Source organism: Cynocephalus volans, chromosome 8 (assembly GCF_027409185.1).
Source record: "Cynocephalus volans isolate mCynVol1 chromosome 8, mCynVol1.pri, whole genome shotgun sequence".
Lineage (NCBI taxonomy): Eukaryota > Metazoa > Chordata > Mammalia > Dermoptera > Cynocephalidae > Cynocephalus > Cynocephalus volans.
Window position 1 is genome coordinate 32452563 of NC_084467.1, and position 104224 is coordinate 32556786.

General features: G+C 41.0%; 3 protein-coding genes and 1 non-coding gene across 6 annotated transcripts; 2 read left to right on the top strand and 2 right to left on the bottom strand.

Annotated features, from left to right (window-relative positions):
* The first annotated feature begins 987 nt into the window (after window positions 1-987).
* Window positions 988-3526, top strand: TMCO2 (transmembrane and coiled-coil domains 2). Its single transcript, XM_063103995.1, has 2 exons — window positions 988-1230; window positions 3212-3526. The coding sequence occupies exons 1-2, from the start codon at window positions 988-990 to the stop codon at window positions 3524-3526; spliced, it is 558 nt and encodes a 185-aa protein (XP_062960065.1).
* A 3524-nt stretch (window positions 3527-7050) lies between these two features.
* Window positions 7051-57735, top strand: ZMPSTE24 (zinc metallopeptidase STE24). 3 transcript variants are annotated; one of them, XM_063105082.1, is made up of 10 exons: window positions 7051-7308; window positions 9227-9373; window positions 14504-14590; window positions 23807-23923; window positions 24441-24593; window positions 26073-26214; window positions 31508-31692; window positions 50104-50208; window positions 52954-53097; window positions 55860-57735. In XM_063105082.1, exons 1-10 carry the CDS (start codon window positions 7186-7188, stop codon window positions 56082-56084), a joined length of 1428 nt encoding a protein of 475 aa, XP_062961152.1. In that variant the 5' UTR covers window positions 7051-7185; the 3' UTR covers window positions 56085-57735. The 3 variants fall into 3 exon arrangements, with proteins under 3 accessions (XP_062961152.1, XP_062961153.1, XP_062961154.1); XM_063105083.1 differs by lacking the exon at window positions 52954-53097; XM_063105084.1 differs by lacking the exon at window positions 9227-9373.
* A 5683-nt stretch (window positions 57736-63418) lies between these two features.
* COL9A2 (collagen type IX alpha 2 chain) lies at window positions 63419-77137 on the bottom strand. The gene is made up of 32 exons (XM_063106161.1): window positions 77066-77137; window positions 75818-75892; window positions 74590-74625; window positions 74442-74504; window positions 73856-73909; window positions 73697-73732; window positions 73578-73601; window positions 73187-73240; window positions 72809-72862; window positions 72675-72722; window positions 72408-72464; window positions 72270-72323; window positions 71885-71938; window positions 71430-71483; window positions 71281-71334; window positions 71128-71181; window positions 69963-70016; window positions 69478-69531; window positions 69193-69246; window positions 68157-68201; window positions 67723-67776; window positions 67061-67114; window positions 66721-66774; window positions 66563-66634; window positions 66290-66325; window positions 66126-66170; window positions 66010-66042; window positions 65740-65886; window positions 65405-65459; window positions 64889-65077; window positions 64042-64119; window positions 63419-63618 (listed from the first exon to the last, which is right to left on the bottom strand). Exons 1-32 carry the CDS (start codon window positions 77135-77137, stop codon window positions 63419-63421), a joined length of 2067 nt encoding a protein of 688 aa, XP_062962231.1.
* Window positions 77138-93194: 16057 nt separating this feature from the next.
* Window positions 93195-93326, bottom strand: LOC134385372 (small nucleolar RNA SNORA69). Its single transcript, XR_010024352.1, has one exon. It is a non-coding gene; the product is annotated as a small nucleolar RNA SNORA69 (small nucleolar RNA).
* Window positions 93327-104224: the final 10898 nt, after the last annotated feature.

A 104224-nucleotide genomic window follows, 5' to 3' on the forward strand; every position in this document is an offset into this window, starting at 1 on the left:
CTCCTCCTCCTCTTGCTGCAAACTCTTTTTAGATTCTTGCTGTCTTTGTAATCTGATCTCACAATTTAGATTATATACTTGTATGTGAACTATCTTTTCCCATGAAGGCTTTTTGGGAACAGATCATACATTTTATTTTTATATCTTCACACCTCCTTGCTGAGCAGATAGTAAATAATTGATTTGATAACATTCATGTAGGTTACAGTGTAGTGGGCTGCTGTATACAAAGTGCTTAGGAAGTCACATCATTTGTTTCTAATACAAACCTTGTGAAGGAGGTAGAATCCCCATCTGTAAATAGATAAGCAAAAAGCAAAATGCTCGAATATATGAAAAGCCTTTCCAAAGATCACAATTTCTAAACAATAGTGACATGAAAAGATGGGAATGCTGCAAAATTATCCATGTTTACTTCCTCCACATTTACCAAGTAATTCTTTAAGAAAGCCCTCTTTAAGTGCTGTCTCCTCAAATTTTCACTCAACCTCAATGCATCTCAGCTTTTTCATTTGTCATGTGAAAATTCCATTGCATGGAATTGTTGGAAATGTATGTCTGCACTGTCCAAGAGGGTAGCCACTAGCCACAAGTGGCTATTTAAATTTAATTAAAATGTAAAATTCAGTCCCTCTGCTACACTATTCACATTTCAAGTGACTAGTGGCTACCATAATGGAAAGGGCAAACAAAACATTTCCATCATTGCGTAAAGTTCTACTGAGCAGTGCTGTACTAGAGCTAGGACTAGCCAAAGATCAGAAAAAACAATATGAATGAACCAAAAACCCAGGCCAATGCCTGATTGGCTTGGGGTGAGAAGATTCACTGGCTGAGTGAGAAGCAAGTTGACCTCCGGAACAGTGACATCACAAAGCACAACTCACAATGATTCCAGAATACCTGGGCTCCCAGGCCACTGTCCTTAACTCTCATCTAGATTCTTGAAGCCTCTACACATGTAGTTCCTGGAGCTATCTTATGAAAATGTCAACACCTTCACCTTCATCTTCTACCTGGGATTACCTCTTAAATTCTTTCTCTCTGAGAACGATATGGAATTGGCTACAAGCAACTTTTCTGGGAGAGACTAATGCACCTCAACAAACAAATTTGGGACGGCTAGATAATCTTGCTCGAGCTGTGCAAGTCATCCTGGGGATTTCCTTTTTGATTTTGTTGGGAATAGGATTATATGCCTTATGGAAACGAAGTGTTCGGTCACTTCAGGTTATACTCTTTTGTTACAGAGAAATTTAAATAATTATGAATTGAAATTTGATTAGTTCTTTCCCCTACTGCTGCCACCCAGTTTTACGACCACATGGATGTGCAAAGATGAACCCTGTCTCTTAAGAGCTGGTCAAAAATAGGTTATTCTTGAAAACTTCCACCAATTATGTTTTGAGCATGAAAATGCTCTTTCTCACAATGGTCTTTGGCTTGCCTGCTATAATAAAATAGATCAAACAAGTTCATAACCTGAGAGGGCACCCTTACTCCCTAATTTATGTGATCACTTGCTCATCTTTGAATGCCTACTATATTTACAGAATAGGCACTATAGTATAACTGGGATCTTGGGTATGGCCTTTCTGTTCTTACTATGTCATTGCTCTGTAACTGATAAGGAGGCATATGTATTAAGTCATGACAATGTTTTTATTATTGTGTTCTAACAAGATAAGTCTCCATAAATATACAGGAGCTCTTTTTGGGAATTAGGAATTTAACTGGCCGGGATTGTGAGAAACATTTAGGAAATTTTACTTCTGTTTAATCAACAATACCAACTTATTTACAATACAAAGTGCACTGGGAATCCCAATAACTCCATGATATGGATAGAGGTTATTTTAAGTGACAAATGGAAAACTGAGGTGCACTGAGGTTCAGTAGAAATTTAAGGAGACAGGATTTAAACGGGGCTTTCTTTAAATCCTTTAAAAAGTGCCCGGTTTACTTGATAAATGCAGAGAGAAGTTATTACTGGATCATTTTGTAGCATTCATTTATTTTCATATATCACTTTTTTAGGAATTAGTGTCACCTGAATTTTCTATTTTAACTTCTCAAAACTCCGCATAGTGGGTAGAGCAGGGATTATCATCTCCATTTTGTAGATGAGGGAACTTGGTTATCACCTGCTCAAGTTCACATAGTTTGTAAGAGCTGGCAGGGCTGGGATTTGAACACAATTTTTAGGATTCCCAATTCAGTTCTTCTCTAAAATCTCATTTAATGTAATCCAACTGACCTAAATCCTCAACTGAAATGTTTACATACACATACACATACACAAATTTCAGCTAGCTAACAGGTGACCTGTAAGGCAAGAAACTAACTCTTATCTAATTCTGTGTTTAGCTCAATCAGAAAGATAAACTGGTAGCCCTCCAGAGAACTCAGCCGAGAAAAAGTAGTGAAACACTGGTGAATAGTGTAGGCTCTGAAGTCAGACTGCTTGAACTTAAACCTTTGTTGCACCACTTACTCTGTGACCTGAGAACAGTCACTTAACCTCTAAGCTCCAGTTTCCTTATCTGTAAGATGGGCTTGCTAGCAGGGCTTCCCTCGTGGAGTAGTGAGAATTAAAGGAGATACTATATGTAAAGTTTAGCACATAGGTATTTAATATGCAGTTCTAGTTATTATAGTAAGAAAAGAGATGATTTGTTTTATTCCTATCCTGGCAGGAATCTGGCCTGGTATATCAAAATTCTTTTCCATGACCAGGAAACCCAGTTTTTCAGACTGCTATGTCTTAGAAGTGTACTTGGAAGTGAGAATTGCTGGATTCCAGTCCTGGCTTTACTACTTCCAATATATGACCTCGGACAATGACAGAGTCTAAACTGGAGGATATCTAAATGGTTATGCAGCTCTGTTTTTTCTGCATAAATAGGTCATGTATAGGTAAGGTAATTTCTAGTGCAGAGTCCAGCTGTGGCAGACCTTCAGCAAATAGTAGCTATTATTATAATCTTTATTAATTAAATGCAAATAATAATCCCTGACACCTACCACTCCAGTCTGTGGTGAAAATGAAAGATGAAACAGATGTGAAAATATTTTGTTAAATGGAAGGCTTGGCATAGGGATGAGGGGTTATTGTTACGATTTGCTTTTTGTTTTGTTTTGCATCTATAGTAAACTGTGGCATTTCACATGAAAAAATAAGTAACACTCAACTTCTGTTGTTTTGTTTTAGAAAACATTGTTGTTTCTAATCACACTCTACAAATTTTACCAGAAGGGCTCAGAAATTTTTCAGGCTTTGCTGGCCAGCCCAGAAGGGAGTGGTTTCCAAATGCAAGATGGTAATTTCTTCCTGTCCTTGGGTCTGCAAGAGAAAATTCTGAAAAAACTTCAGACAGTAGAAAACAAAGTGAAGGACCTGGAGGGGATGATCATTGCCCGAAAACATGCCACAAAGAGGGATTGCTCCTCTGAGCCCTACTGCAGCTGCTCCGACTGCCAGAGCCCCTTGCCCACGTCAGGGTTTAGTTCCACATCTGAAATGTGATGGACTACAATCTTTTCCAAAAAAGCACTGTTTCCCTCATGTGTACAATGCTGTATCAATAAAGACAGAGAATTATACAGAAATTACCCTGCAAGGACTGGCTCTCTGTTCAGTAGGTCCCAGCTTCTACTTGTGTTTGTGATCGGGTAATGTGGGGTATAGCAGTAGTTTAAAATGTCTATGGAATTGTAGTGCTAAGTGAGCTACCTATGACTAGAGACCATAAGCAGCCATATAGGAATGGATGGCCAGACTAGAATCAAAGGAGTGGGAAAAGAAGGGTGGTCAGGGATATGGCTTTAAGGTCCATGTGTAAGAGGTTGGACCAGATATAATAAAAAGCAGGAAAGTGCTGTTTCAGGGCCATGTTGTGGACTGTCCTGTAGAGGTAGGCTGGCCCCTGTGGTCGGCCATAGCCAAAAGGTACATATGTGGCCCTGGGGGCTCCTGCATTAATTACTCAAAGGTGGGCAAGGATGGGAATGGACATAAAGGAGACTGTTTTAATTTTATCCAACTCTTACTGATACCTACTCTATGCTAAGAATTGTGATAATCCCTAGGAAGCTATCCTGAGTGCTTTAGGAAAAGTCAGTTTAGCTGAACAGACAGCTAACTTCAGATCAAATAATTATAATACGGTGGAGTCATATCATCTTGAACTGAGGTGAATTATGCTTATGTGAATCCCATGGCAGGGAGGGGAAAATGGATATATGAGAGAGAGAAAGAGAGAGAGAGAAACTATCTGGCAACTAAATGAAATATTTCACTTGGTATGCAAATAAACAGTGATTTGTTGCCATGATGGAGAAAAACTGACTATGCTGGTAAACAAGAGACAATAGAGCAGTCTCCCAAGTGGCATCTTCCTAAGGGATTTCCAAGGGCAATTTTGACCATTTGTAATTTCTGCCTAGTAGGTGGCATTAAAGATGCAACCCCTGTGTAAGATGAAATTTCACTGCACAGTGTAGTAAGTGCAAAAACAAGTGGGTGAATACAGGGTGGAACCAGGAAAGGCTTTAAAGAAGTGACATTAAGCTGTCCCACAAAGGATTACACAGGTAGACAATGAAACAGAAGATATTCCTCCTGTTGAGATCATCATGGAGGTATATAAAAGGATGGCTTGGAGAACAAGGAGAATTTTAGGGTGGCTTATACACTGGCTATTTCCAGAACTACAATTAAGGATTTTGGCTTCATGGCAAAGTGCAATAACTTCATGCTCAAGTCTGCTTTAATTTATGATGTGGGGAATAGAACAGATGGAGTTAACAATGTGCATTTGGGACGGTTTAGGTGAGAGGTCTGTTATTGGGCTTCTTTTTTTTTTTTTTTTTTTTTAAGATGACTGGTAAGGGGATATTAACCCTTGACTTGGTGTTGTCAGCATCAGGCTCTCCCAAGTGAGCTAACCTGCCATCCCTATATAGGGATCTGAACCTGTGGCCTTGGTGTTATCAGCACCACACTCTCCCGAGTGAGCCATGGGCTGGCCCTTGTTATTGGACTTCTAATGGAGTGCCATGCCAAAGTCAATGTCTCAAATTTGTGCTGTCTAAATTTCATTCTAATCATTTTATCTTAGTTACCCCTCTGAGGTATATCAAAGGAAAATGTTAGAAGAAAGGCCTTGAAAAAAATAAAGAAGGGCCTTGAACAGAAGACTGATGTCAAGTAATGACAGGCCTAAAGGACATACCATATAGTTGGGCTTTGTACTGTTGGAAATAACCATTACAGGTTTGGGTTTTTTGGCAGCTGGTTGGTACAGGGATCTGAACATTTGATCATGGTGTTACAAGGTGGCGCTCTAACCAACTGAGCTAACTCACCAGCCCTATGGGGTTTTTTTTAACAAAGGAGTAATATAGATTTAGTTGCCTGTGTGGGAGACAGAAAATAGAATAAGCTAGATGCAAAAGATAAAACAGCCTGGCTGCTCCTGTTAGAGTGCACAGCATGACTTAATCATTCCGATTACTCTCAGGTAGAGGCATTTAGGCAGGGTTGAGAAATTCAAAATATTGTTAATTTCTACACCTCTTTAGCATTATAATATCAATGTAATTTAAATATTACAGTTGCTGCTACAGATTTAGATCAATTTATTGTAAATAACAATTATGCAAATTAGAAACACCAGTCTATCAACCAATTAACCAAATCAGATTTTTGGTCAGAAAAAAAATTGTTTTAATCGAAGCATAATTGATTATACATATTCGTGGGGTACAAAGTTGACTATCAATAGTTGTGTACAATATGTGATGGTCAATCAGCCAGAAAAATTCTGATCTCACTTTTCAAGTCACATGTGTTAACAGGCGTCCCAGTGACCACACTTCACTTTTGAATTCTAATGAAGGTACTGAAGCAGGTTCCCAAACAATCTCTGCCTTGGGGTTGAGTCTCATGATCTCAGTGTCCACATTTTGTTCTTACAATGAGGATAGGATGTGGCTAGGGCTGGGACATACCAATTAATGTATAATTTGCTGACTGAAAGCAGTCATACAGTGGTTTTAAATATCTGCAGCTTGAAAATTTTTTGCTTAAAACTGCACATAGACATTTTTGGCTTTCTGATGTAACCTGTAACCAATGACTGTAACTTCTGTATTTGGCTCACCAATGAAAATGGAATAACTTCCTATAAAATCTCTGTTGCCTGTTAACAGACTCCCAGAGCACTTCCCAACTCTGTTGGTTCGTGTATCCCGGGTCAATGCCAATAAACTTTATAAAATTAATTTTGCCTCGACAGCCTTAATTTCGGTCCACAATTCCAAATTCGGGCACTGAGCACTGGTATGAATTTGTTCCCTAGATTAAGCAAGGCCCTTTCATTTCAGGTATTTCTAACCCACGCTGTCCTTGCTTTGCTCCAAGGCATTCTCTCTCAGGCAACATGCCCCTCTGACTACACTTGGGGTGAATGAGACGAAATCTTTAAATGAAAATTCTCATCACTACCGTCCACTCTCTAATATGCCTGAATTCAGAATACCCCAATACAGGCCAAAATACTCCATTTATAATGCTTTGTCTCGCTCTTAAGTTATCCCAAGGATGCACATACCACCGTTTGAAGAGCACTAGTTTAGAGGTATGATTTTTAGAACCTGAGAAGCCGGCAGCTCTCTCGTCTTCCCAGCTGCCTCAGGGAGGGTGCGGCGGCCCACTCCGTGAGTTCCCGCTAGCCCAGCCAGCGCAGGCCGCGGACTCTAGGGATGGAACTGCCGCTCCAAGATTAGAAAGCGGAGGCCCCCGCCGCGCTGCCGCGCCCAGGAAGAAAGCCGGAACCCTGGGCAGGAACCCAACGTGGAGAGGAAGGGGAAGAATGTTGGTGCAACGCAGATCAGCAGGGAACGGAACTCGGCGTCTGGGCTCCCGCCCACTTTGTGCCGGAAGTGAGGAAGGTGGAGCTGTCCCTTTTTCAGCAGAAACGAAAAGGCCCTAGTGGGAGTCGGCAAGCGGAAGTGTTTGTGTGACACCATCGGCAGCGCAGAGGGGAGGGGATGGGGACGGGTACCGGTGTAGGGGCACTCGGAAGGGACGGATATCACTGTGACACTGCGAGGACGCCCTGAGGGGACGGGTGTCGGTGTGGCACCTGTGCACGCTGAAGGAGCCGGCGGAACGGGGTGGCCATGGGGATGTGGGCGTCGCTGGACGCGATGTGGGAGATGCCGGCCGAGAAGCGTATCTTCGGGGCCGTGCTGGTCTTCTCCTGGACGGTGTATCTTTGGGAGACCTTCCTAGCACAGCGGCAGGTGAGCCTAGACAGGGACCACCTGATCCAGCCCCCGGCCAGCCTTAGGCCAGCCTGAGCCTCGACCCTGAGTCCCTTGATGATTGCTTCGGTCCCAGCACAAGTCTTGCAAGACCTTGTGATCCCTTCTTGGCCCGATGGCGGGCCGTGGCTTTGAGGGGAACTTGGTGCCTCAGGGATGTTTTCCGCAACGTTATCGTGAAACCCTAGCTCGTTAGGACCTGAAGAAAGTGAAGGGCTGCCGCCTCGTGAGGCTTGAGCTCTTGTGCCTGCCCCACAGCTTCCTTAGGATCCTCGGACCCACCCAGACTTAGCCTCCTTTATCTTCCGCATAAATCTTCGAAAGGAAGATGCTAAAATTTAGAGTCACAATTTCCCCGTGATATTGGTGTAATCCTGCTGGACCACAGGATTAGGAAACCATTTTCTGAAAATGAAGATTTTGCAGTCATTCCAAGAACCTTCACCCCCTTTTATTCCCCTTCAAGTGTAGGTATTGTTCTCACCCCCCAAACAGTATTTTCCTGTTTTTCATAAGAGCGTCTTCATTATTTTATTTAAAACATTAAAACAGTAAAGTAGAAAGTGAAAGTTACTTAATAACAATTACCTGAAGATAACCATAATTAACAGCTTGATGGATTAGAGATCTGAACTTTTAAAAGAGATCAATTTAAAGTATAATTGACAGTTTTACTGCACTCTCTCACTGCTGGCTTGCTTTACCTGCACTCTTCTATGTTGTTGTCACTGAATTATGTCAAGGATGATAGTTATGAAAACCTTTCTCTTTTTAACTGCTGGAACTTTCTTGAGCATTAATCTTTTTCCTCTGCAGATTTCTTTTCGTTTACATTCCACATGAATGTTTAAACTGAAGTTTTAATTTGAAAAAATTTAATTTGTCAATGTCTGGGTTATTTCTCAATCTTTCTTTAGTCGAGGATACTCAAAGATAGGTGTTAAGCTGTATAGCTATGTACTCTGATATAGCTCTTTGGATAGCTTCGTTAGTACAGAATCTTGCTGGCCTGAAGAAGATCCTTTGCATAAAGTAAAAACAGTACGTGGCATCTAAATTGGGAGGTGAGGAAGAAAAAAAAGTACGAATTAAAAAAAAAATTGGGAGGTGAGGTACAGAACATCTATCTGTCTCACTTAAATAATAAAGCTTTAAATTTAGCAGAGTTCAACTAAAAAAATAAAAAAGAATAATAATGAGCCTCGTTACAGTAACTACTTTCCAGTGGCATCATTACTAACTTATGCTTTAATGTAATGCCCTCAGCTTTTATTGGTGAACTACAATATATAGAAGAAGCATTTGTTGTAAAACCATTGTAGAAGATTTGGCCCATTATATTGTTTGGTATCTGTTCCCTGTATTATGACCCATGGGCTGAAATTACCTTTTAGAATCTGGTAAAATGAGAAAGTTGGTCTGTTTGGGAAACCTGATGTATTTCTGTCACTCCTCAAATTTCCATTAATTTGGCTTCTAGGACTGAATTAATGATCACCACGATATCTGGTAATACTCACTGTGAGCTTGTTTGCTTCTCCTTTTTATGAATTTGTTTTCTGAATCATAGGGCATGCGTTATATATACAGAATGAGTGGTACCTTTGTGATGTTACAACTTTGGTTTACATATGCAAACTGAAGTGTGATGACAACTCTTAATTTATTATTACCTAGTCAGGTATCCTCAGATTCTCTTGTTTTGCTTTTACTTTCCTGCATCAGTTGTTTCAGTGATCAGTGTATTTGATCAAATGCAATATTTGTGTATGTATAAGGCAAATTCAAAAGCTTAAATGACAAGATAATGCTATAAACATTCAATTTTTGGTCATAAATGACTATTGTAATAAACAGTTGACTATTTTGTTAAAGTGTTTTCTTCAAAATATTTCAGAGAAGGATATATAAAACAACAACTCATGTACCACCGGAGTTAGGACAAATCATGGACTCTGAAACATTTGAGAAATCTCGACTATATCAACTGGATAAAAGTACTTTCAGCTTTTGGTCAGGACTCTATTCAGAGATTGAAGGCACTGTGAGTAATTTACTTCTTGGAGAGACAATCTCTCAAATTATTTAATACTTTGTAATGTTTGTTTGCATTTTCATATTTTGGGGACACAAAAGAGGGTGCTACACCTCAAGTCCCAGAATGCTTTCTTAACCTTCATTATTGGTAGTATGGGTGTGGAACAAAAGAGAGAAACGTAACTGTTTAGTCAGTTGAAAACTGTAGAATATGGTAATTGTCACTCTGAGGCCAGGTATGAAAAGAACCTTATGTTATGTGTTATCCTCATAGCAGCTCCCTATTGGTCTTCCAGTCTTTACCTTATGTCTGTAAACCATCCTTCACATTACAGCCAGAGGCTTTCTGAGCACAGTTCTGTTCATGTTACTCTCCTCCATAAAGCCCTTCAGTGCTTCGCTGTTTCTTCAGAATAAAGTCTACACTTCTTGGCTTGATTTATGAGGTCCTTTTTGACCTAGTGATTGCTTACTTGAACCTCATCTTTTCATTTCTTCCCCCTAACTATTCTTTTTCCTTCTCTATTGACCATCCCATACCCAGCTTGGGTTCTTATGACTTTGAGTCTTTTCACATGCTGGTATCTCTGCCTGGGTGCCCTTCTGCCTCTTTCTCCACCCTCTCACTGGAGGTTGGTTAATCCCTACTATTCCATTAAGATCCAACTGAGACGTCATCTTTTCTAAGAAACTGTTTGAAACTCTCCCTGCCCCTCAAGTCTGGGTAGGGTAGCATCTTATAATTCCTATCAAAGTACATATCACATTGTGTTGACTTTGCCTGTTTAGTTGGCAGACTGGTAGTTCCTTAAAGAAAGTGTACTTTAAGGTCTTGTTCATTATTTTATACCTAGCGCCTGGCATATAATAAGCACATAATTTATATTTATTGAATGAAACAATGAATGACAGGCCATTTTTGCTTAGCAAAACAGAGGGCCAGTCTTACCCCCATGTGGAAAAGAGAGGCTGTATAGTGCAAAACAATGTTTTTCAATCTTTTTTCATGATCTCTCCTCCCCTTGCCCCTGCAGCCTTTTTAGAAATTCTTTTCCTAATCGCCCCCTCCATTTTAATACCACAGATATATTGTATATCTGTTTCTGTACTATATTTTTGTATATCTGTGCTTTTTACATAAAAAGAGTGAGATTTTTTCCACTCCCAAAACAATTGAAAATGTGTGATGGAGAGGTTAAGAGCAAACTCTGAGCTCAGGCGGTTGAGTTTGAATCTCTGATCCACCATACCAGCTGTGTTTCCTCAAACAAGTCACTCAGCATTTCTGTGCCTCAGTTTTCTCATCCATAAAAAGTGGTGAGGTAATAATAGTTACTCTTAGTGTTGTTGAGAGGATTGAATGAGTTAATAGATGTAAGATACTTAGAACAGTGCCTGATCCATTTTAAGTGCTCCAGAAGCATTGGCTATTATTATTTTTATCATCCTGATCATCATCATCATTATTATTCCTGCAGAACTCTTTTAGATCCACCAGTACCACTAAGAGGAAGATTCTTAAATTGAAAATAATGAAAATCAGCTACCATAATTGTTTTATGAGTTAAATAAAAGAAAGTGGTTGTAGATAGCTTTTTTTGTTAAATGATGACAAAATTGTCTAGCTAGTCACAAAATTTTCCTTGAAAAATAGGGATGCTAAGACAGTGTGGTTAGATTCAAGTTATTAGAAACTGCTCTGATTTCCTCAAAGTGATGGAAAACGGCAAAGCTTCTGGAAGAGTTAAACAATTATTTAGAAAAATTAACAAATGATTTGGAAAATAAAACTGTATTGACTTTTGGGGTATACAGCTATTGCTAGTAGTTAGTCTTTTCAGTATTGACTTTTTTAAATTATATTTTTACTAATCCAAGGATAGTATAGATATTGAAATACTGAGGATTAATATTAAAACTTGATGCCTTCCAACCAAGCCAGGGCAGGTAGCATTATTTTGGATTCTATTTGGTTTTAGTTAGTTTAGTTGAGCATTTCTTCTGTTAGGGACAGGGCTAAAGTAGGAAATCCACCTTCAGAGAGAGATGGAAGTAGAGGTGGTGAATTTAGACACTATTCTCTTTCCTCTCTGATGTTTGCTTCTTTGAAGTTGCTGACCATGGGAATGGCTCAGTTTGTTCTAGGAGATGATAGGGGTAGGGAGAACACATATATAAAGTGAGAGCTTTGTAATGTGTTGTGGCTCAAATTAGAAGGAGTACTGATGGACTAAGGCTGGGAACAATAGTAGTCATCATAATTCTCACTTTATACATAGTTTTTATATTTATTATTTTGTTTGATGTTTACAACAATGCAGTAGAAAGGATAAGCATTATTATTCCTTTTTTATGGATGAGGAAGCAAAGGCTTGGAGAAATTAATTGGCTTGCCTATTTAATGACCAAGTGACACTTTGATAAAGTAGGAGAACTGCATTTCAAACTTTGCTCTTCTGAGTCTTTAAAATTACGTTGTAAAAATCATTCTTGAAACTGTAAGGACTATAACATGAATGTGCTAAATTTATCCCTGGAAAATGAATAACTGCATTTACCATTGGATAAGAAACAAATTTTGTGTTATTTTGAAACCCTGTTCTGTTTGAAAATGAGTTTATTAATTTCTATTTTGTGTTGATTAAAATTAATAGGTTTGTATGTTTTGGTCACAAAGAACAAGTGAAAAGATTAACTTAGACTTTTTTGTCTTGGTATTTTCTACCTGAAGAAACCTAAGCAGAGGCTTTGTGTGACCAGTTATGGATACTACTGTTCTCGCAAATATGACAGAGTACCCAGAGAGAAAATGTCCAGCCTCTCTGAGACAGACTTTCCCTGTTATCTCACAGATGTCAATAAAGAGCCCACTCAAGAAATGGAATGGCTGGGGAGTGGAGTAGGGCAGAGTAGAGAAGTTCAGATGGTTGCCTCTCTAATTTCTACATGTTTCTGCAAGAGCAGTTTTGCCTTTTTGAGCCATGTTTTTCTCATCCTTAAAATGAGAAGTGGACAGATATTAAACCATACCTACTTTGGAATGTGGCAAGGACTAAGTAACTTAATGTAAATGAAGCACTTAGTACAGTGCTTAACACATAGCAATTACTTAGTTATTGGGTTTCTTTGGATAAGTTACTCTAACCTCTCTGAGTTTCAGTTGCTTATCTGTGAAGTAGAGATGACTAAACTCCCTACCCTGCCTGGTTTTCAAGACTTTAGTGAAATAATATATGTAAAAGCAGTGGAATTGTTTTGTTGGGATCATTAATTCTTGTAACAGGACATCCCCAGGAGCGTGCTCTGTGAGATTGTAAACAAAGAGAAATTTTACAGTTCATTGTGCTTTGTTTTTTGGTCCTCAAAGTAATCTAAACAGTTTGGAACATCAGTTTCCAAATGCATTCATAGATCATTCAAAGTTCATATTAAAACTACCCTTGATATTTATTTAAGAGCTGGCCTTTTAATAATTGGTAATGTAGCTTTTTACCAAAAGCATTATAAATCCTTAATTCTACATTATTTATTAGTATTGGGAGTAGGATGAAAGAAATGCCATCCCAGGGCAATTAGCTCAACAACTGAAGCATATGCCAGACAGTGATGCCAAAGCATGTCTTTTGGGAAAACAAGGTTCACATCCAAGATTGAGTTAGTTGTAGTAAAATGGAAATACTGTACCTGAATGTAGTTAGGGGAGCCTTTAGAAAAGCAGTTTATTAAAACAATGATTTTTTTTTTTTTGGCAGCTGGTTGACATGGGGATCTGATTTTCAAACTTTAATGGTACATCAGATTCACTTGGAGACTGCTGGGCCCCATTTTCAGTTTCTGATTCAGTAGGTCTGGAGTGGGTCCTGAGAATTTGCATTTCTAACACATTCCCATATGCTGCTGTTGTTGTTCAGAGACCGTATTTGAGACCCATGGTATTAAACCAACCCAATGTACTGGTAAAAATCTAAAAGATGGATAGTATGGGTGAATTTGTTGGAAAATAGGAACACTCAAGTACTGCCGATGGGAGTATAATTTGGTATAAACACTTTAGAGTACAAGTTGATAGTACCGAATAAAGTTAAAGATCACCATGGGTGGGTCTAAAAAAATGTGGTGTAAAAAGCAAATTATAGAATAAATACAATATCATGTCATTTGTATACATTCTTAAAAAGCATAGATAAATCACTATACAATTTATAGATGCATATATAAAAATGGAAAGTAGATTAGAAGGCTACTCAAAAATATGATAGTGCCAAAACCCCTCAAACCACTAGGAACCATGTCTGAACCGATGGCAGTATTGTGCTTCCAACCAAGGAATATGATCATTGTGTTCCTGAGGTCCTATAGAGAGAAAAATTGAATTGATTCCTCTTGACAAAATGGGTTCCACGAACTTAGTATGTGTTGTGGAAAGTATAGTTTCTTAAGCATGCATTCTTTGTAAATTTTGAGCAGTTTCTTGGTTCCTAATGTCCTGGTGATTTGGTGAATGTCTGCGTTCACTGTTATCTGCCCAAGACAAAGGGTGGTGCTGAGGAAGGGGACTTCTATGAAATCTTGACTCCTACCTCAGGATTCATCCTTTCCGACGCAGGGAAGGCACAGATATCCCATTCTGTCCTCCCAATTCGGTAAGTGGAAATGGCTGTCCACTTCTATACCAATACTTTGTCTTGACTGAAGATGATGTTTCCTTTCATGGAAAAGACAGTTGTGGAGCCATATAGCCTAATTCAGATTCCATTTCTGTCACTCTTTAGCTGTGGAATTTTTGACAAGCTGTTTAACCTTTCTAAGCTTCTAAGTTTAGTTCCTGATTCACAAGGCTTTTGTTGAGGTCTTTTGGCAAAAGGGTTTTTGTTTTTTGTTTTTTAAAAAAAGCTTTATTGAGATATAACTCACATACCATACAATTCACTCATATGTAGTGCACAGGCAAAAATGTTCTAACAGTCTAAACTTAGAATTTCAATGGTTTGTATTCATCTAAATATATATTTATCCTACGTGAGATAGGTCTTTTTTTTTCTTTAAAGATAATTATTTTGTCCTTTAATAACATGCCCTCTCATATGGTAGTTTATACTACTCTTCAAAAGTAACCAAAATATGCTTTGTTTTATAGCTTATTCTTCTCTTTGGTGGAATCCCTTATCTCTGGAGACTTTCTGGACGCTTCTGTGGTTATGCTGGCTTTGGACCAGAACATGAGGTATGGGATTCGTTATCATATATTTATCAGATTTTTTTTACTTGGCAAGCTTTATACTAAACTTAAATTTTTAAGGGCTAGCCAGTTAGCTCACTTGCGAGAGTGTGGTGCTGGTAACTAACACCAGGTTCAGATCCCCAAAGCAGCCAGCTGCCAAAAAACAACCAATAAATAAATAAAATAAAATAAAGTTAAATTTTTGTCTCCTACCGTCATCTCACTTGCTTCTCTGTCTGCACTGTCCTTGTCCACTCATGCCATATTAGGATAATGCTGGTTACTATTACAAACTCCATAATTTCCATGGTTTATCACAACAATTTATCTAGCCCAGTGTGAGTATTTTTAGTTAGTAGATATCTTTCTCCCATGTGATAAGCCAGAGACCTAGTCTCTTCATCTTATGAATTTGTCATCCAGTGCCCTAGAGACAGTAGAGAAAGTATTCCCTCTTCTTGACTTCCTTGGCTCTGAAGTGATACCTTCCTTTGCATTCACATTTCATTGGTGAACCAATCATTTGGTCTCACCCAGCTGCAGAGGAGCTGGGAAATGTAGTCTCTGCTTAGGCAGCTGCTTCTTAGCAACAACTCTATGCACTGAGAGGGGAAGCATGAATTTTGTTGAACCCATGCTAAGCAGGTACTTCTGTGTCACACACATATAGCAGATACTTCAAACAAAGACAGAAAATGTATCTCCTAGAATCTTGATTGAGGTGCTCGAGTTGACCATGCTGTCTTCCAGGAACTCTAGTTACTGGGCATAGTGTTAAACCTGAGACTCCCAACCTAGAATGGATGCTATGACACTGCTCCCTGACTTTTCCTTGGAAATTACCAAGTATATTATCTCCTTCCTGTTTGTTCATATGAAATCATGGATCTCTTCTGTGTGTATAGTTACCTTGGGCTTTAGCTCAGTTTATGCTGTGTCTCTTTTCTGCATACCCTTTTCTAAAACAGCTGAACTCTTTCAAGACCTCTTCTTCCTGTGAAATCTCTATATCTTTACAGACTCTTGATTCTGACCTGCCATATGTGGTATGGCAGTTTACTTACATATTCTCTGTATTGTTTCAGAAGCTATTTAAGGTGGTTTCATGTGAACATCATGGATGGTTCCTTATTTAGTTCTCATCTTAGATGTAACTTCCTCAGGGAGACCTTCATTGACCATTCCATCTAAAATAGCATACCTCCGTCATTCTTTAGTGAAGCAAGTCACCTTATTTTCTTTCTTATGACAGTTACCACTATCTGCAGTTATCTTGTTTTATTTGTTTGCTTTTTATCTATCTCCCTGACAAGAATTTTAAGCTCTAAGGGGACAGAGACTTTATGCATTTTCTTCACTGCTATGTCACTGGTGCCTAAACAATGCCAATCACAGAATGGATACTCTGTAAATATTTGTTGAATATATATGCATATAAAAAGTATTCCTTATCTTAATGGAGTCATATTTTATGTAATGTTCTGAGACATTACTTTTACTTTTGCATTTAACAGTGTTTTAGAGATCTTTCCTGTCAGTTGATATAGGCCTTTGTTTTCTTTAATGGCTGCATGGTACTGGCAATCCTTGCTTTGTATAGTTCTGATGTATACAAATTGTAGTTACCACGGTTTAGTTAAATAACACCAGTCCTTCAACAAAATAGTTCAAATTTCAGTTACCACAGTATATTGTGTGAATAATTGCATCCAGTATAAACTTCCTTGCTAGCTCTTCAGTCCACAAATCACTATGCAAATAACAAATGCTCACAGTGATCAGTGACCTATCGTGTCAGGTTTTTCAAAGCTTGTCAGTGATTGATTCCTGCACATCTGTTGTTCACTTATTCAGAGTGTGCAGTTGTGTTGACTCCTTCTCTCCCAGCTATAAACCTGTATGACATTTCGTAAAAATGGGTGATTGAAAGAGGGAATTGGCCAACAAAGGTACAAGAGCAGCAAAGAAATGAAAAATAACACTAGAAGTGAAATTCAAATATAACATAAATGGAGTTATAGAAGAAATTTCTGACTGTGGGAATGCTGACAATGTTATCATTAGAAAGACTGTAGGTGGATATGCAAGTAGAGGAATTTAGTGAAGGTGACCTTATTGACAAATGAGGAAAGTGACTGTGATGAAAAGAATGAAGATGTCCCAGAGGTAGTGATACTGGTAAAAACCCTCACATTAAAGGACCTCTTGAAGATATTTCATAATGAGAGTTCAAAGGGGAAAAAAAAAAAAAAAAAAAAAAAGTTCAAAGGATAAAATTTTAGAAGCTGCCATAACCTTAGAGAGAGGAGTGTGACATTTTGCCAAGAAAGAGAAAAGATGCTCTCTCCATATCATAAGTTACACAATGAAAAAGCAAGCATTATTTAAACTACTCATAAGTCTTTTTACAAAAAGAAAGTTAAAGGAGCTGCCCCTCCACCCAGAAGTAGGCAAGACAGCAATACCCTTGGTCCTAGGCAGGAGCCAAGGGCAGTTACCCCCTCCACCCAGAAACAGGCAAGAGAGTACACCAAAAACACCACTTTCATGCAGGTGGCCCACCACAGACACTGCCACAGCCATGGCTGCTGCAAAAGTGGCTCAATGGCATAGCAGTAGCCACAGCCACCATGCAGATGCCAGCCAGCCAGACACTCAACTGCACCAACACAAGGAGAGTCACCAGCGGAAACTGGAAAAAGAAGAGGATGTCTCTCCCTCAACGCCCTCTCCAGAGTGGTAGAAGAAGCACCTGCTCTACCAGATGACCAGACATCAACATAGAGATACTAGAAACACAAAAACCCAAGAAAATATGACACCACCAAAAGAATACAGTAATTCTCAAATACCCAGACTTTAAAGAGCAGGAAGCCCTTGAAATGACTGAGAAGGAATTCCAAGTAACAATCTTAAGGAAACTCACTGAGATACGAGAAGACTCAGTTAGACAACATAATGAAAGAAAAAAAATCCAGGATATGAATGAGAAAATTTACAAAGAGATTAATACCTTAGAAAAGAATGTAGCAGAACTCATGGAACTGAAAGATTCACTCAGTGAAATAAAAACACACCTGAGAGCTTAAGCAGCAGGCTAGAATAAGCAGAAGAAGGAATTTCTGATTTTTAAGCTAGTTTTTTTGAAATAACCCAGGTGGACCAAAAAAAGGAAAAAAGAATTTTAAAAAATGAAGAAAATCTAAGAGAGCTAGCAGACAACTTTAAACATACAAATATTGGAATCATAGGTGTTCCAGAAGGGGAGGAGAAAGTAAAAGGCATCCAACAAAATAATAATGGAAAACTTCCCAAATATAGGGAGAGACATGGACCTTCAGATCCAGGTGGCTTAAAGATCCCCAAACAGATTCAACCCAAAAAGATCCTCTTTAAGACATGTTATAGTCAAACTGGCAAAGCTCAAAGACAAAGGGAGAATCTTGAAAGAAGCAAGAGAAAAGCATCAAGTCACCTATAAGGGAGCTGCTATCAGATTAGCAGCAGACTTCTCAACAGAAATTCTACAGACCAGAAGAAAATGGGATGATATATTCAAAATACTAAAAGATAAAACTGCCAGCCAAGAAGACTATGCCCAGCAAGGCCATCCTTCAGAAATGAGGAGAAAATAGCATATTTTCCAGACAAACAAAAACTGTGGGAGTTCGCCACCACACAACTAGCCCTACATGAAATCCTCAAGGAAGTCCTACATCTGGAATCTGAAATACAATAATCACTACCATGAATACACAAAAAAGAACAAAACCCACTAGTAGAAGAAAAATGGAAACAAGACAGAGAAGGAAACTAAATCTTACCACCACAAAAAACCATAATGACAATGTAATAATGCCCTGCTTTATTTCTGGGGAAAAAAAGAAACGCAAAAGCTAAAGGGAAAAAACCCCTAATTCTCAATGTTTCGAATGTTTTTTCTAATGTTTTTTAATTACAGTGTACTAAATAAGCATTAGTTTTGTTATTTTTTCTATTTCCCTATACATTTAGAGCTGATGGTAAGAAAGTTTTCAGTATATTGGCCAAAATTTTAAAAAATCACAGAACTATCATACTTTTTATGTTGATTAGTAAGATCACTCTACAAAGTTTGAGTTCAAACAGTCATTTTTATGGTTCCACACTCTTGTGTAAAGCAAGAATAGCCTTTATTTATGTATACATGTCATTTATTTAATTATTCAGCTATCGATAGGTTGGTTTCAGATTTTTCTTACTGCTAATAATGCTGCAGTGTATATCTTTTACCTAAATATTTATGCATATGTATAAATATATGTGGAATTAACTGGGTCAAAGGCTATGTGCAGTTAAAATTTTGATTGATGTTGCCAAAATTCCTCCTAAAACAGCTTTTTTGGTTTATGTCTATATTAGTTCATTTCTGTTGCTTATTTTGAAAGACTGGGTAATATATAAAGAAATAAAATTTATTCCTTATAGTTTCAGCGGCTGGGAAGTCCAAAGTCCAGGGAACACATCTGGTGAGGGCCTTTGTGCTGGCTGCTCTACAGCAACACAGGGTATTGAAATGGCTGAGCGAGAGACCTAACTTGCTCACTCACTTTCCTTATAAAGCCATCAGAACCATGCCCATGACTCCATGAATGGATCAGTCCTCACAATCTAATCACCTCTTCAAAGCCCCACCTTTCAATTACCATAATAGGATTTCCCACCCTCTTAACACTGTCACAGTGGGGATTAAGTTTCTAATATATGAAACTTTGTGGGACACAATTCAGTCCATAGTAATGTCCTTACATAGTATATTAAGTACAAAAATACCCTTTTGCTGGTTCCTCACTAATACTTATTCTACACATGATCTTTTTATTTTCGGTTATCTAATAGGGGAAAAAGTGTTATTGTGCTGTTATTTTATACAATTTATTATTGAATAGAAAAGTCATTATAAAGCAACATAAGTAAGTAAAAGGGCATGTATGTGAATATCCACAAGGAATTTTTACATAATTGGTATCCCAATGAGGAACATTTAGGTTGGTTTAATTTTTCTTGTTTACATACAGTGGTATGCAACCTTGTACGTATCATTGTGTACATATTTCAAATCTTTAAAAAGTCTGAAATAGTATGTGCCAAAATGCCAGAAGAGGTTGTCTCTGGGGAGAATTTGGCAATTTTTATTTTTGCTTATATCTTAAGAAAAGTCAGCAGTGAGCATGTATTTGTATAATTAAAACCATTTTCTATATTCAAAAAAGAAGAAGAAAAGTAGGTGGACCTCAGTTTATCCTAGGCATAGGCAGTGTATTGTTTGGCAGAATTTTCTGCTTTCCCATACCATCAGCAAAGGGTCTAATAATCAGTGTCCTTATTTTTTGAAAGTGAGATTTTGGCCAGCCCTTCTCAGCAAGTAATGGACTTAATGGCTCAGAATGCTTCAGAGTTCTGTTGCCACATCATGAATAGGAGATGTAATGAGGAGGTTCATCTCAGAAAAGGGATGAATTGTGCCATTTTTCAAGATGTGTTGGTATGCCCTCATGTCACAGGACTTTATAATATTCTGTGTCCCACAGCCTTGAAATGTTCAATGACAGGAATAGAGTCCAGATCTTGTTGTCTTTGAGAAGCAATGGGTTAAAACCCTTTCTCCTCACTGTCTAGAAGACCTTACTCCACGGATATTTTCTCCTTTTTGGGTTAGTTTAGAAATCTTTGGAGAAGAGCTCCTGGAGGTTGTGTACTCTTTACATTTCTCCAGGGTGAATTTCCTGTCACACTTTCTTTTTTCAGCTGGAATATTTTCCTTAATTCAATCACCTTTCTAAGTTTTAGCTCACAGTTGTCTGTTAGTGGTAGAAGGGTTTTATAGAGTAATAGTGGAAAGTAGCATTTTGGGGTCAGATTATGAAGATCTTTAACAGTGTAATGAATTTGAAGTTTTATATTAGGGAGCCATTTAAAGTTTCTGAAGTAGAGAAGTAGGGTTTCAGAGTAATCTGGTATGTATATAGGATGGATTGGGATGGAAGTGACTGATTGTGGATAGACTACTTTAAGAAGCTTTTTTAATGATTTAGGCAAAAGAACTTAAAAAGTTCTGGAATCTTAGTTTTAAGGAGGGAATAAGCCCGTTCGTTGATTAGGGAAATAGGCAGACTTATTGTTCATCTTCTTTAAGCAAGTAAAATGATTTATTGATAGAATTATTTATTTTAAAGTGGTGCTTATGTGTGAGATATTCAAAAAGAATCAAATTGTTTTAAATTAATTCAAGGCTTAGAGTGTGATGTTAGTAACACCAAGGTCACAGGTTCGGATCCCCATAATGCCCCGAAAAAAATAATAATTAATTCAAGGCTCCAAACATAGATGATTTTTATAATAGTGTGCAGAAGGAACTTGAACTTGTGACATGCGTTCATAAACTTAGGAGAATGGGGGATGTTTCAGAAGACTGCAGATAAGCAAATGTCTAGATTTTCTTTTTTTCTTTTTTTGGTGGCTGGCTGGCTGGTACAGGGGTCAAACCCTGGACCTTGGTATTATCAGCACCACACTCTAGCCACCTGAGCTAATTGGCAAGCCCTGTCTATATTTTCAAAAGGAGAAAATGGTAGATTCTGTGGCAGAATGCTGAACTTGATGTTAATGCCTCACCAAAATTATATAATGCGTTATTAAAGAAAAGATTTATGAACTTTTGAAAAAAGAATAGAACTCAATTATAATCCCAGAGCAACTTGTGAGAGGCACGTGGTAAAACATTTTATAGTTAATCCGAAAGAATAAAGATAAGAGAATAGGCAGAAAAATTCTGAATAAGTAAGGTAATGAGTGGTAACTTTTACTCAGATATTAAAAGGTATCATAAATCTTAAACTGTGCATTGGTACAAGAAACAAACATGTAAGTATATGTAAGATGTTGGTATATGGTAAAGGTGGCATTTCAAATCAGTGAGAGAAGTATAAATTATAAATTTTCTTAGGACAACTGAGTAAAAATAAATTTCTATTTTCTACTGTATAAGAAAAATAGTCTTTAGATCAAATGAATATTTAAATACAAGTCTTGAATATACAAAAACAAAAACAAGCTGTAAATTTTTAACATCATCTAGCTTTTTTAAAAGGTTGACACCAAAGGTAGAAACGATGAAGGTAAAATTTGGTAGATTTACATTTAAAATTTTTCTATAGAAAAACTGGCATTAGCAAATTTAAAAGGCACACTACAGACTGGTGAAGAATTGTCACATGTGACTGTTTAAGAATTAGTAATTTAGGGGCCGGCCCGTGGCTCACTCGGGAGAGTGCGGTGCTGATAACACCAAGGCCCCGGGTTCGGATCCCATATATGGATGGCCGTTTCGCTCACTGGCTGAGCGTGGTGCTGACAACACCAAGTCAAGGGTTAAGATCCCCTTACCGGTCATCTTTAAAAAAAAAAAAAAAAAAAAAAGAATTAGTAATTTAATATAGAAAGAGCTCTTCGTAGAAATGCCATTTTTGAAAAAGTTGAGTGCCTCAATAGAAAAATGGGCAAAGGCAGAAATTTGTATGGTCACTAAATACATGAAAAATATAAATCCATACTGATAAAGAAATGTATTTTAAAACAACAATGTGGTACTAGGGGGGTTGTGGTGTTTTGTTTTGTTTTTGCCTATCATTCAGACTGGGGTAAAAAATTAAAAGGATGATAAGATAGAATTGGTAAGGGATAGAAAAATAGTCTCATGCTCTTAGCAGATGGAAAATTTAGTATAGTTTTGCTTGAGGACGACTTGGCAGTATGTATCAAAAACCTTTAAAAAGTTCATATTCTTTGAAATCAGACGTTTTCACTTCTATGAATTTATGGGAAATAGATACATAGTATGTATTTATAAAGGGGTTTGTTGTAGCACTGGTAATGCTATAATGAAAATAGCCTAAGTGTCCACCTATACAATGGAATACTCTAGCGCCGTTAGCAGTGAAGATATAGATCTATATTTATTGTTATGGAAAGATGTCCGTGATATGTTAAGTGAGAAAAGCAGGTATTCAAACAATCCATATAATATGATTGATACTGCATTTTTAGAAAATGGGATTCTGATTCAGTAGTTTTTAGGAAGGTCCTGGCATCTTTTTTTAAAAATTGTTCCCATTTCCTATTTGGGAACAAGTGCCACAGTAAACCACCCTGCATGTTGTAGCCCACGAATCTTCTTTCCTCTTCTCCTCTCCCTTCCTCCTATGTTAGGAAACTTGTATTGGCTGCATCTTTGCTACCAAATCAAATATGCTTTGGTAGTGCATGGTGTTCTCACATTTACCATAAAAGAATTCAATTTCACGCAGGGGGTAAGGTGAAGAGAGACTCTATTTGCCTCATTGGTCTTTTCCCCTCCCGCTCAACTCCCTTCATACTAATTAGACCTTATCTTCTACTGTCCCATAAAAATGTTTGTAAAGAGAAACTAGACACTTCTTTGCTTTTGATCTACTAGGGGCTAATTTAAAGGAAGTGAATTAATTCTTGAGGGTAATTTTCTCTATTGGATTTTGGTTTCCTGTGAACTTTAGCACATTCTACCCCATCTGCCCTGGTCCAGCTTTTTTGACTCTCCATTGTAAGTTTCTCTGCCTTGTCTCAATCAGGCCTGTCATCTCTTTATCTTCCACTTATAGGGTGCTCTTTTCTCTCAGATTGCATAAAATTCCTTCTGCTTTCCTCTTCTTTCTGGCTGAATTTATCTGTTTCTTCAGAGTGGCATCCCAAGTCTCATCAGCTCTGAAAGCCTTCCTTGAATTCACCTGCATATGTTGCTTTTCTGGATTCTTTTAACTGTTTTGTCTACATATATGACTTAAGGTAACTTTCTCTCTCTCTCTCTCTTTTTTATTTATTTCTTTCTTTCTTTGGTGGCTGGCTGGTACAAGGATCCAAACCCTTGACCTTGGTGTTACAACACTGTAGGGTAACTTTCGTATAGAACCTGTATGATAAAGAAGGAATCATTTTATTCCTCTTTTACTCCTTCTCTCACAAGTTAACTTTTTCCAAGGGCAGGGATGATGTTTCAGACTTTTTATTACTAACAGAATCAAGCATGTTGCTTGGGATACAGTAAGTACTCAACAAATACTTGTTGATTTGTTTGCTAGTAGTTCATTTGAAGAATGAATTATATTACATCATAAAAACTGCCATTTTTTTTCTTCTTGTGCTTAGATCACTCAGTCCTTGGTGTTTCTGCTGTTGGCTACGCTTTTCAGTGCGTCGACTGGTTTGCCATGGAGTCTTTACAATACTTTTGTGATAGAAGAAAAACATGGTTTCAATCAACAGGTATAATAGAGAATACAGATGTTCTCTTTTAAGTGTAAAGATTTGTGCTTTTGTCTTGTGCCAGTGATAACTTAAACATAATTTGCTATTTTAGATCATGAATTAGTTGGGAAAAAGAGAAACTGCAGATATGGTAAAGATCATAGTTTAAAGCCTTACTATACTCTTCTAGCATTAATGTCTAGTGTTTTCAGCTAATAACATTTAAATGAGTTTTTTTTAAGCTGTAAAATCCAAGGCAACATTTACTTTTTGTCTTAGGCTGCTAGTGTGGTATAATATAGTCTTATTGCATGTTAATTTTAAAAATTGTTTTAATAATCTTTACTTTGTATTCATTTATTAGTTACTTGAAAAGCAAAACTGGGGGCTGAGGGGCTGGCCAGTTAGCTCAGTTGGTGGAGCGTGGTGTTATAACACCAAGGTCAAGGGTTCAGATCCTGGTACTGGCCAAACACACACACAAAAAAGCGAAAGCAGTCTCTCAGTATTTTGTGGTGATGTTTTCTTTTTTCAGACTTTGGGGTTCTTCATGAAAGATGCAATCAAGAAATTTGTTGTGACTCAGTGTATTTTATTGCCTGTGTCTTCACTTCTACTTTACATTATCAAAATTGGGGGTGACTATTTTTTTATTTATGCCTGGCTGTTCACATTAGTTGTTTCTTTGGTGAGTAAAATTTTTATTTCATTTTTTTTTAGAAGAGTTTTTCGGTGAGATTAAGCTTATTGTGATTTGAGCTTCATTAGCATGGAAACAGTTCTTAAGCAGATGAAATAGAACTAGGTGCTCATATAAATTTCCCTCCTGGTTTCTGCTTTGGGATGTAGAAATAGGCGAGTCAACCGACCATAAATTTTCTTCTCTTTATGCCAACTCTTACAGGTCCTAGGAGCTAATTATTAGTCACTGGGTTTTTTGTTTTGTTTTGTTTTGTTTTCTCTACTCTGTTAGTCACTTTTAATGACCCAGTTGTCAGACAGTTTTGGGCTGTGCATTTGTGAGTTGCTACCAGAATGGATGACAAAGTGTGATAATTTAACGACTCAACTGACCTCCAGTGCCTAAAAATTATGAATATTTTGAAAAGAAAATAGATTTAAGAGGGACAAAAGAAAGAAAACATACACCTATCTGCCTTCTGCCCTCCCTGCCTGCCTTTTCCTTCCTTCTTTCCCCCTTCCCTTCTTCACCCTTCTTCTCTGTTCCTTTTTCCTTCCTCCTTTTACCCATTCTCCTTCCTTTCCTTCTCTCTTTTCTCTTGCCCTTTTCCCCCCGCCTCTGCCACTTATCCTTCCCTCTTTTCCTTTTCCTTCCCTTTTCCTCTCTTCTCCACCCATTTTCCCTTCCTCACATCTTCTTTTCCTCTTCTCTTTCCCGTATTCTAAACTGTTTCATAGCACAAACACTGCAGCACAATCAAAATGGTCTGTTCACAACCCCCAGAATATATCTATCAGCTCTTCATTCCACTGATGATGAGATTTATTTTAGTCTGAATTACGTAATGCTCATTGCTTCACTTCCCACTTGTGGGATCAAGACCAGAAAATGGGCACTAGTTGTATTTACAAGTATCTGTTGTATGGCAAAGTGAAGTAAGAGGAAAGAGAGCAGAGGAAATGTTCCAAAGTGCTTAAGTAAGTGCTATTTCAACCAAAGTGTACAGTTATGAACTGTAGGCAATTAATTTTGGCAGACAAACCAACCAACCAAGTAATAGCACACAGTCAAGCTCTAGTAATTCTTTTTTGGCAAAGACTTCAGATCTGTAATGATTACTCTAACAGGCAGAATTATTTGTTATGATTGGCTTATGAAGTGTCAAAAATCCCCAAGACAGTTTTGAATGGATTATTTATTACCACCTAGAGATGTTAATCACTGTTGGTAGCATTATCGCCTAAAATAAAATTCAAAGGTTTACTGTGTTATCACATTACTTATTTTGATTTAATTCATCACGCAGATGTTGAGCTCTTACTATCTGGCACTAATTGGGCCTGGGAATACCAGAGTAAATAAGATAAATTCCCTGTTCTGAATTTTGGGGTCCACAGAATTGTTTAAATATAATTGAATCTGTATAATAATGAGTAGTTTTTTTAAAGAACATATTCATATGTTGTTCTGACATTTACTTTTCAGGTTCTTGTCACAATCTATGCTGATTATATTGCCCCTTTATTTGACAAGTTCACACCTCTGCCTGAAGGAAAGCTTAAACAAGAAATTGAAGTAATGGCAAAGAGTATTGATTTTCCTTTAACTAAGGTATATGTTGTTGAAGGTAAGGCTACCTAGGGGTTAGAAGGTTTTATTCCAATGTTTATTTTGAGTACCTTATTCTTAAAACTTTAATAATAGAACAAATCAGTTTTGGGGTTTTAAAAAAAATTTGTTATTTAAAGGTTAAGATTTTACATTTTGGCTTTTTAAGATTTATAGGACTTGATGATATAGTCCACAGACAGGAATTTGTGGCCAGATGCCAAATCCTGCTCTTGCCTGTTTGATTGGCTTTACAGTATTGTTTTAAATTTTTGGCCGAACTCTTTTTCACTCCCTATTATATTATGTTGTATGTTAGACTAATTTATTCACTTCTGTTACCTGCCTGGCTTTTTTAGTTGAGCTGGACTCTTGAATAGTCAGATTCCAGTTAGTACTAGTTTGGAGGCTCATAAGCCAAACCAATGTTACTGGCTTTGTCTCTTCCGACAAAACATTCAGTGTTCTGGAGGACTCTGCCTTCACCTGCAGATTACTGAAAATTATAGTACCATCAGGTACTTCAAATTAGTTATACTCTGCTTTTCTGATGATTGCTTTTGAGAGTTAAGCTGTCTATTAGCTTACATAAAGCTAATAAAGTCTGAAGGAAGCCTACAAAGATGTAGAGAAAAACTGTTGTAAGTTACTATGACTTTCAGAATCTATAAGTTAAAATCCATATAAACGAATTTAACTGGTTCTGCCTCTACCAGCTATGAGATCTTGGACAAATCACTTCACCCCTCTGGGTTTCAATTGTGTTTCTTCCGAATTATGGTTTGACAAGTGTTTTCTTTAAGGGCTAGATTGTAAGTATCTTAGACTTTGTGGGCCACATGGTCTCCGTTGCAACTGTTCACTCCACCATTGTAGTGCAAAAACAGCCATAGACAATATACAAACAAATGAGCATGGCTGTATTCCAATAAAACTTTTTTGCAGCAAGTTGGATTTGGCCTGGGAGCCATAGTTTGCCAATCCCAGATCTAAACTAAAATATCACTAGTGAGAAGCAGCTATATTAGATGAAGTAGTAGAAACCAAGAAGCAATTGTGGGGTCGGGAGAACAGATTGTTCCAGCTGAAAAGAATGAATTAACAGCAACTAGAAGAGTATAGAAATCTCAGACATTTAGTGGCTTCTGAGGCTATACAGCCCAACTAAAGACAATTGGAACAGCTTAAGATTCTGTGGGGAAGTGGTAGGAGAATAGGCCAGTTCCTCCTTCTTTAGCCTCTGGAATCATTACTCTTTTTTTTTTTTTAGGTAAAGAGTAATAGCACACTAATCCATACAGTAAAATAATCTCTGAGGGGCTTTTACTGAATTCAGGGGCAACCTACATTGCTGATCACTTAAGTTATAGTCAGATAATATGAAATGATAGCTAATGATATGACAAGAGGTAATCAAAACGTGTAATATATGTCATCGATGCAGTTTTCATTTTAGATGAAATAGTCAAGGAAGGTTTTGTGGAGGGTTATGACAGGAGCTGGAACTTTATAGAAAAATCAAGATTTGAATAGGCTGGCAGTAGTATTTCAGAGGTTAGGCTTTGGAGTCAATAGGTTTGGGTCTGAATCCCAGCTCTGTCACAAATTATCTGTGCAACTTTGGGCAACTTACCTTCGCTAAACAGCAGTTTACTCATCAGTAATGTTTTTATTATTGTTACCAGTAGTAACAATCCTTAAAAATATTTTGAATGAATGAATGTTGTTGCCAACAATAACAACACATTACAGATCTGTAAATTGGTAGGGATATTATAGTGAAAAGCCAAGAATCCCGCTCTCAAAAAAACATCCGATAGCAAGTTCTGTGCAGAGAATTAAACTAGTGTGATATGATAAAGGATGGCTTAGTAGATACTTTGGATTGGGTCATCAGAGAAAACTTCTTTGAGCAAATGACTATTAAGCTAAGACCTGAACGTAGGAGCCATCCATTTTGAGATCAATGGGAAGACCTTCTAGAGCTTGGTATCTTCAAGGAACATGGAGAAGTCCAGTGTGGCCGTAACATAGCAAGATAGTGTAATAAGAAGAAATCTGAGACACAGGCAAGAGTCAGACCACATAAGACTTTGTAAATCAGGATAGGGAGTTTGGATTATATCTTAAGTTCAGTAGGGAAAGCCACTGAAGTCTGTAGGCAGGAAAGTGACATGGTCTGATTTGTATTTTCAAAATATCTTGGGCTTACATGTGGGGGAATAAGGGAAAGAGTGACATCAATGATGATGGGCTAGATTTTTTATCTAAGCAATTAGATAAATGGTAGTTTCCTGAGAGGTGAAAAACTGAGAGAAGAGCAGGTTTGTGGGGAATGGAGAATTCTGATGAATGTGTTACACATTGGGATATCTATCTGTTAAACATTATATTAGAGTTCTGCAAGCAGTAGAAACCAACTGTGACTAATTTAAACAGACAAAATCCTTACTGAAACATTATTTACAGCTCACAAAATCTCCAGGAAAGTTAAGTTTACCAGCCTTGGAAAATGGATTGTTATGGGAGGCTAGGAACTCAGAATTAGACTGCAGAAAGAGTCTGGTGAGGACACTGCTATTGCCACCTCAGAGCATTGGATTCAGCAGTTTCTACCCCTAACATCCCTGCCAGTAGCACCTGCAGAATTAATTCCTCACTGCCTTACTTCTTTGTATAATTAGCTAACTATTCAGAGTCCCCAGTAGGTGCATCTGACTGACTAAGCCAGGGCATGGGGCTAGTTGCCAGGAGTGCTGGGGAAGCAAATATCTGGCTTTTTAGATTTTTCAAATGAGAAGTGGTCTCTCAAAAGACTTACATTGTGTGAAATTCTCTGAACTATGAAAGGAGATTCCAATACATGACAGGAAAAAAAAATCCACACATAAGAATACAAACAACAAATATGTCTATAGACATCCATGTCGGGATGTCAGATAGGCAGCTGGGTACATGAGTCTAAAGTTCAAGGGAGAGATCAGGGCTGGAAATAGAGATTTGGAAATATCTAGCATGTTTAATGTCATGGATGAGGGTACTTAGAGAAGAGAAGGGAGGAAACAGCCATCAAAGGAGGCTGAGGAGGAGAGACCATTCAGGTAGGGAGAAAATCAGGGTAAAGTGGTGTCTCAAAAGCCAGGAGAAGAAAGTGTTTCAAGAGGGAATTGGTCAGCTGTGTTAAACGCTGCCAAGAGATTAAGATGAGACGTCATAGGCAGAAGATGAAGACATGGATGGCAACGCTTTACATTTGCTTAGAACATTTTGATTTTCAGAGTTCTCAAATACATTACTTCATTCCTCAAGTGGTATCATTAATTCATTCAGTAAATAAAGAATATTGAATATAGACTACACACCAGGCACAGCAAAATGAAAAGCTTACGGCTAGTGCAAAGACTCTTAAACTTTAATAAGTGTAAGAATTCCCTGAAGAGTTTGTTAAAGGACAGATTCCTGGGCTCCATTCCAGAGATTCTGACTTAATAGTTGTTTCCAGTTTGTACTTATAACAAGCATCTCTAGGTGATTTACGTGTCGGTATTCCTTGGACCACACTTTGAGATACTTGAACCAGTGGGAGATATTAAGATATTAATTTAATTTTATTTATCTTTATACAATTTGCCTGCTTCTGTAAATAATTTCAGACAACTTCTAAGAAATATTTTTAAGTTAATTTAAAAATTAAGATCAGAGAAGGTAGAGATGAGATAGAACTGTGAGACTTCAGAGTGATAACACTGCTTTCCAGGGCCTAAGGTCTTATATTATTGACAAAATTGGGCCACATGTTTGGCTCTTAACTTCCAGGCAACCAAACCAAAAAGTGACATAAAAATGCAATAAATAAATAATAACATCTATTTATCAAAGCTTTACTATATTCTGAACATATCACGAAGTACCTTACATTAGTAATATGAGTAGATACAAAATTTATGTTTTCTGTGAGAGACCTCAGGTTCTCCAGAGAACAAATGTTTTATCACTTCTTCTTTAAAAGTATACAAGTAATAGTAGTAGTTTATATGGATCAGGCAGTATACTAATCGCTTTACTTAGAATAGCTCATGTAATCCTATTCCAACCCAATGAGGTCGATATTAGCCTCGTTTCATAAACAGGAAACTAAAGCTTAAAGAAATGAAGAAAGTTCCCTAAATTTACACAACTAATACATGACAGACAAGATTTCAACCCAAAGTCTATGTTCTTTTTTTTTTTTTTTTTTGTCTTTTTGTGACCGGCAGTACCGCACTCAGCCAGTGAGCGCACCTGCGGTCCGTATATAGGATCCGGACCCAAACCCGCGGCAGGAGCACTGCTGCGCTCCCAGCGCTGCACTCTCCCGAGTGCGCCACGGGGTCAGCCCCAAAGTCTATGTTCTTAACCACTATATTCAACTCTCTGCACACTGTAGAACATTTGGGAATTAAATATATGAAGAAGAAAATAAAAATCAATCATAATTTAGCTACTGTTAACCACTATTAAAAATTTAGGTGTTTTTTCTTCCAGTCTTTATAAAGATAGATTTAATTTTTTTCTGATTGTGGAAGTAAGTATGCTTATTTTAAGAACATTAAGGAAGAGAAAAAGGTAAAAAAGGAAGAAACAAAATAATTCTAGAACCCTTGATAAACATGTCAGTATTTTGATATATTTCTTAATAGGTTTGTGTTTATGCTTTTCTACTTATATGTTCCTTTTTTTTCTTGACAATAATGGAACCTTACATACATGAAGTTTTGTATCCTTCATAATATATTGGTGAGCTTTTTCTTGTTAAGATTCTTTGAAAGTATAATTTTTTTCTGGCTGTTTAAAATTCCTTTTCAGGGCCGAGCCCGTGGCGCACTTGGTAGAGTGCTGCGCTGGCAGCGCGGCGACGCTCCCGCCGCGGGTTTGGATCCTATATAGGACTGACCGGTGCACTCACTGGCTGAGTGCCGGTCACGAAGAAACGACAAAAAAATAAAATAAATAAAATAAAAATAAAATAAAATAAAATTCCTTTTCATAGCTTTACCATAATTTAATCATTCCACAACTGTTGGATATTTAGGTTTTACTTATTTACTTATTTGCTATAAAGCTGTCATGAGTATAAATATTTGTTGGCAAAAATGAAGAGAAACAGATACTCTCCACTGCTGGTGGTGGTTTATGTTGATACACGTTTTCTTTAGGTATTAAACAATTTGAAAATGTTAATGTCCTCACCAATCATTCCATTTCTAGGAGTCTCTCCAAAGGACCCCAAACTTTTTAATTATATTCCATGCTTTGAACTGTCTTTTCCTTAGGGTCTAAACGCTCTTCCCACAGCAATGCTTATTTTTATGGCTTCTTCAAGAACAAGCGAATAGTTTTGTTTGACACTCTACTAGAAGAGTACTCTGTACTAAACAAAGGCATCCAGGAGGAGTCTGGCATGGAACCTCGCAATGATGGAGAAGGGGACAGTGAAGAAGTAAAAGCTAAAGTTAAAGTGAGTTCTTTTCCTAAGAGACTCTGCTTTGGTTTTTATACACAGTTCCTGTGATAACTCAAAATAACATCAATTACTATGTAATGAGTGTCAAATTCAGGGAGACTATCAAATAAACACACCATGGCCTCTTTACAGTTCCAGTATTTGGGAGAGATTACTACTATTATTACATGCTAACACTTTGCAAACTTTTACAGAATGTTGATATTAAAATTGGAAGCTCTTATAAGATAGGAAAATTCATGATTATAAGCTGTCTTTAAAACAGGGACTATGTACATATGTACATATTCCTTATGTCTGTGATCAAAGAATTCCCACAGACAGAATAAAGAGAAGATAAACATCTAATTTTAAGCTTCATTGAAACAGTAATTATAGGATTTGGCAACAGGGAGAGTTGGATTTGAATCCTGGTTCTGTCATTTAGTAGCTGTATAGCCTTGGGTACATTATGTAATTTGTTTTATTTGATTAATACATATTTATGAAATGTATATTGTGCTGAGATATTTTGCTTTGCACTAGGAATACAAAAATAAAGAAGAAAACCTTCCTCTCAAGCTTATAGTCCAAAGGGGAGATAGTCGTACAATCATACTACAATATAATAATTGCTACTATAAAGCTATAGATACTGGATACAGTGGGAATACAAGAGAAAACATTTCTTAAATCTGACCTGACCTAAGAGTCTAAGAAAGCTGCTTCTGAATCTTTTCCTGGATGAGTTCAGTTGATGCTGATTAGCAAAACTTAAAGTACAAAGGCTAAATGGGGGAACAGGAGACAATGAAACAATAAAATTTCTTCAGAAACAGTCACCAGTATTTGTATGTGTGATAGAATGTGCCATTGGCTTTGTTGCCTTACAGAGATGATTTTAGATCCCTGTTTATTCACTTACCATTTGTGTAATCATGGGCAAGTAAATTAAGCTCTCTGAATCTTTGATTTCTTAACTGAAAGATGCAGCCAGCATGGTTTCTCAACCTTGGCAGTATTGACATTTTGGGCCAGATGATTTTTTTCTTGTAGGAGTGTGTCGTGCATCATAGAACGTTTAGCAGCATCCCCGGCCTCTTCTCACTAGAGGTCAGTGACAACTCCACCACCCCCCAAAATTATGACAACCAAAAATGTCTCCAGACATTGCCAGATGACCCTGGGAAGTGGGGTGGCGGGCAAGATCTGCCCTGTTTGAGAAATACTGAGATAAAGATGCCTACCTTTAAGGGTTGTGAAGATTAAATGAATTATATATGTGAAATACCTTGTACTCTATGTATTTTAAGTACCAGAAAATAATGATTAGCATTGAACATCTGTTTTGATCCTAAAAAGATGGTCTAGTAAAGTGCGTGGCCTGTTATAAATATAGATGAAACAAAATTGGAGGAAGGGATTCAATAGCATTGGAAGAAGGTTAACTCCTTTGCTTGTATTTATTTTTTTAAATGTGGTTATCCTGCCAGTTGGGATATTAGAATAAAAATCACTTTGGTCTGACTGAGAGTCATAGGATTTTAAGCTAGGAAGAGATCATAAGGTCATTTTATAGATAGGAAGACTGAAGTGCAGAAAGGGTAACCCAGTGATAACAATGGAGAATCATGCAGGCTTAGCAAGCCAACCTGCTTGAAGAGGCATTCACATACAGGGTGGATTACATTACAGCTAAACCTAGACATTAGCTAGTGGTCCACTGATTACAAGCAATGTAATGAAATTTCAGACCTTTAGTATCTATGAGAACAGTTTTCTTTGGCTACAGAAATGATTAGGGGGTTCTTTGAAGTGTGTTGAATGGGGTTTGACTTATTTGCTAGCTTCTTGAAAAGCCTGCTTTATTGCACTGATTACAAATATTTTAGCATCTACATGTATATTCAAATTACACGATAAGAGACATTAGACATAGTTCTACCTTAAAGAACCTATAGTAGAGGAAACAAATAGACCATAGTTTAAGGTGGGGTATGGTAAATATCATGAGTGGCTGAAATAGTATGGCTTTTAGAAATCCAGATATTAATACAGATTCTAACAGTCAGACAGGTTTCTTAGAAGAGAAGATATTTGAACTAGGCAGAATTTTGACTTGGAGATGGGGCTTTACTGGTTGAAGATAAGGAACGAATAAAGCTGTGGAGACTATTGTACACAGCACCTATTCTGAGGCTAATGATTTAATGGATTCTTGTAGATGTGGATAGAAAGGTGGGCCAGGACCAGTTTGTAGAATAGTTTTTCCTGAAGACATCAAGTAGTTATTCCCAGTGGCCCGGAAAGTTTAGATTGATTTGGCTAGAGGCCAAAGCTTGTTTTAGGAAGATTAAAATTTGGTGGCAGCAAGTAGGATAGAACAAAGATGGGAGGCAGGGAGACTCCTAGGGGCCTACTGCACCAAGATAATCAGGATCAGCATGAAATAGTGAGGTCCTACACTAGAATGAGAGGTCAGAATAAGTGTAAGAGTCATAATAAAGGATGGATTTAATGTACTTGGTGACTGATATTATGGGGGTGAAGGAGAAGGTCAAAGATTGACTCAACAGTCCTTAATTCTATTGCTTTCAGTGTGTATTCCACTGGTGAGATAACTTTAGGTAGTATATCAACATATTAAATTTGAATAGCTATATATCTATTAATGTATATTAGGAAACAAACTATCATTATCAACCTCATGATTTCATGTATATTATCATTTAGGATAAGGCTAAGTTTTAAAAAGTGGTTTGGTTTAAAGAAAGATATTAAGTCAGTAATCATGTGGAGTGCACACAGATGTGGCAGAAATTTAGGAAATTGATTTACTCAGCACCTCCTACTGAACGCCTGTTATGTACAGTGCAGTGGAGGATGCAAAAATAGTTTTAAGCTTGGATGATGTAGAGAAGATGAAGCATTTCATTTTTAACAGAAGTTTAAAGAAGAAAACTAAAGTTATCTGAAATCCCTTCTCTTAGAGATAACTACTATTAACATTTTGATGAATGTCTCCATACTGCCTATTACATTTTAAAAGATATCTAGGAAACTTACTCTCTGGAATGTTATCCTTCTGAAGATAAATAGAATAATTGGAACAACCTGTCTTAAAAGCAATTTAAGTAAAAGGAACAATTAAAAATATATAAAAGCTGTACTTTTGTAGAAGAAAAGGAGTATTTCCCCAGCAAGTGCTAAACTTATGTGACAGTCTTCCCACTCAATAAGTATAATAGAAAGGACACAGGCTCCAGAGAGGTGGGTTTTACCCATTACTTACTGGCAAAACATTTTAATTTCTCAGGTTTCTTTTCTTCATCTTTAAAGTGAAGGTACTACTTTCCATCCTGCCCAGCTTGGTGTTGTGAGGATCAAATGAGGCAGTGTATGAATTTTATTAAAAGGATAGCGCTGTAGATAAGTAAAAGGTGGGTGGTAATTATTTCTGTTCTTTCATATAAAATTAGTGTGGAAAGAAAAGTTCTGTCTAAGAATGTAGCCTGAATAAGCCAGTCTCCTTTCTGTGGAAAATGATCCTTGTTTAAGCTCTTTTCATTCTCTATCAGCATATATTTGAATGTGCCTGTAATGCTGTTCTAAATAGCTTCCTGAACTGGGACATTAAACCAATAGACAAGAGACTGTGCTGAACTATCTAATAGAGAATTGGTTGTTTTATGAAAGAAATCATAATTCATATGGGAAAGCAGGTAACTGGTAAAAATAGAAGTATAAGGAAAATGTTACTTTATATAAAATGAGGCTAATAAACCTGCCTTATAGTAGTGAAGATGAATGAACTGTATGTAAAATACCTACTATATATAGTGTCTGGTACATAGGCCATTCATAAGTGGAAGCTATTATCACTGTTATTATTAAACAAAAACATTAGCTAAACTTTTGCTTATCACTAAAGTAATAGAAAAGTTAGAAAACATCAATAACAAAAATCATCAATGACCTAACAAACCATAAACATCTTACTAGATACGTTTCTAGTCTTTTTAAACTATCATTTTTTCATCATTCTACTCTTATTGGATATAAGGATTGTTTCCAATTTTTGCTGTTAAAATATTCCTGTAATGAATGTTTTTATGTAAATCTTCAGTTGCACCTCTTCATTTTCCCCTTGGAGTAGATGTCTATTAATGGGTACTTTAGTTCATTACTTCTTAGTGGCCATTACCTGAAGGTACAGGTGCCTGTGTGTCTCTCAGCCATCTAAGGAACAAAGTTAGTTTTCTGAGTCTTTTCTTTCTCTACCAAATGTACTCTGCCCCAAACTCTAAAATTTATTTTTTGGCGGCTGGCCAGTAAGGGGATCCGAACTCTTGACCTTGGTGTTATCAACACTGTGCTATAACCAACTAAGCCAACCAGCCAGCCCCAAACTCTAAAATCTAAAAGGAAAAGAAATAATAAATGTCAATACTAGCTTACAAATTGCTTTGATCTATCCCTCTTTCTCATACATATACCCAACTTCCCTTTAAGTAGGCATTTTCCTCAAAAATGAGGAATTGATGAAGGAGAGGAAAAGTAGTAGAATATCTAGATTCCAATAAAGCTTGTTGCCCGAGTTCCCGTTAGGTTCCATTTTTCTAAGCTGCGTAAAACAAAATCAATTTCATGTTGGTCTTTTTTTTTATAATTCTCCTTTTTAGGTAGCTGGAGTTTATTTCAAAACCTTCAGCCTTCACTTTCTAGGATATATGTTCTCTAATTGTTGCAGGATGCTATATGTGTCCAATAGGTCAAGCTTGTTTATTATTTTATTCAAATCTTTATATCTTTATTAATATTTTATTTGCCTGCTATTTCACTTATTGAGAGGTATATGTTAGTGTCCTCCGTTATGATAAATTTGTCGAGTTTTCTTTGTAAATCTGACGATTTTGTATTAATATGTTCTGAGGCCATAGTATTAGGTATATATAAATTTAGAATTAATATATCCTTTTGGTAAATTGAACCTTTTATCATTCTGTCGTGACCTACTTTAATAATGCTTTTTGCCTTTAAGTTAATTTTGTCTGATATTAATACAGATATCTCAGCTTTCTTTTGGTTAATATTTGCTAGATGTCATCCTTTTTCTTTATTCTTTTTTAATTATTTAGATAGAACTTACACAACATAAAATTCACCATTTTTAACCTTTTTAAAATGTACAATTCAGTGGTTTTTACTATATTCACAAAGTTGTGCAGCCATCACCAAACCATTATTAATTCATCCATTTACTTTTAACCTTAGAGTCCTTATATTTTTTATGTCTCTTCTACATAGCATATAGATAGATTTGTTGTTATTGTTTTTAAATCTGTACTGGCAGTTACTATCTTTTTTTTTGGCAACCTTAGTTCATTATATATGTTGTGATTACTGACATATGTGGAATTATTTCTACTGTATTATTTTATGCCCCCTTTTTTTCATATCTTTTCTATATCCCAACCCAACGCGCACCCCAACACACACACATATCTTCCTGCTCTTTTTATAGCTGAGTGAGTGTTTTTGAAGAATTCCATTTGGGTCGTTATTCAGGTTTGGAAGTTCTTGTATTACTATTCTTTTAATGATTGCTGCTAAAAATTAAGCACATCCACATAACTAAAAATCTTAAAATATGCAGTGTTTTCTCTGTTTCTTGAACAATCCAGGGACCTTAACCACTTTGATCCGATTACCTCTTTCATCTTGTATTTTAGTTTGATCTTTATTTTTTATCTCCCAAATTATCATTCTTGTTTTATACATTCATTATTTAGATTTACCCATATGCTTACCTCTTTCTTTGCTTAACATTCCTTATTCATCTCACACCTTCCTTTTATTTTTTATTTTTATTAAAAATTTTTTTTTTCATTTCCAGTATATTTATTTGGTGTTTAGCTTCTCTTTATGTTGACACTCATTTTCCAGTTACAGTAATATACATCTTCCTTTTAAATAAATTTAGGGCCGGCCTGTGGCTCACTCGGGAGAGTGTGGTGCTGATAACACCAAGGCCATGGGTTCGGATCCTATATAGGGATTGCTGGTTAGCTCACTGGGTGAGCGTGGTGCTGACAACACCAAGTCAAGGGTTAAGATCCCCTTACCGGTCATCTTTAAAAAATAAATAAATAAAAATAAATTTAACTAAAAAATAAGTCAATTAAAAACAAATAAGCAAATAACAGAGGAAGATGATTAGGGATAGCAGAGAAATATGCACATTGTACATTGTACATTGTACAGGGATGTGGCCCAGCTCATGAAGGTGGAACATGATCAGCTGAAATTTGAGGAACTGCCAATAGCAAAAGTTTTTGCTTGGTACTGTAGGGGCAACAACCTGCCTCAAAATCTCTGTTCTTTGCCAGATTTAGAGATCTTCATATGCTATAAGTGGCCCTCTTCCTCCCCAGGCTGTAGGGGTCTCCTAGTCTTCAAGCAGATTTTAAGCAACCTCCCTTTTAGGCATCACCTTCCTTTTTCTAGAAATATGTGCTTTATAAATTCCTTTGAAAAATCTTTTGTTTTTATTTCACTCTCATTCTTGGATGTCAGTTCAGGATTGACACCTATTTCTCTTAATCCTTTTTTTTCTGGCAGCTGGCTGGTACAGGGTTTGAACCTGGACCTTGGTGTTGTCAACACCACATTCTAACCAACTGAGCTAACTGGCCAGCCTTTCTTAACACTTTAAAAATACTGTTCCATTCTGTTCTGGCTTTCTTTGTTCCTTTTGAAAAAGTCTTCTCTGAGCTTACTATCATTTCTTTTTAGTTCTCTCTGGTTGCTCTTAAGATTTCTTTTTGATTTTGGTGTCCTCCAGGTATCACTTGGGATATATTGTGGTTCCTAAATCTAAGTATCTATGTCTTTCCTGAAGTTTTGAAAGTTTTCAGCCATTTTATCTTTGAGTATTGCTTCTCTCCCATTCTCTCCAGTTTATCTTTCTAGAATTCCAGTTAGATAAATGTTATACCATCTCATTCTGTCTCCCATGGATGCTAACCACTCTTTTGTACTTTCCGTCTATTTGTCTCTCAGGGCTACATTCTGTAATTTCTTCAGCTCTCCGTTCCAGTTCACTGATTCTTTCTTTAGTTATATTTAATCTGTTCTTTAGTTCATTGTATTTTTTGTTTTTGTTTTTTAGGTGACTGGCTGGTACAGGCATTGACTCTGGAGCTTACTAGTCCATTGTATTTTAATTTTAAATTTCTGTTTGGTCCTTTTCAAATCAGTCTGGTGAAGTAGTCTCTTATTTCTTCCCCATGTTTTTAGTTTCCTTATTTGTATAAAGCATGCTTATTTTATATTGTGAATCTGATAATTCTAGTATTCAAAGTTTTATGCAGCTAATGTGTTTATTGTTTCTGACCTCACTCATTGTGCCTTGTTTTCTGAAGTACGTGGTAATTTTTTTGTGAGCTCATGGTATCACTGATCTTTTTTTTTTTTTTTTTAATTTTATTTTGTCGATATACATTGTGGCTGATTATTGTTCCCCATCACCAAAACCTCCCTCCCTCCCCCTCTTCCCCCCCAACAATGTCCTTTCTGTTTGCTTGTCCTATCAAATTCAAGTAATTGTGGTTGTTATATATTCTTCCCCCCCACCCCGGTTTTGTGTGTGTGTGTGTGTGTGTGTGTGTGTGTGTGTGTGTGAATTATATATTAATTTTTAGCTCCCACCAATAAGTGAGAACATGTGGTATTTCTCTTTCTGTGCCTGACTTGTTTCACTTAATATAATTCTCTCAAGGTCCATCCATGTTGTTGCAAATGGCAGTATTTCATTCGTTTTTATAGCTGAGTAGTATTCCATTGTGTAGATGTACCACATTTTCCGTATCCACTCATCCGATGATGGACATTTGGGCTGGTACCAACTCTTGGCTATTGTAAAGAGTGCTACGATGAACATTGGGGAACAGGTATACCTTCGACTTGATGATTTCCATTCCTCTGGGTATATTCCCAACAGTGGGATAGCTGGGTCGTATGGTAGATCTATCTGCAATTGTTTGAGGAACCTCCATACCATTTTCCATAGAGGCTGTACCATTTTGCAGTCCCACCAACAATGTATGAGAGTTCTTTTTTCTCCGCAACCTCGCCAGCATTTATCGTTCAGAGTCTTTTGGATTTTAGCCATCCTAACTGAGGTGAGATGGTATCTCAGTGTGGTTTTGATTGGCATTTCCCGGATGCTGAGTGATGTTGAGCATTTTTTCATATGTCTGTTGGCCATTTGGATATCCTTAGAGAAATGCCTACTTAGCTCTTTTGCCCATTTTTTAATTGGGTTGTTTGTTTTCTTCTTGTAAAGTTGTTTGAGTTCCTTATATATTCTGGATATTAATCCTTTGTCAGATGTATATTTTGCAAATATTTTCTCCCACTCTGTTGGTTGTCTTTTAACTCTGTTAATTGTTTCTTTTGCTGTGCAGAAGCTTTTTAGTTTGATATAATCCCATTTGTTTATTTTTCCTTTGGTTGCCCGTGCTTTTGGGGTCGTATTCATGAAGTCTGTGTCCAGTCCTATTTCCTGAAGTGTTTCTCCTATGTTTTCTTTAAGAAGTTTTATTGTTTCAGGGTGTATATTTAAATCCTTAATCCATTTTGAGTTGATTTTAGTTTGTGTTTGAGTTTATTAATATGGTGTATCACATTTATTGATTTGCGTATGTTGAACTAACCTTGCATCCCTGGGATGAATCCCACTTGATCGTGGTGAATAATTTTACGTATGTGTTGCTGTATTCTGCTTGCTAGTATTTTAGTGAGGATTTTTGCATCTATATTCATCAAGGATATCGGCCTGTAGTTTTCTTTTTTGGTTATATCTTTACCTGGTTTTGGTATCAGGATGATGTTTGCTTCATAGAATGAGTTTGGGAGATTTGCGTCCGTTTCAATCTTTTGGAATAGTTTGTAAAGAATCGGTGTCAATTCCTCTTTGAATGTTTGGTAAAATTCTGCTGTGAATCCATCTGGTCCTGGGCTTTTCTTTGTTGGGAGCCTTCTCATAACAGCTTCAATCTCCTTTATTGTTATTGGTCTGTTCAAATTTTGTACGTCTTCATGGTTCAGTTTTGGGAGCTTGTGTGTGTCCAGAAATTTATCCATTTCCTCCAGATTTTCAAATTTGTTGGCGTATAGTTGTTTATAGTAGTCTCGAATGATTCCTTGTATTTCAGATGAATCAGTTGTAATATCGCCTTTTTCATTTCTAATTTTTGTTATTTGAATCTTCTCTCTTCTTTTTTTTGTTAGCCATGCTAATGGTTTGTCAATTTTATTTATCTTTTCAAAAAACCAACTTTTAGATTCATTGATCTTTTGAATTGTTTTTTGGGTTTCAATTTCATTCAGTTCTGCTCTGATCTTAATGATACTTTAGGTTTGGATTGTTCTTGTTTTTCTAGTTCTTTAAGGTGAAGTGTTAGGTTCACTTTCCATCTTTCCATTCTTCTGAGGTGAGCATTTAATGCAATAAATTTCCCCCTTAATACTGCTTTTGCAGGGCCGAGCCCGTGGCGCACTTGGTAGAGTGCTGCGCTGGGAGTGCAGCGATGCTCCCGCCGCGGGTTCAGATCCTATATAGGACTGACCGCTGCACTCACTGGCTGAGTGCCGGTCACGAAAAAAAAAAAAAAAATACTGCTTTTGCAGTATCCCACAGGTTTTGGTATGATGTATCATTATTTTCATTAGTTTCAAGAAATTTTTTGATTTCCTGCTTGATTTCTTCTTGGACCCATATGTCATTAAGTAGAATGCTGTTTAATTTCCATGTGTTTGTATAGTTTCCAGAGTTTCAATTGTTATTAATTTCTAGTTTTAATCCATTGTGGTCTGAGAAAATACATGGGATAATTCCAATTTTTTTGAATTTATTGAGACTTGATTTGTGACCTAATATGTGATCTATCCTAGAGAATGATCCATATGCTGATGAGAAGAATGAATATTCTGAGGTTGATGGATGGAATGTTCTGTAGATATCTGCCAATTCCAGTTGGTCTAGAGTCTTGTTTAGATCTTGTGTTTCTCTACTGATTCTTTGCCTAAATGATCTGTCTAATATTGACAGTGGGGTGTTCAGGTCCCCTGCTATTATGGTATTAGTGTCTATTTCCTTCTTTAGGTCTAATAGAGTTTGTTTTATAAATCTGGCTGCTCCAACATTGGGTGCGTACATATTTATGATTGTTATGTCTTCTTGATGGATCAGTCCTTTTATCATTAAGTAGTGTCCCTCATTGTCTCTTTTTATGATTTTTAGTTTAAAGTCTATTTTGTCAGATATAAGAATAGCTACTCCAGCTCGTTTTTCTTTTCTGTTTGCGTGGTAAATCTTTTTCCATCCTTTCACTCTTAGTCTATGTGAATCTTTTTGTGTGTGTGTGTGTGTGAATGTATGAGTTCTTTTTTTTTTTTTTTAATTTTATTTTGTCGATATACATTGTGGCTGATTATTGCTCCCCATCACCAAAACCTCCCTCCCTTCTCCCTCCCCCCTCCCCCCCAAAAATGTCCTTTCTGTTTGCTTGTCGTATCATCTTCAAGTAATTGTGTCTCTGTGAATCTTTATGGGTGAGGTGGGTCTCTTATAGGCAGCATATAGTTGGGTCCTCCTTTTTGATCCAGTCAGCCAGTCTGTGTCTTTTGATTGGGGAATTTAAGCCTTTTACATTAAGAGTTGTTATTGAAAGGTGTTGATTTTTCCTAGCACTTTATTGGTTGGTTGGTTGTCTTAGGTGTCTTTTGTTCCTTGCTTTCTGATTTACTGTTTGGTTTCTGTGTTTGTTGGTTCCTTAGGTTGTAGATAGCGTTTTTGTTTGTTTGTTTTCTCTTCATGAATGCCATTTTTATTATACTAGTGGGTTTTGATTTTTCTTGGGTTTTTATGGCAGTGGTAGTTATTTCTCAGGAACCAGACCCAGTACTCCCCTGAGGATTTCTTGTAAGGGTGGTCGTGTGGTAGTGAACTCCCGCAGTTTTTGTTTGTCTGAGAAATATACTATTTGCCCTTCATTTCGGAAGGATAGCCTTGGAGGGTAGAGTATTCTTGGCTGGCAATCTTTGTCTTTTAGTATTTTGAATAGATCATCCCATTCCTTTCTAGCTTTTAGGGTTTGTGATGAAAAGTCTGATGTTAGCCTGATTGGGGCTCCCTTATAGGTGATTTGACGCTTCTCTCTTGCAGCTTTTAAGACTCTCTCTTTGTCTCTGAGTTTTGCCAATTTGACTATAACATGTCTTGGAGAAGGCCTTTTTGGGTTGAATACGTTTGGAGATCGTTGAGCTTCCTGGATCTGAAGATCTGTGATTTTTCCTATACCTGGGAAGTTTTCTGTCACTATTTTGTTGAATATGTTTTCAATGGAATCTCCGTTTTCCTCCCCTTCTGGAATACCCATGACTCAGATATTTGAGCACTTAAGGTTGTCTGATATCTCTCTCAGATTTTCTTCAATGTCTTTGATTCTTTTTTCTTTCTTTTTGTCTGCTTGTGTTATTTCAAACAGCCCATCTTCAAGTTCAGAGGTTCTCTCTTCAACTTCGACAAGCCTGCTGGTTAAACTCCCCGTTGTGTTTTTTATTTCGCTGAATAACTTCTTCAGTTCAGCAAGTTCTGCTACATTTTTTTTCAGGACATTGATTTCCTTGTACATTTCCTCTTTCAGGTCCTGTATACTTTTCCTCATTTCATCATGATGTCTAGCTGAGTTTTCTTGTATATCATTCAGTTTCCTTAGAATTATCACTCGAAATTCCTTGTCAGTCATTTCAAGGGCTTCTTGTTCTATAGGATCTAGAGTTTGAGATTTATTAACTTTTGGTGGTATACTTTCTTGATTTTTTGTATTTCTGATATCTTTTTTTTGATGTTTATTCATTGTGGCAGGGGGTTTCACAGTCCACCGGTTTGAGACTGTTGACTAACTAAGATGTTGCTGTGGTTGCCAATTTGGTATGGCTACCTCCGTGACTGCTCAGTTGGCCTCTAGTGCCTTGTGTGTATGGTTGCCTCGGGTCTTGGGCCTCTCCGGGGAGCCACCTCTCTGGTCAGCTTGGAGTCTGCTGGGCTGCTGGATCATGTACCACAGGGTGTGTGATCTCTGCTGAGCTTTCACTTCCCGTGCAGGACTTCTCCCTGTTCCGTGTGCTCTGGCCCGGGCTGTTGGATCGTGCAGTGGCGACCCCAGAGGGTGTGTGGTTTCTGTTGAGTCTCCGCCTCCCTGGCCAGACGTCTCCCCTCTCTTTGTGCACTGGGCTGGGCTGGGGCGTGTCTTCTGCAACCCTCGTCTATCAGCTGGGCCTTCAAGACCCTACTCGGCACCGCCTCGCCCAGGAAGTCTACCAGGTTTCTGCTAGGCACAGACGACCGGTCGCTCTGGGTGCCTTTGTTGCACTGTGTAGCTCTTTCTCGGGACTGATCACCTTCCTCCTGGTATCGCGGTTATTTGTGTACTTGTCTTATCTCCCACACCAGAGCGTGAGCTCCTCGGGGGAGGAGCCCGCAGCACACGGTTCACCTTTGTATCCCCCCAGCACGGACTGAGTCCGGTGCCCGCCTGCAGTCAGCTCTCCGGCAGGTTCAAGCGGACTTGGGAACTCTCCTACCACACTATTCGTAACCCGAAATTGGTTAGGCATTTTTCCGAACTGGTGGCCGCAGAGATGGTATCTGCCTCCCAGTAACAGGAAGTTTACTGGGGGCCGGAGTCCAGGGTGTGGTGGAGTGACAGTCGCCCCCCCCCCCCCCCGCCGTACTTCCTTGCCCTCCCGACGCTGGCCGGGGACGCCCCACGCCATGAGCCCCACCAGAGAACCGCGGAGGGAGTGGGAGGGGAGGCCAGCCCGCAGGCCCCGGGAAGCCCCGCGCCGGGGCCAGCAAGTGGGAAGGCTCAGTGAGGAGCCGAGCCGGGCGAGGAGGACAGGCTTGGCTGAGCCGGGCCGGAGCTGCCACCACCTGAGAAAATGGAGGCAGCCCCAGGGCGGTGAGTGGCCTGGTGATGCAGGCAGAAACCAGGTGGGCGTCAGCCCCCCGAGCAGGGCCGGGTCGGGGGTCACTCACAGGGCTGTGCCAGGTCGGGGGCTCACTCTCTGCCTCTGGTTTGTCGCCTTCCCCGTTCTCAGTTCCCGCCGCCTTGGGCTGCTCGTTCAGTCCCACGGCACGGCTTGGGCGCTCCCAGGAATCTTCATTTATGCCGGCCTGAAACCTCGAATCATGAATAGGGCAGCTGGCCGCCTTCAGCGCGGCCCCGGCCTCCGGGATCCTGTCTGCATCCACAGCAGCCCTGGCGCCATGTTCCCTGTTTAGAGACTCGCTTTTGCAGCTAAGAAACAGTTCTTTTCCTGCTCCATACTTCAAAGCTGTTGCCTGTAAATGAGGCAGCCTCTCCTGCCAAGGGCAAAGTGGTGGTCAGCCCCCACAACCGGCCACCAGCAGCGGTCCTCCCTTAAGAGATGGCGAGAGGAAGGTCCACAAGTTTCCCGGCTGCCTGAGGCCCAGTGGCCACCTTTTCCACCTCAGCTACTCCGCGCCAACCGCCGCAGCCACCGCCATCTTGAAACCGCCCAAACAATTCTCAGTGATCTTAATCTTTAGGAATCCTAAGGGGTTTGGGTTTAGGGTACGATCCTCAATAAAAGATTTATATTTGCTTCTGTCAGTTGTCCCCAGTGCTAGCAAATCAGAAGCACCTTAATATCTCAGCTTGGGGCTTTCTGGACCACGCAGATAATGATTTTGAATTTTCATGAACTTTTTCCAGTTTAGATGAGACTTCACCCAATTGAGTTGTTTTGCCAGCATATTTTTTTTCTAGCCTATTCTTTGACTCAGAGTATAACCCTTCATGGATTTATGCAAAGGATCTTCATTTCAACTCTTCACCTTTGGCTTTTCCTTACTTTCTAATGATATAAATTATATGTTTAAAAGTATATTTGTTGTAACTTATTCAGCATTTTTAGGTGTTTGACTGTTTTTCAGACTATCTAGTTAGTAATATTGCCAGATACAGGTATCCAGGTATGTACAAGTGTGAATGTGTGTATAAGATTAAATTGGTCATTGTATCTTGACACTGTTTATGTTGAATATTGAAAGTATATAAACAGAAGAATTTTATTTGGCTTTGTAAATCTTATACTTTACCATTTATGTTTAATTATTTTGCAGTACAGTAATGATATTTTAATAAATTTTTACATACTTGCCAACTAAAATTGTTTAATTCATTTGATTGATAAATGTTGAATAGTTTACCTTTACCTTCATAATTTATGTAAAAGTTGAAAGCCCAGATCTCTTTTATCAGACTACTTGGCTTCAAATCCCAAATTTTCCTCTTGTTGGCTATATGGCCATAATCAAATTAGTTAACTTCTCTCTGCGTAGATTTTCTCATCTGTAAAGTGATAATATTAAAAGTACTTATCTCATATGGTGGTTGTGATATATAAATGAGATAAGTATTCAGTACACAGGGCCTGGTACATTGTTATTGTTTAATAAATGTTAGCAACTTTTGTTATTTTTTTTTTATCTTTCTGGCCTAGTCTTCATATGTGTTGAAGAAAAAAATATATATATGATTATGTTTTTACGTGGTTTGAGAGGGTGGACTAAAATTAAGAGAAGCAGAGTGCCAACAAATTCTAACACTAGTTTTTACTTTGTTAAAGTAACATAAGCATGCTGTTTAAAATTTCAAAGAGCACAAAAAAGCTTATAATAAAATGTAGCAGTTTCCTGTTCCTTCCTTACTTATGCTTCTTACCCCTCACCAGTCCCCTCTCCCCACAGATTTCAACCTTGTTAGCTTCTGACATTTACACATTTCCATATTTGTAAGTAATATATGTATGCTGCTGTCTATTGACACTATTGACTTTCAGTTACGGTAGATGAGAATTTAGCTTTCTTGTCCTAACATCTGCTCAGCTTCCCCTTCCTCCAATTCTTCCTATATAATCATGTTACAATTTTTGGTTTACCCAGTAGCAGTGTTTACATTATTGTACCTATGTAATTATTATTCACTGCTGAACATGCTTTCTTTACCTATTTCCCCTCTTGCTTAATTATTTTTTTTTATTATTTTTAATTTGCTTAGTTTTTTTTGTATCTTTTGGCTATTTCTCCTCATAACTTCCAAAATCTCTCAACATAATTTTCTCTAAAGTTAATTGCATCATCAAATTATCAGTTTTATTCTCCCTTATCTCCTTCACACCCTGGGAGAGGTCTCTATTCTCTTTTTATTTTTGAGGTGGTTTATCTGAAGTCCTGCTGTAAGCTCTCAGATTAGACTTCCCTTAATGGTCATTTTTGATATCCCTTTGCCTTCCTTTTAGAGTGGAATCCATGTTGATTTCCTTCCTTCTCTTGGTGACATACATCTTCCACTAGTTTCATCAGATTAAAAAGATGATATGGTGACAGAGGGGGCATGATGATGACAGCTCTCACAGACCTTCTTTGGAATCACGCTGTTCAAATCTGGATGGGTTACCCTCTGTATCTGGTGTACAGTTGTTATTTCAGAATGCCCTCTACCATTATCCTAAGAGATTTCCTTCACTTCTCTCCTTTGTAGGATCTCTCATGTTCTGTATTCCATAGCTTTTTGTTCCTTAATTTACTCCTTCAGTTTGGTAGAGAACATCCTCTAATACCTTCCTGAGAAAGGTTGCATAGTAGGTAAAGTTTCTGAGTTCAGGCACTCAAAATGTCTTCATTTTTCTGTCGTACTAGCTTGTTATTTTGGGATATAGATTTCTTTTTTTTAAAAAAACGATGACCGGTAAGGGAATCTTAACCCTTGACTTGGTGTTGTCAGCACCATGGTCTACCAAGTGAGCTAACCGGCCATCCCTATATAGGGATCCGAACCCTTGGCCTTGGTGTTATCAGCACCACACTCTCCCAAGTGAGCCACGGGCCAGCCCCCTTGGGATATAGATTTCTGGATTGGAAAAACTTTTCCTTCAAGATTGTGAAGACATTGTTCCATTGCCTGCTTGATTCTAATGTTGCTGGTAAAGTACCTGAAGCCATTCAGATTACTGACCCTTAGTATATTACCTTATTTTGCTCTTTTGAAAGCTCGTTGAATCCTTTCTCTCTCTGAATATTCTGAAATTTCACATGCCTTGGTGGGGTCCGTTTTCATCTACTGTGCTGGGTATATGCATTGGGCCTTTTCAATCTGGTAATTTAGGTCCTTTGGCCCTAGGAATCTTTCTGGAATTATTTTGTTGATTTCCTCCTTTCCATTTTTTCTACTCTCTCTTTTCAGAGCTCCTACTACTTGAGTATTGGATTTCTTATACCAAACTTTCCTATATTTTCTCCTGTTTTCCATTTCTTTATGTCTTTGTTCTGTTTTCTAAGAGATTTCTGTATCATCTTCTATTCCTTCCATTAAGCTTTAATTTATAAGATTTTGGGGGGGGGCAGCTGATCGGTATGGGGATTCAAACTTTGACCTTGGTGTTATAACACTGTGCTCTAACCAACTGAGCTAACTGGTTAGACCTCTAGAAATTTTTGTCCTCTGATTTTTTCATTTTTACAGCATTCTCTCATTTTTCCAAGGATTCAATATCTTCTCTCTCTAAACTTTCTCCCTACATAATTTGTGTTTATTCCATGTTGCTTTTTTTCCGGATCGGGTCTTCCATTTTAACAGCTTACCTCATATATCTGGTAATCCTTGGATCTGCTCTGTAGTAAGAGAATGGGACTAAAAACCTGATTGAAATCTCTGAACCTATAGGCTAGGCTTATTAATTTTGAGCTTCACTGCAGGGTTACCTGGGTGGGTTTTTTGTTGGGGGAACACCTGGTTTTAATATCTTTATGTCTTTTCTGGTTGGGTGGTCAGAGTCCCCATGGAGAGTATTCTTTTTATCTTCTGCCTGGCAGGTAGTGTTCTGGGTGCCAAGTGTGGGGAGAAAACTGGGTTGAGAGAGGGAGTCCTCAATACTCAGGGTACCATATCAATAGGTAACTAGATACATGGTATATTGCTAGTGTACCCTGGCCCTAAGCTATGTCAGACCCCTAGTTGGAAGGTCCTCTTTCTTTCCCCTCTCCAGTGAGATTAAACTTCCAGGCTTTTGCCAGGATGAGGGAGGAGCAGGTGCCTACTGGCATGGAGTTGGAGAAGGAATCTGGAGCTTTAGCCATTCATCAAACAGCTCTCACCCAATTCTATTTTAGCCACCTCCTCCTTTCCTCCCTGTTCCAGATGTTATTTCCCAAGCCATTTGAAGACTTGATGGTGTAAATCAGACTGGTTCTCCATTTTTTCCACTGCTGGCTTATGATTCAACTTTCTTGGGCCTGCTTAGTTCATTATCATTTGTCTGTCTGCTTTCCTGCTTCCAAAATGTTGTTACTGTTTTCACCTGTCCTGTTTTCCCCATCTTATGACTTTATAGATTTAAAAAAAAAAAAAAATCTGTTGACCAAATTAGATGTGAATGTTCTTTCTGCTATCTTAACTTGAAAATCTCAATTTTTAAAATGGCAGTTATGGTGTATTTTTTGAATAATGAGTGATACATACTCATTTGTGGATAATTTGGAAGATAGGAAAGATATAAAATAGTTAAACATCACTGTAGTTCTACCATATAGAAATAACTGCTGTTAACATTTTTATATACTTCCAGTTTGCTTTTTATATTTGTGTATTTTTACATGCACATTCTTTTTTTTATAATTAGAATCATACTATATGTTTTTCATTTGTTTTCTGCTTTTTCACCTAATAAACCATTTTTCCGTGTCAGAACATAATCTTTGAAAACATTTCTAATGGGTATATAACATAACTGTTATTTGACTGTATCTATCTTGAGCAATTTCCCATGTCAGAACATAAGCTTTTTTATTTTTTATTTTTTGGCAGCTGGCCAGTAAGGGGATCTGAACTCTTGACCTTGGTGTTATAATAACACACTCTGACCAAGTGAGCTAACCAGTCAGTCCTCTAGAACATAATCTTTTACAACAAAGTTTCTAATGGGTTTATAATATGGCTGTCCTATGACTTTATCATGATTTATTTAACTATTGTCCTATTAATAAGGATTTATATTTTTTCAAGTTTTTTTTCCTAATTAAGTTAGTCTAGACTCTAAGCTTTGTGAAGTTGAGGAATGTCTGTCTTGTTCCTGATTCTATTTTTACTGCTTGACCCAGTGTCTCACATGGAGTGGTGCTTCAGGGAATATTTTAAGTGAGTGAACAATTTTAGTTCTATACAAATGTTGATTGTTTCTTTAAGTTAGAATCCATTAAGGGATATTACTACATTAAAAGGTATAAACTTTTTGGAGGTTCTCAGTAATTTATTTTCCATTTGTTCTTTGATTCAGAATAAGAAACAAGGATGTAAAAATGAGGAGGTGCTTGCTGTACTAGGCCATGAACTGGGGCACTGGAAGTTGGGACACACAGTCAAAAATATTGTTATCAGCCAGGTAAGTTTGGAGTGACAATTCTTTTTTTATGGCATGATAGTCAAATAGAAGTATGACAGACATGAGAGGACTTATTGTAAAGAGGTTAAGACAGCCTGCATAGCCAGGCTACCTGGCTTCCCATCACAGCTTTCTGACTTACTGACTGTGTGACCTCAGGCAAGTTCCTTAACCTCTGTCTGCCTCAGTTCCTTCATTGATTGATAATACCACACAGGACTGATTAAAAATTAAATGAGTTAATACATCTGAAGAGTTTGGAGCAGTACCTGGAACATAGTAAGTACTATATAAATGTTCATTGTTGTCACCATCATGGTTATCATCTCCAGAATCAATCATATGTAAGAGCTGTGAAGATCAAAAGGAGCAAGACTAGATAACTTAAACATTAAAATGCTTTAAAATAGGCAGGCCGGTTAGCTCACTCGGTAGAATTTGGTGCTGATAATACCAAGGTCAAGGGTTCCGATCCCCATACCGACCAGCTACCACCAAAAAAAAAAAAAAAAAGGAATTTATTTATTGAAAAAAAGAAGAAAATATGAAGAAGAAAACCATTCCAATAACATTCCTCCTCTGTATATTACTACCTTTAAACCAACAGGTTTTCAGGCTCTGAGTGAAATACCTCTATATCTTATTCACTGGTTCTGACCATATGTGGCCTTACCTGAGTCCTAAATGGGTTTTCTTACCTTTCTAAAAGGCTAGCTGGCTCTGGGTGATGGATTACATGGGAAGACTTGTGAAGCCCTGTAGGCACTTTCCTGTTGCCTTACATCTTTAGGTATAAAAATGAGTTCCTTGGTTTGAATCTATGTTGTATGGATACATGGCCACTGAATGAGACATTAAATAAGTCCGAATCTGAGTTCAGATTAAGTGCTCCATCTAATATAAGGAAAATCACTGCCCCTTCCATGAAGGAAGGGGTTCAGTGGAATGAGCCTATCACGAGGTTGTGGGCTGGTCCTTGAGGTGTGGTACCTCATCAGGGCTGGGGTGCATAGCCTCTCTGACAGATTGGGCATTTAGCAGGAGCCAGTGGGGGGGCTGTCTGTGTTGTTGACTAATGCACTGGCTCCATCTCTGTAACCTTGGCCACTGTGTTCATGAGCCCCTTGACCAAGTCCTTGAGTGGCTGTGGAAAAAGGCTGGCTAACCTCCACAGAGCAGGTAACTTTTCCACCTAATCATTGAGAACCTCCTCTACCATGGGACTCTCTTGGTGAATATTTGCATTAGGCCAGACTGTAATCATACTCTGGTCTAATTTTGGAAATTTTCCACATGCTTCTTCTCCAAATCTCCTTGTTAACCATCCTGTATTTCGTTCCAAGACCTTGATCATCCAGCCAAACCATATTTTCCCACTGCCGATAAATTAGTATGTATGTCCTTAGCTCAGGCTCTCTCTCCTGCCAGCCTGAGTGGACACTGAAGTATACTACTTAAAGTTGCCCTGAGATTATTTCCCTTCACCACTGGCTTCCAAGACCATCCCTGAGTGGCACTGTAATGCCCCAGCAGTCTACTTTCAGCTGGTGCCAGCATAGTGTATTAAGTTATTTGTAAAACAGGCTCCACTTTTATCCTCCTCAATTAAATTATTATAGGGAACTCCCCCTGAGTAAGGATTGACTGAAAGGTGGCAGAGTGGCAGGAGTTGGCGTCCTGGAGTATGAGCCCTCTGCTCATTAACTTACTTCTACCTTCATGACTTGCTTTATTTCTATACCTGTACCACTTATACATGAGAGTGGAGTGCTTCTGGGCATACAAGTTTCCTGAATAGGAGGATCAACATAGCATCGAGTTCAGGAGGAACAGCTCAGGTTGCAGGATCAGGGTGTCCCATTGCTATGAAGTCAGTCTCTAGTAGGGCTCAATAGCAAACCAAAAGTTATTTTTAAAAGGGACAATGGTTACTTGATGAAAATGGATGTGTAGATTTTAAGTCTGAGTCTTCACTGTGAGTTTTCTATTGGAGCTTGTCATATTAGATCCACTGAGTTATAAGGCCTGAGTGGCATAGCTGCTTGCACTTCCTCCTGGGGCAGCTGGGGAGCCTTCTTATGTTCTGAGCCCCACTCTAAGCTGGCAGCTTTTGAGTCACCTGGTAAATTGTTGGGAGCAGTACAGTTAAATATGATATAGGTGACCTCCAAGATCCTAATCTGCTAAGGGAAAAGAAAGATATTTGTTCTTCAGTGTTACTTCAAGTGGTCATATTTTAGTACAGACTTTTGATGGTTTTTTCTCATTTATTGATAAAGATAGATCAACTTTTTTCTCTGACTTTTCTAAGTATTCATTACAGCTCCAGTAGTCCTAAAGAGAATTCAAGGAAATTCTCTTACTTTGGAGCCTCCACATCAAGGTCAGGTGGGAGGCCTTGTCTGATTACAATCTTACAAAACAAAGCCAGAATCCATTCTAGACCTTTAACTTTTTACAGAGAGAAAATATCCCATTGCTATTGACCACTTCAAGCCCTCAACTATAAGAGGCTCAACTCAAGCCTGCCCCTACAGAAACTATGTAGTTTATACATTTGGGGAAATTTTATTTTCCTTTTAGGAATAAAAGTGAAACTATAAAACTACCTAAAAACTTCTGTGATTACGCCAACACCTTTCTTAAAATTACACCATGTTTTCTTGTTGTACTTTTTTGGTATTACTGGTCCCACAGTGAAATCAGCTTAGTAATAATTTAGAAATTTTATGTACTTCTTTCTAGATGAATTCTTTCCTGTGTTTTTTCTTGTTTGCTGTATTAATTGGTCAAAAGGAACTTTTTGCTGCATTTGGTTTTTATAACAGCCAACCCACTCTAATTGGACTATTGATCATCTTCCAGTTTATTTTTTCACCTTACAATGAGGTAACGTATAATCTTTAAAATATCTCACATAAGCACTTGCCTGTTTCAAATCTAGAACCTTTAGGGTAGTGAAAAAGAAATAAGCAAAACTATAGTTTCAACAAGTGGATGAAACAAAGTCATTTAGTCCCTTGATTTACTGGGTAGGTGTGAGAAAGTAGCAGAAAAATCCAAGCCCAGATAAATAAATGCTCACATACTAATAGAGGAAAAAAAGTAGAGAATTAGACTTAGTTGTGAAAACCTTGCTATAGCACATACCTCAGAGACTTGGCAGATGGAGATTAACTATTGGAATGCTACATCCTAGGCCACATATTCACCAATGCATGGGTGAAAATCTTCTGTGTAGGAGGCGACAAAACAAATAATTGAATATATGCACAGCTAGGTAAAGGAGGCTCTATGACAATGTTTCTCTAATTGTGTTCTATGACAGCTGCTTCAGAATAGCTGTAGGTTTCCCCCCAGGACCCCCTGAATTAATTAATCGGGTATTTTATGATATGTGAAGCATAAGAACCACAGCTCTGTGACAATTCAGTAGGGGGATCCCATACATGGACCAAATCTGACAGTGGCAACATTTCATGATGTCTGGTAAGTCTTCCAAATTAAGCCAAGAAATAATGTGGGGGATCTTGAGGTATCTCTCCATTTAGAAGAATTCTTTCTTGGGACAGGCTGTAGAGCTAAAGTTTAAGACAAGCTAAATAAATCCTATTTCACTCTTTTAAAAAGTGTGTGTGTGGCAGGGACACCAGGAAAGAAAAACGAAGAAGAATAGGTCATATTTGTATAGTATTGTCCACATAAACTAAATAGATTTTTCATAGAACTTTTATTATCTCTAAAAGTTTTGATTTTTTTTGTTTTAACTTTTGTTGAAAATGTTTACAAAATGCCTTATACAGTTTGTTACTGCTTAAAACAGAGATTACAGAATACTTTATGATGATATTATCATTTCTGCCTTCTGTCACAATTTAGGAATGCCTAAGGATACTAAGCTATGTATATTAAATGACCCCAGCCTGCTGTGCCTTTTAAGTAGTTGTGCTATTTATTTTTTTATTTAACTAATTTTTTTTGTTTCTCCACTTGTTGACAGATAGTTCTTGCTGCTATCAGTGTGACTTTCCATTACTGTCATTATCCCTATTTAATTTTCTTCTTTAAGCTGCCATTGACTGAGAAATATGATGATCTGAATCATTGAGCGAGAGTTACCAGATTCTGACTGAGTTCTTTTAGGGTCCTCTTAAAAGGAAAAGCATGAGTAGTGCTAGTTATTTTTTTGTGGCATCTGTTTTGGCTGTTCAGAGGATTTTTTATTTTGTTTGTTTCCTTATATTCAGTGGTTGAGTTCACTTCAAAAAATATCTAAACAAATGTGTGATATTACAGTAATTTGAAATATGATTAATCCACAGAGATAATAGCAACGGTTTTAAAAACCTTGGAAAACCCAGAAGATTTGTTTCAAAAAAAAGATTTGTCACATTTTAAGAGGTCATGATAGTGGGGCTTGCCGATGAACTCAGTTGGTTAGAGTGTGCTGCTAATAACACGAAAGTCCATTGTTCGATCACTGTACCAGCCAGCTACCAACAGGAAGAGAGAGATGATAGGGAAGAGACATTTTCCTGGGAAAAATTGTCTTATTAAGAAGAGTTTGGATACCTATACAGCAAGACAGATAGGTGCAAGTTAGTATCTGCTTATGTTTTTATTTATGTGTTGCGGTGAGAATCAAAGAACAGTTTGCCTGAGAGACTTAAAATCAGGAAATAGATAGATATTTATTGGAACCAGTTAATGATTCTGTCCCCAAAAGTGTATTCAAGATTTGAAAAGAAATTTCAGGCAATTCAGTTATTAACTGAACATATCTGAGAAAGTATCAGGGACTCCCAGACTTTATTGTGAAACTGTATTTGTTACTGGCAAATAAAGAAGAGATTTTTTTACTTTTTTAAAAAAAAATTCTTATGCCAAAATATTTTAAGTTGAAAAATAGACATTATGTCATTCAACCTGCAATACTTAAGTATAGAAGAAATTATTTTTTCCTCAGAATTTACATTTTCAAATGAAATTTGTCCCCTTTATGATGCTCACCTTCAGAAGTAATATATTTATTCTGGCAGTGCTGCCATAGCTCAGAACACTTTGGAAAACTCAATTTTGAGATTGTTGTCAGAGGCTGTGGCATATTTTTTAGAATAATTTCAGTGAAGACTGTCATAATCCTTTAAAGGTGGATAAGTAATCAAGAATTTTTTTTAAAAGAAAAAAAGGGTCTCAATATAAATTACCATGACTTAACCCTAACTCTGAAAAAGGTGGTATGCATTGGCTTTGGAGTCACCAAGAATTTCAGCACTACCACCTTCCAGCTGTGTGACTTTGAGCAAGTTATCTAACCTCTCTGAGCTTCACTTTCCTATCTGTAAAGCAGGAATAAGAGAATATGTACAGTGCCGAGCTCGTTTCCTGGCATATGGCAGATTCTCCAAAATTGGTATTTTTTAGTAAGGATGACATTCGTTTGGACATATATCTGTTCTGGTATATTTGCTTGGGGAGAAAAGGCTCAATTTATGATAATTCCCCTACTCTGGGTCCTCTAAATACTAGTCCTCTGGATTGCTGTTTCTCTTATCCAAAGCCAGGCTTGCTCTACAGTCTCACCTCAGGAAATCTTCAGTGACAACAGAGAGGTGGACGGTAGTTAAAACCCTTACATTTATTTTTTTCAGGTTCTTTCTTTTTGCCTGACAGTCCTGAGCCGCAGATTTGAGTTTCAAGCTGACGCATTTGCCAAGAAACTGGGGAAGGCTAAAGACTTATATTCTGCTTTAATCAAACTAAACAAAGATAACTTGGGATTCCCTGTTTCTGATTGGTTGTTTTCAATGTGGCATTATTCTCATCCTCCTCTGCTAGAGAGACTTCAAGCTTTGAAAAATACAAAGCAAGACTGAGATGCCCAGGGTCTGTGACTGAAGACATTTATGATTATTTCTGTCCTGGCAGCATGTTCCAGCTCTTGATGTTTTTAAACTTTTTCTTTTTTTTTAAAGAAAAATTAAGTACAGATGAGCTCAGATTTAAATACATTTAACATTTCATTTCAAAAATGATTTTAATAATCCATTTCTTAAAGAAAACACTGGGTGAAATTTTGAGGCTTAATGTTTTTAAAGGTGTAGTTTTCTTTTATCTTTGACATCTAATTTACCACCAACTGATAGAATTGAGAAAATACAGCACTTGTTTTATTTATATGCTTATATGGAATCTGCATATTAAGGGGTTTGGGGCATATGTTTAAAAGAGGGAACACCACCTCTGAGTCCCTTCTGTCAGGCAGAAGCAATGGTCCCAAATCATTGTGCTTACACCTAAGTTGAAACTGGTTTCAACTTCATCCCCGTTATTATTTAACCTGACCAATCAGTGTTTTAAATAAGAAAGAAAGATAATAGTTGGCTAATGCTATGTAAATGAAAGTAAATAGAGGGCCGGCCAGTGGCTCACGTGGGAAAGTGTGGTGCTGATAACACCAAGGCCACAGGTTCAGATCCCTATGTAGGGATGGCCAGTTAGCTCACTTGGGAGAGCGTGGTGCTGACATCACTAAGTCAAGGGTTAAGATCCCCTTACCAGTCATCTTTAAAAAAAAAAAAAAGTAATTAGAAATATGCTCTGCTGTTCATTGTACCAAATTTCAAATTTCTCTGTTCCCTCTCTTGCTGCACACTGATCAGGAGTTTGTAATAGTGCTTTGAAATTAGAAATTATGTATAAGATATTTTAAATCATTGAGTTTTGTTTTTGTTTTTAAGGAAATCTTAGTCTTTTCCTTCCCACGTGGCGGGTATGGTCCCATTAGGGGCAAATTGTAGCTTTTTCTCATTCATTCTCTTTTATTCAATAATAGTACATTTTTTCACTTAGCACTTAGCAGAAATTGCCATATTGAACAGGTTTTGCTATGTTAAAAGTGGCAGAACATGGAAAAAGAAGAAATAACATTTTAAGAGACATGATGATTCTCTTATGATATTACAGGAAAAAAATATAATTTTCTTTCTCAAGGACAGAAGCATTTTAGTTTTTGTTTTCGTAATTTTTAATCAGTAAGTCATAAGTAATATTTAATTAGGACTGATTCCATTTTTGAAAATTATAGTTCCTGATATGCAGATAATGTTTGCTTTCAAAACAAATGTCATGAAAGATTTCCTGTTTAAAAAGCTGTGGTTTTCATTACTTTACATGCCTGCCCACTTTCTGAATGAAACCTTATTTTGTGCCTAGAGCTCCCACTCACTGATAATGTTTACCTTTGGGCATTGATTCCTATGTGGGATTGACTGTGCACCTTTGGTATCTGGCCATAAAGTCCTTTGCTTGGCTTACATTTGGATGATATCTTCAAATGGAAACATAATAAAAATAAAAATCTAGTTAGTACTGCATTATTTATTTTCCTAATGCTAAAGAGGAACAGTCCTATGGTTTTTTTATGCAGCATTCTTTAACTGTAACTTCATGCTGTGATAACTGCCTTTCCTTCCTTCTGTGCCTTTAAATACAAATTTCAGTTCTGCACAAGTGAAACATTAAAAATTGCCAATGCAGATTTATATAATTTGTCTTTAATTTGATTAAATTTGCGTGTCACTTGTTACCTAGGTGTGTGTTTATTACCCTGGAGGAACTGAATGCTAGTATGTGAAGAGAGGTATGAAGAAAAGCTCTAATGCTGAGTGGTGTCAGCTCCGTCACTGTGCCTCAGAGTCTTCTTGAGTAGCTTCCTCCTGCTCACTCCAGAGCATCACCAGTTCTTGCTGATGTTTCCTTAGAAGCTTCATTTGGAATCATTCCCTGTCCATTTTTAATAATCTCAGATTGTCTTGAGCCTGCCTGGTCTGTTCCAACTGCATCTTTGGTCTTCTTTACATATGGCAGCAGTTAATTGGCTTTTTCATATGTGACTGACTTAGTCACCCACAATTTAGGGATGTCAGAAGCATGGGGATGGCCAGAAGGAAATTGGTGGGTTTCTGAGATATAGACCAATCGGGGGAAGTATAGATAGAGCAACCCAGGAATGAAAGAGGTGACACCCTGCACCCTAATACTTGACAGATATACAAGTAGGTAAAGCCCTGGGTAAAACAGCACGACCTCAATATCACTGATCTCTGAATCCAAGGCAGAGTCTCTGTTGTGTGTATATACTGCCTTTATCTAAGTTGACCCTTTGCTGAAGTCTGAGAGTTGCTAGTAAATTCTGCCTCTTTCTAGGATAGGAGCATAATTCCTGGGATCAATTCTATGCTTTTAGTACCAGTGATGGTCCGAGCTTGCCCCTTACACTTTATATCCTCACTGTTACCCCTAATCCTTTATGTAGTATTTTCCTCTCTGAGGAATCTTTCTCCCACTTGGTCTTTTTCATCAATCCTTTGGATACTCTTGTACATACATACTTTATGTAGCTTTGACTGTTTTAAGTATTCTATCATCATTAGCAGAAATCTTTCTAAGTACCACTTGAGGACCTTAAGCTCTGTCTTAGGGGCTTTACAAAGAAAATTCAAGGAACTTGTAATCCACAACTTGGATCCAAGGCCACAATTATGTGAGCAAGTACCTTGAAAGCACTTATGTGTCAGCTAAGTACAGTTTGGTGGGATGGCAAAAATAATCTCATTATTTGGGATTATTCATTATTCATGTGATAACCCTATTCAGACAATATGGATTGGGAAACCTTGGGCTCTTATTATTCAGGATGATTTCCAGGGAGGAGGATTTGACCAGAGACAGATAGGAAGATACTCCCATGTGTTGTAAAAACCTATGAAACCAGGACTACCCACACCAAGTGAGCAAATAACAGCCTCTGCCCTCAAATCAGAGCTCCCCTCTGGCTCTCTGGATGATGGTTAATAATAGGTAAGGCATAATTTAGGGTTAGGATCTAGGGTTCTAGAATCCAACATACTACTTGCTAGTAAGACCTTGGGTAAGAAACTTGACTGAGCTACATTTCTCCATCTGTTTAGTCAACACATATTGAGTCCCTACTTCATACCAAACTCTGCTCTGGGTGCTGGAGAATACATTAGTAAACAAAAGGTAGAAAAATCCTCTACCTCGTGGAGTTTACATTTTAGTATGGGGGAGACAGACAGCCGAAATAAATAGATATTAAATGGTGATACATGTTTTGGAGAAAAAAGAGGTGCTGAAGTGTTTATGTGGGAGCGTAGGAGTTGCAATTTTAAATAGGGTGGTCACAGAAAGGCATTGTTGAAGATAATGTTTGACCCAAGACCTGAAGGAAGTGAAGGGTGGCCTAAGCAGGTATCTGGGAGAAGAGTATCCCAGAAAGAGGCAACAGCAAGTATAAAGGCCTTGAAGTAGGAGCCAGCGAGGGGCAGTGTTTGAGAAATATGTGAAGGCCAGAGTGTCTGGAATGGTGTGTGCTAGGGGGAAGTGGAAGGGGTGGGTGGATTTTACAGGGACTTGTAGACCATTGTAAGAACTCAGGCTTTTGCTTGAGTGTGGTGGAAAGCCATTGGAGTGTTTAGAGCCAAGGAGTGACATGATCTGACATAAGTTTTAACAGGATCACTCTGGCTTCTATGTTGAGGAGCAAGGGAGGAAGCAGGAGACTAGTTGGGAGGCTTTCATAATACTTCTGGCAAGAAATAATGGTGCTAGACAAGGAGGTGGTGAGAAGTGGTTGGATTCTGGATATATTCTGAAGGCTGAGCCTTCTGAAGGGTTTGCTGATGGATCAGATATGGGCTGAGAGAAAAAGTGGGAATAGAGGATGACTCCAATGTATTGGCTTAAGTAACTGAAAGGTTGGAATTGCCAGTTACTGAGATGGGGAAAGACTGCAGGAGGGCGGATTTTGGAGGGGAATATCAGGAATTCCGTTTTGAACATGTCAAGTTTGAGATGCCTTACTTGAATCTGAGGGTAGATACTGAGTAGGCAGTTGGATAAATGAATCAAGTTAAGCAGGGAGATCTGGACTGGGGATGAAAAGATGGTGTTTAGAGCCATGAAACTGAATGAGATCATAAGAGGAGTGAGAGAAAAAGATGTGTTCCCAGGACCACACTGACTTTCAGATACTGGACAGATGAGAAATCAGCAAAGGAATCTGAGAAGGACTGTGCGGTGAGCTAGAAGCCAAATTAGACAATCTTTTATTCCCATAAAAGCGGGCAAAAATATGGGCTGGCAGTTGCAGGCAGAAGTAGGGTCTAGAGAGTTATTTTATTTTTTAACAAAACAAATGGGGATAATACTTGCTTTACTGAGATAGAATGAGATAATGTTTGCAGGGGGCTTGGCAGAGTACCTGATACTTCTAGTAAGAGCTCAATAACTAGTACTTGCTAATGATGATATTAATAATTCACCAACATTGCTATGATGTAAATAAATACAAAATTAATAAAAGTTCCTAATCCATCCACCCATTGGGGTGAGGAGAGGATTGCCAGAAAGATAAAGTTTTGAATGAGGAGTCGGCAGAGGCAGGTTTGGGACTCTCCGTGTCCTCACGGGCTGCCTTGGAGGAGCGGTGTTGCACGTCTACCAAGAGGCTGGGTTATCTTGCTGCAATGCCCTTTCTGTTAAGCTTCTTCAGTCCCCTTTTTCCTAATTGCAAAAAGGAGAGTTAAGTTCCTACTTCATTTTTGTTGCACTAGACTTTTTGCCTCCCAGGATTCAGTTGTCAAGGGGCATGTCCCTATTCTTGGTGGTGGAAGGAATAACCTGGACACTCTGGGCCATGTCGGCAGATACCTCAGCCATACACAAGCCAGGCCCAGATCTCTTCCTCCTGGGTTGATGGTTGCTAGGGTCTTCTTTTGACATATTATTCATTCATTTGAGCACTTGCCATGTACCAGACACTGTTTTATGTGCTGGAGAACAGAACAGCAAACGAGACCAAAGTTTCTGCCTTTATGGAGCTGATATTCTAGTGTTTTATGTTGAATAGTGGTAAGTGCTAAGGAGAAAAAATAAAGCATAGGAGGGGTATCTTGAATATTAGGATAGGGATAAGGTCATTTTCAAGTAAAGACCTGAAGTGAGGTCACTGGCAGTGGTATTATTTTGGGGAAGAGCATTACAAGCTGAGAGCATAGCACTGTGTGGCCCGGCATGTTTGAGGAATACACGAGCTGCCATGGCTGGAGTGGAATGTGCCAGGGTCCGAGGCTTGAGGTGAGGTCAGAGAGGCTCTTGTAGATCACAGGTAAGTGATCTGAGTGAAATTCACCTAGCAGGAAGTCTTACAAAGGCTACCAGGCACTGACCCTCAGGAATTAGCCCCCTTTCAGCCCCTTCAAATGCCTGAATCATAAGGAATGAGGTGGAACTATGCATGAGATTCGTGCATCATTAGTTTCTCTGTGGTAATTGAAACCTTTCAGTGGACCCAGTCTCAGGGAAAGTCACAGAAAGAGACAAGTTTTCAGGCACTAGGACCAAGTAAGTGATCCAGCCAAGGGAAGGGAGAACCCTCCCCACCACCAGGTATGTAATGCCTGAGAGCCCACCTGCCCAGGGCTAGGCTTCCAGCTGCCTCTGCAGCTCTCCTCGTCTTCCCTTCCTCCACTGAGCTCCAGATTCTCTCTGCATTCCAGGGCCTCCTCTGATGGCCACAGCAGCAGCGCGGCCTTCTGTGGGGCTGGGATGCTGTAACTCAGGATTTGACAAGGCACTGAAGGTGAAGCCACCTTGGTTACCCTCAGTGCTACCCCACCCTGTCCTTCCTATCTGTCCCTGTTTGGGGTAAGGGGGCTGAGATGTCACTAGTGGTAAATGTGCATGTTGGGGAGGTGGGAGAGGGGAGGGTGGGCTAGTGAAGGAGTGCTCTGCCTCTGCTGGTTGGGGGAGGAGGAAGAGGAGGAGGGCACTCCAGCACTGGTGGGGGTTAGAGCCAAGTTCGTGGTGAGGTGTGGGAGGGCCTAGGCTTCAGCAGATGCTTGGACTTCAGGCTGGAGTCCTGGGCCTCTGGGAGCAGCTGGGGCTGGCAGAGTGCTTCATCTGGAGGCAACAAATGCCCAAATCAATAATAGAGCAAAGAAATCGGCCACTCCCTGAATTTCAAAAGCTCTTTAGTGGCCTGCAGATTGATGGGTGGGAGCCCCCAGAGGGTTCAGATCAGATCTGAGCCAGTCTTTCCTAGATTTTCATTGTCCAGGTCCACATCTGCTTTTCTCATAGGCCTGGGAACCAAAGGAAGGCAAGAGCTAGGTCTTCCAGTCTTTCACTACCAGCTCCTGCCACAGGGCCAATACACAGCTGGTGCCAAAACTCACAGAGGACCTCCCAGGTGCCAGGCCCTGACAAGACACTGGATGTGCTATACTGGGATAAATAAAATACGGTTGCATTCTTGCCACAGCTGTACAAAGGCTTAGAAGGGATTTGCCCAAAGTCACACAGCAGGTCACCATCCTGCCTCTACTCCCAGGTTATTCCCAGATGCTCCTCAGACATGCCATGCCATCCTAATGCTCACAGGATGTGCCCAGAGAACGGTGCCCCACACCTTCCCCTGCTCTCCCCTTCCGGAGCCTCTGACCATCCTGCCCAGGCAGTGGAGGCCCAGCAACAACCTCCCACCCCCAATCCACAAGAAATTAAGCTCAACAACTCACATCCTAGTTTGAACCCAAGTTGGGGGCTTTTATTTACAGAAGGGCCTTGGTGGATCTGAGGAGAAAGGGGGCAGAGAGCGGGAAAGAGTAATGCCAGAGAGAGAAGGGAAATGGGTGTTTAAATACTCAGATGGGAGGTGGAAGAAAGTAGTGGGGCTGGCTTAAGGATGGCCACCTTTGGGTGGTCACCCATCAGCAGTCGCCCAGAAAGTCCAGAGAGCGAAAATGGGACCAGGAACCGGCAGAGACCTCAGTCCAGCTGCCCCAAGGACAAGATGGCCAGTGGAGAATGTTGCACATTAAGGAGACATTTGTTTTGGTAACATTCGAATGCCACTCCAGGAAGGAAAGTCATCCTATTCCCTTTGAGCTTTGGAACTTCGACTGTCCAGTGACACTTGCCTTGCTTGTTGGCCTCACCTTTTCACTCCGATGCCCTTGCTCCCTTTCCCTCATGTTTTAGAATTTCTTTTCCTCAGGACTCCTCGTCCCAGACAGAAGATCCTGGAAAAGCTAGTTTTCTGGGCTGGGGGATGATATGTATGTCCACCCAGAAGGGACCTACTCCTCCCCCAGGATGCCCAACGGGCTCTGTCCTGGCCTGATGCTCATGGCCCCTTGATGGATCCTGGCTCAGTAAGGCGTGCAGAGGCATAGGCTGAAGCTCCAAGGCAGGCTGCAGGCTCACAGAAGCCTGGCAGCCCCACGGGGCCTGGCAGGCCAGGTCGGCCTGCCTCTCCTGGTGCCCCTGGGGACCCTCGATCTCCATCCTTGCCGTTGATAGCCTGGCCAGGCCGGCCACGGAGTCCTGTGAAAGGGAGAAGGTCAAGGGGTCAGGGCCTCCTCTTGTCTCAGCCCTAGAATTCTGAAAGGGGAAATTTTTCAGGTGGGAAAAACAAGGCCAAGAACACCACAGGAAAAAGGGACTCTGCCCCAAACACAGAAATTCTGTGATTGTTTGTCCACTACTCCCAGCTCTCAATCAGTGAGTCTTGGAAGCAAATGTCCCTTCCTTCCCCTCCATGAACTGATTGTGGTGCATCCCAGGAAGTCCTCAGAGTCCCAGACAGACCCTACCCAGAGACTCCTGGGTGCTCCAAAGGGATGCAGAAGCTGGTATCTAGGCCTGAGTTGGCTGAGTGTGAGAACTCATGAAAGGTCTAGGTGTCCATGGGTCATTAATCCCTGAGCTGAGGGACAGAACTGTAGCTGGGCAGGGACACAGTCTTACCTGGGATTCCTGGAGGTCCAGGCATCCCGGGGGGCCCACGTCCCACTTCTCCTTGATCACCCTTCTCTCCACGTTTCCCTGTAGGCAAAAAGGAAGTCTTAGTCAGAATTTTTTACTTCATTTGTTATTTAATTTACACACTGCAATTTTCCTGTTTGGTGCTAGTCTATAATAGGGGAAAGTTGGAGATGACCGTATAGGGCTGGTTCAATAAAGGAAGGTCCACACAAAAGATGGAAGATTATGTAAGTGATAAAGTTTACTACAGGAAAGTATCTAATAATACCAATATCTAACGTTTACTATATACAAAACAGTGAACTAAGAACTCTATGTAAGTCACCTCTAAATGCAGTCCTCACTACAACACTATGAGGTGGGTACTATTAATGTCCCTGTTTTACAGATGATAAATCTAAGGCCCAGATAAATTAATAGGTAACTTTATCCAATGGCCACATGAGAAAATGTCAGAGTCTGGATTCACATCCAAGTCTTGTGACACTAGAGCCTGCCTGCTTTACTTCTCTTCTGATCTGTTTCCCCATCTCTAGAGACGTGGAAAGATGTTTATAGGATACCATTAAGCAAATTAAAACAAACCCCCTAAAACCTGAATTATAAAATAGTACATTCATTTCCATCAATTTGCTACTGGGAAAGAAAGCCCAGGAGTGTCTCCTGGACAGTTTGGCTGAGGGAATGAGAGAAGCATCTGTATATCATCCTGGGAAGGGGAATAGTGAAAGATAGGGGAGATCGCGAGGCCCAGCAGCCTGCCCATCTAACAGGCCCCTGGCTGAATCCCATTGTCTAGACCCCACTCCCACCACAGAACAGCACTCACCCTTGGGTCCTGTGTTGCCAATTTGACCCACGGCTCCGACGATGCCAGGAATGCCCCGAGGACCAGGGTGCCCATGGGGTCCCTGCTTGCCTGGATACCCAGGGGGGCCCGGGGGCCCTGGGGGGCCCATCATCCCGGCTGCACCCAGGGCTTCCCGCTTAGCACTCACAGCTACCTCTGCCAGTTGCTCTGCAGGGAGGGAGGGAGGGAGGGAGAGAGGTCAGTGAAACGGGTGTCAATTCAGCAATACTAGGGAAGGCCAAGCATCCTCATGGTCCCTGGCCCCTAGGTTTGCAGGCAGAAAAGCCCCATGTTTAAGTTCGTCCTTCCTCAGGCCCTGTTCTGCAGAACTCAAAAGTCCAGAGTGATTTATCCAAGATTCTGCAGCCCCTTGGAGGGAGAGCTAGAGTGAGCACCCAGGATTCCAGACTCGGGCAAGGAGACATGGGTAGGCTCCCAAAGGGTGGCAGTGCCCTGAAATGGACCTTGAGGAGGGGTTGCTGCCCCTCCACGCACCTTGCAGCATCTTAAGTACCACGTCTACGATGTGCTGGTCACTGGCATCTCGGCCCTGAAAGCAGAGAAGGCCTTTCAGGAAGAAGCCCCTGGCTGCCAGGGCTGACCACTCCTGCACCCTCTGACTGCCCTGCCCTCTTCTTCTCCCAGAAAAGATTTTCCTTCTCTGACTGAAATCCCTCCTGGGGCACCCACACACATCTGCGATCTGGGGCTTGGACCCAGCTTCAGGGAAGCCGACGGGCCTCTGGGAACTCCCAGCCTTTGGGGGAAAAGCCGCACCCTCAAAGAGATCTCTCATCTAGGAGAATCCCCCTGCCCTGGAGCCAACTCACCGCCACGCCCTGTCTCCCAGGCTGTCCCGGCACGCCTCGACCTCCGGCCAGTCCTCGAGGGCCCGGGAGCCCGGGGTATCCCTGCACCCCTGGGGCGCCTGCATCCCCGCTGGGGCCCGGGTAGCCGGCTTCTCCGCGGACTCCTGGCTGCCAGAGGGCGGGATGGGCGCGGGGCGGGGGTGAGAGGGCGGAGGGACGGGTGGGGCCGGGAGAGGAGGTCCCTGGGCAGCGCCCAGGGAAGAGGGGGACGGCGGGAGGGGTAGGACTCACCTGTCCCTTGGGCCCCGGCTCGCCAGACTCGCCCTGCAGGCAAAAGGAGCCGCAGTCACAGAGCGGTGTGGACCTCGGAGCCCAGCCGCGGTCCCCCGCCCGCCCCGCGTGCTCACCTTCTCGCCTTTCTCTCCGGGGAGACCGGCCACGCCCGGGTCGCCCTGCAGAGAGAGAAGCGCGGCTCAGACCCGCGGTGGCGGCGGGGCTGCCGAGACGTGCACGCACGCGACGACCCACGCGCGGGGACACGCGAGGGCCGGCAAGGGGCGCTGGGACTCACCACTCCGCCGCGGGGCCCGGCCTTCCCTGGGGTGCCCTGCAGAAAGCGGAGAATGAGGGACTGGGCGAGTTCCCCTCCCCAGGGAGGGGAGGGCCCACGGGGTCCCCCCACCAGGTTCCGGCCACAGCTCTCTCTCCACCTCCGCCTCACCCACCAGACCTGAGCTCTGGGACCCGCAGATTTTGAGGGCTCAAGAAGACTCTGAGCTGCACCAACCCCACTCCCCCAGTCTTAGGGCCTCTTTCCCAGGCATTTTCCAGCCCCATTTGTCACCTTGTCTCCCTTGATGCCTGGCAAACCTTGGGGCCCTGGAATTCCGGGAGGCCCCTGCACCCCCTTGGGGCCCTGAGGAGAAAAGAAACCAGAGAAGTAAATCAAATGAGGTGCCCATATACCCTCCCCACCGCCCGTCTCAGCTGGCCCGCACTTGCCTGTCGTCCTTGAGGCCCTGGCTGCCCCACTGGCCCCCTCTCGCCCTGGTCACCCTGAAATGGAAAGAGGTCACCCCCAGGCTGTCAGAAGGGGCAGCCTTCCCCCGCCTGGCCCCAGACCCTTCATGGTAAGGGTGTCCTCCATTCCTGCTGTCGCCAGCTGGGGTTCTTTTGCTCCACTTCACAGACCAGCAAATGGAGGCCCCACCTGGGGAGGCCTCTCACAGGCTGGACAGGACTGGGCAAGTGCTGGAGCCGGTGAGAGGACCCAGATCCCGGGTCTAGCAGAGCCGGATGCTGCGAGGGCCCCCAGGGAGGGACCACTGTGCCAGGCACTTACCTTCTGCCCCATGATGCCCTGGGGACCAATTTCTCCTCCAGGTCCTGGCTCTCCCTGGGGGATGGAGAAATTGGGGGTAAGCAGTAGGCCTGGAGGAACCCTCCCATCCACACCTGGCTAACCTCTCCACACCCTTGGGTCTCAGCTAATTCGCTTCAACAGGGAAGCCTTCCCTGACAGCCTATTACATGTTTTTGGGTCTCTGTACTTTTCCTTCCTAGGACACAACACAATTTTAGTTAGATGTGATCATTTATTTCATGTCTGTCTCTTCCACTAAACTGTAAGCTCCATGTGAGTAAGAGACTGTGTCTATCTCAGTGTCTAACACAGTTGCAGGTATTTGGTGAATGTTTATGGAAGGAATAAATGAATGAATTAATCTGCCTGCTGGATTCTCAGCCCCTGTCAGCTTGGCCATCTTGGGAGGTCACACCCCAGGACAGAACCAGTCCCCACCCTCACCGCATCGTACGTGGGGAAACAGAGGCCTAGAAAGGAGAAAGAGTTTCCCTGGTTCAGTAGATCAGGGCAGAGCCCAGACTAACCCAGGGCACCCACCAGGTTAGGGCTCCACCCCACGGCCTCACCCTGGCCCTACACTGAGTGCAGGCCTGGGAGGACCAAAACAAAAACCCTGTGTCAGTGGAGGGGGCACTTACCTCCTTCCCGGGGGGACCAGAGAATCCAGGGAGGCCTTGCTGGCCCGGCTCACCCTGCAGGCAAACACAGTTCTCAGGCCAGTCTGGGTGGCCCAGTCAGGCCCTTGCCTCAGGGAGGCCCAATGGATCCCAAACAGAGTCTGGAACCAAATGAGTTGGGGAGAGAGAGAGGGTGTTCTTGGCCAAGTCCTCTGGGATCCACTGATTTCCCTGTATTTGTTTCTCCTCTGGGTTTAGAGCCATGTCATCTTGCCTCCACTGAGCCAGGCTGAGGGGATGTGTGGGTGGAGGGTGACAGGAGGGAAGTGGTTAGGCATAAGGGGCTCGTGTTCAGGCTGTCTCTGGGCCTTACAGTCTTTAAGCCATGCCCAGTCCCTGCCACCAGGCTCCCTGGCTCAGATAGGGCCCATTCTGTCCAGTCGAGGTCACCTCACCTTGTCTCCAGGGCCTCCTTTTGTCCCAGGCTGGCCCGGCACACCCTGCAGGAAGAACCTGACATCAGTTTCCATCTTGGCATTGGGGGAGCCCCCCACACCTGCTGCTTTGCGTCCCATTCCCGCTCTGAACTTCCCCCACCTCGTGGGAGCTGAACAGCAGAAGGCCCAGCCAGGGCATCATGAACTTGCCTGTACTTTCCACCCCAGCCCTGAGCCCTGGTGGGAGAGGAGTGGGGTACAAAAAATGGCCTGCATACCAGGGCCTGTGGTCCATGGGGAAAAGATGGGCATATGTACGTGCACACAGGCCCACATGAGTGCATGCACAAACACAGGTCTGCATGTGTGCATAGAAGCAGATTTTAGCCACTGAATAGCCCTGTCAGGAAGGGAGGGTGGGCTCCCATGGACTGAGCCCCAGAAGGTATGGGATGGAGATGGGCCTGAATGGTGAGGAGGCACAGAGAGACCGGGCAAGGGCATTCCAAGCAGAGGGAACAGCAAAGGCCCAAGGCATGGAGACAGAAAAGCCAAGGCATCGTTGAAAGGGAGAGGACAGAAAGGGTCAGCGTCTGATGAGGCAGGAGGGGTAGGGTGGGGTCAGAGTATGGTAGTCATTGCATGCTAAGATGAGTCATGAGGACAAGGCTTGCATCGGTCCTGTTCGTAACTGTTTCCTTGCCACTTAGTGTACCTCAGGCACTCAGTAACTACTTATTGAATGACTGGACTGAATGACTTTTTCCTGCAGGCAATGGGAAGCCAAGGAAGGTGCTTTAACAGGGAAATGGTCAGAGCCCACTTAGCCAGCATGGAGGACTGGAGTGGCCAAAGAGCAGGCTAGAGCAAACGGTGAGGCCCACACCCGGCCACAGCCCGGGAGGTGGTGATGCAGCAAGAAGCCCAGATGTGTGGATTTTGACCTCATCACCACTTACACCATCATGGGGAGGTGGGCAACAGTGTGCCTGGCCTCTCTGAGGAGAAGCAACTTGCCCACGGTGTGGCCCCTGTGGCTCCACCCAATACTCACTGCTAGGCCCTGGTGGCCTTGGTTTCCTGGCCGCCCCGCCTGTCCTGCAGTGCCCTGGGAGAGACAGGGAACCAGAGGCACAAATTAGAGCTCTAGCCAGACAGTCCATGGCTTCCACCCAAGTGCAAGGAGAAAAACTGAGACCTGGAGGCAAGAAGGGATGTGTCCACGACACACCTGAAGATCCCAGTCTCCTAGCTTCCAAGATCACTGTGATGGGACTCAAAGCCTGAGCTGGGAGGGGCCCTGACCCTGCCCCAATTCCACAGATGTTCCCACTCCTACCTTTGTGCCAGGTATGCCTGGGGTCCCGTCCTTGCCGTCGATGCCTGGGGGGCCCTGCTCAGAAGGAAAGTTCAAGGGAGACTCACCATGGGGAGATGCCAGGAGTCAGGCCACCCACCCTTTCCTCCTGTGACAGATGCGGTGTGCAGGTAGGGATTGGTTCATCTCCGGAAGCCCCACCAGCCAACTGGGGGAGGGGAGCTGAAGTGGAAAGGGGATTGGGGGATGGACCGTGGTCCTTTCCTTGTGTGGATGCCACTGTCCCAGATTGCTTCAAGCTTCCCCTGACCTCTCCTACAGCATCACCCCTATTCACAGGTGAGGAAACTAAGGCATGGAAAGGGAGGCATCTCCTGTAGTTACAGAACCAGCCTGTCTGCAGCAGAGTTCAATCTAGAATCCCAGGCTCCTCTTCCTCTAGGGGTTTGGACAAACAGACTGCACCCTGGCCTCTGACCAGGTGGGCCTGGGCCTCTGGCACTTACGGTTGCTCCCTTAGGGCCTGTTATCCCCTGGGGTCCTGGAACACCTTGGCTGCCCTGCAAAGTAGACAGAGATCAGGTCACCTTCAAGCTATCTGGCCCCCATCTGGCTCTTCAGAGAGGGGAACAGCTGAGAACAGTGGCCTTTGGGTTGCAGAGTTCCTCTGGCGCAGGCCGCACTGCACAGAGGCTGGAGGAGAGGGGTGTGGGAATACCCTTTCTGCCCTGGAACCAGCAGGAGGAAGTAGAGATTGGCACCAGGCAGCTGGGCTGGCAGGAGCTGGGGGTGGGAGAAGGGGTGGGAGCCGGCATTCACTGAGACCCTGGCCACTGAGACCTGAGCTCCACTTAGGGTAAGAAACCCAATAACCAAAGGCAAAGTGTGGACTGTTAGGAATTTTGATTTGAACATCGACTGCAAAAGGCATTTTTCAGATAACCGAGAAAGACTGAACACAGACTGGTTATTAGATGATATTAAGGAATAATTGTCTGTTTTGTTAGGTGTAACAATAATGTGATTATGTGAGAAAAACTCCTTATTTTTTTAGAGATATATACAGAAGTATTTAGGGGTGGAATGACATGGTGTTAAGAATTTGCTTGAAAACATCAGAGCAAAGCAACAACAGAGTGAAGGAAGGAGGGATAGACACAGATGAAGTGAGTAGAACAAAATGTCAGTAGCCATGGGACCTGCGAGGCAGTTCTATGCAGATTCGCTGTCTCATTCTCTCTACTTTTCAGTATATTTAAAAAGTAAAAAACAAACAAACAAAAAATAATAAAAATAGTTAACTGTACTTTCTGCTTAATTTTTGGTAAACTTCTCAAAAAAGAAAAGAAAAGAAAAAAAATAAGTCTATTAATTAAAAAACAAAAACAAAGAGTTAAGAGAGCTGGGATCCGAACCAAATCCCATTAGCCCCATGGCTGATTTGCTGGAATTTCATTGTCTGGCCCCCGAGACCATGGGACTGGATCCCATGGCTTCTCCCAAAGTGTGAATTTAGGCTGACTGGGCTCTCGGCACAGATGGTCCTCTCCTGCAGCAGCCACGTGCACAGACATGTGCGTATGCGCACATGCACACCAGCCTTGGGTGGAGCCGAGTCCAGCCCAGGACTCCCCAGGGACCCTGACTGGATAGGGGTGCCTGGGGACTCACCATGTCGCCCTTCTCCCCAGCTCGGCCTGGTGGCCCCCTTGGACCTTCTTCACCCTGGCAAGAAGGACAAACAAGAATCCAGGTCACATGGGCTCAGGGGAGCCGCTCCCACTTTGCAGCTGTAGGAGCTCCAGACTGTGGGGGCAGACTTACCGGTGACCCAGTGGCACCAATGGAGCCCACCATGCCTTTATAACCATGAGGACCCTGGAGAGAAGAAAGGGTTATGGGTCAATCCTGGCTGGATCCCAGAGGCCAGAGGGCTGGTCATGTCTGCTCTTGCAAGACACCTCCAAACTCACCATCTCTCCTTTGGGTCCTGCCATGCCTGGGTAGCCCCTGATGCCCTGGGGACCCTGTCAAGACAGAAAAATAACAGCAATGGCAATAGCAAGGCCCACTTCATGATACCTTCTCTGACCCCCACCCCCATCTTCACAATGCCCCTTTGAGGTAGGCAACATAGTACCTATCCATAGATGGGACATTGAGGCTCAGAGATGGGGAGGAACTCGCCAAGGTCACTCAAAGGGACAGTGGCAGAGCCTGGAACTCAGCTGGGACTTCTGATGGGCAGCTTTGGTTCCTGTCCCCTAATTCCTGACCGGCAGCCTCTGCCTCCCTCTCCCCACCCAGAGACACTCCTAGCTGCACACAGGTGTCTCTTTTACAAGCTGGAGGCCTGTGCAGCGGAATGACTCCATTAAGGGCTCCGAGGACGAGGGAGCGGAGGGCCACAGAGGGGAGTGTTCCTTACCGGTGGTCCAGGGATGCCTTGCTCTCCAGAGGCACCCACATCTCCCTTGGGACCCTAAGGAGCAGGGATGAGCTATTAGACAGGCTGGCAGATGGACAGACAAATACGCAGACAAGCGAAGATATCATCCCCCTTCCCCAGCAAAAGCAGACAGGAAGGACCCTTAGAAACCATACAGTCCCATGTTACAGATAGGGAAATTGAGGCTGAGCAAGGAGAAAGGGCCTGCCCAGAGACACGCTGACCTGGACACAGGCCTCTGCCTCCCAGCTCAAGGACCTGTTCCCCCGACCCACAGGGGAAGGGGAAGGAAAGAAGGGGACAGGACTTGGTAGGACCCTCTCCACATATCCCCCATCCCATGTCCCTCTGCCCTCACACTCACCGGCTTCCCTTGGTGGCCAGGATCACCCAGGACCCCGCGTTTGCCCGGATGCCCCTAAACGGAAGGAAAGAGCTTGGTAGGAGGTCCCCTCCCAATCCCCTGCTCCACCTTCCCAAGACTCAGGCCAAGAGTACTCACCTTCACTCCCTGCAGCCCTGGGGGGCCTTTCACACCCGCTGGACAGTTGGTTGGACACTGGAAAGAAAATCCCACAGGGCCCTGTGGTCACTGGCCTGTCCCAGGCTGGCTGGGCAGTGTGTCCCCATCTTGCTAACTCCCGAGCCCTTTCCCATCTCACCTGGCTGAACCTCTCTGCTGCCCATTGACCCTATTGCCACTCCCGCCCTTCCCCAGCTGACCCACCCCCTCCCTTCATTAGCCCCTCCCTGGACCCCTGCCTCTCACCAGGAAATCCGCACTGCCTTCCAGGCCCTGAATGGTTCCTGGGCGACCCTGGTGAAGATGTATAAGGATGGAGCCCAACCTGACCCTTCCCCACCCCACGCTTGCTCCTTCCCAGGAGTTCTGAGGACACTTACAGGTTTCCCAGGGGGTCCTGGGAGCCCCGATGGTCCCTCTGGTCCAGGATCCCCCTGGAAGCAAGAGGAGCCCAAATTATACCCCTGTCTAACCTGCCCAGGTTACCCCTGCCCCCTCCTCCAGTTCCTGCTACTGTCCTGTCTACCCTGGCCTCCAGGTCACCCCTGAGATCCACCACCTTGGGGAGATCAAGGTCTGATCAGCAGAGGATGGTGCCAGCCTTGGCCTCCCTGAAAGACTTACTGCAGGGTGGGCTCAGCAGGAGGGGTTTCTCCCCAAACCTAGAAGAGTTCCCCGTTGCCAGAAGCAGGCCCAGAAACTCCTGGGGAGACCACCCCAGCTTGCCAGCTTGGAGACAGAGGGTGGCTGGGGCTCACCTTGGGGCCTGGGATTCCAATCTCTCCAGGGAGGCCAACAGGTCCAGGTGGTCCCTGGGGAACAGAGATATTGATGACCAGGATGCCTAGAGGGGTCAGCCCACCCCAGGTGCAAAGGTAGCAACAAGCACCCAAAGCCCCCTTCTTCACTTTTACTTTTTGACCAACCCCAGAGAAACTGACAGACTGGGGCTTTAAGGACAAGAGAATTCCAGAGCCAGTGGGTAGGCTCGGAGTGGGCTGGCTCAGGGTCTCCAGTGAGTCTGCCCATTCCTGACACTAGCACAGCATGCTGGCCCTTCCCCAGGATCGCCATTCCCCTGGAAGCCCTTCTGTTGTCCCCTCCTTCTTTGGAAGTCTTGGGGACCCTGCCCCACCCCTGAGGACTTACAGGAGGTCCAGAGAAACCAGGGCCCTGGAACAGAAGGAAAGGAAATTGGGTTCATGGGTCCCTCCGCAGCTCCCTCTACCCACAAAGGGTCCCTCGAAGCCCTCGTGGATTGTACTCACCGGCAGACCAGGGGGACCTGGGAGCCCAGGCTGGCCCTGCAAGAGCAATGGGAGAGGCTCAGAAGCTGGGATCTCCCAGGTCCCTACTCCTCTCTACTGCAGCCCCTCCCAGAGTCTGGCCCTAGATTGTCTGTGCTGAGTCCCCAGCAGGCCACTTACCTTGACTCCAGGGGTCCCCATGGCGCCAGGCTCCCCCTTGGCTCCAGTTAAACCCTGGGGAAGAAAGAGAAGGTAAGATCAGTGAGAGGCAACCTGCTCTGGTTGAAGGCAATGTGTTTGTAATGTCCAGGAGCCTGTTACCGTGGGGGTCCCTGGGAGCTCTGTGTTATCAGCTAAATGATGCTCCTGTCCTGAATTGTGCCTGGGGTTTAGGGGGCTGAGGAGGTGAGGAAGGGAAGAGGGGAGGAAAGGACAGGGTACCCAAGGACAGCCCCACCCAGCATATTCAGTCTGATCCTTGGAGGCCAGAAATGTGACCTGACTGCTGCAGATGAGCAGGATGACCCTGCACCCCACAGAAAGCAGAGCCCCTCTCTAGACCCCAGCTGCCCATGATTCAATGCTACCAGCATGGGTTTGAGGTTCCAGTGAGGCCACAAGTCATATGAAGGGTGGCAGGAGGGCTCACAGCTGGAGAGTCTCCATCCTGCTGCCCATCTCTGAACAGAAAGTCAGCAAAGATGCCAGAACCAGGTTCTGGAAGTCAATAGGCCTAACCTGTCCTACCCAACACTCAGCTACTCACGTCAATCCCAGGCTTCCCATCTGGCCCATCTGGTCCAGCTTTGCCAGGCTCTCCCTTGGGTCCCTTGAAAACAGAGGCAGAGCAAATATTAGCCTGAGAAGGGCAAGAAGTGGAAGGGTCAAAGGTCAGAGGGGAAAAAAGCACTCACCAGAGGGCCAGCTTTCCCAGGGGGCCCCTTGTCACCCTGCAAGATACAAATTGGTGAGAGAGCACAGTATGGCACATGCTACCTCAAATGGGCACATGCAGGCCCTGGCTGGCCAGTCCCAAAAGCTCCTCTGCTCACTCTCCAATCTTCTGTCCTGGGTCCCCTCAGCTTTGCACTTTTGAGGAAAATAGCCTCATTTCTTTCAAACAAACAAACAATCATAGGTGCATTGAGACCAACCTCAGCCAGGTGGAGGGGGTGATAGCAACATGCCCGTGGGTTTCAGACATGCTGATGTTGGTAAGGTGCCAGTTATGAGACCTGCAAATGGAGCTGTGGCTTCGAGTTACCTCGGAGCTAATGCTTCTTGGATTTGGGCAAGTGCAGGAAGAAGGTTGGAGCTTTTAGAAAAACATGAAGGGGGCGGGGGTGGGCAGCGGCTCTATTCTGAATTGTGGGTAAGAAACACAAGAAGTTGCAACAGGGGCAAGGACCAAGGGGGACTATACGGCGTGTGGATTCAAAATGTTCCCAAGGAAGGAAGGACCTTTTCGCCCAGTGACAAAGGACCCTTGGCGAAGTCAGATTCAACCCCAGAGGGGCCTCCAGGCATTTCAGAGCCTGCAGCAGCCAGAGCCTGGCGGGGGCCCAGCGTCCTGTGTTTGGGGGCGGGGGATCCAGGTTAAATAGAAGTCTGTCCAGACGGGTAAACATCGCGCTGACCCCCTGGGGGAGCCTCCGGAATGAGGTATTTAACCCTCACCAGGCTAGGGAGAGCAGGGAACAAGCCCAACTGATTCTAAATCGAGAAGAAAAAAGCAAGAGGAAGAGACAGGAGTCTGGCCCCGACTGGTCAGCGGTCTGGCCAAGGCTCCCAAGCTCCTCTGAAGGAGCGTCCAGACCTGCCAGGGGCAGAACGAGGGGTTAAGGCGTCTCCTATCCCAAAAGGAGGGGAAGGTAGGGGACGGGGATAAGGACTCGCTGTGAGCTGCGGCGGGCAGACGGAACAGCAGCTCCTTGTCCGCGGCGGCTATAACGGGACCTGCGTTTCAGGGCTGCTTTGAGGTTTTTGCTGAACAAACGGGCTCCTTGTGGTGCAGGCCGGCGCCGCCTACTGGCGACGGGGGGAACTACACCTCCGGACACCCCACCCCGCCCGCGGCCCGGCGTCTGCACAGTTCTCCTTTGTCCGCCGCCTCCCTCCCCCTCCCGTAGGTTAGAGACTCACGTCGATGCCGTCGGATCCAGGCACTCCAGGCGGCCCCGGGGGTCCTGGCGGGCCCGGCTCGCCCGGTGGACCTCTCTGAAAACACACACACACGGGTGCAGCCCTCAGACAGTGCAGGGAGCTGGGCGTCCCAGGGGGCTGCAGGCGACACTGGAAGCGGGGTCCTAAGGCTGCACCGCCCCCGGGGAAAACGAGCTCCACAGGGAGCCGCGAACTCCGGTTTATTGAGAACCTACTGTATACCAGGTACTATGCACCACTGCATACATTATCTTACTGAATGCTCAGAACTGTGAGGCGGATGCTATAAGGGCCCCAGTTTGCAGTTGAAGAAACAGGTTCAGAAAGGTTAAGGGTCCACTGTCACTGACAGAGAGCGGCGGAGCCAGGATTCAGCCCTAGATCTGCCCGACTCCTTCCACTGTGGCCCCCGAGCGGTCGTGGCGGGGAATAGATGGAGATGCTGGCGGCTCAGATAAACCACAGACGGTGCGCAAGATGGTAGCTTTGGCCCTCAGTGAACGATAGCTCGTTTTAGTATTGTTAGACGAACAACAGGTATAGATGGCGAGTAGGCACCTCCTCCTCTCCTCTCGGTGCGGGTAAAACCCCATGGGAAAGTGGGGGAGGCGCAGAGAAAGGGGCCTGGGAGGGGACTCGGAGCACCCCTCCCCCGGCAACGCTTCTCTTTTCCTCCCTGTGTGGCCCTTTTTACGGGGTCAGCCTGGACCCAAGGAGGGGTCTTGCAAGGTGCCCACGCCCTGCCCGGGCCGGGGAGTGCCAGGCTGGCGCCCCGCGAGCGAGCCGCGACCCGCACCGGCACCAGACGGCGCCCGGGCCCTGCCCCTACCCGCGCGGGGTCGCATTCGGCGCCCGCAGCCCCCAGCCGGCCCTCGGAAGTGAGACGTGGCCTCGCTAGCCCGTCCGAGAGGCCGCGGCGGGGCGGCAGCGGCGTCTGGCTGGAGCCTGCGCCCCCCGGGAGGCGGCGGGGGCGGGGGCTCCGCAGCCTGATGAATGGGCACCATTGTCTCCGCCGCCTCCGGGCTCGCCGCAGGGCCGAGCATCTCGGGCAGGGCCCCTCGGGCTCCGCGGCGTACCGTGCATGCACCTACGGAGAGGACCGCGCCGCCGGACTGTCCTGCGCTGTCCCCCGGGCTAGGGGCTGTCCGGAGACAGAGGGAGTCGGGCAGACTCCTGGACCCTGAACCCCGCACCCTAGACCCGCCCCGGAGTGGCCGCGGGACTTACGATCTGCGCCAGGGCCAGCCCGAGCACCTGGAGGAGGACAAGCAGGCTGCGGGGGGTGGTCGCGGCGGCCATGGCGGGCTCGGGGAGGACGAGTGCCGGTCCACGCACGCACCGACGGCGGAGGCTCCCGGCGCTGCGGCGCTGGCTGCTCTGCACCCCGCGGGCCTCCTGCATATGCGGCGGGGCGGGGCGGGGCGGGGGCCGGCGGGGCCTGTCACCTGAGAGGACCGCGGGGAGGGACGCCGGCGCCCCCGCCCCGCTCCGCCCCGCCTCGGCAGGCCGCCAGCGCCCACCCTCCTGCCTCGCCAGGGGCTGCCCGGAGGCCCCCGCCGGATGATCCGAGGGCCACCGGGGTGCTGGACGTAGACGACGGTCCCGTTCCTCCGTGACGAGGCGTCCGAAGTCTCATCCGGCCTGACTTCCAGGCTCAGCATCTTACCCTGACCGGCGGCCTCGTCACTTGCCCCACGTCCTCAGCCACCTCTGCCCGAGAGCCCGGCCTGGGCAGTGCTCTCTGCTCCAGGGCCCTCGCCCCGAGCTCCAGCCCCGCCACCTCGCTCCTCTCCCCGCTGGCTCCGTCCTCTCCACTACAGTCAGGCCTCTTCCATGCTGGGACACACCGAAGTCCTTCCTGGACCTGCCTCTTCCTCCTGCTTCACTGCCACCTCTAGCGGAGTCGCTGCACCCCATCTCCAAACCTCCCCATCTCCCTCCCGCCTGCTTCTGTCCCAGCTAGGAGATAGTCGCCTGGAGGTCACCAGTGAGGCCCAACTCCACTTCAGTCCTGCAGGCAGGAGGCGGCTGATTCCTCAGTCTGTCCTTGCCCTTTCGGTCCTTGAAGTCTTCCCTGTCCGAGCTGCCACCATCCAGCTCCCTTTCGTCTTCTATTGCCTTTTCTTCTCCGCAGCTTCCTTAGGCACTGGCGCTTCTAGGACTGGGCCTTCCCAGCCTCTGCAGTGACTTCATTCACGTTCGTGGAAATAACCATTTACCAGAGTTTTCACCCGTATTTACCAGAGTTTTCAAAACCTACTTGGCCAGCATAACCTCTCTCCTAAGTTCCTTCCTTTCCCTTCACTTGAGCAATATCAGTAAAGTGTTTTGGAATCTGACTGTCACCAACTATAGGCATGACCACAGGCACCTCAGTTTCCTCATCTGTAAAGTGGGGTAATAATATTTATTTTAAAGGGTTTTTGTGCAGATTGAATGAGAGGGTGCTTGTGAGGTGCTTAACCTAGCACCAGCACTTAGTAGGTGCTTGATACACTCTAGCTTTCATTTTAACTTATTGAAGACCCTCTGTTTACCAGGCCTGCACCCAATATGGGGAAGCTGGTCACATATGAGCAGCTAAAATGGTTGAGAAAACTCTCTGGAACCTAGAAGAGTCCAGCTCCACTGGACAGGTTACCAAAGGGCACTGGCCTTGGAAAGTTCTTCCTAGTTTGGGAGAAAAGGCATGAGAAAGTTTAATTGCTCTGCCTAGCAGAGTGAGGAAGAGTTTGGAATTTCTTGGAAGTAAGTGGAGAGGAGGAGGGGGAGGTAAGAGAGGGATGGTGGCATTGCTTGGAGTGGGTGGGATAATACATATAAAGGACTTTTAAGAACCGGGATGGCCAAGTTCAATTTCAAGTTGTTAGTTTTATGTCATTGACCTCTTCATCTCTTGTGGGCTAAACACACAAAAATCTCGTGTGGGTAAGTTTTCCTGTTTTGTGTGGAAATTATGGAAAGGGGATGAGCTTCACATTTGAAGAGCACATACTGGTGTATGAATATCTATTGCAGCATAACAAATTATCCCAAAATTTAGTGGCTTAAGATGACAATTTCTTGGATCAAAAAGTCAGGAGTGACTCTTCTGATTGGTTCTGGCTCCAAGTCTCTTATGAGGTTGCAGTCAGATGGTGGCTGAGGCCAGGGTAGTCTAGAAGGCTTCTTTGCTGGCATGTCTGATGGGAATCCTCCAACAGCTGGAGCTGGAATAGCTAAGTTTCCTGGGCAACTCTCTCCTTTATCACTTTGTGGGCTTTCCACAGGGTCTCTCCAGCATGGCGGCTTAAGGCAGCTGAACTTCCTACATAGCATTTCAGAGAGAGAACACCAGACGGCAGAGAATTGTGTCTTAGGATCTGTCCTTAGAAGTCACGCAGTGCCACTTTCACCACATTGTTTTGATTGAGGCTGTTACAAAGATCTTCCCAGGTTCAAGGGGAGAGAAAAGAGATTCCACCTCTTGATGGACAAGTGTCAATGTCACATTTCAAGAAGAGCATGGGAGATGCAGTATGTATTGGTGCAACCATCTTTGGAAAATACATTCCACCACACTTGGGGTTATAAACTGAACCAATTCAGTGGTAGCTGAAGCTCAAAGCTGGAGCAGACCAAGAGAAACCTTTGAGTAGTCTTTGGACCACAAGACATGGACTGGAGGTTCCAGTCAACTGCATATGGCTCTTAAGGAAAGGGAGACCCTGAATAAGTGGAGAATCATATATCCACAATCCTGGATAGGAAAGCTCAATGTTGCTTTCAAGATGTCAAATTAGTATATAAACTCCATGCAATTCCAATCAAAGTCAGAATGCAGTTTTCATGAAACTTGACAAAGTGATTCTAAAGAGATTCTAGGAGAGAAATGAGATAAAAATAGCCAAGAAAACTTGAAAAAACAAATGAGAAAGGTCTTTCCCACCACAGATTAAAAATGCTATAAAACGAGTTATTCAAATAGTGTTTTATCAGCCTCAGAACAGACCAGAGAGAGACAAGAAACATACATACATATCTCTTTTATATATATATCACATATTTTAAATCTACAGTAAAGGTTTATATATTTAGCTTATAATAAAGGTTAAATTTAAAATCAGTGAGAAAAGGGTAGAATAGTCCAACAAATGATGTTGAAGCAATTGGCTATATATTTGGAAAAAAAATTCAAGTTAGATTTCTATATCAGCACAGCAAAAATATATTAATGGACAAATTAGTTGAGGACCCAAATATAAAAATAGCAAACTATGAAAGGCCTAGGTGCTGGATGGTTAATTCCATTGGTTACAGTGTGATGTTGTAACACCAAAGTCACTGGTTTGGATCCCCATACCAGCCAGCTTTCTGAAAAAAAAAAAAAAAAAAGACCCCAAAGAACAACATTTTATAATTCTTTTTTTTTTTTTTTTTTTAAAGATGACCGGTAAGGGGATCTTAACCCTTGACTTGGTGTTGTCAGCACCACGCTCACCCAGTGAGCAAACCGGCCATCCCTATATGGGATCCGAACCCGTGGCCTTGGTGTTATCAGCACCACATTCTCCCGAATGAGCCACAGGCCGGCCCCAACATTTTATAATTTTTTGAGCAAGAAAAACATTCCTTAGCAATTCTCAAAACCTAAAAAGATAAAGAAAAGTGTTTGTTTATTTTTTTATTTATTTGGTGGCTGGCCAGTACAGGGATTGAACCCAGGAAATTGGTGTTATCAGCCCACACTTTAAGCTAACCCAACAATCCCAAGAAAAGGAGTTTAAATTTGACTTTATAACACTTATTAAAATGTCTATACAATAAAAATGTATAGATAAAATTAAAAGACGGAAAGGAAATATTCACAATATATATTATCCAAGAAACGATATGAATAACACACAAAGAATTCTTACAAATTAATAAGGCAAATTCTCTAAATATTTAAAGGAATATCTAATTCAAATCTTCTACAAACTTTTCAGAGAATAGAAAAATAAGGAACACTCTCAAACTCACTTATGGGGCTGATATAACCTTGATACCCAAACCAGTGATGGGCAGTAAGAAAAAGGAATATTAGAGGCTCATCTATCTTATAAACATAGATACAAAAATCCTATATAAGATATTAACAGATTGAATATAGCAATCAATCAAAAGATATATCATGACCAATTTGGTTTCATACCAAGAAAGCCAGGATAGTTTAAAACTAGAAAATCTATTGATGCAATTCACTGTATTATTAGACTAAATAAATAAAAGTTTAAGATCATCTCAAGGGTGCAAGAAAAGCAACTCAAATGTCTGTTCTTGCCCTGCCTACCACAGTAATTTCCTCTGGAAGATCAAGTCTGAAAGTGGGGGCTCAAGAGGCCAGGTCCTGGACCAGAAGGGAGCATTGACCCCAGGCCCTCACCAGCCTCACACCTTCTCCTGAGCGACAGTGCACAGAGCCTGGAAGCATCCTCCCTGTGCACTAGAGTAAAAATAGGAGGAAGAAAAATGTCTCTTCTATTTCCCTTTCATCACAGTTAACTAAGGATTTCTTTTATTTCTTTCAATAAAATTTTAAGCCGTATTCACAGAGATGTCTTATATTTGAGCAGAGACGGAATCTGACTCATCCTCTGTGTTCCCAAATTGCAGATGTCCACAGATTTTTGAATGAGCAGGTGACATATCACTGAATGCACCCCAACACACATTGGATCCTCAGACCAATACTTCCCTAAGGACCTTCCCTAACCATGCCCTTCTTTCTCAGGGGCAGGTTCTGAGACTAATTTAGAGCTGATGAACTAAATCTTCTTACACCTGGCCAAAGGCACCGGCTCCTATCCTGTTTTCTTTGGTCATCTTCCAAAATATCTATCTCCCTGCTACTCTGTTTCTTCTCTGCTGACCCAGCATCCAAGTCTCTGCTGACCTCCCATCTCAAGCTTCCCGCTGCATCCTCTGGACCATTGGTTCAGTGACCAGCAAACTCCCTTACTGTTCTCAGTTTCTCAGAGCACATCCTCACCTCCAAGCCTGCACCTCAAGATAATCCTCCCTGACAACAGTCCTATCCTGCAGCCCTCTCAAACGGGGGCTGATAATTCTCCTACACCCCACATCACTCAAGGTCTGGGGGGGGATCAGGGTCCACATTGTTTAAGTATTTTTCTAGACACCTGCCTGCAGAAATCCCTACTCTCTTAGGCACATGCCAACTGGTTACATTAGTGCTCATGCAGCCAAGGCTTGCCTGAATTCCTGATCTGCAAGATTGTGAGGCATTAAAAATGTTTTTAAACTTTTAATTTTGAAATAATTATAGATTCACAGGAAGTTTCAAAAATAGTACAGAAAGGTTCTATGCACCCTTTATACAATTTCTCTCAATGATAACATCTTACATAACTACAGCACAATAACAAAACCAGGAAATTGACAGTTCCATCCACAGACTTTATCCAGATTTCACCAGTTTTACATGCATCCCTGTGTGCAGGTATGCATGTATCATTCTAAGCAGTTTTGTCACAGGTGTAGATTAGTAAAACCACCACCACAATCAAGATTCAGAACTGTCCCATTGCCACAAAGATCTCTCATGCTGTCTCTTTACAGTGACACTCCTTTCTCTCCGCTTGCCCCTTAAACCTAGGTAACCACGAATCCGTTTCTAGCTCTATATTCTGTCCACCTTGAGAATGTCATGTAAATTGAATCATACAGTACATATCCTTTTGAGATTGGCTTTTTCTACTCAGCATAATTCCTTTGAGATCCATCTGACTTGCTGAGTGTATCAACAGTTTGTTCCTTTTTAAACTGCTCAGTAATATTCCATGATGTGGATGTACCACAGTTGGTTCTACTGTTCAACCTTTGAAGGATATTTGGGTTGTTTCCAATTTGGGGCTTTTAAGAACAAAGTTTTTATGAACATTCATGTACACATTTTTGTGTGGATACAAGTCTTCAGTTCTCTGGAATAAATGCCCAGAAGTGCAATTGTTGGGTCGTATGGTAAGGATAAATTAAGTTTTTGTTTTTAAGCAGCCACTGTGTTTTCCTGCCAATGTATTACCATTTTATACTCATGTCAATGATGTAGGAGACCCAGTTTCTCCTTTCCAGTATTTGGTGTTGTCACTATTTTTGTATTAGCTGTTCTGTTACATTAGCTGTGTGGTCATAGCTTGTCATGATTTTAATTTGCATTTCTCTAACGGCTAATGATGTTGAACATCTTCTTAAGTGCTTATTTTCCATCTGTGTATGCACTTTGTTGAAATGTCTGTCTTTTTGCCTGTTATCTAACTGGATGTTTGGTTCTTTACTGTTGAATTTGAGACTTCTTTATATACTATAGACATGAGTTCTTTGTCAGATGTACAGTTTTCAAAAACTCGAATTTTCTCCCATTCTGTAACTTGACTTCTCATCCTCTTAATGTAGGGTCTTTGGCAGAGAAAAAGATTTTAATTTGATGGAATCCAATTTATTGATTTTTTTCTTTTATGTATTGTGTTTTTGTGTGTCACGTGTAAGAATTTGCTGAGCCTTAGGTCCAGAATATTTCTTGTTTTCGTTTTTAAATTATATGGTTTTATTCTTTGCATTTGAATTATGATCCTTTGGAGGTAAATTTTGTATGAAGTTTGAGGTTTATGTCAAGTTTTTTTTGTTTTTTTGTTTTTTGGGTTTTTTTTTTTTTTTGCCTATGTACATCCAATTATCCTTCTTCCACTGAGTTGCTTTTCCATCTTTTTGTGGAAGGTCAGTTGGCTATACCTGTGTGGGTCTGTTTCTGGGCTCTCTATTCTGTTCCACTGATTTACGTGTTTACCCTCAGCTAATACTACATTGTCCGAATTACTATAGCTGTATAGTAAATCTTGATATCGAGTACAGTGATTCCTCTCACTTTATTCTTCTTTTCCAAATTGTTTTAAATATTCTGTCTCCTTGGCCTTCCCATATTAACTTTAGAATAAACAGGCCTGGATATGCAAAAAATCCTGTAATTTTTGATAGGAATTTTGTTAACCTAGAAATCAATTTGGAGGGAATTGACGACTCCCTCGTACAGTATTTTTCTTTTTGTGACTGGTTTACTTCACTTAGCATAATGTCCTCAAGGCTCATCCATGTCAGAATTTGCTTCCTTTTTAAGGCTGTATAATACTCCATTGTATGGATATGCTATATTTTGCTTATCCATTTATCTGTCAGGGGAAACTTGGGTTGCTTCCACATTTTGGCTATTGCGAAAAATGCTGCTATGAACGAGAGTATACAAATATCTCTTCAATACCCTGCTTTTAATTCTTTGGGTTATATACCCAGAAGTGGAGTTGCTGGGTTATATGGCAGTTCTATTTTTAATTCTTTGAGAAAGTGCTGTAATTTTTTCTACAGCAGCTATATCATTTTACATTCCCATCAACTGTGCACAAGGGTTTCAATTTCTCCACATACCAGTTGCACTTGTTATTTTCTCTCTCTTTTTTCATACCAGCCACTCTAATGGGTGTGAGGTGGTATCTCGTAGGTTTTTAAAAATTTTTTTTTAAAGATGACCGGTAAGGGGATCTTAACCCTTGACTTGGTGTTGTCAGCACCACGCTCTCCCAAGTGAGCTAATCGGCCATCCCTATATAGGGATCCGAACCCATGGCCTTGGTGTTATCAGCACCACACTCTCCCGAGTGAGCCACGGGCCGGCCCAGTATCTCATAGTTTTGATTTGCATTATCCTAATGACTAGTAATGTTAGGTCTCTTTCCATGTGCTTATTCGTCATTTGTATACCTTATTTGGAGAAATGTCTATTCAAGTCCTTTGCCCATTTTTTGAATCTGGTTGGTTGTTCTTTTGTTGTTGAGTTTTACAAGTTTTCTATGTATTCTGAATATTGATCCCTTATCAGATATATTATTTGCAAATATTTTCTCTCTTTCTGTGGACTGCCTTTTTACTCTGTTGGTAGTGTCTTTTGATGCAGAAATCTAAAAATTTCTCATAAAGTCCAATTTTCTACTTTTTCTTTTGTTGCCTGTGCCTTTGGTGTCATATTCAAGAAATCACTGCCAAATCCAATGTTATGAAGCTTTTGCCCTATCTTTTCTTCTAAGAGTTTTATCGTTTTAGCTCTTATATTTAGGTCTTTGATCTATTTTGAGTTAAATTTTGTATATGGCATTAGGTAAAGTCCAACTTCATTCTTTTGCATGTGGATATCTGGTTTTCCCAGAACCATTTGTTGAAAAGACTACCCTTTTCCCATTAAATGATCTTGGCACCCTTGTCAAAAACCATTTGACCACCTATCTGAGAGGTTTTTTTCTGGGTTCTCTATTTCATTCCATTGGTATATATGTCTCTCTTTATGCCAGTACCGTACTATTTTGATTGCTCTAGCTTTGCAGTAAGTTTTGAAATCAGGAATTGTGAGTCCTCAAGCTCTGTTCTTTTCCAGGGTTGTTTTAGCTATTTAGGGTCCCTTGAGATTCTACATGAATTTTAGGATGGGCTTTTCTATTTCTGAAAAAAAAAATGTCATTGAGATTGTGATAGGAATTGCATTGACCTCTTAACAATCTTGACTTCCAATCCATTAACATGGGATGTGTTTTTATTTATTTGTGTCTTTAATTTTTTTTTAGTAATGTTTTATAGTTTTCTTTGTATAAGTAATAGTGTGCAGAAATGCAACTGACTTTTGTCTGTTGACTTTATATTCTACTACTTTGCTGAATTTATTTATTAATTCTAACAGGGTTTTTGTCAGGGTTTCCTACATACAAGATCATATCATCTGCAAACAGTAATAATTTTAATCTCCCTTTCCTATTTGGATGCCTTTTACTTCTTTTTCTTGCCTAATTGCTCTGGCTAGAACATTCAGAATATGGCTAGAACTATGTTGAATAGAAGTAGCAAAAGCAAGCATTCTTGCCATTGGTTTCAAAAATGTTTTCTATCCATCCCTTCCTCTCCTTTCTTCCTTGGACTCCAATTATATGTGTTAGACTACTTGTCACTGTCCCACAGGTCATCCATGCTCTTTATTTTTATAAAACATTTTATTTTAGGATAATTGTAGATTCATGTGCAGTTGTAAAAAATAATACAAGGAGATTCTGTATATCCTTTACCCAGTTTTCCCCAATGGCAACATCTTGAAAAACTATATTACAATATCACAATCAAGATTTCATATTGATACAGCTAAGATAAAGAACATTTCCATCACCACAAGGATCCCTCATGCTGCCTTTTTATAGCCGAACCACTTCCCTCCACCCCCAAGTCCTCCTTTTTTTTTTTTAAAGATGACCGGTAAGGGGATCTTAACCCTTGACTTGGTGTTGTCAGCACCAGGCTCTCCCAAGTGAGCTAACCGGCCATCCCTGTATGGGATCCAAACCCATGGCCTTGGTGTTATCAGCACCACACTCTCCCGAGTGAGCCACAGACCGGCCCCCCAAGTCCTCCTTAATGCCTCACAACCACCAATCTGTTCTCTATTTCTATAATTTTGTCATTTCAAAATGTTACATAAACAAAATCATACAGTATGTAACCTTTTGGGGTTGGCTTTTTTCACTTAGCTTAATTCTCTGGAGATTCATTCATGTTGTTGCCAGTATCAATAGCTCATTCCTTTTTATTGCTGAATAGAAGTCCATGGAATGGACGTACCATGGTTTGTCTAACCATTGTCCTGTTGAAGGACATCTGGGCTGTTTCCAGTTTTGGGTTATTTTGAATAAAGCTGCTATGAACATTCATGTATAGGTTTTTTTGTGAACATAGGTTTTTATTTCTCTGGATAAATGCCCAGGAGTGCAACTGCTGGCATATGGTAGAGTCTTCTTTTTTTTAAAGAAAACTTCCAGACTGTTTTCCAGGCTATATCACTATTCCATTTTACATTCCCACCAGCAAAGTATGAGAGATCCAGTCAAGCAGACTGATTCCTCCCTCTTTATTCTTCTTTCCCAAAATTGTTTTATTCTATTTTCTTTGCCATTGCATACAAATTTTAGAATAATTTTGTTTATATTTTTTAAAATTCCTGGTAGTTTTTGTTTATTTTTTGTTTGTTTGTTTTTAGTGACTGGCTGGTACAGGGATCGAGACCTGAACGTTGGTTTATCAGCACCAGGCTCTAACCAACTAAGCCAACTAGCCAGCCCTGAATTTATAGTTTTAACTCTTACATTTAGGTGTTTGATCTGTTTTGAGTACATTTTTGCATACAGAATGACATAAGGGTTCAACTTTATTCTTTTGTGTGTGGCTATTCAGTTGCCCCAATACCATTTGTTGAAAAGACTTTTCTTTCCCCCATTGAATGATCGTAGCCCTCTTGTCAAAAGTCAATTGTCCATAAATGTGAGGGTTTATTTCTGGGCTCTCAATTCTATTCCACTGATCTATATGTCTAGTCTGTCTTTTGCCAGTATCATACTGTCTTGATTGCTGTAGTTTTATAGCAATTTTAGAAAGTTCTGTCTGTTTTTGCTGCACCCATCGCCTCACATCTGAGGCAGCACAGATGCCTTAAACACTCTCAGTTGTCCGGTGCGTACATATTTAGGATTGCCGCGTCTTCTTGGTGGACTGATCTTTTTATTATTATATAATGTTCTTCTCTGTCTCTGGTAAATGTTTTTCCTCTGAAGTCTACTTTATCTCATATTACCATAGCCACTCTTGCTTTTGTTTGACAAACATCTTCATAATGTACCCTTTTTCATCCTTTTACTTTCAATCTGCTATATCATTATGTTTGAAGTGACATATTCTTGCAAACAGCATATAGTAGTGTCATGTTTTTTAATCCACTCTGCCAATCTCTGTATTTTTATTGATGTATTAGCTTGAAATAATTATTGATATGTAAGGCTTAAGTCTGCCATTTTATTTTTTGTTTTTGTTTCCTGTTGGTTCTCTGTGTTCTCTTTCCTGCCTTTCTGTGGCTCACTTGAACATTTTTAGAAAGCCATTTTGATTTATCTGTAGTATTTTTTAATGAATCTATTTATATATGTTTTCAGTGGCTGCTGTAGGTGTTACACTGTATATACATGACTTATTACATTTTATCAGTTTGAGGGAATTGTAGAAAAGTTATCTCCTTTTATGTCTTTTTACCCTTCCTGATTGATAGTGTTGATAGTATTCCTTAAATATTTATTTTGCATTCACTTAGAACCACATCACAGTGTTATTATTTTTGCTCCAACCTTTAAACATAATTTAGAAAAGTCAAGAGGAGGAAAAAAGTTTACTGTATTTACCCATATTTTTGCTTGCTATATTTTTTCTCCCTTCTGGATGTTTCTAAATTTCTTTTTTATTTTTTCCTTTTTCTTTACAGAACTTTCTTTAGCCATTCATTTACAATAAGTCTGCTGACAACAAATTAGTTTTAGTTGTCTTAATTTTCCTTTATCTGAAAATGTCCATATTTCCCATATTTCCCCTTCATTTTTGAAGAATGTTTTCTCTGGTTCTGGGTTGATGGTTTTTTTCTTCCAGCACTTGAAAATGTTGTGTCACTTCCTTCTGGCCTCTGTGGTTTCTGGTGAGAAGTCAAAGGTCATTCAAATAGTTTTTTTCACCGTTGAGGTAATGTGATTTTCAATTGCTACTTTCAAGATTTCTCCTTTGTCTTTAGTTTTCAGAAGTTTGAGATGAAAGTGAATTTTTAAAAAAGAAAAAAAAGGAAAAATAGGTTTAAATAAATTTTAAAAAATAGAAGAAATTTGACTATGATGTCTTGGTATGGATTAGGTGGGCACTAATACAATAACTGGTGTCCTTATAATAAGAGGAAAATTTGGATGCAGAGACAGGGAAGAAGACCATGTGAAAATAGAGGCAGAGATTGGAGTTATACTGCCACAAGCCAAGGAATGCTGAGGAGCCAGGGATCGCCAGCTACCACCGGGAGCCAGGAAGGGGCAATGAAGGATCTTCCTCAGAGTCTTCAGAGGGAGCGTGGCGCTGCTGCAGCCTTGATTTGGGACTTATAGCCTCCAGGACAGTGAAAGAGAGAACATATTTCCATTGCTTAATCCACCCAGTTTGTGGTAATTTGTTATAGTAGCCCTCGGAAACATAATACATATGCCTAGTGATTTCTGAATGGATGCATATTGGACATGGGAAATTTTACATTACTTTTTGAAGTACTCTCATATATGGATTTTCTGCCAAGGAAAAATTTTTCAGTCTTCCTGGCACACAAAAAAACTAAAATTCAAGCAGAAATTCAGAAACTTATTGGTCAGATGAATCAGAGGATAGACTTTAGGCTTGTTATATTGGCTGAAAATTGAGGGAGAAATTCCAGAAACTAAAGAGCCACAAAGAGGAATGACCAAAAATCTGCACATAGACCCCTTTCAATTCCTTGGTTAAACCCTGAACTGCACATGTGCAAATAAGACTCCAAGTAACTCAGGGGGAAAGCAATAGCTGGAAGGATGAAATTTTACATTGTTAATCGTTGGACATTTTTCTGTTATTTAAAAAAAACTTTTATTTATTTTTGTGTTCTGGTAAAGAGTGTTAGATACTTTTCTGGAAGGCAATTGAGTTATTTACAATCAGTCCCCCCCCCCCCCCCCTTAATGTTTATTTTTTGGTCTTCTTCTTCTTTTTTTTTTTTTTTTTGTCTTTTTCGTGACCGGCACTCAGCCAATGAGTGAACTCGCGGGAGCGTCGCTGCGCTCCCAGCGCTGCACTCTGCCGAGTGCGCCACGGGGTGGGCCCTATTCTTTTGTCTTTTAACGCAGGTCTAGAGAAGCTTTTATTCTAGGGCCAACTTAGCTCTGCTTCCAAGGCATAGCCTTTCTGAGTCTCTACTGAATAATTCTTTCCTTTTCTTTCTTTCTTCCTTCCTTCCTTCCTTCCTTCCTTCCTTCCTTCCTTCCTTCCTTCCTTCCTTCCTTCCTTCCTTCTTTCCTTCCTTCCTTCCTTTTTTTTTTTTTTTCTGTCCAATTTGGCTATTAGGAACTTGAATGATTCCCAGCCAGTGTGAGCACTGGAAGTTGTTCTGCTTACAGCTCCTGTGAGACACTGTTCTTGCTTAACCCCTTGGTGTTTCACCCTACGTGTGTTCAGACTGTTATTCAGCATTGCAAGATGAGACAACCCGACCAACTCTTGGAGTTCTCTATGAATTGAAGAGATAGAGCTCTAAGTTTAGTGTATCAGGGAATCTTGATTTCGTGGAAGCAGAGTACCTGAGAGGAGGTATTGGGGTTATTGGCCTTGTGGCAAGTGAGGAACTTTCCCTTCCCCTTTTTGAGGTATCAATAAGGCAATCAGGAGTATGGCTCTTGTGCTTCTGTCACATGTGGCTTAGGAACTGGGGTTAGGCTTACATGGAGTGGGGTGACAGGATTTTAAACAGTCATGTATTCAGTCATTCAAGAAACAGATCCTGATCACCTGCAATTTGTCAATCCCTGACTTGGCTGCTGGGCAATTGACAAAACAAAAATTGGGACAGTTTATTGCATGCTTACAGTTTAGTGGGGCATAACAGAAGTGAGAAACTTAAAATGCAGTTTGACAATAGAAAGGGGAAGTGTAGGGTACTGATGGAGGTCACAGGAGAGACCCCTAACTTAGCTCGGAGTGACTGAAGAATGCTTTGTGGAATAACATGTGACTTCAGACCTTAGAAACAAATAACAGCTGGCCAGGTGAGTGAGAGGTGAGATGACAATTAAAGGCCAGAGAAACCGTCGTGTAAAGGCCCATTAGCGAGAGAGAGAACTTTTTAAAAAAGAGATCGACTTGCTATATTTGGAGGTTAACTAAAGCCATTCCCTCTGCAGGCTTTCTGCCTGCCCCTTCAAACCAGGATTTATTGAGGGCAGGTACCATATTTTCTCCCATCAGATAAGAGGGGTGGGACCAAGCCTCTTCACTTGCTCCTTTGGGTAACCTCTGGGTAAACAAGCTTTCTCTCTTAAGAACAGGACTCTCTAAAGAAAGTACCTGACTTCATTTCTCTTCCTATCTACTCAACGTGCATTCATAGGTGGCACTTAATGTAAGCATGACAGATGCACACTGTCCCCTGGGCTGTGAGAGGAGGCCATAGTTCAGTTCCTGTGGATCCTGCAGTATTGATCCTTTGATTTATGCAAAAATCAGGTAAGCTCTCTCCAAGGATGCAACATTGGAACTGTGTGTTGAAGGATGAGGATGTGCCAGAATGTGCTGTGCCTAACAAGTGACAGCTCTGACCATGACTATGACCGTACATTGACCCATCCCTTTCTGGGCATCTTGTCTATTGATCCCCTTTTATAATTCACTTGACTTGGAGTTATCATTCACAGGAGAGGTGTGGGCTAGACGTCTGTGAGAACTTCTTGCTTTAGTATTCTGTCCCTGATACTTGCCAGCCTGCATCCTGGACCAAGTGCTGGATTTTGGTTTTTTTCTATGATTTGAACAATTCAGTCTAACAGTATTTTGTGTTTTGCTGGATTTGATTTGCTAATATTTTGCTGAGAATTTTTGCCTCTGGTTCATGAGGAATAATTAGTTGGTAGTTTTATTTTCTTGGTATGTCCCTGTCAGATATTGATAACAGGATGAAGCTGGTCTTGTAAAATAAGTTGAGAAGTGTTCTCTTTTACTCTGTCATTTGAAAGAATTTGTGGGCTTGGTTGGTTAGCTCAGTTAGTTAGCGTGCAGTGTTCTAACACCTAGGTCAAGTGTTCGGATCCCCATACCAGTCAGCCATGCCCCCCTCCCCACCAAAAGAGAAAGAGTTTGTGTAAAATTTATATTATTTTTTCTTAAATATTAAATAAAATTCACTAGTGGAGCCATCCAGACTTTGGAGATTTATTTACAGAAAGTTTTAAAAGAATTTCAAATTCAATGTATGGATATGGAGGTCTTCAGATTTTTTTCTTCTTGTGTTAGCTTGTTAAATTGTGCTTTAAAAAAAATGTGTCTGTTTAATATAACCTGTACAATTTGTTGGCATAAAGTTGTTCACAATATTTCCTTGTTATCCTTTTAGTGTCTGTAGGATCTGTAGTGATGTAACCTCTCTCATGTCTGTACGTGCCATAGCACATGTACTGTACGTGTTCAGTAGTCCCTCTATTATCTGTGGTTTTATTTTCTGTAATTTCAGTTACCAATGGTCAACCCTGGTGTAAAATTTTAAATTGGAGATTCCAAAAAGAAACTATTTATAAATTTCAAATTGCACACTGTTCTAAGTAGCTTGATGAACTCTTACGCCATCCTGCTCCATCCTGCCGGGACATGAATCATCTCTTTGTCCAGAGTATCTGCACTGTATATGTTACCCTTACATTTATTAATTAGCCCTCTTGGTTATCAGATGGAGTGCTGTGATACTATGGTGCTTGTGTTCAAGTAACCCTTATTTTGCTTAATAATGGCCCCAGAGCACAAGAGTATTGATGCTGACAATTTGGATATGACAAAGAGAAACCATAAAGTGTTTCCTTTAAGTGAAAAGGTGAAAGTTCTCTACTTAACAAGGAAAGAAAAATAATTGTGTGCTGAGGTTGCAAAGATCTACAGTAAGAATTAATTTTCTATCTGTGAAGAAAGAAAAAAGAAATTTGTACAAGTTTTGCTGTTGGGCATCTAACTGCAAAAGTTATGGCCATGATTAAGTGCTCAGTTACAATAGAAATGGCATTTGTGGTTGGAAGACATAAACAGAAATGTGTTGCAATTGATGGCAATCAGCTTTGGTACTATCTGTGGTTTCAGGCATCCACTGCAGGTCTTGAAACATATCCCCTGTAAATAAAGGGGGACTACTGTACTTTCTATTTTTTCTCTTTATTTTTCCTTAATTACTTTGGTTAGAGGGTTGCCTAATTTATTAAATTTTTCCTAAAACTAAATTTTTACTTTTTTTCATTGTTTGTCTCTTTTCTATCTTATTGACTTCCACTCTAAATTTTCTTTAATCTAGTTAGTTACTTTGATCTCAATTTGTCTTTCTTTTTCTAGCTTCTTAAAATCTGATTTATTTCATATCATTCTTCATTTTTTAATATAAGCATTTAAGGCCATATGTTCCACTCTTAGCAGTATATTAGCTCTACCCCCACAAAAGTTGACATGTGTTTTACTGTCATTCAGTTTGAAATATTTTCTAATATCTCTCCTAATTTCTTCTTTGATCAATTAGTTATTTACAAGTATGTTGCTTAATTTCCATATATTTGAAGATTTTTCTAATTATGTTATTGTTATTGTTTTCTGATTTAGTGTTCTTGTGGTCAGAGAACATATTCTGTATTATTTTGATTATTTGAAATTTATCATTTCTTTTTTTTCTCAGAATAGTCCATGACAATCTGTCATGATTTTACCTTCATAAAGGCAAAATTGCAAATGATCAACACAGATTTTCTTTCTGCAGGATAATGGCAATAATTCCACAAAACGAAGCACTGTAATTGCAAACTACTTTGAAATTTACTATTTCTTGTTTAATGATTTAGTATAAAGTGTACCTTGGACTTTTTTTTTGTATGAATTTTAAAAGAATGTGTATTCTTCAGTTGTTGGAGGTAATATTTTTAAAATGTCAATTAGGTCAGGAGACTAAGAGTCTTGTTCAAATTTTCTATTGTCTTAGTGATTCTTTTTCTTTTCTTTTCTTTCTTTTTTTTTTTTTTTGGTCTATAAATTCTATTTAAAGAGGGGTGTTAAGGTCTCCAGCTGTGTGGTTGAAGATTTGTCTAATTTTCAATTTCATTTGTCAATTTTTGCTTTGTGTGTTTTGTAACTCTGTTATTAGGTGCATTGACATTTAGGATTGTTATGTCTTCTTTAAAAATTAGCTAATTTATCATTACAAAATGACTCTCTTTATCTCTGGTAATTCTCTGGTAATAATTCTTGTCTTGAAGTCTATGTGGTCTGATATTAATATAGTCACTCCACCTTTCATATGCTTAGTATTTGTGTAATGTATCTTCTTTTATCATTTTACTTTAAACTAGTTGTGTCTTTATATTTAAAGCACTTAAAGTTCATCTCTTGTAAGCAGCATATATAGTTAGGTCTTTACTTGTTTTCCAACCTGATAATCTCTGCCCTTTAATTTGAGTGTTTAGCCCATCTACATTTAATGTAGTTATTGACATGGTTGAGCTTAGTTCTATTATCTTGCTATTTGTCTTGTATTTGTCTCCTCTCTTTATTTCTTTTTCCTTCTCTCCTGTTTTCTTTTGATATAACTGAGTATATCTTACTATTTTATTTTTATCTCCTTTATTAGCATTTTAACTATATCTATTTGTATTGGTTTTTTAGTGGTTACTTTAGGGATTACAGTATGAACATTTATCTTATCACAGTCTACCTAGAAGTAATACTATACAACCTCTTGTACATCATAAGAACATTACAACAGTATTATTCCATTGCCACTTCTCTTGTCATTGCACTATTTTTGTCATATATTTTATTTCTGCATTTGTATTAAACCCCACAATACACTGTTAATATTTTTGCTCTAAAGTGTCCATTGAAGGGAGGCTAATGAGGAACTGGTTAATGGACAGAAAGAATGATTGTATATTGTAATGATGATTAAGCTAACTATCCTGATCTAACCATCACATGTTGTACACAACTACTGAAAATCAGTACTGTACCCCACATGTATACATAATAAATTACTGAAGAAATAAGTTTTTTAAAAAAGTGTCCATTGCAAGCAAACAGAAAGGACAATGTTGGGTGGGAGGGGGGAGAGGGGGGAGGGAGGGAGGTTTTGGTAATGGGCCACAATAAACAACCACATTGTATATTGACAAAATAAAGTTTAAAAAAAAGGATAGTACAAGGAAAAAATAAATAAATAAAATAAAAATTTTTTAAAGTGTCCATTGATGGAACCTTGAATGTCCTGAAAAAAAGGAAGTCTATTGACTTTTTTCAAGAGAAATAAACAAAAATGCTTTATTTTCTTAAGAACCTATAACATTTATAGTTTTAAGCTCCAATAACACATTTAGTACTATCTTTTATTCTCATTTCAACATGGCTGTGCTTGGCTTGGAGCTTGCCTAGGGTATTGTGACTCCTTACTTGTTTCCAGGGTTCTCATGAAGGCTTTTTGGACCATATATTGTTAAGTTGATGTCCCATATACCACCATCTTGCTGATATCACTCCCCAAGGGTCCACTGACTTTTAAAAAAAGGAAATAATAATGTCTTTCATATTTACCAAAATACTAATTCCAATGTTCTTTTTTCTTTGTTTTAAGCCCAAAGTGCCATTTGGTATAACTTTTCTTCAAGCTGAAGTCCTTTTTTTTTTTTTTTTCTTCTCATTTCATGCATTCGATTCTGCTGGTGACACATTAAAATTTAATTTACCTAAAATTTCTTCATTTTATCTTCATTTTTGAAATATATTTTCACTGGATATTGAATTCCAGGTCTACATGATTTTGTTTGTTTGTTTTTCCCTCAAGCACTTTAAATTTGTTGTTCCAGTGTTGGCTGGGCTTCATTGTTTCTAGTGAGAAGTTAGCTATCACTTTTATGGTTGTCTCCCTGTAGGTAATGTCTTTTATCTCCAGCCACTTTAAAAGTTTTCCTTTATTCGTATCAATTTGACTATTATGTATCCAGATATGGTTTTATTTGTACTTATAAAATCTTGGGTTTCTGATCTTCCTGGATCTGTAGATTGTTGCTTTTAAAAAAAATCAAATTTGGAATTTTTTTCTACTAATATGTACTCAGATATTTGTGGTTATCTGTGATTATTCTCTGTATTATTTTAATTTTTTTATTATTATTTTTCTATTATTTTATTAACTTTAATGATACGTTATATTAGACTCTTCATAGTGTCCCATAGGTCATGAAGGGTTTTTTTGTTGGTTGTTTTTTTTGTTTGTTTGTTTTGTTTTTTGGTGGCTGGCCAGTACAGGGATCCAAACCTGTGACCTTGGTGTTATAAGGCTGCCCCACGCTAACTACCTGAGCTAACTGGCCAACCCCATCAGGAGGGTTTTGATCGTTTTTCTTCCTCAATCTTTTTTTCCCTTCTGTGCTTCAGTTTGGTTGATTTCTTTCTTTATTTTTTATTACCTTGTGTTTACATTTATGGATTTTTCTTCAATTATGTCAAATCTGCTATTAATACATCCAACACATTTTTCTTTTTTTCAGATATTGTACTTTTCTTTTCTAAACTTTCCACTTGGTACTTTTCCACTGTTTCCAAGTCTCTCCTGAAATTCTTCTTTTTCTTCTCCCCGATATAACCATCCTTTCCTGTAGACTCTTAAATATATTTATCATGATTATTTTAACATCCTTGATTGACAATTCCAATATTTGAGTTGTCTATGACTCTGTTTCTATTGACTTATTTTTTTTCTGTCTATGGATCACATTTTCTTGTTTTGTCTGTTTTGCATGTCTAATAGTTTTTTTTGTACCTTGGCCATAAGTGATGTGTTACAGAGACCCTGAATTCTGATACATCCCTCTGAATTGTGTCAAAATATTTTTAGCCAGCAGTTAAATTACTAATGAATAATCTTAAACTTGTGAGTGCTTGGCTTTACTCTTTATTAGGGCAAATCTACTTCTTGTTTTGCTTCTAGTAATAGGGTATTTCTCTTAATCTCAGGATATAGGGTTTTCTCTTAAGGTGTATCCCTTCTGTGTTTTTAACAGGATGTCCTTTAAATAAGTCCTTATAACTTGGCAGAATTTAAACTTTAAACTGTCTTCCTTGCAGTGGGCAGCAGCTAAAATCTTTGCTCAGTATTTTCATCCTTCCAGCTATTGGTTTCCCCCTGAGTTACCTGGAGTCTTATTTGCACATGTGCAGTTCAAGGTTTAGCCAAGGAATTGAAAGGGGTCTATGTGCAGATTTTTGGTCATTCCTCTTTGTGGCTCTTTAGTTTCTGGAATTTCTCAATTTTCAGCCAATATAACAAGGCTGAAATCTATCTTCTGATTCATCAGACCAATAGGATTGTGAATTTCTGCTTGAATTTTAGTTTTTTTTGTGTGCCACGAAGACTGAAAAAATTTTCCTTGGCAGAAAATCCATATGTAAGAGTACTTCAAAAAATTCATGGAAAGATTTTATTATCTTTTAATTCTATTTTCCATAAACTTTTTGAAGTACCCTCGTAAATGTGGATTATACCCCGTGTGGTTCCCTTACTTTAAAAGCTGAATCTCCTTCCAGTTTATGCCTGCGTTTGGTCATTTTCCAGTAGCTTTTTGTTGTTGTTGTTGTCGTTGTTAAATATTTTGACCAGAGTTTATAATTGTCATCTGTGGGAGGGTTAGTCAGATGCGATCTACTCCACTATTACCAGAAGTGAAACAGCCCAGTTTAGGAATTTAACAAAATTTAGTGAGCACCTTCTTTGTACTAGATACGTGCAGGTATGTGGACAAGATAGAGACAGTCTTTGCCTTCACAGAGCTCACACCTGGGGATGGAAATTCAGATAAGACAGAAATGTGCTGAGGACTACATTAGAGGAAATTGGGGGGACTTTGCGGACCTAGAGTAGTAGTATATTGATATCAACACTCTAAGAAACATTTTGCTGGGGATCCTATTTGCAGCCCCTGTCTTAGCTCAACTAAAAAAACTCCGTGAGATTTTCTTTCATTCCTCTCTTCCTCCATTCCTTCCTTTTTCTCTTTCTCCCTCCTTTCCTTTCTTCCTTTCTTCCTCTTTCCCTTCCCTCTTTCCAGAACATTTACTGAGCATTTTCTCCATTCCCAGGCACTATTCTGTTTACTCTGGAGGGTCCTTAAAGATTCCACTCCCAGAAAGTCTCTCCAGGCTCAGCAAGCTGAATTAGCCCAGAGAACATGACTGGAATCCATTTAAAATTTTTTATCTCAGGCCAGCCCATGGCTCACTTGGGAGAGTGTGGTGCTGATAACACCAAGGCCACGGGTTCGGATCCCTGTATAGGGATGGCTGGTTAGCTCACTTGGGAGAGTGTGGTGCTGACAACACCAAGTCAAGGGTTGGGATCCCCTGACCTGTCATCTTTTTAAAAAAAATAATAAATAAATAAAATAAAATTTTTTATCCCACAAATATTTTTTGAGGACCTATTTTGTGTCAGGCATGTAGTGTGAAGAAATGATTAAAAGCATAATTATGAAAAGGGTAGTTAGGAACTACTATTTATTAATAATTGTGATGGTTAATTTTATGTGTCAACTTGACTGGGCTAAGAGATATCAGATAGCTGTAAAACTGTTTCTGGGTGTGTCTGTGAGGGTGTTTCTGGAAGAGATTAGCATTTGAATCAGTAGACTGAGCAAAGAAGATCCATTCTCAGCTATGTGAGTGGCCCGAATAGAACAAAAAGGCTGGGGAAAGGTGATCTCTCTCTCTCTCTCTCTTTGAGCTGGGACATCTATCTTCAGCCTTTGAACATCAGATCTCCTGGTTTTTGGTCCTGTAAACCCTGACACTTACACCAGCACCGCCCCCCACCCCAACCCCCTCATTCTCAGGCCTTTGGCCTTGGACTGAATTATACCGCTGGCTTTCCTGGTTCTCCAGCTTGCAGACAGCGTATGGTGGGGCTTCTTGGACTCCATAATCACGTGAGTCAACTCCCACAATAAATATCCTCATAAACGTCTCCATATATCCTAATAGTTCTATTTCTCTGGAGAACCCTGATAAATACAATAATAATGTTAATCATTTATAAATTTATATTATTGTATATTTATAATAATATTTAGTACTAGTGTGTTATGTGCATCTTGTCATTAACTCCTCACAACCACTCAATAAAGTAAATCCTTTGATTATCCTCATTTTATACACAAGAAATCTGAGGCTTAAAGAAATATGAAGTGATTCCCCCAAGGACACACACCTGTATTTCCACTGTTTCTGGCTCAGGGTAGGTCCCAGTAATGTGCATTTCCTCCCTTTTCCAGTAGGGACACAGTATAGGATTGTGCATTTTGGGCTCTGCACAAAAATGGATGAGAGTGGGGAATGGAGCCAAGACTCAGCCTCAGCCATAAGCTGACCACAGGCTTTTATTTTGCTGGTCCTAGCCTTTCTCAAAGTAGAATTCTTAGAATCTTCTGTTTCACTTGAGGCCTGGGCTGTTCCAGTTTACACTCCTCAGATCTCTGATCTCTAACCTTCCAACCTCTTAATCCTTTCTTCCCAGCTCTGATAGGAAGGAACGGTGGGCATGGAGGGCAAGAAGAAAGGCCTGGCTCCCGTCCCCACCCACACTCCTCGGTGAGTCCAGCTCCAGGTCCGCTGTACATCAGGCCGTCTGGTGCTCTGGCTCCCCCCAGTGGTCCTCTGCCGCAGCACTCCATGCTGACAACTTAACAAGGTGAATATAAAGTCCTTTCCTCGGGGAGCTCCTAAGGAGATGAAACGGGTACAGAAGCAGACAAAACAATGTAGGAACTCAACGAGGGAGAGATTATGGCTTCTGCGGAATTAGAGCTTAGAATTTGGGTTCAACTAGACTTGGATCCTGGTTCTACCACAGTCTGTGTGACCTTGGGCAAGTCACAAGTTTGAGCCACAGTTTACTCATTTGTAAAATGGGAGAATACTAATGCCGCTCGATGCCCATAAACGGCTTACACAGTGCCCAGAAAGCTATGGATATTTATTTTAGGCAGAAGAAACTGTAAGCAAAGGTAGGGAGTGAGATGTTCAGAAAACAGGATAGGTGACAGATAATCCCTCCTCCCTGCTGGGGAAGAGCAGTCACAGTTAGTCAGTTCCACGGAGCAAGGCGGGGCAGAAAATAAGTCTATGAATCATAGCACAGTGAGGGAGCTGGAATCCCTTCCTGGGAACAGCTGCCCATTGCAGGCTGAGCCCCAATCCTAAGCAGGTTTGCTCACCTGGATTCTGGCTGCCCTCATATGCCTGGGCAGAAAATTCTAACCACCAGCTTCCCAGCTATGCTTCCTTCTCCAGCTAGAACAGAGCTCCTTCAAACGCCTCTGAACTGACAATCCTGACCCTGGCTCCATCTGGCCTCCCACTCGTTCCATCTAATTCCTTCCCAGTTCTGGTCCAACAGGGATAAGGTACAGTGCTGGCGTCCATGAACTGTACTCTCTTGATTTTCCTCCTACCTCCCTAGCTGTACTTTCTCAAGTCCCCCTTGTAGATTTCTCTTCTCTGCACACCCTTACTTAGCACTTCACAAGGTCTTGTCCTGTCCTTCTCTTCTCACTCTCCACACTCTTCTTGGACTATCTTGTCCACCACACTGTCTTTATCACCTATATGTTTTCCCCAGAGCCTCTGATCTGCTTATCCAACTGTTTCTTGGGTGTTCCACAGGCACCATCAACGTGAGATGTCCAAACTGAAATTATCTTCTTGTCCACAAACCTGTTCCTCTTCCTGTGTGGCCTACACAGCCAGTGGTCCCACCCTCTGACCTATTGCTTAAGCCTAAAATATGGATGTCAGCCTTGAATCTATTCTCTCTCCTCCCCCAGAAGTATTAACACCACATCCCTGTGACAATTCCTCATATATGTTTATCTAATCCATCCACTTCTCTCCATCCCCATGGCAACTGTCTCAGCACACCATCCTCTTTTGCTTAGATTATTTGCCTCTTAATTTAACTCCTTGCCTCCAGTTTTGCCACCTTGTTTGCCCCCTGTGTTCCTTGTTAAAGGCTCTAAGACAGAGTCCATTTCTCAGCCTTCTCCACTCCTAGAGGCCCACGTTCCTTGGTTCATGGCCCTCTTCTTCCATTTTCAAAGCCAGCAAAGTTACATCTCTCTGGCCATTCTTCCATAGTAAAATCTCCTTCTGCTTCCCATTCATGTCTTCCTCTTCCACTTTTAAGGACACTTGAGATTACATTGGGCCTATCCAATTAATCTAGGTTAATCTCCTCATCTCTTGATCCTTAATTACATTTGCAAAGTGCCTTTTTGCCATGTTATGTAACAGATTCACAGGTCCTGGTGATTAGGGCATGGACATTTTTGGAGGGCCATTTATTCTGCTATCACAGTCCACTCTCTGGTCCCCAAATATTCATAACTGTCCCACATACAAAATGCATTCACCTCATTTCAGGGACCAAGTCTCACCCATTAAAGTATCAATTCAAAGTCCAAAGCCTCATCTAAATCTCATCAGCTTGGGAGTCATGGGCACCTTCCCTGCTTGACAGAAATCAGGAGCATACCTGAGGATCCAGGCAGGAGCCACAGGCACCCTCCCCCACCCAACAGAAGAATCTAGAGAACTAGGAGACAACCTTAAGCACACAAACATCCATTTCATGGGTGTTCCAGAAGGGGAGGAGAAAGGAAAATTCATTGAAGACCTATTCAACAAAATAATAATGGAAAATATAGGGAGAGACACAGACCTTCAGATCCAGGAGGCTCAAAGATCCCCAAACAGATTCAACCCAAAAAGATTCTCTCCAAGACACATGATAGTCAAACTGTCAAAACAAATACAAAGAGAGAATCCTAAAAGTAGCAATAGGAAAGTGTCAAGTCACCTATAAGGGAGACCCTGTCAGACTAACAGCAGATTCTCAACAGAAACTCTACAGGCCAGAAGAAAATGGGATGATACATTCAAAATACTAAAAGAGAAAAAAAAAACAAAAAACCCCCCCTGCCAGTTAATAATACTATACTCAGCAAGGCTATCCTTCATAAATGAGGGAAAAATAGTGTATTTTCCAGACAAACAGAAACTGCAGGAGTTCACCACCATACGACCAGCTCCACGAGAAACCACCAACGGAGTCTTGCATCTGGAATCCAAAAAAATGATAATCATTGCTGTGAATACACAGGGAAGATCAAAACCCACAGGTAGAACAAAAATGTAAATAAGAAAGAGAAGGAAACTAAATCTTACCACCTCAAAAAACCAACAAATGTTGAAGACAAACAATAAAAGGGGACTAAAGGAACAAAATATATTGAAAACATCCCAGTGAAAATCGATAAAATGCCAGGAGTAAGACAATACCTTTCAATAACATCCCTAAGTGTAAATGGATTAAACTCCCCACTCAAAAGACACAGACTGACGGACTGGATTTAAAAAGCTAGACCCAACTATAGGCTCTCTTCAAGAGACTCGCCTCACTTGTAAAGACAAAACAGACTAATAGTGGGATGGGAAAAGATGTACCATGCAAATGGAAACCAAAAATGAGCAGGAGTAGCTATTCTTATATCAGATAAAATAAACTTTAAACCAAAAACCATAAAAAGAGACAAAGAAGGACATTATATATTGATAAGGTATCTATCCTGTAAGAAGACATGACAATCATAAATATATATGCACCCAACACCAGAGCACCCAGATACATAAGGCAAACACTATTAGACATAAGGAAAGTGATAGATTCTGATATGATAATAGTTGGGGACCTGAACACCCCTCTCTCAGCTTTGGACAGATTATCTAGGTAACAAATCAACAGAGGAACACAGGATTTAAACTGCACTTTAGACCAATTGGACCTGGCAGGTATCCACAGAACATCTCATCCAACAACTACAGAATGTACATTCTTGGGCCGACCCCGTGGTGCACTCGGGAGAGTGCGGCGCTGGGAGTCGGATCCTATATAAGGATGGCCGGTGCGCTCACTGGCTGAGCGCGGTGCAGCCAGTCACAAAAAGACAAAAGAAAAAAAAAAAGAATGTACATTCTTCTCATAAGCACATGGAACATTCTCCAGGAAGACCACATGTTAAGTCACAAATCAAGTCTCAATAAATTTTTTAAAAACCAAAATCATTTCAAGCATCTTTTCAGACCACAATGGATTAAAACTGGAAATCAATAAAGAGAAAAATTCTGGAAACTATACAAATACATGGAAATTAAACAACATGCTCCTCAACGACCTATGGGTCCAAGAAGAAATTAAACAGGAAATTTCTTGAAACTAACGAAAATAAAGACGAAGAGGGAAGCTTATTGCAATAAACACTTACATCAAAATAATAGAAAGATCTCAAATAAACAACCTAATGCTACACCTCATAGAACCAGAAAACAAGAACAATCCAATCCTCAAATTAGTAGATGGAAAGAAATAATTAAGCTCAGAGCAGAACTAAATGAAACAGAGACTCAAAAAATAATACAAAAGATCAATGAAACAAAAAGTTGATTTTTTGAGAAGATAAACAATATAGACAAACCATTGGCTAGGTTAACAAGAAAAAAAAAAAAAAAAAAAGGAAGAGAGAAGACCAAAATAACAAAAATCATAAATGAAAAAGGAGATTCCACAAGCAATCACCTTATGGAATCACAAGGTGTAGAATCAACTGATTCTACAGATATACAATGGTTTCTCAAATGACTACAGATAGAACTGCCATATAATCCAGCAATACCACAGCTGGATATATCAGCAAAGAAATGGAAAGTATCATGTCAAAGGGATACCCACACTCCCATGTTTATCACAGCTCTGTGTACAATAGCTAAGAGTTGGAACCAATGTGGTATATCTACACAATGGAATACTACTGCACCGTAAAAATCAATGAAATTCTGCCATTTGCAGCAATATGGATGAACTTAGAGAACATTATGTTAAGTGAAATAAGCCAGGCACAGAAAAAGAAATACCACGTCTTCCCTCATAAGTGGGAGCTAGAAAATAAAACAAATAAATTTTTAGAAAGAGAAAGAAAGATACAGCAATCACAATAATTCTTTGAGCTTTCAAAAGGAGAGAATGGAACTGAGGCCATCAGAGGAGGGAAGGGAACGGTTAGTGAGAAATCAGTAAAGGGCCACAAAAGAATGAATACATTGTGTAATGATAAATATAGTAATTATCCTGATTTGAGCATTACATATTGCACACAGGTATTAATTTCAACACTGTACCCCACAGATATGTACAATTGATTATGTTTCAATAAAAAATAAAGAAAAAAAGAAAAATAAATAAGTCTCATCATGCCCATCACCATGAATTACGATTGTACCCTGTGTCCCGCACCAAATTATCCCCGACTTCCCTCCCCCTCCCCCTCCCCCTTTCCCCCACTCCACTTTGTATCCCTAGGTATGTTCTCTCCCTCTGCAAGTCCAGCACACCACTGTGGTCTTTAATTCCTTCCTTCTTTATCTCATAGCTCCCACATATGAGTAAGCACATGTGGTATTTATCCCTCTGTGCTTTGCTTATTTCGCTCAACATAAGTTTCTCCAGGTTCATCCATGTTGTTGCAAATGGGAGAATTTCATTCTTTTTTGTGGCAGAGTAGTATTCCATGGTGTATATATACCACAGTTTCCTTATCCAATCATCCATCAATGGACATT

Coding starts and splice junctions, on each gene's coding strand:
- TMCO2 (XM_063103995.1), top strand. CDS start 988: ATGTCAACACCTTCACCTTCATCTTCTACCTGGGATTACCTCTTAAAT. Junction 1,231..3,211: donor GAAGTGTTCGGTCACTTCAG/GTTATACTCTTT, acceptor GTTTTGTTTTAG/AAAACATTGTTGTTTCTAAT.
- ZMPSTE24 (XM_063105082.1), top strand. CDS start 7,186: ATGGGGATGTGGGCGTCGCTGGACGCGATGTGGGAGATGCCGGCCGAG. Junction 7,309..9,226: donor CCTTCCTAGCACAGCGGCAG/GTGAGCCTAGAC, acceptor AAAATATTTCAG/AGAAGGATATATAAAACAAC. Junction 31,693..50,103: donor AAGTAAAAGCTAAAGTTAAA/GTGAGTTCTTTT, acceptor TCTTTGATTCAG/AATAAGAAACAAGGATGTAA.
- COL9A2 (XM_063106161.1), bottom strand. CDS start 77,137: ATGGCCGCCGCGACCACCCCCCGCAGCCTGCTTGTCCTCCTCCAGGTG. Junction 74,626..75,817: donor CTGGATCCGACGGCATCGAC/GTGAGTCTCTAA, acceptor TGTATCTTGCAG/GGTGACAAGGGGCCCCCTGG. Junction 73,241..73,577: donor CTGGTTTCTCTGGACCTCCT/GTAAGTCCTCAG, acceptor TCTGTTCCCCAG/GGACCACCTGGACCTGTTGG.